Source organism: Macaca nemestrina, chromosome 1 (assembly GCF_043159975.1).
Source record: "Macaca nemestrina isolate mMacNem1 chromosome 1, mMacNem.hap1, whole genome shotgun sequence".
Lineage (NCBI taxonomy): Eukaryota > Metazoa > Chordata > Mammalia > Primates > Cercopithecidae > Macaca > Macaca nemestrina.
The window spans coordinates 106,142,605-106,254,792 of NC_092125.1; the positions used below are offsets into that span (position 1 = coordinate 106,142,605).

Sequence of the window (112,188 nt, forward strand, 5' to 3'; positions counted from 1 at the left end):
TAATCCCAGCACTTTGGGAGGCTGAGGCGGGTGGAACACCTGTTTTCCACATTAATTCAATCAATATACTCCTCCTATCTGAAACCTGTTTCTCCTGCTTCGAGTTTGTAGACGTGTAGTGTTCATAGTTGCCTAAACTCACTTTTCCCCATCAACTTCAACTGCTGGTGGCAAAAATGGCTGATACCGCTTGCATTTTTGAGGTAGGAAAATCGGCAAGGTATTTTCATTCACTGAATGAAATGTAAATTACGTGTGCGGTACAGGGCAATGAAAAAATTCCGATAGCAGAGGATGGTTTCGATCCATCGACCTCTGGGTTATGGGCCCAGCACGCTTCCGCTGCGCCACTCTGCTATCTGAGAGCCAATGTTCTCATAACTATTATAGAAGACCACGTAGTCGTTGTCCTGACTTCTTCAGTGCCACCTAATGTCTGATCAAAAATTCGTCATTACTATAGAACCAGTTCTTATTGGCTAGTTCCTGACACAGTAGGCGTTTTTTATTGGTTCATAAGCCCGGTTTGACAAAGTAAGCCAATAGGCATAAGCGATGGGGTAAGGCGGGAGCCAATCACGCCGGGTTTTATTGGGACACGCCGGCAAGACGCCTCTTCAGTTGTCTGCTCCTCAGAGGAAAGGGGCGGTTGGTGCGGCCTCCATTGTTCGTGTTTTAAGGCGCCATGAGGTAAGGGGGTCGAAGTGGTCGAAAGGTTTCAGGTATTCGACGGAAAACTTTGGGAACGTGGGTCGAAAGAAGTCGGAGTACCTAAAAGGACCATGTATCCGGGAGCTGGCCAAAAACCTGAGAACTCCTGGTCTAGGAGAGTGGGAGAAAGTGAGGCCGGTAGAGGCGGGGAAACTTGGGCCCGGGATGGGGTTGGGGCCCAGGAGTGGGGAGGCGGGTTCGACACCTCTCTCTGAAGGGTTGCGATGAGGAGGTGTCCTCAAGTCCCCGGAGGAGCTCCCCACCTTCCCTCCGCCCCCGTCATCCGGGCTGAGAATGCTGGAGCGAGCCGCATTCATCCTCAGTGCGAAGGGCTTGACATATAGGACATGCCCGATAAATGTGTACGTTAATGAAGAAATGAGCAATCTTTAGCTTCCGAAGTATTAGGATTCGTGTGGCCCAGGATTATGGGTTATTTCGTGTAGGGCTCACTGTCTGAGCCCCATCATTACTTGATGGGGGGTTGTGATTAACTTATCCAGAATGAGGAGGTTATGGGGGTGTAACTGGGCACCATTTGGAATGGGGAGAAGTGTGTGAGTGGGGTCTCTTGCCTACCGTTGGGAGGTTCCGAGGGATGAAAGTAGCCAACTTAAAATGATATGGCCGGTGGGTATTCCTTCAATGAGATCAAAATAAAATCTGCATTTCTAGGGGTGACAGAGGCCGTGGTCGTGGTGGGCGCTTTGGTTCCAGAGGAGGCCCAGGAGGAGGGTGAGTGCCAGCTTTTAGCATCTCTGCACTTAGTTGTTAGTTTCTGCTTGTCATCTAAATAGGAGTTTTGGAATAGACTAATGTCACTTGGTTTTGTGAGAGCCAACTGTGGTCTTTTCCGCACTCCTGCTAAATGAATTTGGCCCCACTATGCTAAGAATGATTCTCTCCCTCCCCAGAGACTTTGTCACTCATTCTGAGGTCTGACATGTTTTCAAAATTGTTGGTGTGTTATTTAAATCTCACTTGATTCCTACATAGGGAATAATTTGGCTGTTTTTCATGTTTTAGGTTCAGGCCCTTTGTACCACATATCCCATTTGACTTCTATTTGGTGAGTACCTTGGGTTAATAATACACAATTTCTGGCCATTCTTGAAATGGAGCCTAGTATCTCCCAGTTAATGAAGTTAGATAGTGGTTGAAGAGGGCAGGCACAGTGCCTCACACCTGTAATCTCAGCACTTTGGGAGGCCGAGGCGGATGGATCACCTGATGTCAGGAGTTTGAGACCATCCTGGCCAATATGGTGAAACCCCATCTCTAGTAAAAATAAAAAAGTTGGTTGGGCGTGTGCCTGTAATCCCAGCTACTTGGGAGGCTGAAGCAGGAGAATCGCTTGAACCCGGGAGGCGGAGGTTGCGTGAACTGAGATGGCACCACTACCAAAAAAAAAAAAAAAAAATGGTGATTGAAATGAGGGGGAAAGTGATTTTTGAAAAGACTTGGGGTTTTGAGTCAACTGTGTGTTGCTTTACCTACAGAAACAGTGTAAGCATGGTGGGGAGAATAATTCCTTGACTACTGTTGGCATTAAACATGATTATAATCTTTGTTCTGAACAAGTAATCGTATCTATGGCTAATTTGTTACTATAAAGATAGTGATAGCTTAAATTATGGCTATTCCAGCTTGTATCCTTGTTTGAACATTTTTTCTTTTTTTTTTTGAGACAGAGTCTCACTCCGTCACCCAGGCTGGAGTGCAGTGGTGCAATCTTGGCTCACTGCACTGAACCCGGGAGGCAGAGGAATCAGGACCTCTGCCTCCCAGGTTCAAACAGTTCTCCTGCCTCAGCCTCCCAAGTAGTTGGTATTATAGGCGCCATGCCCAGCTATTTTTTGGGTATCTAGTAGAGACGGGGTTTCACCATGTTGCCCAGGCTGATCTTGAACTCCTGACCTCAAGCGATCTGCCCACCTCGGCCTCCCAAGGTGCCGGGATTACAGGCGTGACCCACCATGCCTGGCCTTTGAACAAATTTTTTTTTTTTTTTTTTTTGAGGCAGGGTCTTACTGTGTTGCCCAGGCTGGAGTGCAGTGGCACGATCTTGGCTCACTGCAGCCTCGCTTCCTGTGTTCAAGGGATTCTCCCACCTCAGCTGGGATTACAGGCGTGAGCCACCATGCCCAGCTAATTGAACAAATTAAGGAGTAAAAACAAGTGTAGAATTTTCTATTTTTAACCTTTTTCTGTCGTAGTAATAGAAAAAACAATCTCTCCTGTATATTATTTTCGGCAAATAGAATGTAGTTGTTTACTTCTGGTTTAGTGTGAAATGGCCTTCCCCCGGGTCAAGCCAGCACCTGATGAAACTTCCTTCAGTGAGGCCTTGCTGAAGAGGAATCAGGACCTGGCTCCTAATTCTGCTGAACAGGTATGTTCTTTTGGCTGTCTTCCAGAAATGTCTCTAAAGCAGGTAAAAGTATTGGTAAAGAGTAACTGTTGGTAAGGTTAAGAATGGTGTTAACAGAGCCTGAAATCCACAGAGGGTTTAATTGTTCTCCTTATTTCTCATTGTGGGTGGAGATAGCCAGGTGGATATATAAACAAATTACATATGCATTCTTATTTTTATTGGGGACAAAGAGTTGTTCTCTTTCCATATATTCAAGGCCAGAATGAAGTGTTTTTAAAGTCCTAGGTCAGTATTGAGTCAGCTCGTATGGAAGGGATTAGGAGAAAATACTCAAACTCTGAGAAGTTGCTTCTAATTTTTCATCTTCGAGTATTGTTTCATGCTGTTTTTCAGGCATCTATCCTTTCTCTGGTGACAAAAATAAACAATGTGATTGATAATCTGATTGTGGCTCCAGGGACATTTGAAGTGGTGAGTTTTTGATGATTTAGTTTTAGGAAAGGGCACCTTTGGTAGTGTGGAAATTTCCTTGGCTCCTGACTTTTAATTTTCAGTTGTCTATTATCCAAAGCCAAGCTTAAAATGAGAACGTACAGTGGGATTTCTTTGTAGTACTGATCTTGGGGACAAGACTTGTATCACTGTTATGCTATCTGTGATGTATCAGGCTTTCATGTGGTGGTTCTGGGGGTGATTTCACCTCTGCTACTTCCTAATTTGGGTAACAGGTGGCTATGTTGTAACAGTTCTGGGAGGACTTAGGCACCTTTTTTTCTTCTAAATTGTTTTTCCCCCGAAATCCTTTTTCCAATAGCAAATTGAAGAAGTTCGACAGGTGGGATCCTATAAAAAGGGGACAATGACTACAGGACACAATGTGGCTGACCTGGTGGTGATACTTAAGATCCTGCCAACATGTGAGTGTGCCTGTTTCTGGTCATGGGAACAGAACATAGCACTTGGATTAGGGGCTTAGGGATCTTTTTTTGTTTTGAGACAGATTCTCACTCTGTTGGCCAGGCTGGAGTGCAGTGGTGCCATTGTGGCTCACTGCAGCCTTGACCTCCACTACAGCAAGTGATCTTCCTGCCTTAGCCTCCCGAGTAGCTGGGACTACAGATGTGTGCCACCACACCCAGCTAATTTTTTAATTTTTTGTAGGTACAGGGTTTCACCATGTTGCCCGGACTGGTCTCAAACTCCTGAGCTCAAGCAATCTGCCCACCTCAGCCTCCCAAAGTGCTGGGATTGCAGGCGTGAGCCACCGTGCCCAGCCCTTAGGGATCTTGAAAGCTCAAATTTCTTGTGCGAAAGGATGTTTATTTATTTATTTATTTTTTGAGACGGAGTCTCGCTCTGTCGCCCAGGCTGGAGTGCAGTGGCCAGATCTCAGCTCACTGCAAGCTCCGCCTCCCGGGTTCACGCCATTCTCCTGCCTCAGCCTCCTGAGTAGCTTGGACTACAGGCATCCGCCACCTCGCCTGGCTAGTTTTCGTATTTTTTTAGTAGAGATGGGGTTTCACTGTGTTAGCCAGGATGGTCTCGATCTCCTGACCTCGTGATCCGCCCGTCTCAGCCTCCCAAAGTGCTGGGATTACAGGCTTGAGCCACCGCGCCTGGCCTCACGAAAGGATGTTTATAAGACAAATGTTTTTAGTTTTTGTTTTTGTTTTTGTTTTTGAGACGGATCTCTCTCTGTTGCCCTGGCTGGAGTGCAATGGCGTGATCTTGGTTCACTGCAACCTCCCCTCCTGGGTTCTAGCTGTTCTGCCTTGGCCTTCCGAGTAGCTGGGATTACAAGCATGTGCCACCACTCCCGGCTAATTTTTCTATTTGTAGTAGAGACGGGGTTTCACCATGTTGGCCAGTCTGGTCTCAAACTTCTGACCTCAGGTAATCCACCTGCCTTGGCCTCCCAAAGTGCTGGGATTACAGGCGTGAGCTACTGCACCCTGCCTGACAAATGTTTTTTAATGAGTGATAAGGGACAAACGCTGAAGTGTGTGTGTCTGAAAGAATGTATAGCAGGTTACTGTAGAGCCATGTTTCTCAACTGGAGGTAATTTGCCACCCAGGGGATATCTGGCAGTATCTGGAGGTACTATTGATTGTTAAAACAAGGGGGTGCTACTGGCATCAAAAAATGGTGGAAGCCAGGTGTGGTGGCTGTATTCCCAGCACTTTGGGAGGCTGAGGCAAGAGGATCACTTGACCTCAGGAGTTTGACCAGCCTGTGTAACATAGAGAGACCCTGTAGCTGCAAAAAGAAAAAAATTAGCTGGGCATGGCCGTGCATGCTTTGGTCCCAGCTACTCAGAAGCCTGAGGTGGGGCCGGGTGCAGTGGCTCATGCCTGTAATCCCAACACTTTGGGAGGCCGAGGCCTGGAGTTCAAGACCAGCCTGGCCAACATGGCAAAACCCCGTCTCTACCAAAAATATAAAAATTAGCCAGGCCGGGCGCGGTGGCTCAAGCCTGTAATCCCAGCACTTTGGGAGGCCGAGACGGGTGGATCACGAGGTCAGGAGTTCGAGACCATCCTGGCTAACACGGTGAAACCCCATCTCTACTAAAAAATACAAAAAACTAGCCGGGCGAGGTGGCGGGCGCCTGTAGTCCTGGCTACTCGGGAGGCTGAGGCAGGAGAATGGCGTAAAAACCCGGGAGGCAGAGCTTGCAGTGAGCTGAGATCCGGCCACTGCACTCCAGCCTGGGCGACACAGCGAGACTCCGTCTCAAAAAAAAAAAAAAAAAATTAGCCAGGCGTGATGGTGGGCGTCTGTAATCCCTGCTACTTGGGAGGCTGAGGCAGGAGAGTTGCTTGAACCTGGGAGGCAGAGGTTGGAGTTAGCAGAGATAGTGCCAGTGCACTTCAGCTCGGGTGACAAGAGTGAGGCCCTGTCTCAAAAAAAAACAAAGAAAAAAAAGCGGCATCCTGAGGTGAGAGGATTGCTTGAGCCCGGGAGACTGAGGCTACAGTGAGCTGTGATTGTGCCACTGCACTGCAGCCTGGGTGACAGAGTGACACCCTTTCTCAAAAAAAGAAAAAGGATAGAGGCCATGGATGCTGTTAAAACATCCTACATCCCCATCACCCCAAAGATTTATCTAGCCCAAAATGTTTTTAGTGCCACTGACCTAAAAAACCTTGCTGTAGAAAGAGGATATGAGTACAGGAGGGGTCCTGTTGCCTGAGTCTTACAATTTTTCTGTCCAGGCCTTGGCTTCCTCTTATAAAAGTATTTATTCTATTATTTACCCTTGCTTCAGCCTTGGATATGGGACAGAAATGAGAGTGCAAAGTAGCTTAGAGATATATAGAAAGTCTAGATAAATAAATTATTACAACATTATGTCCTTTTTTGTCAATTAGTGGAAGCTGTTGCTGCCCTGGGGAACAAAGTTGTGGAAAGCCTAAGAGCACAGGATCCTTCTGAAGGTTTGCATTTGTTGCTGATTATGTATTTAGTAGCCATAGGAACCAGGTCTTGTAATTGTAAGTACACTTTCAACAAAATCAGGTCAGACCAGATGGAAGAGTAAATGCAGAGTTTTATGTTGTGGGAGTTTTTGGCAGGGGCTTCAGGTGTTCAAGGTGTTCAAGGGAGATCTGTTTGATCTCCCTTCTAAAGCTCTGTATTCTAAATTCTCATTCTGGACTTTGTGCTGTTTTTAAAATCCACCTGTTCCCCCGCACCCTGGATTTAACTTTGGTCATCTAATGGAAATGTGAGTTACAGTTTTTGTTTATTCTGTTTTTTCAGTTTTAACCATGCTGACCAACGAAACTGGCTTTGAAATCAGTTCTTCTGATGCTACAGTGAAGATTCTCATTACAACAGTGCCACCCAATCTTCGAAAACTGGACCCAGAACTCCATTGTTAGTTCTTTTTTTTCCATTGCTGGAAAATTTAGGGGATATTCAAAACATGGTATTGTTGCTGTTTAGTTTACTTAGCTTGTTGCTATTCCACATGCAGCTTTCTGGGAATTGAAGAACTTAGGTTTATTCTGAGCTTTGCTCTCTCCCTCTGTAATCTGGAAATAGTTTTTTTATCAGCTTGCCAGTGGAATTTTCAGATGGGGTGACCAAGAAAGCATTTGGAGGACTTAAAAAGGACCGAAAAAATATTTATGGAGGGGGATAGGCTTTTGGAGAAAATCATCGCTCTTGCCTGCTTCTAGTGATTTTTAGACAAGTGATTTGCTGATATGAGAAACACGGGGTGGCTTAAAGAATTGCAAAGTTGGTTAGGCGCAGTGGCTCACGCCTGTAATCCCAGCACTTTGGGAGGCTGAGGCAGGCAGATCACCTGAGGTCAGGAGTTGGAGACCATCCTGGCCAACATGGTGAAACCCCGTCTCTACTAAAATGCAAAAATTAGTGGGGCATGAGTAGCTGTAATCCCAGCTACTCAGGAGGCTGAGGCAGGGGAATCACTTGAACCCCGGAGGCGGAGGTTGCAGTGAGCTGAGATCGCGCCACTGCACTCCAGCCTAGACTGTAGCAGTGGTAATGAGTAGCTTGTTTAATGAAAATGTTTCATCCTGGCCTATCATGCTTGTCTTTTTAGTGGATATCAAGGTATTGCAGAGTGCCTTAGCAGCCATCCGACATGCCCGCTGGTTCGAGGAAAATGCTTCTCAGTCCACGTGAGTCCCTCCCTGACCATTTGGATTAAGATAAACTTTTTAATTTCAGTGAATAGCAGGATACCCCCATACTTCCTCTGACAGAACTATTTTGCCTGTGACTTTTTTTCTGGATTTTTATTTTTACCTTAAGCAAGTTAAGATTTAGAGAAAGCAGAGAGCGTATAGTTCTGTAAACAGCATAGTCAGCTTCAATTCTACCTTAGGCGTGGAAATACATGATGGTATTGATTTTAATGTTTGGGTCACTATTACTTTCAGAGTTAAAGTTCTCATCAGACTACTGAAGGACTTGAGGATTCGTTTTCCTGGCTTTGAGCCCCTCACACCCTGGATCCTTGACCTACTAGTAAGTAAAGATGGACAATTGGAGTTCCTCCTCATCCTTATTTACTAGTAGTAGTAGTAACTCTGAAATTCACCAGAGTCTGAAATTTGGTGAAGCTTAAAAGAAATTTTATTGGTAGACAAGTAATCCAATAAAAATTCAACAGTTACGGCCGGGCGCGGTGGCTCAAGCCTGTAATCCCAGCACTTTGGGAGGCCGAGGCGGGCGGATCACAAGGTCAGGAGATCGAGACCACAGTGAAACCCCGTCTCTACTAAAAATACAAAAAATTAGCTGGGCGCGGTGGCGGGCGCCTGTAGTCCCAGCTACTCAGGAGGCTGAGGCAGGAGAACGGCAGGAACCCGGGAGGCGGAGCTTGCAGTGAGCCGAGATCGCACCACTGCACTCCAGCCTGGGCAACAGCGTGAGACTCCGTCTCAAAAAAAAAAAAAAAAAAAAAAAAAAATTCAACATTTACATGACTCAGAGACATTTGTTTAAAAAAAAAGAAAAAATTCAAAGTTTTTTTTTTTTTTTTGGTATATTCAATTAAATGAGTAGTTACTGAGTTATAGTGTCCTGTTTTCTTCTCATGACTGCTACCATTTCATCATGGCAGTAGAGAGAAATGAGTGAGCAGCCATTTCAGAATTGCTTCTGAACAACATGAAAATTTTGGCTAGGCTTAGACCTTAATAACCAGTTTTCCTCATGATGATTTAAGGTTTTAGTTTGATGCCTGTAATCCCAGCACTTTGGGAGGCTGAGGCCAGAGGATCACTTGAAGCCAGGAGTTTGAGACCAGCCTGGGCAAAATAGTGAGACTGTCTCTACCAGGAAAAAAAAAAAAAACTATATATATATATCCAGTTGTAGTGGCTTGTACTTATAGTCCTAGCTTCTCAGGAGGCTGAGGCAGGAGGGTTGCTTGAGCCCAGGAGTTTGAGGTTACAGTGAACTATGATTGTGCCACTGCACTCCAGCCTGGGTGACAAAGTGAGGCTACAGTTCTAGTTATCAGAATTGCCATTTTGATGGCACACCTACTGGATTTATTATTTTCCAGGGCCATTATGCTGTGATGAACAACCCCACCAGACAGCCTTTGGCCCTAAACGTTGCATACAGGTACAGCATGCTTCTTTGGGTTTAGGGTTGGTTTTAAGCTATTTTGTGCATTCTTTTAATACCTCATACTTCCCTGTGTTCTAGACGCTGCTTGCAGATTCTGGCTGCAGGACTGTTCCTGCCAGGTTCAGTGGGTATCACTGACCCCTGTGAGAGTGGCAACTTCAGAGTACACACAGTCATGACCCTAGAACAGCAGGTATTGGGACAGATACGAACTGAGTTGTTTTACCCCATTCTTGAATACTCCTAGTCAGCTGGCGAAGTGGAATATGGTCTTTAGGGGTCAGGAATTGGGGGATTCTGAAATACTTTGTTCCTGAGATTTAAAAAATTGTCTTAATCTCTGTTTTCACAAGGGTATTACTCAAAGTCTTTTGATTTTCCTTGCTAACTTACTCTCACTTTGCTCTCCTTCAGGACATGGTCTGTTACACAGCTCAGACTCTCGTCCGAATCCTCTCACATGGTGGCTTTAGGAAGATCCTTGGCCAGGAGGGTGATGCCAGCTGTGAGTGACTACTGTGGGTCGGGGTTTTGTATTGTAATCTGGTCTACAAAGAAGCTGTACACTATTTAAATGTCTTTAATATTTCCACAGTGTAAATAATGTCTTTTATGCTGGGCTACTTGTCTAAATCACCTTTTTCTCTTTCCTAGATCTTGCTTCTGAAATATCTACCTGGGATGGAGTGATAGTAACACCTTCAGAAAAGGCTTATGAGAAGCCACCAGAGAAGAAGGAAGGAGAGGAAGAAGAGGAGAATACAGAAGAACCACCTCAAGGAGAGGAAGAAGAAAGCATGGAAACTCAGGAGTGATGTTCCCTTCACTCCTTTTCCTACCCAAGGGGGAAGACTGGAGCCTAAGCTCCCTGCTACTGGGCTTTACATGGTGGCAGACATTTCCGTGGGATAGGGAAGATAGCAGGAAGAAAAGTAAACTCCACAGAAGTGTCATTCCACTGGGTTTTGATATTGGCTTTGCTGCCAGACTCCCATTTGTGACCTATGCCATCCATCTATAATGAAGGAGGATACCAACATTTCTTCCTAATATTCTAGAATCCCCAACTCCTGAAAACCCCTCTCTCAATTAATACTTTTCTGTTGAAATGTTGTGAAATGTTAAGTGTCTGGAATTTTTTTTTTCTAAGAAAAACTATTAAAGTACTTCCTAGTAGGGCTCTTGGCCTTTTGGTTGGTTTTTTGGGTTTGTTTTTTTGCATGTGGCAACCTTTTTTGCTGCTTTTTGCTTTGTATACTCTTGCGTTGAAAATAGTATTTGAGTCTTTTAATTGTAAATACTCAGATCACAATTTGAAGCTGTCTTTGAATTAAAGTACAAACTCCTAGAACCTTTCCATATACCAGAGTAAACTAGAATACCGTTTTAAGTATTTATTGAATAAAATGATTCTATCAATACTGCTACTGTATTGAAGCCAGTGCAATAAAAAACTGGGTGGACAGAGGTCATTCACTTTGACTTTGCCTGCCCTCTCCAAATCCCCAGTGTAAACAGGAAAATGAGAAGTCACAGGTAGAGGACATGCTGCCCAGGCCCATGTAACTAGGCATGTAACAAAGGAAGCCCCTCTGGTTAACTAGGCCTGAAGAAGGTAAGCCTCAAGTATGCAGGTTAAAAAAAAGTAGAGGCCTCTGCTCATTTGTGAAAGGAAGCAAGAGCCATAATTAACTTAAGTCCTTTGGGAACCTCATTCTGGCTGTGTGTAGCTTTCCTGGGGCCCCTACATAAATGAGTAAGACAAAGTGCTTCAAACAACCCATACAGCTGCCTTTTTAAATGTCTGAAGGTCTAAGGGGACTGTCTCCTAGGATCTTTGCATGTCTGTCGAAACAAGGCAGCTGAGAACAGTACTTGCACTACTGAGTCCATAGGCTCATCTGTTATTTGCTTGGGGAGCCAGGGGGGTAAATTCCCGAATCCAGCATTGCTCTCCTGCGGGCTGTTTCCTTGGCAACACTGTGGTTTAGCCGCCTCAGTCGTTCCTGCAAGACAAGGGAGGTTTGGAATCTTAACCACTGTGAAAGGCTTTAGAGTATAAGTGAACAAGGTGCTGAAAAATATCGGGCTTGGTCTACCTCAAAGTCAGTCTTCTAAAGCATATATAAGAATGTAGGTGGGGCATGGTGGCTCACCTGTAATCCCAACACTTTGGGAGGCTGAGGCGGGTGGATTACCTGAGGTCAGGAGTTCAAGACCAGCCTGACCAATATGGTAAAACCTGTCTCTATTAAAAATATAAAAAAATGAGCTGGGCATGGTGGCAGGTGCTTATAATCTAAGGCAGGAGAATTGCATGAAACTGGGAGGTGGAGGTTGCAGTGAGTTGAGATCGCGCCACTGGCCACTGCACTCCAGTCTGGGTGACAGGGAGAACTCCGTCTCAAAAAAAAAATAGTCCAGGCATGGTGCTCATGTCTATCCCAGCACTTTAGGAGGAAGTGGCAGGAAGATCACTTGAGCCCAGGAGTTCGAAACCAGCCTGGGCACCATACTAAGATCCTTTTTTTTTGATACGGAGTTTTGCTTTTGTTGCCCAGGTTGAAGTACAATGGTGCGATCTCAGCTCACCACAACCTCCGTCCCCCATGTTCAAGTGATTCTCCTGCCTCAGCCTCCCTGGTAGCTGGGATTACAGGCATGTGCTACCACACCCAGCTAATTTTGTATTTTCAGTAGAGACGGGGTTTCTCCATGTTGGTCAGGCTGGTCTCAAACTCCCGACCTCAGGTGATCTGCCCGCCTCGGCCTCCCAAAGTGCTGGGATTACAGGCATGAGCCACCTCACCTGGCCAATCCTGTCTTTTTATTAAAAAAAAAAAGAAGGCCGGGCGCGGTGGCTCAAGCCTGTGGTCCCAGCACTTTGGGAGGCCGAGACGGGCGGATCACGAGGTCAGGAGATCGAGACCATCCTGGCTAACACGGTGAAACCCCGTCTCTACTAAAAAATACAAAAAACTAGCCGGGCGTGGTGGCGGCGCCTGTAGTCCCAGCTACTCGGGAGGCTGAGGCAGGAGAATGGCGGGAACCCGGGAGGCGGAGCTTGCAGTGAGCTGAGATCCGGCCACTGCACTCCAGCCTGGGCGGCAGAGCAAGACTCCGTCTCAAAAAAAAAAAAAAAAAAAAAAAAAAAAAAGAAAAAAGGCCAGGCAGGCCGGGTTCAGTGGCTCGCACCTGTAATCCCAGAGTTTTGGGAGGCCCAGGCAGGTGGATCACTTGTGTGCAGGAGTTTCAGACTGGCCTGGGTAACATGGTGAAACCCTGTTTCTAGAAAAAAATACAAAAATTAGCTGGACATGGGGGTGCATGCCTGTAGTCCCAACTACTCAGGAGGCTGAGGTGGGTGGATGGCTTGAACCTGGGAGGTAGAGGCTGCAGTGAGCCGTGATCATATCACTGCACTCCATCCTGGGTGACAGATCTTGTCTCATAAAAATAAATAGCCAGGTGTGGCGGCTCACTCCTGTAGTCCCAGCACTTCGGGTGGCCGAGGTGGAAAGCTCACTTGAGCCCAGGAGTTCCAGACCAGCCTGGGCAACATGGCAAAATCCTACCTACTTCTAGAAAAAAATACAAAAATTAGCTGGGCGTTGTGGTGCACGCTTGTAGTCCTAGCTACTTAGGAGGCTGAGGCAGAATTGCTTGAGCCCAGGAGGCAGAGGTTGCAGTGAGCTGAGATTGAGCCACTGCACTCCAGCCTGGGTGACAGAGGGAGATCATCACACACACACATACACACACAAAAGAATGTAAATGGCAGCAACTGAATACTGCGAAAAAGACGAATTCTCCTAGGTATTTTCCAAGTACTGAGAGAAGTGAATTTCCTTTTCGCTGTTTTAAAATTACAGCGGCTTTCACTGTGTTGAGGACTTACAAAAAAGGGCAAAGAATCACAGGTATGATATTCTTTTACCTGAGCATTCTGTAGAATGTTGTTGACCAAGACAACGCGTCGCCGGGCATTAAGTAGCTTCTTAACATACGGGTCAAGATCCAGGGCCACCTTCTGATCCTCATTGATGCGGCACAGTTCTGGGGATGCAAGGTGCAGCTAAGATCTAATGGCTCATCTCTTGTTCTGAGGGAAAGCAGGCTGGTAACGGGAGGGAAAACACTTGCACCCAAACGGGCCACAGCCATTAGAGATTTAAGACATCCCTGAAAGGAGGAGTCCTTTGGCAGCCCTGATGCCCTGGAAGCAAGCGATAGAAACCCAGCCCAGGAGTTGGCAAAAACCTAAGGTCCTGAAAGTGGGCTGAAGGGTTCCGGGTACACAGGGATGCTCACTCACCTGTGGCTAGGTTGTCAATTTGTTCCCGGAGCTCTACCTGGCTCTCTCTGCAAAGAGGTACAAGGCCTACACGGTCAGGCAGTTACCGGAGCTCAGGAAACGAACTCCCCCTACGTATTTACCAAGTACTCAAAGAAGCCAGCCTCCGCTGAACCCTCCACCTGCGGCCTTCCGCCTGTCCTCCCCGCCTCGCATCAGTTTCCTAAATTTATGCCCACTCCCAGCTAGAACACTTTCTTGGCCCCGCCCCTACAAAGCCAGAGAGACAGGTCCCGCCCCCAACTTCCCTCCCGGGCACCTGACGGCGTGCACGTGAGAATCGAGCTGCTGCACAGCGGGTCGCAGGAACTCCAGCAGCCCTTCGGCGAAGAGGTCGCGGCCTGTGGGCCCCGCCACCGGTGTCCCTGCCCCCGACACAGCGGCGGAACCAGGCCCCGCCATCACGAACTGTCCTGACGCCCGGAACCTGCCGCGAGGGCCGCCGGGAACCGGAGCCGCGCCGCACTGCCCCGCGAGGGGGCGTACGGAAAATGCTGTCTCCACCAAGGCACTGGGGTTTCTGGGAAATGGAGTCTGGAGCGAGCCGGGCGGGGAGGAGGGCCAGGCCCCAGGAGTAGAGGCCTTGTGGCTGGTCTTGAAAATCCTCAAAGGTCGGGTTGTAGAAAGGAACCAGTTTTTGGAGTGGATACTTTTTGTTTTCTCCAAAGGTGAAAATAAACACGAATAACTTCAGTCGTCCATAGCCTTCCCATGTTAACTTTATGAGATAGTCGGGCGTGGTGGCAGGTGCCTGTAATCCCAGCTACTTGGGAGGCTGAGACAGGAGAACCGCTTGAACCCCGGAGGCAGAGGTTGCAGTGAGCCGAGATCGCGCCACTGCACTCCAGTCTGGGCGACAGAGAGACTCCACCTCAAAAAAAAAAAAAAAAAAACCAAACGAAAACAAACCAAAAACAAAAAAACTTTATGAGAAAACCACATTATATTCATAATAATGTTTTCTGTTTCTAAAGAGTTTTTTGTGGTTGGTTGTTTTTAAGACAGGGTCTCTGTTGCCTAGGCTGAAGTGCAGTGTCACGATCTTGGCTCACTGTGGCCTTCATCTCCAGGGGTCAAGAGGTCCTCCTACTTCAGCCTTCCAAGTAGCAGGGACCAGAAGTGTTAGCCACCATGCCTGATTAATTTTTTATTTTCTGTAGAGAAGAGATCTCACTATGTTTGGTGCCCAGACTAGTCTGGAACTCCTGGGCTCAGGTGGTCCTCCCACCTCAGCCTCCAAAAGTGTTGGGATTACAGACGTAAGCCACCACGCCTGGTCTATTTCTAAAGAGTATATTTTTAATGGCATTAAATATGTACAAAACTGCATGTATCCAAATTTCATTCCTTTTTTTTTTTTTTTTTTTTGAGACGGAGTCTCGCTATGTCGCCCAGGGTGGAGTGCAGTGGCTGGATCTCAGCTCACTGCAAGCTCCGCCTCCCGGGTTTTTACGCCATTCTCCTGCCTCAGCCTCCCGAGTAGCCGGGACTACAGGCGCCCACCACCTCGCCCGGCTAGTTTTTTGTATTTTTTAGTAGAGACGGGGTTTCACCGTGTTAGCCAGGATGGTCTCGAACTCCTGACCTCGTGATCTGCCCGTCTCGGCCTCCCAAAGTGCTGGGATTACAGGCTTGAGCCACCGTCATTCCTTTTTAAGGTTGAATAATATAAACATGCAGGCTGGGCATGGTGGCTCACTCCTGTAATCCCAGCACTTTGGGAGGCTGAGGCAGGAGGATCACCTGAGCCCAGGAGTTCAAGATCAGTCTGGGCAACAAACCTAGTGAGACCCTGTCTCTACAGGAAATAAAAAATTAGCCAGGCATGGTGGCTCACAGCCATGGTCCCCGCTACTTGAGAGGCTGAAGTAGGAGGACCTTGAGCCCAGGAAGTCAAGGCTACAGTGAGCCAAGATCGTGGCACTGCATGCACTTCAGCCTGGGTGACAGGGTGAGACCCTGTCTCAAAAAATAAAAATAAATTTTAAAGTTTCCTTAGTTCACTTTTTTCCTTTCATTTTTAGAGACAAGTACTCACTCTGTTGCTGAAGCTGGAGTGCAGTGATGCTATCATAGCTTACTGTAACCTCAAACTTCTGGGCTCAAGCCATCCTCCTGCCTCAGCCTCCTAAGTAACTGGGACTACAGTCACCTGCCCCCACGCTTGGCTAATTTTTAAAATTTTTTGGTAGAGACAGGGTCTCCCTATGTTGCCCAGGCTGTTCTCGAACTCCTGGCCTCAAGACAACCTTCCATGGTTTTCTTTTTTCCTGAGGCTTATGAAGACAATGATTCCTTTTGGATTCGGTGTGGTTTTTCATGGCTTTCCAGATAATTTACATCTGTCTCCTAGGCTCTAATGTGTTCCAGTGGCTCCCAATTCCCTAGGCCATGGGGAAGGATGTATGTGCAGAAATGCTTCTGGAGGACAGGCAAAGGCATCCATAGTGATAAATAGGCACCAGAATGTTCAACCTCAAGCTTCATCTTCGGTAATAAAGGAAGATAAGGCATTTGAATCACTGTGAGATTTGGTGGTCAGCAGCTCTAAACCTGAGACCCCAACTATGATAACTGTTTTTTAAAATTTTCTGTAGAGCCGGGCGCGGTGGCTCAAGCCTGTAATCCCAGCACTTTGGGAGGCCGAGACGGGTGGATCACGAGGTCAGGAGATCGAGACCATCCTGGCTAACACGGTGAAACCCCGTCTCTACTAAAAATACAAAAAAAAAAAAAAACTAGCCAGGCGAGGTGGCGGGCGCCTGTAGTCCCAGCTACTCGGGAGGCTGAGGCAGGAGAATGGCGTGAACCCGGGAGGCGGAGCTTGCAGTGAGCTGAGATCCGGCCACTGCACTTCAGCCTGGGCGACAGAGCGAGACTCCGTCTCAAAAAAAAAAAAAATTCTGTAGAGACGAGGCCTCTCTGTGTTGCCCAGGCTGGTTTTGAACTCCTGGATCAAGCGGTCCTCCCACCTCGGCCTCCCAAAGTGCTGGGATTACAGGCGTGAGCCATCAAGCCCAGCCCCAACTGTGATAACTTTTAAAATCTTATACACTTACACTGGGTGGGGTGGCTCACGCCTGTAATCCCAGCACTTTGGGAGGCTGAGGCGGGAGGAATGCTTGAGGCCAGGAGTTCACGACCAGCCTGTGCAACACAGGGGGACTCCCATCTCTACAAAAAACTTGATTAAAAAAATAATAACTGGGCATGGTGGCACACACCTGTAGTTCCAGCTACTCGAGAGGCTGAGGTGGGAGGATCGCTTGAGCCTGGGAGGTAGAGGTTGCAGTGAGCTGTGATCATGCCACTGCACTCCAGCCTGGGTGAAAGAGCAAGATTCTGTCTAAAACACACAGACACACACACACACACCCCAAAAACAACCTTATACACTTTTTGTCGTTGATTACGCTTGTGTCCCTGTAGCTTCCTCTCTGGTGATTAGAGTAACGCTCTTGTGAGAGGCTAGGAGCTTATTTTGGGAGTAAGTGGCAAGGCAACTGCAACCTGCTTCATAGTTGGGCCTTGGGAAAAGGAAGCCCAGGGGAGAGAGTGGTGACAGTGTTGAAGAGGAATGGAAAAGTGTTGAAATCTCTAAGGCTTGTACTGGAGAGAGAAAACAGGTGTTGACCTGGGCTGGGAAAGGGCCTTGGAGGTTGATGGTCCACTGTTTGCACAAGAAGCCCTTGGGTTAGGCCACTGTCCTTTCAGGTGCCTCTTCAGCTCTTTAGATTAAATGCTCCCTAATACCAGATTTAGCAAACAGAATAAACAAAACACTTGGGACACCAGGTAAATTTGAATTTCAGATAAACAACCCCCCAAAAATTTTTTTAAGAGTCTTGCTTTGTTGCCTGGGCTGAAGTGCAAGGGTGTGATCTCCGCTCACCTCCCGGGTTCAAGTGATTCTCCAGCCTCAACCTCCCGAGTAGCTGGAATTACATGCGCCCACCACCATGCCTAGCTTTTTTTTTTTTTTTTCTCCAGATGGAGTTTCACTCTTGTTGCCCAGGCTGGAGTGCTGTGGCGCAATCTCGGCTCACTGCAACCTCTGCCTCCCGAGTTCAAGCAATTCTCCTGCCTCAGCCTCCTGAGTAGCTGGGCTTACAGGCGCCTGCCACCACGCCTGGCTAAGTTTTGTATTTTTAGTAGAGACGGGGTTTCACCATGTTGGCCAGGCTGGTCTCAAACTCCTGACCTTAGGTGATCCACCCGCCTCGGCCTCCCAAAGTGCTGGGATTACAGGCGTGAGCCACCGTGCCCAGCAACAACAAATAATTTTTTTAGTATGGTTATCTAGTAATCTGACTTCAAAGGCTGGTTCTCTGAGGAAAAGCATGTGTTTTGTTTTTATGCTTTCCTTTTTCTTGACCTTTCTCTCTCATGGGGTCTATTGCAAAGGCCTCCTGATCTTCTTGCCTGTAGTCTGTATATTCCAGGTCAGTCTGCATTCTAAAATACCAGTCAGATTTCATAATATGCCTGCTTAGAGAAAATTAGTGCTGAAAGGAATTTTAGACTCTCTCCTTTGTTCCTGGGACACTTGTGAGGAAAACTGGGCAAGGGTCTTGAAGAATCCTTGAAGTTTGATAATAGGTTGAAGGCCAGTGCTAGTGTAATTCTTCATTCTCTAAACATGTATCACACTCTAGGCCCAAGGTATTCAGCACAAAACCCCCTTCCTCCCTGCCTTCACCTGTATCATACAGCTGTGGCCCACCCTCCTCCAGGCCTTGGCTTTTCCAGAGAGACTGAAGATATAGGTCCTAAGAACTACTCCTAAGAACCAACGACTGCACATACAACCACCATGCTGTTTGTATGTCAGGGTCCAATCAAGAGAGACAAATGACACAGTATCAACAGGGAGAGTTTACTGTAAAGAATTATCAACTCCAGTTGATAACGGGGGATTGGAGTAATGAGGAATTGGCTAATAAGCAGAGAGAACTCTAAAGCACATAGGAAGAGCAGATGTTAGGAGCAGCTGTTACTCCTAGAGTTAGAGTACATAGGGAAGAGCCCTAGCCACCAGGTCTGAGATCCAGACATTGTTGAATATATATATATATATAATCAAGATTATATATATATATATATAATCAAGATTTTATATATATATATATAAAATCTTGGGGTGATGAGTTGGGTGCTTTTGGGATTTCAGTGACTACAAGCCTTTCTGTTGTAGACTTTAGGTCTCTTCTCATCTCCTGGAAGCGCTGGCTCTTCCCTACCTCTCAGACCCTCTCTTCTGACTCTGTTCTGCCCATGCTTAGGTTGAACTGCCTTCTTGCTGGCTACCTCAAGGTGGGTTCTGGGGTAGGCCCATGTGGAAGCTCTGCGGGAACATGCTATACTCTCAGGCAGTACACATAGTGCCCTCTGCCTGGAGGCCACCCGCAGCCTGCACCCTGGGTAGAGCCTGGGTGGGACTTAGAAGAAGGCCTTTCTTGTGGGAGAGAGGGTTCACAGAATGGTGTCTGGTAATGCCTTTAACTGGGGAGGAAGACCTGAGAGTCAGACTTCTTTGGGCCTCTGTGAGCTCCAAAGGATAGGGATGAGGATATTCCTGGTTCATCCTGCTTTCTGGGAGGCCAAACCTCTGTTTGGGGAGCCTTACCATGCTTCACTGGAAGAACCGGAGGGGCAGCAGTAGAGGCGGGAGCTGGGAGGGGTTAGGGCAGGCAGTCAGGTCTGTGGTTCTAGCTATCTTAACTGGTGCTCCTGGAGAGCTGCCATCCCCCCACATCCCCCATGGGTGAATATCTGGCCAGACCCTAGGACTCCTGCTTATCACAAAAGGGTCAGAGGCTGAAGGTGAGGTCCTGCCTTGGCAGTGCTGAGGAAAACTTTAGGGGCCTTTCTTCTTTTATCTTTCCCGTCTACCATTCCCCCATCTCCTTTCTCTTCTCTGTTGTCTGAACTGGCTTTCCGCTTGAAATTAAACTCCTTGAGAGTATATGCTTTGAATTAAAATCCAAAGGGGAGGCTGGGTGCAGTGGCTCATGCCTGTAATCCCAGCACTTTGGGAGGCTGAGGCGGGCGGATCACCTGAGGTCAGGAGTTCAAGACAAGCCTGACCAACATGAAGAAACCCTGTCACTACTAAAAATACAAAATTAGCCAGGTGTGGTGGCGCATGCCTGTAATCCCAGCTGCTGGGGAGGCAGAGGTTGTGGTGAGCCAAGATTGTGCCATTGTACTCCAGCCTGGGGAACAAGAGTGAAACTCTGTTCAAAAAAAAAAAAAAAAAAAAAAAATTCCAGAGGAAAGCTTTAGGACTTTCTGAGGGAACCCCTTCTCCCATCTCCTCATGGATATGTTTAAATCTTGAGCTGATAATCACTTACACTAAAGGGTAAGAAACTAAATCGCCCGGCATAGTGGCTCATGCCTGTAATCCTCACAAGGTCAGGAGATCGAGACCATCCTGGCCAACATGGTGAAACCTCGTCTCTGCTAAAAATACAAAAATTAGCTGGGCGTGGTGGTGCATGCCTGTAATCCCAGCTACTCGGGAGGCTGAGGCCGAATTGCTTGAACCAGGGAGTGCGAGTTTGCAGTGAGCGGAGATTGCACCACTGCATTCCAGCCCGGCGACAGAGCGAGACTCCAAAAAAAACAAAAAACAAAAAACAAACAAACAAAAAACCCCCCAAAAACCAAGCCTAAATGGAGCAATTAGGGAATCCTTTAAAGAGACCTCATGGGGATCTTAGCTGTCCCAGGTTGCCCACACAGTTTGAGGCCTATGACTGGGGGCTGCTGCCACCATTAAGGGTCTGTCCAGGGCCTCAGTCTCCACCCTCAGGAGTCATCCTGCCCTGCTTCACAATGCTCCCCTCTCCTTCCTTCCTTGCCCCTGGAACAGGTGGTCAGCCAGAGTCCCCAGCACACCTGACTGGGTCACTAGCCAGGGTGTGATGTAGGTGGGAGAGCCCACCCAGGCATAAGTGGGAGCCTCTACCCTAATCCCTGCTGGGTGCATGGAGCTAGCCATAGTAGCAGAACCTTTTTTTTTGTGACGGAGTTTCGCTCTTGTTGCCCAGGCTGGAGTGCAATGGCGCAATCTCAGCTCACTGCAACCTCCGCCTCCTGAGTAGCTGGGGTTACAGGCATGTGCCACCATGCCCAGCTCATTTCATATTTTTAGTAGAGATGGGAGTTTCTGTGTTGGTCAGGCTGGTCTCGAACTCTTGACCTCAGGTCATGTGCCCGCCTCAGCCTCCCAAAGTGCTAGGATTACAGGGATGAGCCACCGCGCCCAGCCTCAGGTGTTCTTTCAGCAGTGTACCTTTACACTTGGTTCCCTCTGCTTGGTGTATTCTTTTTTTTTTTTTTTTTTTTTTGAGACGGAGTCTCACGCTGTTGCCCAGGCTGGAGTGCAGTGGCGCGATCTCGGCTCACTGCAAGCTCCGCCTCCCGGGTTCCCGCCATTCTCCTGCCTCAGCCTCCTGAGTAGCTGGGACTACAGGCGCCCGCCACCGCGCCCGGCTAATTTTTTGTATTTTTAGTAGAGACGGGGTTTCACTGTGGTCTCGATCTCCTGACCTTGTGATCCGCCCGTCTCGGCCTCCCAAAGTGCTGGGATTACAGGCTTGAGCCACCGCGCCCGGCCCAATATTCTTTTCTCTATACTTTCCTGTCTTACAAGATCCAGCTCATCGACCTCTTCCCTGTGCTCCCATCCTCACAAAGGATGCCTTCGTTGGTATGGCAAGCCGTCAGCACATGGCAGCTGAATGAAAGGCTGACCCAGAGGTGGTCAGGTTTACTCACCTTGTCCCACACAACCAGTGACTGAGGATGACAGGGACACAGGCCTCAAGAGACCCTGGGAACTGTAGCAAGCAGTAGGTGGGGCTGGAGGACCCTTGGCTGATAGAGTTTCCTGTGCCCCACTGAGGGGCAATTTGGGGATAAACTCTTTCATGAGGTAGGAAGGACATAGAGGAGGTAGAGATGGAAGCCTAGGCTATGGCAGTCACCTCCTTCATATAGAACTTTTTTTTTTTTTCTTTTTTGAGACGGAGTCTCACTCTGTCACCCAGGCTGGAGTGCGGTGGCCGGATCTCAGCTCACTGCAAGCTCCGCCTCCCGGGTTCACGCCATTCTCCTGCCTCAGCCTCCCGAGTAGCTGGGACTACAGGCGCCCGCCACCTCGCCCGGCTAGTTTTTTTTTGTATTTTTTAGTAGAGACTGGGTTTCACCGTGTTAGCCAGGATGGTCTCGATCTCCTGACCTCGTGATCCGCCCGTCTCGGCCTCCCAAAGTGCTGGGATTACAGGCGTGAGCCACCGCGCCCGGCCATATAGAACTCTTAAGCATCAGTCTCCTCTGGGGTGGGAGGGAGCCTGGCGTTTTGCACTTGTTGGGGTTGTTGGGGAAGGGGAAGTCGTCGTGCTTTAGCACTGGAAAAGGCAGAGGGAGCTGAACTGGGGGTTCAGTTCTGCAGTCACTGTCCAACCTGTAGCCTTCTGCTAGACGCCCACTGCCCATCTCCCTTAGCACCTTCAGACACCCCACATCAGTCAGGATTCAAGTTTGGGGTTGTCCTGAACAAAATTTCCTTCCCAGTCCCCAGTAAGTACAACGTCCTAGCAGTTTAGAGTGAAAGGCAGCCCAACGACAACTGGCTTGGCTGGGCGCTACCAGGTTCTTTTCTCTTCCGCAACACAGGGAAAAAGGGAAGTATGTGCCAGGGCCCAAGGGCCCAGAATGTTGCCCAAGACAATCCTCCTCGAGTTTTTGTGGGCGTGGTATTATTTCTGCAGAGCTCCGAGGAAGTCAAATTCTTCACCTTCTGCTCAAAGCCACAGGCTCTCCAGAATTTTAACGCAAGTAGGAAGAGACTCTCAACCACACAAGGGGTATATCAAGACATCATTAAAGTGGCTGGGTGCAGTGGCTCACGCTTGTAATCCCTGCACTTTGGGAGGCTGAAGCGGGCGGATCACCAGGTCAAGAGATCAAGACCATCCTGGCCAACATGGTGAAACTCCGTCTCTATTAAAAATACAAAAATTAACTGGGTGTGGTGGCACGTCTGTAGTCACAGCCACTTGGGAGGCTGAGGCAGGAGAATCGCTTGAACCAGGGAGTTGGAGGTTGCAGTGAGCCAAGATCGCGCCACTGCACTCCAGCCTGGTGACAAGAGCGAGACTCTGTCACAAAAAAAGTAAAAAAAGACATCATTAAAGTAGCCATGGCATTTTGAGGCACCCCAAATAAAGAGAGTCCTGGGTGGATCTGAGCAAACGATTTGTTATAATGAACCAGAAATACAAGATTCCACTGCAACTGGAACAGTTGATAGAATATGGTTGAACTTAATTGAACCTTCAAGGGAAATAAAGGTGAAACAAAGCTAATGAGTGGGAAAGTCCAAAATTAGTTTGGGATAAACATGAGGATGTAATTGCATTTTAGCATGGGTATCTTCTGACCTCTTCCAGCAGTTCGTCTGCCATCATTCTTCCTTCTGACACACCTACCAAATCAAATGGCTTCTTCCTCTATATTGCAGTATAAACCAACCCTATAGTATCCCTCTGGCCATGATACACACCCTGGAGAAAAGTTTGTAAATCTCATACAAGGGTAGAAAGTGCAATTCAACCCAGCACGCTGGTTATGGTATATGTGGTGTCAATGTACATGACAGCAACTTCAATCAAATCAGAGCTGCTACCACAGGTAAGCAACCTCTTATGCTGCCCTGTAGTGATGTCAATGTTCTCAGTTTACTAAATTATCAATGTGGAAGAATGCATTTTTGAGCTCCAGACTTTCTAAATATTTTAAATAGGCTATCAAAGAGGATGTAACAGAACCCTGTCTCAGAAACCTAAGCATCAGGGAGGAACACTGACCGGTTTTTCTGGCATCTTTCTGTGGGGGCAACAGAGATGAACAAAAGAAATGTTAGCATGTCATAGCATATGACAAGTGAGGGGAGACAGAGGTAGGAAGAGGATGTTCTAGCCACAAGGCTAATGCATTCGTGTTCAAAGAGAAGTCTGGGCAAAGGAGGGGAACCCCCCCCCCAAAAAAAAAACAAAAAACAAAAAACCAAATCAAAGGACAAAAGGGTTTCATACAACACAGTATCAAAAAGTAACACACTAAATGCACAAGCTGGTGGCAAGTAAGTCCACAACCTATTGTGATAGGTCCATCCAGCATCAATCAGATTTCTTCTCATCTGTTATCTCAAGGTTATTTACAGATGTGTTGACTAACAGGAGTCTCTCATGGGAGGGTGGGCAGGCTTCAATCATTGGTTTCGGGATCTGTCTGCGCCATGTAGGCATCCAACTCAGCATCCAGGTGTCCTTTTGTTTTCGACATGTATGCATCCAATTGGTTGTCCAGTTGCTCCTTGGTCAATACAGGGCGAGTTAGGGCACCTCTCCCTCGTCCACGGCCTCGGCCTCGGCCTCCAAAGCCCCCTCTTCCCCGACCTATCATACCCCGACCTAGCCCAAAGGGGGAAAAAAAAAAAAAAAAAGAGACAGTTACAAGTAAGTTTAATAGGTGCTGTAGTAAATGCCCCTTAGAGCAGTGGGACCTAGCTGAGAAAAGCTGAAGGGCAGGGCAAAGAGGAGAAATCTGGAAAAACAGGAAACACACTGGGTAGAAAGCAACACATGGAAAGCACACATAATGAATCCTCTATCACATGATCATCTCTAAATGCTATTTTAACCATTTTTATTCTATCAATAAAGGAAAATAATTAACTGACAACTATAATTTTAAAAAACCTTAATCGATCCTAAGATAAAATTACCTAATATTTGAGATTCACTAAGTTCGTAATTAAAATACGTGATAGATAACCCCATTTAGTAAGATAGAGAGGTGGTAACAAGGGCACAGAGAATGAGGGGTGTGAAGATAAGACAGTTTTCAAATTAAGTTTACTGGAGACCCTTCTGGAAAGTCATCTCATCTTTCCTTAAGCTTATCAAGTCTAATGAGCTAACTGACCTCATGTGTCAGGAGACTGAGGAGTTTTTCTGACATAGGAACAATGTAGGGGAGATTTGAAAAAATATTTTGAGTTGTCCTAGCTATTTCTACCTCTAATTCTAGTTACCTTATGACAACTGACAATTGTGGTTATCTGAGTAGTCTGAATTCAGTTAACAAAACAAACTCAGCTTTTTGAAAAGTTATTTTAGTCTCTGCCACCCTCGTGATGTCTCTCTATCAGAATCCAAGTCAAGATAATTTGGAAACATGTTATTTCATCCTGAAACCCAAACTAGCTCGCACTTCACTCAGTAAGCCAAGTATCATATAATGGGAGAGAAGAAAACAAGCCCCTGGTTATCAAATTTTCTAAGTTATTCCTTGGCAACTTCAAGGTCAGAAGTTATGGAAGACCCAAGACACCTTTTAAGAGAACCAAAGCAAATATACACAGGGGCTACAATAGTGTTTTTTTCCTGAACAGGTGTTGTTGGAAGTTTTCCACTAAGCTCTGAACCAGAAGGCTCCCATGAGATTTAGTATTAACAGCAACACCACCATTCAACTCTTTGCCAATCTGGGTCATGAGGTCACAAGACAGACTTCAATAAATTTCAAAGGCAAGATTATCAACAAGAGCCAGTTAGTTAACTGATGATAATTCCATCTTGCTCTCTACCTTGAGCAAAAAAAGTCATCTCCACAGGCAAAAATGTGACACTGAATTTATCTGGTTTCAGAGCCAATGCCCAGCTCCAAGTCTCACCACCCTCTTAACTCTGCTTCATCTTTGTACCTCTCTCTCTTCTATATTCTCATGTGACTCAAACCAGGATCTGGAGCTACATGGTGGTGTGTGGTGGGGCAGGGGCAGAGAAAGGTAAAACCTAAACTGACCATTTTGAGGGGTATTTTCAACTGTACAATTTAAATTTGCAAGAGCCTGGAGGAAGATGGTGTATAATCTGGCTCTATAATATGCACTTGATTGATTCTTGGAAAAATCATGAGACTTTTGCACTACCAGCATGGCAATTTGAAAAATAAGCCAGTTTCAAATAACAAAACAAGACAAACAAAGAAGCCTGCCTATGACTTGAAGCTGTGCAGAAAGGTGGCTCTGAGTTTTTAAGGGAGGAAAGTAAAGGGGAGCTACTCTCTGAAGTTGGTAGCTGACTAACCTCTACCACCGATTCCGCCACGACCCATAGCTCCACGCCCTAGGCCCCCTCTCCCAGGACCTCCACGACCTCGAACACCACCTCTTCTTAAGCCCATTCGGGGAGCTACGGCTCGTCCACCTCGGAGCAGGTTTTGACCTTGGAGAGGAGGCATACAATGTATATGCAGGTAAATCCAAGAGACACAAAGTAGATTCTAACCAAAGGAAGGCGGTGAGGGTTAAATGAGGGTAATTGAGTTAGTTTTTCGGTTGGTTGGGGCAAGCTGCATACTGCAAATAGATTAAGCTACTCTTTATTCAATCAATTCAACAAGTCTGACCACAAATCCATTTTTGGAAGAAGTTGGGAGTTAATTCAATCAGTAAGTGCATACATTTAATAAATATCTACTGAATAATCAGATAGATGCCTAGTATTATGGTAAATTTAAAAATAAATGCTATGGTTCCTGATCTCAACAGATTATTCTAGGGAACAAGAACTATACAGGGAACAGAACAAGAGTGCCCCAAATGAACATACATAGGTAAGTGCTGTGGGTCAACTTGTCCTCTTTTTCCAGCTGTATCAGTGTTTTACTAGCACCAGGAACAAAGAGTTAAGATACAGGTCAAAAGACCTATAAATTTCTTACGTTTGACTTACTTCTAGAACTTGAATGTGCTTTGATTCAAGCAGCAGCAGGGTGTTTTAAAATGGAATGGAGATGACATGAATTACCTGTTGTTACGCAGGTCATAGCCTCTCACCATTGCACATTATCAGAAAAGGAATGGTATCGATAAAAGACATGCAACACTATTAAAAATATGTGATTTCACAAGTTATTATATTAATACAAATTCAGGCTTAAAGATGTTAAACGAACGTGTCCATAAGCAGCCCAAGAGAAAAGGGAAGGGAGTAGGGCCCGACAATTATCAGGGTACACAGCACTGACCTCGGAGCGACATCCCGCCCCTAAGTAGGGTTCTGGTAGCACGTCCCCCACGTAGTCCTCCTCTGGGCAAGCCTCTCTGGATTATGGGTAGGCCTCGTCCTCCGATGGCTCCCCTGGCCAGGGCCCCTATGGGTCGGCCTAACCGTGCCTGGATGTTACTCTTACCCAGGCGCTGCTTTAAGCTCTTCTGGAAGAAAAGGTGTTAGGGGATTGAGATCAAAAAAGCAATCCAACAGGATTTGGCAACTCAAAGTGCAGAGAAAAAGAAGCAAGTGAGATGCTGGCGTGAAGGGAGATAAACCTGCTGTGGGTGTCATAAGGATCCCAAACCAGAAGCAAGCCTTTGCCTCAGAACATGTTATACAAGCAGCAGAATTTTGATCCAGAGCAGAAACTCCAAGAAACTCAAGGGTGGTCCCATGAAATGGGCATCTCCACAAATTACCTCACTAGTTTGGCTACGTATGTCATACACTGCCAGTTGAAATTTAAGTTTCAGTAAGAACATTCTATAGTTCAATCCTGGATTGTACTGCTTTTCAACTACAGGTTGACGATTATATGACTTGATTCATACCTGCCCATGGACTACCACTGTCTTCAAAGGCTTACTCAAACACCACAGGAAGTTCATCATACTCTGGGCAAAACTTAAATTACAAGTTCACTTGAGTTCTTGTCACTTAACAACAACATTGATTTCTCAAAGAGGCCCGTGTGCTCCATTTTTCCTCTGGGAATCTATTTCCAGACGGTCCACTTTTTACCTTAAGATGTAAATAAACACAAGAAAGTCAAACCTCCTTTCATTTCTTAAAAATCCCTAATTCCATGCCTGCACTTGCAAACAGCTCCTTTAAAACAATATGATGACCTTAAATTCAAAATAAACATGTAACTCCAATATATCTCCACAGCCAGCCAGCCAAACATATGTTAGAATTATTCGGGTGATTACAGAACTCAGGGCCATATACGAGGACAAGGACACACTACAGAGATAGAGTATTTTTAAGAATCTGTTCTCAGAAAACCATTAAGACTACATCTGAATTAAATTCCTTCAATGGAAAAAGGGACAGCAATAGCCCTGAACACAACCAAGGTCCTAGCAAGCCTAATCGTCCATAAAGTCATCAGTCAATATGAAAGAAAGTAAGTTCTATGGCCCCTTCAGGCTCCACCCAGAAGTGACTACCAATGTGTGTGTGTTTTCTAATCATACCTCTCAAAAAACATGCTGTGAAGCATTATTGTTAACTTTCTAGCACAAGATCATAAATTGCTTCTAATCAGTGGGAAAGGCTCCAAACATTATGCATCTAGCATAAGTAGGTGTAACCAACCATAACAGCCTGTCCTATTACTCCCCTGATTAACACACAATTATGAGGTCAGACTGCATTCCACAAGTCTCTTGCATTCAGTTATCCTGCATATATTAATTTCCCAAGCTTTGTGCTTTAAAGGGAGAACTGTACAGTGCTCGGAAGTTCTTTATCCATTCCAATCCTTAACTGCCACCAATACTGGCCTTTAATATTAACAGGAAACTTAAGGATGTCAACTCTACCACTTAGTTTTCACTCTAGAGCTGTGCTGCGTAAGGCAGCCTCTAGCTACATGTGGCTATTTAAATTATTATTATTTTTATTTTGAGACAGAGTCTCGCTCTGTCGCCCAGGCTGGAGTGCAATGACACGATCTTGGCTCATTGCAACCTTCGTCTCCCAGGTTCAAGCAATTCTCCTGCCTCAGCCTCCTGAGTAACTGGGATTACAGGCGCTGTCACCACACTCGGCTTATTTTTGGTAGAGATGGGGTTCTGTCATGTTGGCTAGGCTGGTCTTGATCTCCTGACCTCAGGTGATCCACCTGCCTAGGCCTCCCAAAGTGCTGGGATTACAGGTGTGAGACACCAGACCCAGCCTAAATTAAAAGTAAATTTTATTTATTTTCTTGAGACAGAGTCTCACTGTCGCCCAAGCTGGAATGCAGTGGTGCTATCTCCACTCACCGCAACCTCCACTTCCTGAGTTCAAGATATTATCCAGCCTCAGCCTCTCGAGTAGCTGGGATTACAGGTGTGCGTCACCATGCCCGGCTAATTTTTTTTTTAGTAGAGATGGGGTTTTGCTGTGTTGGCCAGGCTGGTCTCGAACTCCTGACCTCAAGTGATCCGCCTGCCTTGGCCTCCCAGAGTGCTGGGATTACAGGCCTGGCCTAAAATTAAATTAAAAAAAAATTAAGCTCCTTAATTGCACCAGTCACATTTAAAGTTTTCAATAGCCACATGTGGCTAGTGGCTACTGTACCAGATAGGAAACACAGAACATTTCCATCGTTATAGAAAGTTCTGGCTGGGCACGGTGGCTCATGCCTGTAATCCAAATACTTTGGGAGGCTGAGGCAGGCAGATCACTTAAGGTCAGGAGTTCAAGACCATTCTGGCCTTGAACCAACATGGCAAAACCCCGTCTCTACTAAAAATACAAAAATTAGTCAGGCATGGTGGCGGGTGCCTGTAATTCCAGCTACTTGGGAGGCTGAGACAGGAGAATTGCTTGAACCCAGAAGGTGGAGGCTGCGGGTGAGCTGAGATTGCGCCACTGCACTACAGCCTGGGTGACAGAGTGAGAGTCCATCTCAAAAAAACAAAACCACATAAAAAAATTCTAGTGAATATTACTACTCTGGATCGGGACTACTTCCTGCAGAGCCTATACTTAAAGCTTCTTGTTGAAAGGTCTTTTGGAATGATCTGTCAGAGACTCATCTTCAGCAATTTCCATTTACTCTTGGAAAATGGTGGTGCCTTTTGCTGCTTTCCTGAGTCAGGGAGGAATCCAGTCACTCCAAGGCTTAAGACAGCCGAAGCAGAAAGTCTTGTTTATTTTTGGTCAGTGAGCCCAGTGGTTCAGGGTGGGGGTGTAAGGGTGTTATATTTAACTGCTGAATTTATGCACAGCCATGCAATGCTACCAAAGCCCTTACAGTTGCATGGCACCGCCCTCCAGACGCCCAGCCACAGCTTGGACATATCCTTCCACAGCCACTGTCCGGACTTGCATATAAATTCTATGAATAATAAAGAGTAGGTTTTATTCAGGTCTGAATAGGATTATCTCTCACTGTAAGTTTGAAAGAGAACCCCTAACTCAAATTACTCAGTACTCTTGCTCCACTTTACTGGTAAAACTTTAGGTGCTGTGGAAATGAAGGTCACTCTACTCTGTATATTTTAGCATTGAAAATCTTTGACTAAGGCCATGCAAACTCCCTGCACTAGGGGAACAAGAATAAAATTATTTCCCTGGTGGGTAAATCATTTAACAGAGAGTAAAGGATGCTGTGAGATTATCTAAAGCTGAAATAAAGTTTCTTTGTGGAATAAGCCATTAATTTATGTTAAGGGTTAAAGATCAGAAAACAAAAGATTAATACTCATTGGTAACAGAAACAGGCCACATAGATGGCAAACTCCCTAAAAGAGAAAGACAATAAAAAGTTACTTATTGGTACCTGCCAAAATTGGAATTCTCTGAACTTCTCTTTCTTCCAGAGAAGTTTCAGTTTTTTGCCCTGAGCCACTTTGCAATCATCCATCACGTTCTGACAGCCTCAGTGGACTCCCTGACAGAGATCACCAGCTGCTTCTGGAGCATTAAGACCCATTCTCTCACCTGCTTAAGTTTTAATGCTGCCTGGACAGAGGGTCTATTCTCCATCTGCTGGGCCAGTCTTCTGTTTCTGGCACTGGCTAGCTGCTGTTGTTGCTGCATCGAAGCCCGAATATTCACTGGCGTCGGCTGTTTGTTCTTCAGCATATTAGTAAAGCTTCAAGGTCGAACAAAATGGATGTTTAAATAAAAGCTTTATTACAAACATTTATTGGCATTTTCATGGCTTGCTAGACCAGGAGCTCCAGATCCCACGAACTTTTAAGTAAAGTGGTACATTTAGATCAAGGCTGATGTGGGTTAAAGACTCCTCTGTTTCCACAAACTTGCAAGAATCAGAAACTCAGAAATGCAGCTAAGTGCAGCACATTCAACCAAAAGTGATAACAAGGGCTCAGGTAACAGCTTTTACAGAGGTGGAAGGTATGAAAAACACGCAATAAGCAGATATGACAAGAGACAGAAGATATAGTTTCAAAGACAAACAAAGAAAGCCTAAACTTGGGGGATCCAAGGTGCATTCTAAGGCCAAATATGAGGAAGGACTAGAGCACCTTCAAAGCTCACAGCAATTAACATACTCTCATAAATTATAGGAGTGTATCACATTTTAAAATATGTCACTCAGTAACATGCAAACATAAATATTATTATGTAAACATAAATAATTAGCCTATAGCCAAAGAGATAAGGAGAGAAGCACACATGCCTCAGAAGGGGCAAAAATAGACATTAAGTAAATTCCAGTGGTCTAAAGTCAACTTAATGAAATCACTGATCAAAGGCAATCTTTTTTTTTTTTTTGAAACAGTCTCACTCTGTTCTCTGTTGCCCCGGCTGGAGTGCAGTGGCACGATCTTGGCTCACTGCAACCTCCGCCTCATGGGTTCAAGTGATTCTCCTGTCTCAGCCTCCCGAGCAGCTGGGATTACAGGCATGCGCCACCACGCCCAGCTAATTTTTCTATTTTTAGTAGAGACAGGGTTTCACTATGTTGGCCAGGCTGGTCTTGAACTACTGACCTTGTGATCCACCCTTGGCCTCCCAAAGTGCTGGGATTACAGGCATGAGCCACTGCGCCCAGCCAAAGGGACTCTTAATGAACAAAGTTGTCAAAAATAGAAACTGCCTTTAAATACTTTTACTTTTCTTAGTCTCAAATCATCACTTTTTCTGACTCCAAGTAGTTACTTTTGAAAGTTAGATTAGTTCGATCATTTATGAGCCCGTGAAGAGACTCATTATTTCTGTCAAGGAAGTGTAATGGAATGGAAGAGAAGAACACTTAACTGTAAAAGAATCCAAAACAAAACCAAACTAAAAGCAGAATGGAAAGAAAGTGAAATGGAGCAAAGCAAGTGCCTCTTACAAGGCCCAAGAACGACATTCAAGGACCTTTGGACATATTCATGGCTTGCTACCTGCCTCTTACAGGCCAGACACAACACTGCTGGCCTTGGACTGGGCAGCAAGCCTACTGTAGCCAGGGTACCATGCTACCGTGCTGCACGACCCCTGTATCAATGTAAAAAAATGTGAAAAGGGAGGGTGTTAGGAGTCTTTTAAAATACATCCCACCAAATAAATATTTCAGACAGCTTAACATAAAAGTCTACTGATAAGGGGTTTTGAAACAACCGCCCAATTTGTTTTGTGTACCACATGAGATGCAACTAAGAACAGAGGTCTGTAGCCTTCTGTTGGTATTTAGCTTAAAACTGGCTTTGTGCACTGGACCCCAGGGCCAAGTTAAGTAATGTTTTCTTAGGAAGGAGCTGAAGTTGCTGTTGGCTGCCTCACCGCTCATTTAGAGACATCTTGGTGGTGCTTTTTAGCACAACTTTCGGCGCTGACTGTGCAGCCATCTTCAAATCCCGAGAATCTACAAAGGACAATACGTAAAATGAGCAAATCACAATGGTGACCACATCATTTCTATAAGTGGCAAGGCCCAAGTCAACAATAAATAAAAAGGCCTTATCACTGATGACTTAAGAGCACATGAGGGCACATTTCAAGTGCTTAAATTTTTCTTTTTTTTTTTTTTTTTGAGAGAGGGTCTTACTCTGTCACTCAGGCTGGAATGCAGTGGCATGATCTTGGCTGCAGTGGCTCACGGCAGCTGTAATCTCCTGGCCTCAAAGGATGTTCCCACCTTGGCCTCCCAGTGCTGGGATCACAGACATGAGGTGTCATGCCCAGCAAAAGTGCAAAAGTGCTTAAATTTCTATGGCAGTTACCTCACATTACTGTAACTTCAAGGTGGCTGGGCGTGGTGGTTCACCACCTGTAATCCTAACACTTTGGGAGGGTGAGGGCACAGGATGGTTTGAAGCCAGGAGTTAGAGATCAGCTTGGGTAACAAAGTGAGACCAAGTCTCTACTAAGAAAATAAATAAATAAATAAATAGCAGTGCATGGTGGCCAGCACCTGTGGTCCTAGCTACTCAGGGGGAGCTGATGTGGGAGAAGTGCTACAGCCCAGGGGTTGGAGGCTGCAAAGAGCTGTGATGACGCCACTGCACTCCAGCCTGAGAGAGACCCCATCTCTTTAAAACAACCAACCCCAAACAAACTCCAAGGCCCAGAAAATACCCAGGAAATTCTCAAAAACGGCAGAACCCAATTTAGCAATCAAAGTATGGAGTCTGGCCTTTTTTTTTTGAGACGGAATCTCACTCTCTTGCCCAAGCTGGAGTGCAGTGGTGCGATCTCGGTTCACTGCAACCTCTGCCTCCCGGTGCAACCGATTCTCCTGCTTCAGCCTCCTGAGTAGCTGGGACTACAGGCATGTGCCACCACGCCCGGCGAATTGTTTTTGTATTTTTAGTAGAGACGGGGTTTCTCCACGTAGGCTAGGGTGGTCTTGAGCTCCTGACCTCACCCGATCCACCCACCTGGGCCTCCCAAAGTGCTGGGATTACAGGCGTGAGCCACCGCGCCCGGTCGAGTTTGGCTTTTTCTCTAGAGCAGTCATTTTCAACCTTGACTACATATGACTTATCCAAGGAGCTTTCAAAGGGCGCGGTGGCTCACGCCTGTAATCTCAGCACCTTGGGAGGCCAAGGTGGGCGGAATGCTTGAGCCCTAGAGCTCAAGACCAGCCTGGGCGACATGGCAAGACCCCGTTTCCATAAAAATATAAATTAATTAAAAAAATAAAAAATACAGATATCTGGGCCTAGATCAATTAAACCACAATCTCTAGTAACGAGGTTTGGAAATGAACAATTGTGGGGTGGAGGGAAAGCTACCTAGGTGCTTCTAGCGTGCAGTTAAAGTTGAAAACTACTGATCTAGAGTGAAAATATAGGCAGGGCCGGGCGCGGTGGCTCACGCCTGTTTTCCCAGCAATCTGGGAGGCCGAGACGGGCGGATCACCTGAGGTTGGGAGTTCGAGACCAGCCTGACCATCATGGAGAAACCCCGTCTTTACTAAATATACAAAATTAGCTGGGCGTAGTGGCGCATGGCTGTAATCCCAGCTACTCGGGAGTCTGAGGCAGGAGAATCGCTTGAACTCGGGAGGCGGAAGCTGTGGTGAGCTGAGATCGTGCCACTGCACTCCAGCCTGGGCAAAAAGAGCGACACTCCGTCTCAAAAAAAAAAAAAAAAAAGCCTAGTTTAAAAATTGGCTTTCAACTCCAGAATCAAGTAGAGACTTTTGTAACAATAAACTAATGATCTCGGGGAGTGCGTAGGAAAGGTTTTCTAAATTCACCTGGGGAATGAGCTCGCAAAGAGCCCTCCACAAAACTTAACCCTAAAGCCGCCATTAATTTCCAACATTCCTCAAAGTCTTGTATTTCTTAATCTCCCTACCATCCTCAAAGCCCTATCAAGACTTCCACTTTTGCTCAACCCAAGTTTCCTTTTAATCCCTATCAAACCCCAACCTCCATCAGTCCCGCCACCAGGTTCCAGTTCAGCCCCTCCCCCGCCCCTTCGCAGGGGCTCCGCCTCCTCTCCCGGGCCTCCACGCTCCAACACCGTAGCTGTGTCCACATGCCACCACCCCCTTTCCGCGTCCGCCAGCCCCTTCCGCTCCCCAAGACCCCGCCACCCCGCTCCTTCTCCCTACAGAAACTCACCGAAGGAAACAGACGCCAGTGCTCCTCCCGGGGCTGCCACCACGGCTCCGGCAGGCGGGCCGGGGACCGGCCGAACCTGAGTTGACGGTGGAGGGGCTCGGGTTAGCTAGATGGGCGGTTGGTCAGATGCGTAAGCGGTAGTATGCGAGCTCAGTTCGTTGTTGCTGGTTGGCTGTCTAGCCGGCCGATCCGTCTGCTCACCCGGCCTGCCCTTTCTTGCCTTTCGTCTGCAGCGGCCGCCAGCTCCGGCTCGGTGTCCAAAACAAAATGGCCGCCACATGCAGTGCTTGTGGGACCGGCTAAAATGGCGTCTACGCCATTACGTCAGGCGTCAGATCCGCTCACGACTAGAGGGCGTGAAAGATTTGAGCTACGCCTGCGCAGGGATCAGAGGCGGAGCCTTAGGGTGAACTTCAGCAAACTTTATCTCTGCGGTATAAGCAGTGCCCCGCCCCCTGGGGGCGTGGCAATGGCCCTATCGGGGCGTGCCGGGACTTCAAGTTCCCGTAGTGGTTAAGCTGCAACCTCCTGGGTTACTAGTTAGTAATCAGGGTCTTAGAGGGGATTTGGGTTCCGAATTCCCTTGCCCCTCTGTGCCTTAGGCAAGGTACACCGTCTAAAAATCTTTACGCGGACTTGCCTCGTCTTCTTTTTTTTTTTGAGACGGAGTCTCGCTCTGTCGCCCAGGCTGGAGTGCAGTGGCGCGATCTCGGCTCACTGCAAGCTCCGCCTCCCGGGTTCACGCCATTCTCCTGCCTCAGCCTCCCGAGTAGCTGGGACTACAGGCGCCCACAACCGCGCCCGGCTAATTTTTTGTATTTTTAGTAGAGACGGGGTTTCACCGTGGTCTCGATCTCCTGACCTTGTGATCCGCCCGCCTCGGCCTCCCAAAGTGCTGGGATTACAGGCGTGAGCCACCGCGCCCGGCTGCCTCGTCTTCTTCCGGACAACTGGGCCTGGGGAATTTGCACTGGTTTTCCCCTCATGGCCAGTCGCCCAGTCTGAGAGTTGTAAAGTGCCGTAAATGCTCCCGCCAAGGCCCAGGAGGCCAGTATTGGGAGCACATTCCTCTCCCATCCTGCGCTGGCCAACACCACCGCCCGTCCATGTTTTCCTCCTCACTTCCTCCCCTTCCCAACTTGGCCTAAATACTGTTTAATCCTTCTTGCGGGGGGTGCACCTTTGCGTCCTCGATTGCGCTTCCATATCCTCCCTCCACACCTGCCATCCGTGTTTATTTTGTGGCAGACCTACATAGGGATTTCTCTTTTCTCGCTTTTTGATTTGTTGTTGTTGTTTTGAGACGGGGTCTGGCTCTGTTGTCCAAGCTGGAGTCAGTGGCACAATCAATCACGGATCACTGCAGCCTTGACCTCCTGGGCTCAGGTGATCCTCTCACCTCAGCCTCCCGAGTCCTAGGATTATAGGCATGAGCTATGTGTCCTGCTCAATTAAGGGATTTTTCTTTCTTTCTTTCTTTCTTTTTTTTCTTTTTGCAGATGGAGTCTCGCTCTATCACCCAGGCTGGAGTGTAGTGGTACCATCTCGGCTCACTGCAACCTCCGCCTCCCAGGTTCAAGTGATTCTCCTGCCTCAGCCTCCTGAGTAGCTGGAATTACAGGCGCGTGCCACCACGCCCTGCTAATTTTTGTATTTTTAGTAGAGATGGGATTTCACCAGGCTGGTCGCTAACTCCTGACCTCGAGTGATCTGCCCACCTCTGTGTCCCAAAGTGCTGGGACTACAGTCGTGAGCCACCATGCCCGGCCTCAATAAGGGATTTTTCTAATGGCTATGTGCACAATACAGTGTGCATATGTTTGAGTAATGAGAGAATGACACATCTGTCCCTGCCCACCCTTTCTCCGCCCCATAGGCACGTGAAGACCCTTTCATTTTCCTTCCTGGCACTGGCACTTGTGTGTATGTGTGTGTGTGTGTGTGTAAGGCCCATGTGAGGGTAAGGATCGTGGTTATTTTGCTTAATGCTGGAGCCTCAGTTCCTACACAGTGTTTACACACAGTACCACTTAGGTAAATGTTCGTTGATTGAAAGAAGATTATTTTGGCCAAGCGCGGTGGCTCACACCTGTAATCCCAGCACTTTGGGAGGCCGAGGCAGGCAGATCACAAGGTCAGGAAATCGAGACCATCCTGGTCAACGTGGTGAAACCCCGTCTCTACTAAAAATACAAAAAATTAGCTGGGCATGGTGGCAGGCATCTGTAGTCCCAGCTACTCGGGAGGCTGAGGCAGGAGAATTGCTTGAACCCGGGAGTTGGAGGTTGCAGTGACCCGAGATCGTGCCACTGCACTCCAGCCTGGGTAACAGAGCCAGACTGCGTCTCCAAAAAAAAAAAAAAAAGAAAGAAAGAAAGGAGATTCTTTCTTCCCCTGGTTTTATAGCTGAGAAGGTGATGTCTCCTCGACTTCCAACTGGAACCTTGAACCCCCACATTCCTGGACCTTGAGCTTTCCTCAAGTAGGAAGATGTAATGCACCTTGACCTCTTTCTAAATAAGACACTTCCCCAAATAAGGGAAGTGGGATCCACCCACTTCCAGATCCCAGAGGAGACAGACATCGGATGGCTGGCGAGAGAGAAGCCTTTAATGAAAGATGAGTTGCAGGCTTGGACCGCTACTCTTGCGCCCTTGGTGTGTGTGTGGGTGGGGTGGGCAGGGGTGGGGTTATGGAGAGGGATAAGTGGGATGAGGTGGAAGCAGGGGCAAGAGGCAGATCTGGGAGGATGGAGAGGAAGGGCGCTGCCCAATGTGGCTGTCTGCTCAACTGTTCTCCCAGAAGAAGTTGTTACAGGCCACTGTGAGAGCAGCCACAAGCACCACATACTCCTGGAAGTCCACCTCCCCGTCTCCATTCTCGTCTAGCTCCTTCATCACCTTGTCCACAGCATCCACATCCTTCTGGGCCTGTGGTGGGAGGAGAGGAAGAGGGAGGTGTATAGGGAGGGGTACAGCACTGAGTCAGAGGCAAGGGGGTGGTTGAGGAGAAGGAGGCAGAGATGAGCGAGAGGAACTGCACTGAATTATGGGACTATTTTGGGCCTCAAAACTCTTGAGGGCTCCTGTTGCCTACAGCATAAGCTCTTTCACCTGGCAGAATGAATAATAATAACACCAGTTACCGTATGTTGAGTGCCTACAATACAGCAAGCACTACACTAGGAGCTTTACAAGCACTGTCTAATTTAATTCTAATACAAATAACGTGAGGTATGTTTCATTATTTCCATTCTAGAGAAGAAACAAATTGGTAATTGGTGGTTAAATAAATATGCCCAAAGTCCCACAGCTAGAAAGTAGCAGGGCTGGAATTTGAACCCAGTCCAATAAAACCTCAAAACCGGTGCACTTACTTTCTTTGTTTTTTTGTTTTTTTTTTTTTTTTTGAGATGGAGTCTCGCTCTGTCGCCAAGGCTGGAGTGCAGTGGCGCGATCTTGGCTCACTGCAAGCTCCGCCCCCCGGGTTTACGCCATTCTCCTGCCTCAGCCTCCCGAGTAGCTGGGACTACAGGCGCCCGCCACCTCGCCCAGCTAGTTTTTTGTATTTTTTAGTAGAGACGGAGTTTCACCGGATTAGCCAGGATGGTCTTGATCTCCTGACCTCGTGATCCGCCCGCCTCGGCCTCCCAAAGTGCTGGGATTACAGGCTTGAGCCACTGCGCCCGGCGTTTTTTTTTTTTTTTTTTTTTTTTTGACTCGGAGTTTTGCTCTTGTTGCCCAGGCTGGAGTACAATGGTGTGATCTCAGCTCACTGCAACCACCGCTTCCCGGGTTCAAGCAATCTCCTACCTTAGCCTCCCGAATAGCTGGGATTACAGGCATGCGCCACCACGCCTGGCCAATTTTGTATTTTTAGTAGAGACGGGTTTTCTCCGTGTTGGTCAGTCTGGTCTCAAACTCCCAACCTCATGTGATCCACCTGCCTCGGCCTCCCAAAGTGCTGGGATTACAGGCGTGAGCCACCATGCCCGGCCTAAACTGATGCACTTTCTATCATATCCTGAGGCTTCTTTACTTTGTGGCCCTGGTTAGCCTTTGCAGCCTACTTTTCTATATCCTTCATGCCAGTCGAATAAAACTACTGGCATGCACCACATTCTTCTTTCTCTTGTGCTTTTGTTCATTCAGTTACTTCCTCCTAAAATGTCTGCATTTACCTAGATAATCTTCCAATGGAAATCCATGGCTCAAGTGCTACCTCTTCAGGAAAGCCATCTTACTTCAATCAGGTTAATAATCTCTCATAACCCTTTCTGGCACATCTATTAAGGCTCTGTGTACTTCCTGGAGTTCATGGTTTACTTTTAATTATCAATCTTTCCCTTCTAGTCTGTGAGTCTTATTACTGATGAATCTACACAGGGCCTAACACTTGTTATAGTGATCAATAACATATTGGTGATCAATAAACCGGGGCATTTTGACTTGACCCAGCTGGAGTAGGGGAGCCTGGAAAAATCCAGGAGAGAAGCCTGGTAAAGGAAAGAAGGAGGCTGGGCTGAGCTGGAGGTGGGGTGGGGAGACAGCAAGGGGGTGCCCACCCCATTCCCCCAACCTTCACCCACTCCACTCCCACTCCACCACTGTGTACTTACATCCAGAAAGCCAGAGAGCTCTGTCTGCAGCAGCTCTTTCAGCTCCTTCTTGCTCAGCTTGTACTTGTCCCCCTCTTTGCCCGAGTGGGCGTGGAACACGTTGATGAGGGTCTCCATCGCCGTCTCCAGCTCAGAGCCCATTGCAGCAGTGCACCTACCCACCCCCATCATGGAAGTGAGCCTTGAGGACCAGGCCCAGAGTACCAGGGTCTAGGTGAGGGGAGCCCTCAGGCCTGGCCCTGGCTGACAGCTCAAATAACTGTGGGATTAAAGCCCAACTGCAATTGATCTTTCCCTGAGATTTTACAATGTGAGGGAAACCCCAGCAGACCTAAATGCAGACCTGTTCTCCATGTCCCTCAGTCTGTACCCCAGCCAAAGGGAATCAGGGTTAGGGCATGGAGAGAGAGCAGTTGGAGCTGGGCTGGCTCCAGAGGCCTGTGGTAGATGTCTGCAGTGGCTGCCCAGGCAGGGATTGAGGAGGGTGGGGCAGGCAGGGGTGGTCACAGGACGAGGCCATGCTTCCTCTGGCTCTATTTTTACCCTGGACCTTGCCTGCCTAGTATAGCCAAGCTCTGCTGTTGAGGGTGGTGGGCTGGGGTGTCCACTACAGCCTTCCCTCTGCTGCCCACCCCTAGCAAGAAGTCAGTCTGGTACCCTCGGTCAGCCTGGTAGAGGGGGTGGCAGCCCCAGTGGGCGGGTGGCCTAAGGCTTCTAGGGGAGGGAGGTCTCACTGACTCTGAGTTTCCTGTCAGCAGCTGGGGGCCCCTTTTGGTCCTTCAACTCTGTTCTCTCCTGAACATGTCATTTTGGCTTCTCTGGGGTATGCTCCCATTGCTTCTGCAAAATTATCCCTTTCATCTAGTGGGTGGCAGAAGGGGAGAGAGGAATGTTTGAGCCTTTTCCTTGGAGCCAGGGTTCCCAGGGAAGGGGAGAGGAGACTTGCAGGCATTGTCCCTGCGACTGCTCTCTCCTGGTTGATTTGGGGATAGTGGGAGCAAGGGGAATGGGGCTGGTATGTGTTGGGGGAGATAAAGGGCTGAGAGCATGCAGTCCTTTGAGTTCAAGGGGCTGGGAGAGAGTAGGAGAAGAAAGGAGAAAGGAGGGGTCTGTTGAGAGAGAAGACTGCCAAGGGGGGCCTCTTTCCTTTGGCCCTGGGACAGTCTGGCCTTCCGCAACCCCAGGGGGCGCAGCTCAGGTGTCTCGGATCAGATGTCCCCATCCTTCCCCAGGCCTAGGGGGCTGGACAATGGCCCCGATCGAATGACATCCCAGTTCTTCAATGGGGCCCTTGTGAGTGTCATCTGAACTCCGGACCTGAGAAGCGGTTGTCACAGAGACATGGGGGAGATGGAACCCAAGCTGTGGCTGATGAGGGGATAAGGGGTGCTTGAGGGAGGGATGCTGGTGGCTTGATTACCTGCTCCATGCCAGAGGGGCAGCTGGAGGTCGCCTGGAGCCCTAGAGCAGCCTGGGATTTTATGTGGTGGCAGTTCTGAGAGGACTTGGGGGCAGGGCAGATGGGAAAACAAAGAGGAAAGAATTGGGGGAAAGAGGAGTCAAGAGGTCTGGGCCAAAAAGGGGAGGAGGAGAAAGGGGAGGTCCTGTGGAGGTAGCGTTGGGAAGGGGTACAGCACCCTCCATCCCCCACTTCCCCATATCTTGGGAGCTTCGCCTTGCCACCCCCAGACTCCCCAGAGACCTGAGCTCTTGGCAAGGCAGGGTGGGGGTGGCAGAGACTAAGGCTGGCAAGAGAGGTGGGGGCAGAAACAGCTGTTGTATCTGCTCTCTTCTTCTTACCCCACAGGAGGCGAGGCAGGGGAGGGCTGGGGCCCTTCCCAACACCTGGGAGACAGAGGGGGCCTTGGCAGGGACTTGAGGGCTCCCTGTGGGAGGGCCAGGTGGCCAGGAAGCTCTTGGTGGGTTCCCCACTGACTTCCTCCTTTGCTGAGCTGCCAGCTCTCTCTCCGACCTTCAGTTCATTTGTCTCTCATCACCACCTTCCAAACCCTGTCTCCCCCAAATCCCAAACTGCCCTCACTCTGACTGACTCCTCCCAGATCCTTAGTGCCCCACAGTGCTATGGGCCCCAGCCTCTTGGAGCCCTTCAGAAGACCCCTCTCCCCGAAGCTGGCAGGCCAGGGACTAGCCCGGTGGGGCAGGGTACTCACCGTCGGCCTGGGCCTGAGGTGGGAGCAGGTTCTGGACAGATAGCCGAGGCTGCAAATGTGGCTGCTGGAGCTGTGTGTGGAGACCTGTCTTCAACAGTCCCTCCCCCGCTGACCCCCCCACCGACTCCACCCCTTCACAGACGAACACCCTGTGGGGCAAGGGGCCAGGAGCAGACAGAGGCGCCCTCTGTCTCCTGGGCTGGAACAGGCGGCCCTTGTCTCTTTCCCAGCCTTGCTTGCCCCGTTCCCTTCTCTTTAGGCAGCAGTGGATGGTGCAGGGGAAAGAGGTGGGAAGGAGGTCCTGGGAGGGATACTGGTTGTCTCACCCCAAGCCGGGCCTTGCAGTACCTGCAGCTGACTGTGCTGGTTGACCCGGGTAAGGGGGGAATTCTGCTGAGGGGGTCTTAGTCTGTGGCTCCTCCATGGGGCCTCACTGAGAGGACCCTCAGTGAGTAACTTAGTCTTGGGAGTCTGAGAACCCACAGAGGGATTTCAATCCAGGACTCTTCTATGGGGGTCTCAACCTGGATCCCCCTGTGTGTGTGGGGCCTCAGCCTGGGGTTCTCTGAGGGATCTTGGGCTGTAGCATCCTTTGTGGGGTTTCATTCTAAGGGGCCTCCGTGTATGTCTCAGATTGGGCCTCTCAGTGTTGAGCTCCCTCAATTGGTTTCCTCCCTCTTCCCCCCTCAGCATACACACTCCTGATTAGACGTGGGGTGTGGTGGCAGCAGCCCCCAGTATTGAAAGGACTAGGACCCTGGGACCCCTGCTGAATGAAATCTGTCCAGACAGCTCCTCTCCCTGACCAAGTGGGGGCGCTCGTGTGGCTGGCAGGGAGCCCGGGTCCAGGCCTGAGGGTTCAGGGCAAGAGGCCTGATTGGGCTGTCTCTGGTCTTCAGAATCCACCACGGAAATTTGACACCTCCGGGCTTGTAAGCAGCTGTCTCCTTCCCTGCTGCTTATAAACCTCAGCCTTGAGACTCCAGCTCACTCCACCCCATCTCCTTGCCCGGTAAGTCTCATTGCCGACCCTGGAGGGAGCCTGGAGATCATTTTTTCTTCCTGGGCTCCCAGGTCCCTCCCCCAGAGCCGGCTCAGACAGGAATTCAGGAAGCAGCTTTGGATGATCGAGCAACAGTGCATGCCGGAGTGCGTGACGGGGGGACGGAAAAGAGAATGCCTCTTCCAGCCCCACCCACCGCACCCCAGGGGGCTGTGAGTGCCTGTACTAAACCCGTCGTGGGGCAGGGAGTCAGAGACACCCCGTTCCAGGACCCTTATCTCCCGATGGGGAGACAGGAGCGGGGAGGATCTGTGGGGTCCAGGTTCAGCACTCTGCCCTGCTGCCCTGAGGAGAGAGGTAAGGGTGGATCCCGGCAGAGAAAATGGGTCTGTTCAGACGGAGCCAGCTCTGACCACAGGGGACATTTGCCAGACCCTGTGCTTCTCTGCTGGGAGAAGCGGTCAGAGTGTGTGTGGGCGGATGCGGGTGGCTGAAGACCAGGTCCCAACATAAACAAGCTTTGGAGACAAACAACCTTGTGACCTGTGAGGCTGGGTGAGACAAGAAGGGACTCTTGAGACAGACAGGCCACAGAGGGGCCACCAGACTCGAAGGACTCCAGGAAGGACCCTTAACTGAAAACCTCCTCTCAAGTAGAGAGGTCTCTAGATCGAGGCATCACCACAGACGGGTCCCTAAGCCACAGACATTTAAAAAGGAGCCCAGATTGTGAGACCTACAGAAGAGGGGGTTTCTGGAGCCGAATCTTCTGCCCCCACCTAAAATGAGATGCTGTTGTCTGGTCTGCTGCCCCAAGCTCAACCCCTGTCCTCTCCCTCTTTCCCTATAATGCCCTCTCCAGGCCAAGACCTGATGCGGTAACACCAAGGCAGGGGCCTTCTGAACCATTCCTGCATCTTGGGGCTCCATGACTCTCCCTCTCTGCTCCTCCTCTGTTCCACAGGTCAGCCCTGACAAAGGTCAGCTAGCCCCTTGAGGACATCAGCTTTGGCCTCAGGGTCCTAATGGCAGCAGAACCACTGACAGAGCTAGAGGAGTCCATTGAGACCGTGGTCACCACCTTCTTCACCTTTGCTAGGCAGGAGGGCCGGAAGGATAGCCTCAGCATCAACGAGTTCAAGGAGCTGGTTACCCAGCAGTTGCCCCATCTGCTCGAGGTAGGCAGAGGTCTGGTACTGAGATTTTGTGAGACGGTGATTATGGGACACTGTGTTTAGGACGTGATGGTGCCGAGTATGATAATGTGACCACAAGAAAGGATGTGGGTAGCTGCATGTATAAATGGTTGCATGTTTTATTTATTATTTTTTTTGAGACAGAGTCTCACTCTGTTGCCCAGGCTGGAGTGCAGTGTTGCGATCTTGGCTCACTGCAACCTCCATCTCCAGGGTTCAAGTGATTATCCTGCCTCAGCCTCCTGAGTAGCTGGGCTTACAGGTGTGTGCCACCACACCCAGCCAATTTCTGTATTTTTAGTAGAGACAGGGTTTCACCAGGTTGGCCAGGCTGGTCTCGAACTCCTGACCTCAGGTGATCCACCTGCCTTGGCCTCCCAAAGTGCTGGGATTGGTTTTCTTGCCTGGTGTGTATGTGTGTGTGTTTGTGTGTGTATGCATATAATTAGATAAGCAAAGATACTATGTGCCAGTGGAAGTATGGGTTTGTATTAGAAGATGCTGTTGGGTTCTTGTGTATGTTCTGTGCCTTTCTGGTCTAATTTCCCCAAGACAGAACTGGACCCAGAGCTGGCTTCCACGAGATTCACAGACTGTCACAGCTGGAAGGAGGCCAAGAGAAAACACAGTCCGTGTTCCTCACTTCACATATATAGAAACTGAGGCCTAGCAGTGGAAAGAGGCTTATCAAAAATGAAAACATAGCCAAATTCATGGAGTCATAGATGTCAGTGTAGGGGGTCTGTGGGATGCATCTGTGAAGACTCCCCAGTCGCTATGGGCATCCCCTTACTAGGGTGTAAGACAGAGTCATTCCTTCTCTCCCACTCACAGGCTGGAGTCAGGTCTTAAATTTCATTGACTCTGGGCTCGAAGAGGCCTGGTCATTCCAGGCTGTTGACAGTTTGTTTTACGTCTTTTCTGAAAATCCACAGGCACATTGAAGTGTGTGAATATGGACTCCTTGAACACAGTGAGTCTCTGAAACTCATGGTCTTTCATCTGCAAAATCCCCTACAACTTCCAACTTCTCAGATTTTATTTTTTTTGAGACAGTGTCTCACTCTGTTGCCCAAGCCACTGTGCGATCACAGCTCACTGCATCCTTGACCTTCCAGGCTCAGGCAATCCTCCTGCCCCAGCCTCACAAGTAGGTGGGACCACAGGCACATGCCACATTGCCTGGCTAATGTTTTCTTTTTTTGAGACAGTCTCACTCTGTCATCGAGGCTGGAGTGCAGTGGTGCGATCTCGGCTCACTGCAACCTCTGCCTCCTGGGTTCAAGTGGTTCTGTTGCCTCAGCCTTATGAGTAGCTGGGATTACAGGCAACCGCCACCATGCCCAGATAATTTTTATATTTTTAGTAGAGACGGGGTTTCACTATGTTGGCCAGGCTGGTTTCGAACTCTTGACCTCAGGTGATCCGCCCACCTCAGCCTCTCAAAGTGCTGGGATTACAGGTGTGAGCCACCGTGCCTGGCCTAATTTTTAAGTTACTTGTAGGGATGGGGTCTCTCTATGTTTCCCAAGCTGGTCTCAAACTCCAGGCCTCAACTGATCCTCCTGCCTTGGCCTTCCAAAGTGTTGGGATTACAGGTGTGAGCCACTGTGCCCAGTCAGACATTTCCTTTCATCTTTTTACTGGAAACTTCAGTTTCTCTCCTGAAGGGACAGCATTCCTTATATCCTTGTCAAGCAGTGACTTTTTTTTTTTTTTTTTCCTAAATTCAACTTCCTCTGGGCCTGGAAATGTAGGAAGTGACCTCTTTGCTTTGCATTACCTCTAGATTTTAGTTTCTTCTTCTTTCTAAGAGTTCCCAGCTCCTTGGAAACTCATCTGCAACCTGCCATTCTTTTTATTGCACTCCTTACAGCTCTTCAGCTCCTGGCTCACTGTTTTCTTTTCATCACTGCTTCTGTTGTTATTCTCAGTGGCTTCAGCATCCACACAGACAGTTCATCCAACACCTGGGCCTTTCAATTTTCTCAACTACTCATTTCCAAAAAGATTTGTCTTCTTCCATCTCAGCATCCCACTCCTCTGTTCATGCTTTAGACTGTGTCATTAACAAAATGACGCACCACTTCCAAAATCTTGATTTCAAGTCTCCCTTTATCTGCTGACCTCCTCCTGTCATTCTGGTTCTGTTCCCCTCTCTAGCTTCTCCACTCCAGCACTTCCCTGACTCCTCAGGTACCTTCAGTCTCTTGACCCTCTCACTTTTGCATCTTCCATCAATATCCCTCGTGTCCTCATTGCCCTTCTTCCTCACCTCAGGTTCTAAGGCTTCTCATTGTAATCACTGCCTTAACTCCATTGATTCTGTCTCTCTCTGTTCTCAACCCAGTTAATCCACCATTTCACCTGTAGTAACCTGCTGGTTAAATCCACTGTTCTGCACCTGCACTTGGATAGCTGAATCTGGCTGGAGAAAAATGCACAGCTTTGTTGACTTGTCTCACTTTAAATCTATAACCACAGACCCCAAAAGGGACCCTTGGCAATGCCTGGCGGTTCTACTAGGTTTCCCTGGTTGATTCATTTACCAGTTCTTTCAGATGATTATTTCACAATTTGTCTTCTCTCTTCAAAGCTCAGTACATCTTTCCACATTCTCCCTTTTCCTGAGAAGTTTACTCATTGAGAAGGTCAGGAGTTCGAGACCAGCCTGGCCAACATAGTGAAACCCCATCTCTACTAAAAACATATTTAAAAAATTAGCTGGGCATGGTGGTGTGCGCCTGTAATCCCAGCTACTTGGGAGGCTGAAGCAGGAAAATTGCTTGAACCTGGGAGGCAGAGGTTGCAGGGAGCCAAGATCATACCACTGCACTCCAGCCTGGGCAACAGAGGGAGACTGTCTCAAAGAAAAAAAAAAGGAAAAGAAAAAAGAAAATAGGAGCAATCAGGAAACTTGTACATGCTCCCTCCCTGAAATCAGCAGTCTTTCCTGTTATGCAAATGATCCGTCACTGCCCCTAACGCCAACCCTTCACCTGTGCCCTGGATCCCATCCCCTCTCACCTACTTAGAGACTTTCCTCTTGAAATTACTCCTCTCTTTCTTGCGTCGTCAAATTTTCCTTCTCCACTGTATCATTCTTATAAGCTTACAACTGATATCTCTTTTTTTTTTTTGAGACAGGATCTCACTTTGTTGCCCAGGCTAGAGTGCAGTGACATGATCACAGTTCACTGCAACCTCCACCTCCCAGGCTCAAGTGATCCTTCCACCTCAGCCTTCTGAGTAGCTGGGACTACAGGCATGTGCCACCATGTCCGGCTAATTTTTAAAATTTTTTGTAGAGACAGGGCCTCTGTATGTGTGCGTGCATGTAATTAGGTAAGCAAAGATACTGTGTGTCAGTGGGAGTATGGGCTTGTATCAGATGATGCTGTTGGGTTCTTGTGTATGTTCTGTGCCTTTCTGGTCTAATTTCCCCAAGACAGGACTGGACCCAGAGCTGGCTTCCAGGAGATTCACAGACCATCACAGCTAGAAGGAGGCCAAGAGAAACCACAGTCCGCATTCCTCATTTCACATATATGGAAACTGAGGCCTAATTTAAAAATTTTTTTTGTAGAGACAGGGCCTCATTATATTGCCCTTGCTGGTCTTGAACTCATAGGCTTACGTGATCCTTCTGCCCTGGCCTCCCACAGGGTTGGGATTACAGGCATGAGCCACTATGCCCAGCCCAATCCTTTACTGATGGAAATTTTTCTTATGTCCATTTCTTCCTTCTTGCACATATCCGTGTTTGTATACCTACGTACTGGTGGGAAAATAACAACATAAGGTAAATGTTTGGCAGTAGAAATATTAGGTTAAGTGGCATGTTCATTTTCAATTTTTTTTTTTTTTTTTTTTTTTAAACAGACTCTTGCTCTTTCACCCAGGCTGGAGTGTAGTGGTGCAATCTCGGGTCACTGCAACCTCTGCCTCCCAGGTTCAAGCGATTTTCCTGGCTCAACTTCTCTGAGTAGCTGGGACTACAGGCTCATGCCACCACGCCTGGCTAATTTTTGTATTTTTAGTAGAGACGAGGTTTTACCATGTTGGCCAGGCTGGTCTCGAACTTCTGACCTCAGATGATCTGCCTGTCTCGGCCTCCCAAAGTGCTGGGATTACAGGGCTGAGCCACCAAGATCGGCCTTCATTTTTAATTTTTGTGACTATTACCAATTTGCCTCCTAAAAAAGTTGTACCAGTTTATATGGCCACCCACACTTCATGCGATGCCTGTGTACTTGTCCAAACTGGGTATTATTGAGCTTTTAATTTTTGCTAATCTACGATATGAAAATGGTATCTTTTTCTGATTTACGCTTATATAATTTGGAGTGAAATGGAACTTCTTCTTCTTCTTCTTCTTCTTATTATTATTTTTTTTTTTTTTCTTTTTTTTTTCTTTTTTTTTTGAGACGGAGTCTCGCTCTGTCGCCCAGGCTGGAGTGCAGTGGCTGGATCTCGGATCACTGCAAGCTCCGCCTCCCGGGTTCACGCCATTCTCCTGCCTCAGCCTCCCGAGTAGCTGGGACTACAGGCGCCCGCCACCTCGCCCGGCTAGTTTTTTGTATTTTTTAGTAGAGATGGGGTTTCACCGTGTTAGCCAGGATGGTCTCGATCTACTGACCTCGTGATCCACCCGTCTCGGCCTCCCAAAGTGCTGGGATTACAGGCTTGAGCCACCACGCCCGGCCTCTTATTATTATTATTATTATTTTTTGAGATAAGGTCTCACTCTGTCACCCAGGCTGGGCTGGAGTGCAGTGGTGTGATCTCGGCTCACTACAACCTCTGCCTCTCGGGTTCAAGCGATTCTCCTGCCTTAGCCTCCCAAGTAGCTGGGACTATGGGCATGCGTCACCATGCCTGGCTAATTTTTGCATTTTTAGTAGAGATGGGGTTTCATCATGTTGGCCAGGCTGGTCTTGAATGCCTGACCTTGAGTTATCCACCTGCCTTGGCCTCCCAAAGTTCTGGGATTAAAGGTGTGAGCCACCATGCCTGGCCAGTAACATTTTATAATGTTAAAAAGAATCCTGTAAGCCGGGTGTGGTGGCTCATGCCTGTAATCCCAGCTCTTTGGGAGGCTGAGGTGGGTGGATCACCTGAGGTCAGGAGTTTGAGACCAGCCTAGCAAACATGGTGAAACCCCATCCCTGCTAAAAATACAAAAATTAGCCAGGTGTGGTGATGGGTGCCTGTAATCCTAGTGACTCGGGAGGCTGAGGCAGGAGAATTGCTTGAACCCAGGAGGCAGGGGTTGCAGTGAGCTGAGATCATACCACTGCACTTCAGCCTGGGCAACAGAGTGAGACTCCATCTCAAAAAAAAAAAAAAAGAAAAAAAAAATCCTGTAAATAGTTTAATTGGGATCATATAAAAGATATATTTTAGGGAAAATTGACATTTTTACCCAGTTGAGCCTTTCTCTTTAAGAAAAATATATATTTATCTAATTTTCTATTTATTCAAGTTTTTTTTAAATATCCCTGTGGTATAATATGAAATATATAGTTGTCATTTTGTATCCATGGGAATTATTCCCAGGACCCCCTTGGATGCCAAAATCCTTGGATGCTCCAGTACCTTTTTTTGTCCTTTTCTTGTAGAGATGGGGGTCTCACTATGTTGCCCTGGCTGGTCTTGAACTCCTGGGCTCAAGCGATCCTCTCACCTTGGCCTCCCCAAGTGCTGAGATTACAGGTGTGAGCCACCATGCCTCGCCTCAAATCCCTTATATGAAATCAGATAGTACTTGCATATAACCTATGCACATCCTCCTGTATACTTTAAATTACAAGTAACTCTAGGTTACTTGTAATACATAATGCAATGCCTACTCATCACTTCATTCACATGGATTCAACGTAGTACTTAGCATGGGGCAAAATTTAAGTTTTGCTTTTTGGAATTTTGTGGATTTTTTCCTTCAAATATTTTTGGTCTTAGGTTGGTTGAATCCAGGGCTGTGGAACCCACTGATACCGATATGGTATTTGGTATTTGGCCTTTGTTTTGTTTCTGTCTTCAGCTCTTTTTTTTTTTTTTTTTTGAGAGAGTCTCGCTCTGTCACCCAGGCTGGAAGGCACTGGCTTGATCTCGGCTCACTACAGCCTCTGCCTCCCATACTCAAGGGATTCTTCTGATTCAGCCTCCCAAGTAGTTGGGACTACAGGTGTGCACTACCACACCCAGCTAATTTTTGTATTTTTTTTTTCTTTTTTTGAGACAGAGTCCCACTTTGTAGCCCAGGCTGGAGTGCAATGGCGTGATCTCTGCTCACCACAACCTCCGCCTCCCAGGTTCAAGCAATTCTCCTGTCTCAGCCTCCCAAGTAGCTGGGATTACAGGCTCCCACCACCATGCCTGGCTAATTTTTGTATTTTTAGTAGAGACAGGGTTTCCCCATGTTGGCCAGGCTGGTCTTGAACTCCTGACCTCAGGTGATCTGCCCGCCCTGGCCTCTCAAAGTGCTGGGATTACAGGCGTGAGCCACCACACCTGGCCTGCCTAATTTTTGTATTTTTAGTAGAGGTAGGGTTTCGCTTTGTTGGCCAGACTGGTCTTAAACTCTTGACCTCAAGTGGTCCACCCACCTCAGCCTCCCAAAGTGTTGGGATTACAGGCGTAAGGCACCACACCCTTCCTGCTTCTTCCTTCTTAATACTTACTTATTTATCTTTACTAATTGAATGCACCCCCAATATAATGTTACAATAGTCATCCTTGCCTTCCACTGGCAGTGCTTGTAGTATATTATAATTAAATGTGGTTGTAACTTAAAAAAAAAAAGTCTTTTTAGCTCTTCTGTGAATCAGCTTTGTTCCCTTTAGAGATTTGGTGAGTCTTCTCTGTCTGCATCCAAATGTTGGTTCAAACCTTGAGCATCACACCCTGCCTGAGGCACCCTTCTCTGGTTTGATGTTGAACTATTGTTCAACAGTCAACGTTTTGGTTGTGCTTGTTTATCTGGCAACAGGTCCTTCGATCAGGACATCTGGTTTACTGTTGCCATTGATTTCACAGGCCTATGAGAGAGGCTGTGTCAAGGGCCCCCTAAAAACCCAGATACTCCATGTCTTTCCCCTGATCTAGTGACCCAGCTAGATAAATGAAAAGACACAGGGGTCGTGCGAATGAGCAGCTAAGTACTGGGAACTTCTTCAGCTTTCTGATAAAGAGGAGGGTGGCCCCAGAAAGCTCAGACTGGGTCCAACCCTGCAGCATCTCCCCGAGATGCTGGCAAATCCTTGGGCCGATCCCACAGCAGCTGTAGCAGTGTGCTGGTGAGAGCAGATTGTGTGCATTTCTTTCCAGCTTTATATTAAGCGACAACCTGTTTGTGCCATGGTGGAAGTATTTACACAATGGCAAGCACTAGGACTCAGGACCCCTACCTCTCTCTGTTGGTGCTCCTTGGAGAGGCACCCCGTGGCAGTGTAGTTTTGGGGCTGCAGCCTCATTCTTTAGAGAAGAGGCAGGTGCCACTGCTCTCTGAGGGAAGGGCCTTGAGAGAATGGCAGCTGGCAATTCTTCCCTCCCTGTTTTCTCAAGAACCCCAGTTTCTTTTTTTTTTTTTTTTTTTTTTTTGAGGCGGAGTCTCGCTCTGTCGCCCAGGCTGGAGTGCAGTGGCGCGATCTCGGCTCACTGCAAGCTCCGCCTCCCGGGTTCCCGCCATTCTCCTGCCTCAGCCTCCCGAGTAGCTGGGACTACAGGCGCCGCCACCACGCCCGGCTAATTTTTTTTGTATTTTTAGTGGAGACGGGGTTTCATTGTGTTAGCCAGGATGGTCTCGATCTCCTGACCTCGTGATCCGCCCGTCTCGGCCTCCCAAAGTGCTGGGATTACAGGCTTGAGCCACCGCGCCCGGCCAAGAACCCCAGTTTCTAACTCTACCCTTTCCTTTGGTGTCTTCTCAGGATGTGGGCTGTCTTGATGAGAAGATGAAGAGTTTGGATGTGAATCAGGACTCAGAGCTCAAGTTCAATGAGTACTGGAGACTGATTGGGGAGCTGGCCAAGGAAATCAGGAAGAAGAAGGACCTGAAGATCAGGAAGAAGTAAAGCCGCCTGGCTGGGATGGGGGTGGGCAGGGCAGGGCTGGTCAGGGCCGAGCAGAACTGCACTCTTCTCAAATAAAGCTTCATCCTTGAAACACAAATGTTTCTTACTCACACTCCATCCTGATTTCTTTTCTTGAGACCAGAGGGTGGGAAAGCTCTCTCTTGACCTGAGGATGGATCTGAAAATTATGAGCCCCTTGAGGACAGGGAATGTTATTCATCTTTGAACATTCCGCATCATCTAGCACCAGGTCTTGTACAGAGCAGATGCCCAGTAAATGGTTAAATGAATATATGAAAAGTAGAGGCAGAGGACTGGGCACAGTGGCTCACGCCTGTAATCCTAGCACTTTGGGAGGCTGAGGCGGGTGGATCACTTGAGGTCAGGAGTTCAAGACCAGCCTGGCCAACATGGCGAAACCTCATCTCTACTAAAAATACAAAAATTAGCTAGGCTGGGGCCTGTGATCCCAGTGCCTCAGGAGGCTGAGGCAGGAAAATCACTTGAACCCAGGAGGAGGGTCTGTAGTGAGCCAAGATCGCACCATTGCACTCCAGCCTGGGAGACAGGAGCAAAACTCCATCTCAAAAATGAAAACAAAACAAAACAAAAAAAATGAAAAATGAAAAAGAAAAAAGAAAAGTAGAGGCAGAGATGTGGGGCAGGAGAGGTGACTCAGGGGGTCAGCTGCATGGTCCTGCTGTGTTTCCTTTTTCTTGGAGCTTGTCCGTTGGATGACAGTGATAGTGGTAAACATGTATGGAGGGCTTACTAAGTACCAGGTGCAGTGCTAAACATTCTGCCTGTATTGTCTTAGTTAATCTTCACAGTCCTTTGAGGAAGGCGCTATTTTTAACTCCTGTATTAAAGATCAGGACTCGGATCTTAGGTAAAGTCATAAAGACAAGAATAGGTGGATTTCAGAGCTCTGATTAACCAGGATCCTCTCTGGCTGGGTGGTCAGGAACACTAGGCCCTCCTCCCCTTACCCTCTGGAGCAGTGGGGAAGCCAGAAGGAGGGGCCCGATGTTTTGCTCAAGGACTGTGGGGTGAGGGTGTGGTGGTGCCACCGGAGGCAGAACTTGCCTTGCCTTCCTGGCTTGAGGGGCATATGGTGTACACGACCACCACCAGAGGGTGCAGGGGCAGGCAGCTCGGTGGCCGGCCTCCCAGGACTGTCTCTGCCTCACTGGCAGGCATCCATGTGGGGCAGCTGTGAGTCCAGAGGAATCTTTAGGCTGAGGAAGCCCCCCGTTACACACCATGAGAGGATCCCAGATAGACCTCAGAGGGACCCCCAGACTGGGAATCCAAAGGGCCATTGGTGGAGACATTCTAGAGGGGTTCCTGTACTGAAGGGCTCCCTCACTGTGAGAAGCCCTGTGAGGAACCCCCAGCCTGAGCCTCTTCCTGAGGAACCCAGGCTAAGTCACTCTCAGAGGGACCCACAGGCTGAGAGACCCTCAGAGGGACCTGCAGGTTGAAGCCCTTCAGAGGAACTCTCAGAATGAGACACTGTTGGAAGGTCCTCTCCACTGAGACACAGAAGGCCCTGGGTTGAGAAGGTGACATGGGGAGGAACGTAGTGGGGTGTGCTCTGATCTCAGCGTTTAGGAAAAGATCCTGGGAACTTTGGCTCTGGGCCGCACCCCATCCTTGCCCTGACTCATGCCTACTGCTCTGCCCTTCTTCCTACCCCCTCCCCGTGACTTCAGGTTGTGGGTGTCTGGGCCTGGGCAGGTGAGGAGGGCCACTGGGGTTGGGCTTTCTGGGATGTCATTCTGGGTTCTGGATCAGGGGGTGTTGCTCTGCAGCTGAGTTAGGGAAAGCATGGGGCTCTGAGGGAGGGAGAGAGAAACACGTGGCCCGACCAGTTTGGAGTGGGTGTTAGCTGCCAAGCAGCGCAAGTGGCCTTGCATTTGTGCACTCTGGGCCGCTGAGGGGAGCTGAAGGGAGGTCAGGTGAACACTCACTCAATCTGCCTCCCTCCACCAGGCTACCCTTCTCTGGCTTCTTCCTCCTGATCGAAGTTCTCTACATTCATCTCTCTGCCTCCAGGACTGGTAAAGGCTGGGCTCCGGGATCCAGGCAGGCTTGAGTGTCAGTATCCAAACTGGGCCTGGCTGGGAGAAGCGTATGTGTGTGTGTGTGTGTGTGAGAGAGAGAGAGAGACAGAGAGAGAGACAGACAGACACACACACACATGGAGGGTACAGAGGCTCCTGCTTCTCCTTTCCTGGTCACAGATTCAGACCCCCCCTGCCTCCCTGCCCTATAGTTCCCCAGGGCCTTCCACTTCCTAGGGTGACCCCATGAGGTCTCCAAGTCCTCCCTGTCTCCTCAGCCTTCTCGCCTCTCTTTCTCTGTGACTCTGCATGCTGATCTGAGGCCAGGGTTTTCCCAGCCCCAGCGCTCTGTGGCTCTCTCCTCGTGGCAGGGTCAGGGTAGGCTCTGGAACTCTGGCTAGTGCAGGGTGGGGCTCATAAAGCTGGCTCACAGCCCAGACTGCTGCAATAGCAGGGGTGGCTTAGGCCCAGCCCCTGCCTCCACTCCCTTCCCCCAGGTATAAGAGCTGAGCTCAGGTGAGCTGGCTCCTCCTGTCTTGTCTCTGCGGCTGCCAGCAGGTAAGGAAACCCAGGGCTTTTCACCCAAATATACAGCCTGCTGACCAGAGGGCACACTTAGGGTAAGGTCTGGGGGATCAGATCCTGGAGGTTGGTGTGTGTGTTTCAAGCAGAGGTGGGTGGTTGGAGGAGGTGGAAAGAATGAGGCTAAGGTGAGGCCCAAAGGATTCCCCCTAGATGCTTTGGCCTGGGGGATAAGACCTCGGCTCCTGAAGCCTAGGCAGGGCCTGGGCCTGTGTGGTGTTGGTTTTGACCCCCTGGTGAGGCACAGAATATCTGAGGTGGAGCCAAAGTGGGCAGTTGAGAAAGAAATGCTAGACTCTCCCCTCACCTCAGGCCTGCCCCCTCCTCTAGGCAGATCATGAGCCATCAGCTCCTCTGGGGCCAGCTATAGGACAACAGAACACTCACCAAAGGACCAGACGCAGCGGGTACCATGGGACAGTGTCGGTCAGCCAACGCAGAGGTGGGCTCATTCACTCCTGGCCTTTCTGCTCCAACACTCCTCTCCTTCACCCTGAGAGTCTATGTCCCCCCACTGACTTTTGCCCTTCACATTGGCCTTGCCCTGCACCCCAGACCCTGTGAGTGCGATGTGACCCTCCTCTGAGGCCCACACAGGGTGATGCAGATGGAGTCCTCCTGGGAAGAGGATGCCTGGGTGCATGCTGGGACCTGCACTGCCTGCAGCTGGGGGTGTGGGGAGAGAAGCCTTCCCCAACCTGTGGCCGCTGTGGCCTGAAGGCCGAGCTGGGGTAGGGGAGAGGGGCTAGATTCTGGGCTCTGGAGTGGGTGGGAGCTGTGTGCCTTCCAGCAGTCTTCTGCCCCGAGGGCTTTGCCAGACTCCTGGAGAAGCAGGGTGTTGGGGTGCGTGGAGCTTCACTGATGTGGGTGATGTCCCCTGCCCTCAGGATGCTCAGGAATTCAGTGACGTGGAGAGGGCCATTGAGACCCTCATCAAGAACTTCCACCAGTACTCCGTGGAGGGTGGGAAGGAGACGCTGACCCCCTCTGAGCTACGGGACCTGGTCACCCAGCAGCTGCCCCACCTCATGCCGGTATGGAGGGAGCACACCCCACCCCAGCCAGTCAGTACCCTGACTTCCCAAGCAAGTGTCCCAGGACCCCACCCACACTGGCACTTGCAACCCCCAGCTCTTCTCCCTTCCCAGAGCCGGGCAGGCTCTGCTCCTGCTGTCTGCCCCTGGGCAGGGTGGGGTGGGAAGATCAGAAGCTGCTGCCTCCCTGAGCCATGGTGTCTTCACTCCCCTTAGAGCAACTGTGGCCTGGAAGAGAAAATTGCCAACCTGGGCAGCTGCAATGACTCTAAACTGGAGTTCGGGAGTTTCTGGGAGCTGATTGGAGAAGCGGCTAAGAGTGTGAAGCCAGAGAGGCCTGTCCGGGGGCGCTGAGAACTCCCCCTGGATTTCTTGGGGGTGTTGGGGAGAGACTGTGGGCCTGGAAATAAAACTGTCCTCTACCACCACCCTGTTCCCTAGCCTGCAGCCCTCCTCATCTCTGCAAAGTTCAGCCTCCTAACGGCCTTCCCAAGGGTCTCTGTGCACTTCTGTCTTGGATGCTCTGTGGAGCTCATGAGTGCAGGAGTCCCCACCAGAGGGAGGCTCAGGGGACTGTTTGGGCCAGGGATGAATATTTGAGGGATAAAAATTGTGTAAGAGCCAAAGAATTGGTAGTGGGGGAGAACAGAGAAGAGCTGGGCTATGGGAAACGATTTGAAGAACGGAGCTGGGAATATGGCTGGATATCTGGTACTAAAAATGGGTCTTTAAGAACCTACTTCCCAACCTCTTCCCCAACCCAAACCATAGCTGTCTGTCCAGGGCTCTCTTCCTGCCTCCAGCTGTGCCCCAGGTTCCTCCTAGACTCTGTCCCTGGGCTGGGGCCGGAGAGGAGGGAGAGTAGGGTTGGGGGAGAGGCTGAGGAGGGTGTGACACGCGGGGAGAGGACCAGCTGGGTGCTTGGCCATTGACAGAATGATGGTTGTTTTGTATCATTTGATTAATAAAAAAAATGAAAAAAGTGAAGCATGTTGTCTTGACTGAACACCCCCTTCCCCAGGGTCCACGGGTGAGAGGAGCTTGGGGGTGAATGGCAAAGTCATTGGTAGGGTGGGGCATGTGGGGCTGGAATGGTTGGCAGTGGAAGTGAATGGGAACTCACTTTTCCCTATGGGTTTGGGTTGAGGGTGGTACCAGGCCCAAAAGGGCAACATGGTCCTCTCTGAGGGGCAGGTTCCTCTTTGCCAACGGGCAGACCCTCTTATAGGAGAGGAGAGTATGTGTGCACACTTGGGGAAAAGGATATTAGTCCAGGTGTTCTGAGCCCCGGCTGACATAACAAGGGAAATGCGGTGGGTGGGGGTGGAGGGTTAGAAACAGGCTGACTGGCCTGAGTTTGGATCTCAGATCTGCCACTTATCATTGGAAATTTGGGCATGCTCTTAGTATCAGTTTCCTCATCTATAAAATGGGGATTATGAATATTACTTCCACAGGATTGCCAGGAGGACAATGCCACATGTCATGTAAAGCACATGTCAGAGAGCCTGGCACATGGCGAGTGCCCAGTGAGCCAATGTCATTACTGCTGGAGTGGGCGAGTGGGCCCCTCTTTGGTTTCAGCTGCTGCCCTAGTGTAGGGAGGTCGAGTTGGCCAGTTTCCTCGGGTATCTTAGGGCAACAGTGGGGTGTGGGGAGTTTCCAGAGGAGTTCTCCTCTTAAGGCTGGGTCTCAGAAGAGCTGATGGGCCCGACTGGAGACAGAAGACCAGGGAGCCAGACAGGTCCCTGGCATCTGCCTTCTGATTTGAGCACAGAAGTCGGGAGTTACTTCTGAAACCCCAATGGCAAGGAGGTTTCTGTGGCCAGTTAGGCTGGCCTGGAATGTTAACTGAACTTGTCTGTTGGGATTCCCCGAAACTGGGATCCCAGTGACCCAGGTGAGAAAGGCAGGTGACAGTCCTTCCCTTCCTTTGTCTGCCCTGTCAGGTTCTGCTCAGCCCCTGCGGGGCTGGGAGGGTGTGGTTGGGGGAGTGCCAGCTTTCACCACTCCCTCTGGGATGGGGGTAGAGGAGTGTGAAAAAAGGTGTGTATCCCTTTAACAAGGGCCCAACCCCAGGGCCAAGTCAAGAGGCAGCTCAGCCACTATCTCCCCACTGAGCCAGCTCAGCGGGCAGGGCTGGGAGGGAGTGGGACAGATTCTGGGAGTGCAGTGGGGAGGAGTCCCGGCTGGGCTGAGTGCAGGGAGCTGCTTGGCAGTGCCAGAGCCCAAGCCCCAGAGCCCTGCTGGAGCGGAGGCAGACCGAGGCAGCAGGTGAGCACCCCAGGCCCGGCCTGGGAGGTCTGTGGCTGCCGGAGGGCCCCACAGTATTGGGAGGCCAGGAGAAGGGGCAGTGAAGGGGGCCTGGGAAGAGGGGCCTGCTAGAGAATGGGCAGGAAGATTTTGGTAATTATTAACTTTCCCCCACAGGCCAGTTTGGGAATGCGGAGTCCTGGGGGGTTGGGGACTGGGTGAGGCCTTCAGAGGGGATGCATGGGGTGGTGAGACCCCTCCCTGCCGCAGCAGCTGACGGAGCTCCTCTCCAGGGGCAGAACGTTTGGAAGCTTTGCCCACAGCTACTCGATCCTTCCCAATAGGAGAGGACAAATGCGTGTTGGTCTGGGTTGGGGGTGGTCAGAGCTTGGACACAGGCCTTGCTGGGCTCTGGGAGCTGTGTCCTGGGAGAGGCGATAGGGTCCAGAAGGAACCAGGCAAGTCCCAGGGAGCCTGAGATTCCGGGAAGAGGAGGCAGGGGCTGAGGTGGCGTCTCCTCTACCTCATGACCCAAGCAGGCCCCACTGTGTTCCAGGAGCTGTTCCTTGAGGGGGATGATGAGATCTGGGAGGAACCTGAGTGAGGCTGTGGGGAGCCTGCGAGCTCTCTGGAAGAGGGTCTGAACTCAGCAGCTTCCCCACCTCGGGACCCAGGCAGGCCCCGGCTTGAGTTGCTTTTCTTGGCAGAGCCACCTGCACTATGGGAGCCTTCCCCTGCCCAGCCCAGTCGGGATGGAGGTGAGGGCAAGGGTTCTGGGGAGCCAGCTCTGCCTTTCCCCACATTCTAGTAAGTGTTGGTGAGGCTGAGACAGTTGTGTGTGTGTTGGGGGAGGCGGCGGCAAGATCCACACCGAACTCCTCCAACTTCACTTGTCTGGAAAATATCAGAGGCTGGCTTCTTGCTCCAAGAGCTGAAGTGAGTGGAAGGGCGATGGGTTACCCAAGCAGAGGGGATCAGGAATGGCAGAGGTCCTTGCTCCGTGTGTGTGTGTGTGTGTGTGTGTGTGTGTGTGTGTGAGTTAGACGCAGAGAGTCCTGTGAGGATGGTGAGGGGTGAGGCAGAGTGGCTACCTTGCGACCCAAGCAGGCCCCACTGTGCTCCAGGAGCTGTTCCTGGAGAGGGCCTTGTGGAACTAGAGAAAGAACACAGGAAGGAGCAGAGAATGGAACAGCTGAGGCTGGAGAAATTTCATTTGAAACAGCCTTACTGATAGAGGTGACATTGTCAGCCCAGTTCGGATGGCACCTTCCCTATATATTGAAGGCAGAGAGGACAAATGAGTAAATGAAAAAGGGAATGAATTAATGAATGTGCAAGAGAGTGAATGCATTATTGAATGAGCAAGTGAATGAGTGAGAGTGAGTAAATGAGCCACTGAATGAATGAGTAAGCAAACTCATGGTGCCTAAGTGAGCAAATGAATTCCAGGTAGATGGAAGGGACACAGAGAATCCATACTTAGGCTTGGCAGTGGGCTAGGCTCTGGAGAGAACAGTGACCAGGAGGGACAGGAGTCTAGGGACACATCCCAACACCTGGATAAACCTTAAGACTCTAGAGGTGTGTGTGGGGTGAGAAGAGAAGGTGGACTTAGGAGGGTGTGGCGGATGTTCGGAGCTCCAGATGGAAGGAGCCTGGGGATGTTGGGGGTGGTTAGGAGGCATCTGGAGGGCGTGGGGCCCAGAACCTGGGGGTGGGAGGGTGGGGCTGGAGTGGCTGGGATCCATGGGCATGGTGTCAGGGCAATTTGGGCTTTCGGAGAAGTCAGCAAGTTGGGCTGAGGTGGGCGGGGTGGGGGTGGGAGACTGCTGGTTGCTCAATGATGAATCAGCCAAGGGGAAGACAATGAGAACATTGGGGTAGGGCTGGAGGCCTGAGGTGAGAGGGCCCATTGGAGGACTCGTGGTCCTCCCATTCCCACATTTCTGGAAGGCTCCAGGGTGCACTGTCCACTCAGGCCAGGATCTACCTGTGGCAGGGCCAATGCAGGAACGACCTCCTGCTTGACCTTTCTAGGAAGGGGCTGATGGGATAGAACATATGCCCCACCCCTGAACCAGGAGACCCAGGGCCTGGCTAGTGGGGGAATGGGGCAGGCGGGAGGAGTAGGTGGTTTGTGGGATGGTGGGGTGGCAGATCCTGTCTCCTGGCCTCCAGGGTAGGGAGGCAGAGGAGGGTAATGATCCCTGCCTGCCTACTACCCTATCCTTCCTTCAGAAAAAGCTCCAGAAAAGCACTTGTCAGATGGTTATCTCCAGCACTGTCCATTTTACCGAAGGTGGGGAATGGGTGGATTCCTGGGAGGATGGGCTGGGAGCTGAAGCCCTGAGGTGCTGGAGTTCCCGCTGTGGGTCTCCCAGTACTCCTGGGAGCAGGTGGCAGAGTCATCTCTGGGGCTCATCTGTGTCTTGTCCACTTGGCTGCTGCCAGAGGCCAAGCAGGGGTTGAGTCATGATATTGAGGAGGGCCCGGAGGAGACAGCTCAGAGAAATGACTCCAAGAAGGCAGGTGGTGGGAGAGGTAGGCTGGCCTGTGGGGAGAGTGGCAGAGGGAGGTGTACCACCCATTTCCTTCCCTCTTCCTCTCCCTGACCGATTCCCACAAGATCCCTCATTTAGGGAACGAGGATGGGGGTGGCTAAGTGTGAAGAGCTTCTCTGAATTATCTTCCCACTCCCAAGGCTTGGTTGGGAGTGAACTTGGCACAGTCTTTCCAGAAATGGGCACGGTTTTCAGAATCACCTGAAACACTGGTTATGAACCTGAGCCACCTCCAACCCAAGGGCAGCATAGCGGACAGACCACAGGTTGAACAATGGTCTTCCTCTTCATCTGTAAATGTTAAAGCGTTTGTATGAAAGTCTTATAGTGGAATAGACATGGAACCATGCAGTTACACACTTAAATAAAAGAATATGGAAAAGTGTGCGGCTTCCTGCCATTGCGGTACTGTGCTCCATCCTCCCAGCTGGGACTAGAGGGTTCGGGTAGGTGGAGGAGGGGAGACAAGGGCAGGATTTCCCTTCAGAGAAGCCGCAGCCTGACTCTTCCTCTCAACTCTCCTTCCTTCTTGCTTCCTGGCCTGTTCCCTCCTGGTCCCACCCTTCCTTCAGAAGAAGCTTCATGAAAGAAAAAGCTTAAAAGGTGGTCAGCGACCTGCGATACCTGTTATCAGGACTGGAAGGAGGTGGAATATTTGTAGAACATCTACCTTGAGCAAGGCACTGGACCAGGCAATGTGGCCTGGAGAGATGCAGAGATTAAAAGCAGGGAGTGGTGTATACCCAGGATTAAAAAAACTGTCCTAAAGTCTGAGTCCCGCCGTTTGGTTCAGAAAATACATTGGCCGTGCTTAAGAAAAACAATGCTTGTCTCAAGGAACAAGACAGGACCCAGGAAGACACTGTGGCCTCACCAGTTAGTGGGCCCCAGCTAGTGCTAGCTGAGTGGTGATGACAGACACGTCTGTGGGAGTCAGGGAGGATGGCGCCCAGGGCAGGGGTCAAGGCGGGCTTACTTCGGAGGCGTGGTTTGGGCAGGGCCCGAGTGATTGGCAGGCTTCAGTTGGCTGGAGAGGGCAGGGCAGCCGGCATGGGAGTAGGAATGGCCACCAGGGGCCAGCGGAAAGCAGGTGGCAGGACAGGAGGCTGTGGTGGGGCCTGACCGAGCAGCCTTTCCTTCCAAATCTGACTGTGGCTCGCTCAGGCCCTTATGGTGGCTGTGTCCCTGTTTTGTCCATCTCCTTTCGCCAGGACCCGCCGCGTGAGGGTGGCTGGAGCACATTCCTGGGCTTGGGAGTGGGAAAGGAGTCTGATTTGCCTGGGGTTGATGTGGGGGGGCTCTGGGCACGGGCCGTGACTCACAGAGTAGATCCAGATCCGCCTGCTCCCCTCATATCCTGTTATTCAGAAGGCTGTATCCGCTTGGAAAGTGTCTTTTGTCCAGGGGTAAGCGGGTGACGCATGTGCCCTCTGGCAGTCTGCTGCTGTGTCCAGGGTCCGACTCCAGCTGGGCTGTCACTGGGCTTGGCCCTGCCTTAGGTAATGAAGTATGGGTGGGGGTGTTCTTGAATCCTGCTGTGTATTTAGGGATGGGCATAAGGGAGGAGAGGCTAGCAGGGTGTGGAGCGGTGTGTTGGGAGAGCTGCACAAAATCTGATCCAACAGATCTGGACCTTGTCCTTTCCCAAAAGGGGCAGCCGGGGCCTGAGACCCTGGACTCACGGCCCTGGAGCCCGGCAAGGGATTGGGAAAGGCCTACTCCTTCCTTTCTGCTTTATTTCCTGGGAGTGGGAGGCAGTAGCCTCTGCCCCTAACCTCCATGGCTCATCTCAGCTGTCCCAGCCATGCTCGGACCCAGGGAGGTAGGCCAGCTGCGGAGCAGGGTGGGAGAGCAGGCGGACTCTTCTCCTCTTCCCTTGAGAGCCTCTTGCCCCTTAGGTCTCTGACACTAGGGATCTTGCTCCCTAGGGCTGGAACCTGGTGCCTGGGGCTGGGGCAGGGCCTGGAGAACCTGTTGAGGTGGTTCAGCTGGGGAGCACCTGGATTAGAGGAGCCGCATAGTTCTCATTCCAGGGCTTACTCTCCCCCACCCACTCTGTTCCCCTTTTCCTGCCACCTTCTTCTCCAGGGACCAGAAGCAAGGGAGGAGGAGGGACCCAGGGCCTAGGGTGGGCGTGGAGGAGGAGGTATGGCCTGTGGGGGTCTCTTCTCAATTCCCCTCCTCCTGGTGTCCAGGCCCCACCAGCAGGCGAAGCAGGGAGATGTCAGACTGCTACACGGAGCTGGAGAAGGCGGTCATTGTCCTGGTGGAAAACTTCTACAAATATGTGTCTAAGTACAGCCTGGTCAAGAACAAGATCAGCAAGAGCAGCTTCCGCGAGATGCTCCAGAAAGAGCTGAACCACATGCTGTCGGTAAGGCCTCTCACCCAAGGCCTCGCCTCCCTCTCCCCTTCCCTCCCCTGCAAGCCTCTGGCCTCTCAGGGTGTCTTTCCCTGTTGAGGCCTCTATCCTTCCAGTGCCCCCTAACTCCAGGGTCTCCTCCACCCCCAGACTTCTGTCTTCTCAGGATGCTCAGGCCTAGCCAGTGGGGCTGTGTTTGCATTTCCCAAGGGAAGCAGCTGCCCAGGCCAGATCCTAGGTCTCTGCCTAGGGTCCTGCCTGGAGTCTCTCTCTGGGGTTTCCACCCTCAGCATTGCTGACCCCTGCTTCCTCCCCAGGACACAGGGAACCGGAAGGCTGCGGATAAGCTCATCCAGAACCTGGATGCCAATCACGATGGGCGCATCAGCTTCGACGAGTACTGGACCTTGATAGGCGGCATCACCGGCCCCATTGCCAAACTCATCCGCGAGCAGGAGCAGCAGAGCAGCAGCTAGAGACCCCTTTGGCCACACCTTCCAGGCACCGGCCTGACACCCCGCCCTGGTGCTCTCCCCAGGCTCCCTCCTCAGCCTCCTGCCCACCCAGGGCCCTTTACTCTCTTCTCTCTCCAGACCTTCCTCTGACCCTTGCTGAACTGGGGTCCTTTTGTGAGTGTCTCAGTCTAGGGGTACCTCCCTCCCTGGGGTGTCTCAGCCCCTGGAGTCAGTGGGCTCTTGGGGGCCCCTCTGTGAGATCTCAGTGCTGTCTGGGGGCCCTAAGAGTTTTCTCACCTGTTCAGTCTCATCTAACTTTCCAATGTCTGATGTTCCTGCCCAATTCCTGCCAGATTCTGGGTCCGTCCTAACCTCCAGAGGTCAGCCTGGTGCTTGAGGTCTCCCTGCTTTTGGTGGCAGTGGCGGCGGCAGCAGCAGAGACCTCTCCACTTTCCTTCCGTAGCCCCTCTGTTGGGTAGAGAGGCACTTTCAGGGACTTCCCTCCAGTTGCCTCTTCATCTGGGAGTGAGCTAAGCAAGGCTGAGCCTCCTCCCGTTGCTTGAAATAATGGTGATATAAAGGCCGGATTTGGAGTTTGTATCCCCTGGTCCCTTTGGGATGCTCATTAAAACCTTCCCACCCCTTGGAGACGTTTTATGCTTTGGTGGTCTTAGGCCTTGGGCCCTGTGACGAGAGAGAATCTCACAGAAGAACCTCAAAGGCAGAGCAAGAAAGGAGCCAGAACTCCTGAATTCCAACAGGCACTGTCAGCTGTGGACCAGCAGCTCCCTCCATCCTCCTCCATGAAGGGCCAAAGGCCTTAGGTCACCAATCTCTGGGCCCTTTTAGCCCAGACTCAGACTCAAATTCAACTTCCAGGCACACAGTAAGTCCCATTTAGTCCTCACTGCAATTCCATGAGAGAGGGGCCATGACCCTTAGTCTTTTTTTTGTTTTATTTGGAGAGTTTAATAGGCCAGAAGGGGCAAGAAGGAAGGGAGAAGGAAGAAGCTCCCCTGTACAGAGACAGAGGGAGGGGGGCCCCAAAGCTGAGAGAAGGAACCCCAGCTGCCACAGATACCATCTAGGTATACACACAGAGGCTGGAGGAGGAGGTGTCTGATTTGCATAGGGCTCAGGGGATTGGTTTGACTATGCATGGCATTCACGTAGCCCTCAGAAAAAGTTGGCCCTCCCACTCTAGCTTTTTTTTTTTTTTTTTTGAGACAGAGTTTCACTCTTGTTGCCTAGGCTGGAGTGCAGTGGTGTGCAATCTCGGCTCACCACATGCTCCGCCTCCCGGGTTCAAGCGATTCTCCTGCTTCAGCCTCCTGAGTAGCTGGGAATAGAGTCATGTGCCGTGACACTCGGCTAATTTTTTTTTGTATTTTTAGTAGAGATGGGGTTTCTCCACGTTGGTCAGGCTGGTCTCGAACTCCTGACCTCAGGTGATCCACCCGCCTCATCCTCCCAAAGTGTTGGGATTACAGGCGTGAGCCACTGCACACGGCCCCACCCTAGCCTTTTAATATGCAAGTGCAGGGTACCATGATGTTCTACACACCTGGGGATACGTGAGGGCGGCCACATTGCCAGGAACATGTGGGGAAAGGGCCAGAAGGCCGTGGGAATCACCATGTTTGGGTGGACCCAGTTTCTACGGGCTTGCATTTGCATATCAAAGGTTGCCAACCTGGCTCTAAGGGCTGGGGCTTTACAAGAAACTTTTCTGGAGATGCTTTAACAGAATGAAAACATGGAGAGGCCGGGCGCGGTGGCTCAAGCCTGTAATCCCAGCACTTTGGGAGGCCGAGGCGGGTGGATCACGAGGTCAGGAGATCGAGACCATCCTGGCTAACATGATGAAATCCCGTCTCTACTAAAAATACAAAAAACTAGCCGGGCGTGGTGGCGGGCGCCTGTAGTCCCAGCTACTCAGAGGCTGAGGCGGGAGAATGGCGTGAACCCGGGAGGTGGAGCTTGCAGTGAGCCGATATCGCACCACTGCACTCCAGCCTGGGCGACAGAGCGAGACTCCGTCTCAAAAAAAAAAAAAAAAAAAAAAAAAAAAAAAAAAAGAAAACATGGAGAACTCCCGTTTCTACTAAAAATACAAAATTAGCTGGGCGTGGTGGCACATGTCTGTAATCCCAGCTACTTGGGAGGCTGAGGCAGGAGAATCGCTTGAACCGGAGAGGTGGAGGTTGCGGTGAGCGATCACGCCATTACACTCCACCCTGGGCAACAAGAGCAAAACTCCGTCTCAAAAAAAAAAAAAAAAAAAAAAAAAAAAGAGAAAACTTCCCAAGGACCCAAGGACCCCTTTTCCTCTCTATCTGCCTAAAATAATTTCTTAATAACTCCTACAACATTCCCCCCTGTGGAGATGCTACACTAACTGCTGTTAGGGAGTTTTGGGCGACGACCCCTTCTGGCTACTTCTTGTTGAAAAGGGGCATCGAATGGGGAACAGCAGCTAGGGCTACTCCTGGGGTCAATCTAAGGGTCCTCAGAAGAATGGCGTGTCCATGTATGGCTCTGTTTACAGCACCATTTGGAGTTTGATTGTTTCTAGATGAGAAGAAACAATTTGAGTTATAGTATTGTGTATACAGGGTCCAAATATCAATACAAGACACACAAGCAAGAGAGGGCTTAATAAAGGGGTTAACTAATTCCATAAAGAAGACTGCAATTTATTAAAGAGGGATTGTAGCCACTCGGGGATGAAGCTGGCATTTCCCCTGAGCCTGTCAATAATTTTGATTTGTTTTTTAAGTATTCGTAGATTTTCCTTTACTTTACTAGAAGTGCTAATCCAAAAGCAGCATGTTTCATTTAAAACTGCATCACTAAACCCAATAAAAAGTCCTAGCAGATTCAGTGATAGTAAAACTTTCATGCTTCCTTTTCATTAGTAACTACTATCCCTGCTATAAGGATAATGATTAAGCAAAATATGACAGCGATGGAAACACTCTGTTTAATATTTCAGTTAGAAGGTGCTACCATGTATAATCCGATTGCAAATAATAGAGTGAGTAGGGCAGTTTCCATAAGTGTGGTGTGGTAGATAATTTCCATCTAAACTTTTACCTGTCAAGATATAGAATTCCCCTTTGGGGGTCTATGAAGTTCCTTGGTTTTATTTTCCTAAACAAAAAAACCTCTGGGTTATGGGCACCCTACTCACTTTTATTACCTGGCAGAATTTGCAGAATAATTGCCCAGAACTAGTATATTGATGCAGATTTTCTGTTACCCATCCCTTATTTTTTCTTCCAAGCTGCAGGAGATCACTGCTTGATTCACAGGAATAAGTAGGGTTAGTCTAAAATGTAGGCGAAAAGCTTGAAAACAATTAATGAGACTAGGACTTAATGATAAATGTATGATAAGCTTTGGAGCACCATTTTTCTCTCTAGTCCTCATTTTTGGAAAAAACAAATCACGAATAAACTATAGTCTTATGCTTGGCCTGATTATTTGCATAAAGTGCAGCAAGAATGGTTATTTCCGCACAGGCCTTTTGGATTGGCTTTGATGAAACTCTGTTTCACAAGGAATTTCAGATAAGACTATTAAAGCCTAGCCCAGTCATGGGTTTGTATCCTCAAATACCTGTTAGTTGAGTGATCCTCTCCTCTTGAGGTCCCAAGATAAACTCGGAGCTCCCAGACCTGTTAGAAAGTGACATTCTTTACTGACCACAGGTTAGGAACCCTGTGCAGAGATTGTGTAGACAAGGCATGAGGCCAGTTCTCCCCAAGGGGCTTTTATTGACTCTGCATGTCAAGCTTGATTCAGATAGTTTCCAAAATCTAGAGGAACCAGGCAGAGAAATAAACATGCTCCAAATTTTGTTCATAGGAGTACACCTTACTCAACGTTTAAAGGCCATAAATAGTTTAAAATAAGTTTCCTTGACTCAATCAGATGAATGAATTTCCTTTCCTGGCCAACGCACTAAAATGATATGTCTCTGATGAGTGGAGGAACACCAAGGTTCTTGGTCCTCATGCTGGTTTAGATAAAACAACACGGACACACGTGGAGTGGTTTTAAGGAGCAGAGAGTTTAACAGGCAAGAGGGACAAGAAGGAAGGCAGAAGGAAGAAGCTCGCCTCTACAGAGACAGAGGGAGAGGGGCTCCAAAGCCAAGAGAGGGAACTCCCATGACCCTTAGTCTTGAACCATGAGTGGCACTGAGGCTCTGAATTCTCATTAGTAGACTATCCTGATACAGAGAGAAGTTGTGGGATGGAGAAGTAGAGGTGCAAGGAAGAAGGAGTGTGGGAGGCCAGGGGAAATAGAAGCTATGACTTGCAGCTGCTGGAGGGAACATTGCCAGTTCCTTGGTTTCTCCCCTGCTCTTGCACTGAGGGAGATCCCAGTAGGAAACTCACCGTGCAGAACTGGGAATCAGTGGTTTTTAGGTGGGAACAGCTTAAGGCTTTCCAAAAGATGCACAGGCACAATAGTTTTATTGGCATCCGCTTACAGATCCTCAGCCTTCTAAAACTGATCTGCCCTGGAACAGGGCAGCGCTCAAGGTTTGGCACTGTTCCTCCTTTCCCACCCCCAGTAGCTGGGATTACAGGCTGGCACCACCACCCCCAGCTAATTTTTGTATTTTTAGTAGAGAAGGGGTTTCACTATGTTGGCCAGGCTGGTCTTGAACTGCTGGTCTCAAGAGATCCACCTGCCTCAGCCTCCCAGAGTGCTGGAATTACAGGCGTGAGCTACCATGCCCAGCCTACTATGCTATCTTGACTGAACAATAAAGAATGAGTTAACATGTTTTGTTGGGGGGGGGTTTCTCTCTCTCTCTTTCTCTCTCTTTCTCTCTCTCTCTCTCTCTCCATCCATCCATCTATCTTTATATCTATCAATCTATCATCTATTTATCTACCTACCTATCTACCTATCTGCTATCTATCTATCTATCTATCTATCTATCTATCTATCTATCTACCTATCACTATCTGTTAACTGGTTAAAAAAAGACATAAATTTACTCTTTTTTTAGTGTGCATTACAGTATTGTTAACTGTATATACGTTGTACAACAGATCTCTAGAACTTTTTCATCTTGCACGATTGTAACCCTATACCCTTTGAACAACAACTGTTTCTCCCTCCCCACAGTGAATACAATTTTACTTTCTGTTTCTTTTTTTTTTTCTTTTTTTTGAGACAGAATCTTGCTCTGTCACCCAGGCTGGAGTGCAGTGGCACAATCTTGGCTCACTGTAATCTCGACCTCCCGGGTTCAGGCGATTCTCCTGCCTCAGCCTCCCTAGTAGGTGGGACTATAGGTGTATGTCACCACGCCCAGTTAATTTTTGTATTTTTAGTAGGGATAGGGTTTTACCATATTGGCCAGGCTGGTCTCGAACTCCTGACCTCAAGTGATCCATCTGTCTTGCCCTCCCAAAGTGTTGGGATTACAGGTGTGAGCCACTGTGCCTAGCTATTCTCTTACTTATTTCTGCTCTAAACTTTATTATTTCCTTTCTTCTGCTAATTTTGAGATTAGTTTATTCTTCTTTTTGTAGTTCCTTAAAGAGTAAAGTTAGGTTGTCAATTTGAGATCTTTCTTCTTTTTCTTTTTCTTTGTTTTTGTTTTGTTTTTTGAGATGCAGTCTTGCTCTGTCACATAGGCTGGACAAAAGTGGCGCGATCTCAGCTTGCTGCAACCTCTGCCTCCCAGGTTCAAGCAATTCTTGTGCCTCAGCCTCCCGAGTAGCCGGGATTACAGGCATGTGCCACAAGGCCCAGCTGAGTTTTTGTATTTTCAGTAGAGACAGGGTTTTACCATGTTACCAGTCTGGTCTCAAACTCCTGACCTCAGGTTACCTGCCCACTCAGCCTCCCAGAGTGCTGGGATTACAGGTGTGAGCCACCGGGCCTGGTCATCTTTCTTCTATTTAAATTTAGCATTTACCACTATAAACTTCCCTCTTTATACTACTTTTGCGGCATCTCATAAGTGTTGGTATGTTGTGTTTTTGCCATTATTTTATTTTTTTTGGAGATGGAGTCTCGCTCTGTCGCTCAGGCTGGAGTGGAGTGGCGTGATCTCAGCTCACTGCAAGCTCTGCCTCCTGGGTTCACGCCATTTTCCTGCCTCAGCCTCCCGAGTAGCTGGGACTACAGGCACCCGCCACCACACTCGGCTAATTTTTTTTGTATTTTTTTAGTAGAGACGGGGTTTAACCATGTTAGCCAGGATGGTCTCGATCTCCTGACCTCGTGATCCACCTGCCTTGGCCTCCTAAAGTACTGGGATTACAGGTGTGAGGCACCGTGCCCAGCCTTTCTCAAGATGTTTTATAATTTCCCTTGTGATTTCTTCTTTGCACCACTGGTTGTTCAAGAGTATGTTGTGCAATTTCCACATATTTGTGAGTTTTCCAGTTTTCCTACTGCTATTGATTTCTAGTTTGATTTCGTTGTGATCATAAAAAATATTTGGCATGATTTCAATCTTCTTAAATTTGTTAAGGTTTACTGTGTGACCTGACATGTGCTCTGTCCTGGAAAATATTCTGTGTGTGATTAGGAAGAATGTGTATTTGGATGTTATCAAGTGGAGAATTCTATGTATATTCTTAGGGACAATTGGTCTACACTGTTGTTTAGGTTCTCTGTTTCCTTACTGATCTCCTGTCTGGTTGTTCTATCATACATATATATTTTAAATGGATGATGGAGGCCGGGTTCAGTGGCTCATGCCTGTAATCCCAGCACTTTGGGAAGCTGAGGTGGACAGATGACCTGAGGTCAAGAGCTCGAGACCAGACTGGCCAGCATGGTGAAACTCGGTCTCTGCTAAAAAATACAAATAATAGCTGGGCATGGTGGTGCATGCCTGTAATTCCAGCTATTCAGGAGGCTGAGACACGAGAATCACTTGAAACTGGAAGGCAGAGGTTGTAGTGAGCTGAGATCATGCCACTGCACTCCAGCCTGGGCAAAAGAGTGAGACTGTGTCTCAAAAAATAAATTAATGAATAAATAAATAAATGGATGGTGGAGGGTATCAAGTCATTATAATATTTAGATTTAATTGAACATACATTTAGAACAGAATCTTAGCAGTTTTATTTTAAAACGTTGCAATATGTAAAACACTTCAGAAACTGCACACTTGGCAATGATTTAAACATGATGAAAAATCTTAACTGTCAACCTGAAAAATGTGCAAGCCAGTACATAGTTTTAAGAAATTCCTTTAGGGCTCAAGAAAAGAACAATTCCTTCAGGGAGCACAGAAACAAACCTTGTGAAGACAGACTACTGCTTTAGGGAACAGCAGGGTCACCAGCAATGCAGAGTAGGTGCTACCTAGGAAGGCTTCCTTGAGGAGGCATGAGCTGGGCTGGAACAGAAGGCAGGAGCAGGGCAGGCCTGGAGGGGGTGAGGAGGAAAAAGGCAAAGAGCCTTCTATGGAAGACAGAGCAAGGATGATGGTGCCAAGGCCTTGGGGTGGTGAAGGAGGTGGATCCTCGAAGCCCAGGGGATGGGGGATCTCCTGGAAAATCCTGGAGGCAATTCAGGATAGAGCTGCCCTTCCTGCCTCCTCCCTCATTTTCCAGTTCTTAATACTGTGCCTGCTCCCTCTCACCCCACTCAGCATTCCCGTCTTTCCTTCTAAAAGGAGAAGGGGCTGGATACGGTTGCTCACGTCTGTAATCCCAGCACTTTGGGAGGCTGAGGCAGGCAGATTGTAGGCAGATTGTCAGGAGTTCAAGATCAGTCCGGTCAAGATGGTGAAACCCCGTCTCTACTAAAAATACAAAAAATTAGCTGGGCGTGGTGGTGCACGCCTGTAGTCCTAGCTACTCAGGAGGCCAAGACAGGAGAATCTCTTGAACCTGAGAGTTGAAGGTTGCAGTGAACCGAGATCGCACCGCTGCATTCCAGCCTGGGCGACAGAGCGAGACTCTGTCTCAAAATAAATAAATAAATAAATAAATAAATAAATAAATAAATAAATAATAAATAAAAGGAGATGGAAACTGGGGAGAGAGGGCAATGTTATCTCTGTATCAGAGACAAGGCAGAGACTCTCTTAGAAGGGGTGAGGGAGCAGCTGCAGACCAGCCCCATCTCTGTCCCCAGCACCACTTCTGCCTCCTTGAGAGAAGATGGGTTTTGCTCCCCTCACTGCCTGCAGTACTTGGAGAAAACCAGCCCTTCCACCCCACAGAGACTGTAGGACAGCTGGCAGGAAATGAGTGTGTGTGTGATGCTAATTAGAAGCCTGTTGCTAGGGGGTTTAAGGGCTCTGGGGAGGAAGCTGAACTTCAGAGGAGGTCAGAGGACTGTAACAGTAGCCAGAGCTTTGGCTTCAGAGCCTGGAGCCAGAGAGGTCCCAAAGGAGAAAAAGCAGCCACTAGAGGGTCAGTCGGCTCAGCCTGCGGCCTCCCTCCGGACTGCTGGGGCAAGAGAAGGGCATGCCTCCCTTACACAGGAGCTGTGAACCAGATGCCTGCCTGAGCATATCAACAGAGAGAAGGGCCAGAAGCAGGTCTCTGTGGGGCCTCACAGTGGAGCTGAGAAGGCCTTTCCTCCGTCTGGGGTCCAGCGCTGGCCTGGCCCAGTGTCTAACCCTCTTGGGACTGAGGTGGTGGGTGCCCCGTAAGTTGTGCCCGTCAAACCCATCTGTAGCACACCTGCCATTGTTTTTTATTTTTGAGACAGGGTCTTGCTCTGTTGCCCAGGCTGGAGTAGGGGTGTGATTACAGCTCACTGCAGCCTTGACCTCCCCAGTTCAAGCAATCCTCCTACCTCAGCCTCCTGAATGGCTAGGACTACAGGTGCAGGGTCACCATGCCTGGCTAATTTTCAAAAGTTTTCTGTAGAGATGATGTCTCCTTATGTTGGCCAGGCTGGTCTTGAACTCATGGGCTCAAGTCATCGTCCCACCTTGGCCTCCCTAAGTGCTGGGATTATAGGTGTGAGCTACCGCACCTGGCCTCAGATCTATCATTCTTTAGGGTGAGAGCCTGGCTCATTTTGTCACATAGGGTGAGAAACCTGAAATTATCTGTGTCAACTTTTGTATTTTCTGTAAATTTGGTTTTATTTTACATTTAGATTCCTAGTAAAGTCCCTTTTGAAAAACTAAACAATACTATCTTTGTCCAGTGTTAAAAGTGTTGTTTTTGGTTTGGCATGGTGGCTCACACTTGTAAGCTCCCGGCACTTTGGGAGTCTGAAGAGGGAGGATTGTTTGAGCTCAGGGGTTCCAGACCGGCCTGAAAAACATAGTGAGACTATACACACACACACACACACACACACACACACACACACACACGCACACACACACAGACACACAAAAGTGGATTTCTTTCTTTCTTTTTTTGAGACAAGGTCTCACTCTGTCATCTAGGCTGGAGTGTAATGGCATGATCCTAGCTCACCACAGCCTCAAACTCCCTGGTTCAAACGATCCTCCTGTTTCAGCCTCCCAAAGTGCTGGGATTACAAGTGTGAGCCACTGCACCTGGTAAAAGTTTTTTTTTTTGAGACAGAGTCTCGCTCTATCGCTCAGGCTGGAGTGCAGTGGTGCAATCTTGGCTCATTGCAACCTATGCCTCCTGGGTTCAAGCAATCCTCCTGCCTCAGCCTCCGGAGTGGCTGGGATTATAGGCACCCGTCTCCACACCTGGCTGATTTTTTGTATTTTAGTAGAGACAGGGCTTCACCATTATTGGCCAGGCTGGTCTCAAACTCCTGGCCTTGTGATCTGTCCGCCTCGGCCTTCCAAAGTGCTGGGATTACAGACGTGAGCCACCACGCCCAGCCTGGCAAGTTTTAATGAGCACTTTCACATCCAAGGTTTCTGTGGTCCTCTTGACAACTGCAGTGAGACAAGAATCATGACCCACATTTTACACATGAAGATGTCAAGGTTCAGAGAGGTGATGTGACTCAGCCAAGGACTCACTGCTGGTGACCAGGAGACTTGTGACTCAGACCCCATCTTTTACTAACTCTGTGTGGACGGCCCAAAGGGCAGAGGTTCTTGTCCGGTTTTGGCACCAATAATTATGGAGGAGTAAGAGTGTTCCCCAGAGGCCCTGTATAGTGGCTGTGTGGTTTCTGCTTCAGACTCATTTATTCATTCAATAAGAATAAAATACCTTGAGGCTGGGCGTGGTGGCTCACGCCTGTAATCCCAGCACTTTGGGAGGTAGAGGCAGGCAAATCACGAGGTCAGGAGTTTGAGACCAGCCTGGCCAACATAGAGAAATGCCGTCTCTACTAAAAAAAAAAAACAAACACAAAAATTAGCTGGGCATGGTGGCATGTACCTGTAGTCCCAGCTACTTGGGAGACTGAGGTAGGAGAATCATTTGAACCCAGGAGGCGGAGGCTGCAGTGAGCCAAGATTGCCCCACCACACTCCAGCCTGGGTGACAGAACAAGACTCCATCTCAAAAAAACAAACAAACAAAAAAACGAAACAAAAAGAATAAAGTACCTTGTACATTCCGGACACAGTAGATGCTGTAGCAATAAGAGTAGAAACAGACATGCTTCCTGATTTTATGGGGCTTACAGTTTAGAGGAAAAGTCAGCAGATAGCCACAGGGTCACACAAACAAGTGGATAATTACAAATTGAGATAACTTCTGAAGGATCACATTTGTAGGAGTTTTTAACAAAGAAACTTGACTTAGTGTCAGTGTGGGAAGATCCTTGTGGAAGGGACGCTTGAGCTGAGATCTGAAAGATGAGCATAAGTTATCCATGCAAGGGGAGCAGGTGAGAGTGGAGTTGAGGAGGAAAATGACTTTCCAGATAGAGGGACCATCATGGGCAAAGGCCCTATGGCATGATGAGTTTGTAACTGAGAGAGAGAGCAGGCATGGCTGAAGCTCAAGAGCAAGAAGGAGGGAGGTACCAGGTAAGGCTGGAGAAGCAGGCAGGGCCTTGGGGGACACAAAAACCACAGAATGGTTTTTCTAGTGATGTGTGTGCGTGTGTGTGTGTGTGTGTGTGTGTGCGTGCTTGTGCATGTGACATGGATTTGCATTTTGGAAAATTTCACTCAGTCTTCAGTATGGAAAAGATCAAGAGGGGCAGAATAGATGCAGGAGGACCAGCTAAGAGGCAAAAAATAACATCTAATATTTATTGAGTACTTACTTTATACCAAGTGCTATTCTGAGTATTTTGCATGTATTAACTCCCTAATCCTTATGACCTTATGAAGTAAAGACTTCCATTATTTTCATTTTACAGATGAGGAAACCAAGGTGCAGAAAAGTTACATAAGTTGTTGGAGATCATAGAAATGATAAATGGTTGAACCCAGACGCTCTGATTTCAGAGCTTCTGCTCTTCACTGCAATTGTCTCCTGAGCACTCGGGTGGTGATAATGAGGACTCATGCGTCATGCATTCAATCGACATGTACTTATGCTGTGGTCACTATGTGCCAGGCACTGTTCTATTTTTCATTTTTTGTTTTTTGATGCAGAGTCTCACTCTGTTGCCCAGGCTGGAGTGCAGTGGCGTGATCTTGGCTCACTACAACCTCTGCCTCCTGGGTTCAAGTGATTCTCCTGCCTCAGCCTCCTGAGTAGCTGGGATTGATTACAGGCACCCACCACCATGCCCGGTTAATTTTTATATTTTTAGTAGAGATGGTGTTTCATCATGTTGACCAGGCACCTGATCTCAGATGATCCACCCACCTTGGCTTCACAAAGAGATGGGATTAGTCACCCAGTCCAGTTGTGAGCCACCGTGCCCAGCTTTTTTTTTTTTTTTTTTTCTGAGACAGAGTCTTTCTTTATAACCCAGGCTGGAGTGTAGTGGCACAATTACAGCTCACTGAAGTCTCAACTTCTCAGATTAGGTGATCCTCAACTTCTCAGATTCAGGTGATCCTCCCACCTCAGCCTCTTGAGTAGCTGGGACTACAGGCGTGCCGCTACCACACCTGGCTAATTTTTAATTTTTATTTTTTTTGTAGAGACAGGGTTTTGCCATGTTTCCCAGGCTGGTCTTGAACTCCTGGGCTCAAGCGATCTGCCCATCTCGGCCTCCCAAAGTGCTGGGACTACAGGCATGGGACACCACTCCCAGCCTCAGGCACTGTTCTGTCTCTGCCATCACAGAACTCATAGTCCACTCAGGTGGAGATATACAATCAGTAAGCAGACAAGGAAATCGTATGGCATATGGAGAAAAACAAAGCAGGAAAGAGAACAGTGAGTCCTGAGGAATGGGGCTGGTGGAGAGATGTAACAATGGGATGGATTTGGGAGAAATGTAAGGGGTAAAAAAGTCAGGCCTTGATTATGAACTGAATCTGATGGACCAGAGAGAGGAAGGTGTCCAGGCAACTCCCACATATCTGGTTTGTGCAGCCAGAATGGTATTGTCATTCATTGATATGGGCAATACTGGAAGAGGCCCAGAACCCTTTTTCAGAGTGGGTGGGGAAGGAGGACATGTGGACACTGCAAGTTTAGTTTCAGACATCCCTTTGGGGTAGTGATGTGGTGATGACAAAATGGTAGTTGAGGGGTGCACAGCAGGCGCGGTGGCTCTTGCCTGTAATCCCAGCACTTTGAGAGGCTGAGGCAGGTGAATCACTTGAGGCTACGAGTTCGAAACCAGCCTGGGCAACATGGTGAAACCACATCTCTACTAAGCATGCACCAGTAATCCCAGCTACTTGGGAGGTTGAGGTGGGAAAATTGCTTGAAGCCAGGAGGCAGAGGTTGCAGTGAGCCGAGATCACGCCACTGCACTCCAGCCTGGACGACAGAGTGAGACTCCATCTCAAAAAAAAAAAAAAAGGATAGTTGGACATCCGCATCTAGAGTTCATAGGGGAGGGCTGGATTGGCAATTTGGGAGCCAGAAACATTTAGATGGTAACTTAAGTGTTGGGCATGGATGAGCTTGCCCATGGCAAGCCTGGAGTGAGAAGAGGGTCTGTCGAAAAGGCACATCCAAATGCAAACTCCATATGCCCCCTTTGTCCTCAACCTGCTCTTCCCGCTCTGGTTCACTGGCAGCTCTGTTCTCAGCATGGAGCCGTTCATTGTTTCTTTCTATATTTCGCATCCCACATCTTGTCTGTTTTGAAATCCTGCTAGTTCCATCTTCAAAACACATCCAGAATTAATCCCTCTCTCCACTTCTACTGCTACCGTATTGATCAGAATCATGCTTGTCTCTTACTTAGACATTCCAAGCATCTCCCCTTGTTCCTTTATAGGAACATACTAACCTTATATACTTATATAGCAGCCAGAATCGTTCTTTAAAAATGTGCTTCAGGCTGGGTGCAGTGGCTTGTGACTGTAATCCCAGCACTTTGGGAGGCCGAGGCAGATGGATCACTTGAGGTCAGGAGTTCAAGACCAGCTTGGCCAACATGGTGAAATCCCATCTCTACTAAAACAAAAAGTAGCCGGGTGTGGTGGCACATGCCTGTAATCCCAGCTACTTGGGAGGCCGAGGCAGGAGAATCGCTTGAACCTGGGAGGCGGAGGTTGTAATGAGCCGAGATCGTGCCACTGCACTCTAGCCTGGGCCACAGAGCAAGACTCCGTCTTGCAAAAAGAAAGTTATGAAAGTAGACCATAATAAATGTTATTTATCAAAAAAGTACAATTTGAATTATTTTACTTGTAGTTAACCAAAGGGAAAATGAACAAAATATTGAACTCAGGTAATTTTTTTTTTTTTTTGAGATGGAGTGTGTTGCTTAGGCTGGAGTGCAGTGGCCCGATCTTGGCTCACTACAATCTCTGCCTTCCGGGTTCAAGCAATCCTCTTGCCTCAGCCTCCTCAGTAGCTGGGATTATAGGTGTCTGCCACCATGCCCAGCTAATTTTTAAAAATACTTTTAGTAGAGACAGGATTTCACCATGTTGGCCAGGCTGGTCTCAAACTCCTGAGCTCAGGTGATCTGCTCACCTCGGCCTCCCAAAGTGCTGGGATTACAGGCGTGAGCCACTGTGCCCGGCCCTCGCCACAGGTTTTCATTTTAGACAGTGACTTATGAATTCTTCCAGGGGGATGAGGAAAATAATACATCTACACTTCCATTTCCCGTACCCCAGTGTAGCACTATCTGAGAGTTATATTATGTATACAGTATTTACATTTTGCCTTGTAACCGTGATTTCCATGTGAGTTTAGCCTCAGTTCTCTGAATGCGATGCTCACAGACAGAGCGCTTAGCTTGGCTTCTTAATTCCTGCATCCTTAATGTGATTTATTATTTGGTTGGTTGGATTTCAAAGGGCCCTTGTTTTATGTATTCTCTGAGTTCTTTCAACTTAAGTCGTTTGCTGCTTGGCAGGGAATACAATTCTTGGGTCTCTCTTTCTCTCTGAGCCCTGTGACCATTGCTCTACTGTTTGCTGACATTGTGTGTTTCATGGGAAAATCGCAGGGGAACTGGTCTCTCCTCCCTGATCCACAGCTTGCTTTCTGTTCATGGATGCTCTTCCTTTTTAAAGATTCTTTTTATTTTCCTATTGTTCTAACGATGAAGTATTTCAAAGGTACAGAAAAGTACAGAATATAACACAATATCTAATCATAAGCTTTGTTGAATTTGGACATTTTTCTATATTTGCGTTAGATTGCTTTAAATAAATAACTAAAACTTACAGATCCAGTTAAAGACCTCTGTGTACACTCCCATATTGTACTTGCGCTTTCCACAGCTGTAGTCACTATCCTGAATTGTGTATTTATGATCCCCTTGATTGAAACATTTTTTGATCACATGTTACAAATTTCTAAACAGTATATTATTATTATTATTATTATTATTTTTGAGATGGAGTCTTGTTCTGTTGCCCAGGCTGGAGTGCAGTGGCACAATCTCGGCTCACTTCAACCTCCGCCTCCCAAGTTCAAGTGATTCTCATGCCTCAGTCTCCCAAGTAGCTGGGATTACAGGCGTGTGCCACCACGCCCAGCTAATTTTTAAACAATATATTATTTAGTATTGCACGTTTTTGCACTTTACATAAATGGTATCATAACGTATAAATTCTTCTGCAACTTCCTCTCTTGTTTAAAATAAGATATTTTATTTATTTATTTATTTGAGACGGCGTTTCACTCTTGTTGCCTAGGCTGGAGTGCAATGGCATGATCTTGGCTCACTGCAACCTCTGCCTCCAGGGTTCAAGCGATTCTCCTGCCTCAGCCTCCCGAGTAGCTGGGATTACAGGCATGCACCACCATGCCCGGCTAATTTTGTATTTTTAGTAGAGACTGGGTTTCTCCATGTTGGTTAGGCTGGTCTTGAACTCCCGACCTCAGGTGATCCACCCACCTTGGCCTCCCAAAGTTCTGGGATTACAGGTGTGAGCCACCGCACCTGGCTAAAATAAGAGATTTATTTTAAGATTTATATTGATGGAGTTCATTCATTTTCACTACTCTATCATATTTCATTGCATGAAAGTACCTTATTTATCTATAGTCCTATTGATGGACATTGGGCTGTTTTTAGTTTTTTGGGGTGATTTATTTTAAAACTCTTTTATTATCTATTTTTATTTTTTTGTTTGAGACACACTCTCACCCTGTTGCCCAGGCTGGAGTGCAATGGCTTGATCTTGGCTCACTGCCACCTCCGCCTCCCGGGTTCAAGAAATTCTCCTGTCTCAGCCTCCTGAGTTACTGGGATTACTGGCATGTAGAGACTGGGTTTCTCCATGTTAGCCAGGCTGGTCTCAAACTTCTGACCTCAGGTAATCTGCCAGCCTCGGCCTCCCAAAGTGCTGGGATTACAGGTGTGAGACACCGTGCCTGGCCTTTTTTTTTTTTTTTTCTTTAAAGACAGCATCTTGCTCTGTTGCCCAGGCTGGAGTGCAATGGCATGATCATAGCTCACTGAAGCCTCAAACTCCTGGGCTCAAGCGATCCTCCTGCTTCAGCTTCCCAAAGTGCTGGGATTATAGGTGTGAGCCAACACATCTGGCCTTAATCTGATAATAGTGAGTCTCTGAAATTTTTCATGGCTTTTTTTTGTAGCATCCAACATATTCAATATTACCTGATACATACATGCTAGAAAAGAATATGTATTTTCTCTTTGTTGGGTGTGAAATTCTGTATACACCAATAGCTTATATATTTTTTTGTTGTTGTTGAGGTGGAGTCTTGCCCTGTCGCCCAGGCTGGAGTGCAGTGTCATGATCTCAGCTCACTGCAACCTCTGCCTCCCGGGTTCAAGTGATCCTCCTGCCTCAGCCTCCCTAGTAGCTGGGACTATAGGTGCCTGCCACCACCCCCAACTGATTTTTGTATTTTTAGTTGAGATGGGGTTTTGCCATGTTGGCCAGGCTGGTCTCGAACTCCTGACCTCAGGTGATCCATCCATCTTGGACTTCCAAAGGTCTGGGATTACAGGATTGAGCCACCACGCCCAGCCCAATAGCTTGAATTTGCCAATGATATTATACAGCTATTTTATATCTTTGCTTATTTTTGTCTCCTTGATCAACCAGTTTCAGAGAAGGGTGTGTAAAAAATCTCTAACCATAATTAATCTATTTCTTCCAAAAAACATTTTTTCTTTTTAATTTTTAATTTATTATTATTATTTTTTAACAGAGATGAGGTCCCACTATTCTGCCCAGGCTGGTCTTGGAACTCCTGGGCTCAAGCAATTCTCCCACCTCAGCCTCTCTAAATGGTGGGATTATAGGCATGAGTCACCACACCCAGCCGCAGAAATTTTATCAGTTGTTGTTTTATATATTTTGAGGCTATATGAGTGGCTTTTATGTTCCCGGTGTTTGTATTTTCTTGTATTACATCCTTCTTTGTCTTTTACATTTTTCCTCTTATATCCTCTTTTGTCAAATATTAAAATTACTTCCCTGATTTTTTCTGGTTCATATTTGCTTCATGTATTTTCTTCCTTTTGTTTACTTCTTCTATTCTCTTGTTTAAATATTTGAAAAAATTGTTTTAAATTTCTATTTATTTATTTATTTATTTTTTTAGACAGAGTTTCACTCTTGTTGCCCAGGCTGGAGTGCAATGGCGCGATCTCGGCTCACTGCAACCTCTGCCTCCCGGGTTCAAGCAATTCTGCTGCCTCAGCCTCCTGAGTAGCTGGGATTACAGGCATATGCTACCACGCCCGGCTAATTTTTCTGTATTTTTAGTAGAGATGGGGTTTCTCCATGTTGGTCAGGCTAGTCTCGAACTCCAGATCTCAGGTGATCTGCCTGCCTTGGCATCCCAAAGTGCTGCGATTATAGGCATTAGCCACTGTGACCAGCCCTTGATAAAGTTTTTTATTTTCAGTGTTTCTCTTGTATGCAACATGTTGCTGAACCTTAAAAAAGAAACTCAACCCAGGAAACTTTGCCTTTTAAGAAGTGTGTTTACTTTATCCACCTTTATTACAATTACTATATTAGGACTTATTCTGTCATTTAATTTTATATTTTTTCATGTACTGTGCCTTCTTTGTTGTTTCTTTCCCCACCTTTATTACTTTCCATCAGATAGAGCCAACATTCTTCTCATGTTTTGAAAACTATACATTCTATTTTCTTGTTAAGGTAGTTGCTTTGACTTTATGTTACTTCATTGGGTAATTTTTAATTATTTATATTCTCCCTAATAATAAAGTACCTTTCACACCCTCCTACCCTGTTAGTCTTGTCTTTCCTTCTTCTTTTCTTTCTTTCTCATTTTCTTTCTTTCTTTCTCTCTTTCTCTGTCTCTTTCTTTTTCTTTTTTTTTTTTTTGAGATGGAAACTTACACTGTCTCCCAGGCTGAAGTGCAGTGGTGCAATCTTGGCTCACTGCAACCTCCACCTCCTGGGTTCAAGCAATTCTGCCTCAGCCTCCTGAGTAGCTGGGATTACAGGTGTGTGCCACCATGCTTGACTAATTTTTGCATTTTTAGTAGAGATGGGGTTTCACCATGCTGGCCATGGTTGGCCAGGCTGGTCTCGAACTCCTGACCTCAGGTGATCCGTCTGCCTCGGCCTTCCTAAGTGCTGGGATTACAGGCATGAGCCACCGCACCAGGTCCCTTCTGCTTATTTTCATCGTATTCATAGTATCTAGAATTCAGGTTATTTTTCTTTGGTGTAAGTTCCCAACCAATGGCCTTGTCCTTTGATTGCTTTTCCTCAGGCTGATGATAAAAGTTCTCTGTGAAGGTCCTTTTGCTTCGGCTCATCTATGGGACAGAATCCAGCTTCTAATACCTGCCACAGTAACTAGAGACTCTACTCTCCAACCAATCATTCCATTCTGATTATCTCTTTCTGTCTCCTCCACCTCTTCTTTCTCTCTCTTCCCCCTTTAGCTTTTGTTGATATTTGATTTTATGATGTCATTTAACCACATTTAGTTCCTATATTGCAGGCGTCATCCTATCCTTTTGAACTTATTTCTCTTATTTGAATAATTTAAGAATTTTAAATGTAGGTCTTTGTGTGACAAACATTCTGAGGCTTTTGTAATGTGAGAATTTTTTTTTTTTTTTTGAGATAGAGTCTCGCTTTGTTGCCCAGGCTGGAGTGCAGTGGTGCGACCTTGGCTCACTGCAGCCTCTGCCTCCTGGGTTCAAGCAATTCTCTTGCCTCAGTCTCCTGAGTAGCTGGGACTACAGGCACACACCACCATGCCCAACTAACTTTTGTATTTTTAGTAGAGACAGGGTTTCATCATGTTGGCCAGGCTGGTCTGTAACTCCTGACCTCAGGTGATCCGCCTGCCTCGGCCTCTCAAAGTGCTGAGATTAGAGGCATGAACCGCCATACTTGGCCGATAATATTTTTATTATATTTCCAAATTTGAATGACTATTTGCCTACACAGAAATTTTCTCTTTCTTTCTCTCTCTTTCTTTCTGAGACAGAGTCTTGCTCTATCTCCCAGGCTGGAGTGCAGTGGTGCAATTTGGCTCACTGCAACCTTTGCCTCCCAGGCTCAAGCAATTCTTGTGCCTCAGCCTCCTGAGTAGTTAGGATTACAGGAGCATGTCACCATGCCTGGCTAAGTTTTGTATTTTTAGTACAGATGGGGTTTCAATGTGTTGGCTAGGCTGGTCTGGACCTCGGGTGATCCTCCCACCTCAGCCTTCCAAAGTCCTGGGATTACCGGGGTGAGCTACTACACCCAGCCTAAAATTTCTTTTTTTTTTTTTTTTTTGAGACAGAGTCTCGCGCTGTCACCCAGGCTGGAGTGCAGTGGCCGGATCTCAGCTCAATGCAAGCTCCGCCTCCCGGGTTCACGCCATTCTCCTGCCTCAGCCTCCCGAGTAGCTGGGACTACAGGCGCCCGCCACCTCGCCCAGCTAGTTTTTTGTATTTTTTAGTAGAGACGGGGTTTCACCGTGTTAACCAGGATGGTCTCGATCTCCCGACCTCGTGATCCGCCCGTCTCGGCCTCCCAAAGTGCTGGGATTACAGGCTTGAGCCACCGTGCCCGGCCTAAAATTTCTTTCAATGCTTACAAACCTTACCACTTTCTTGTATTCAGTGTTTCTATTGAGAAGTCTGATGTTAATTTGATTCATGTTCCTGTGGGACAGTTCTCCAGGTGGCCTTGGCCTTATCCAGTTATCTCCTCTTTATCACTTGAAGCGCTCAGGAATAACTGTAGGATGTGCTGAGATACAACATCCCGAGATAAAGAGGGACTGGTGAACAGCCTGGGCCCCGTTCCAGTAACCCCTAGAAACAGGATGTCCTTCAACTCTTTAGCCAAGCATGTCACATTGCCCCAGGGGTGTAAATCCAGGGCAGGCTGCTTTTTTTGTTTTGTTTTTTGAGACAGGGTCTTGCTGTGTTGTCCAGGCTGGAGTGCAGTGGCATGATCATGGCTCATGCAGCCTTGAACTTCTGGGCTCAAGAAATCTGATCACTTAACCCCCCCCAAGGAGCTGGGGTTACAGGTGTGTTCCACCATGCCCAGCTGATTTCTTTTCTTTTCTCTTTTTGTTTTTGTTTTTTTTTTTGAGACAGAGTCTCACTCTGTTGCCCAGGCTGGAGTGCAGTGGCCTGATCTGTGCTCACTGCAACTTCTGTCTCCCATGTTCAAGCGATTCTCGTGCCTCAGCCTCCCAAGTAGCTGGGATTACTGGTGCCCACTACCACATTGAGCTACTTTTTTTGTATTTTCAGTAGAGATAGGGGTATCACCATGTTGGCCAGGCTGGTCTGAAACTCCTGACCTCGGGGTGATCCACCTGCCTTGGCCTGCCAAAGTGTTGGATTACAGGCATGAGCCACCGTGCCTGGCCTGTTTTTTATTTTCTAGAGATGGAGTCTCATTATATTCCCCAGGCTGGTCTCAAACTGCTGGCCTCAAGCAATCCTCCTGCCTCAGCTTCTTAAAGTGCTGGGATTACAGGTGTGAGCCACCGTGCCCAGCCTTAGGCTGCTTTTTGGGGTCCCTCAGCTGAGATGCAAGTGGGGCACCTGTAACTGAGACTCCATCTGCCCTGGGCAGCTTTTCTTTTTCCTTTTTTAATTCTTTATCTAATCCAGTATGACTGGTAGTTCCTGGGCAGCTTTTCTGAGCCTTGGGGTACCAGCCTTCCGTGAATCTGAGGCTTCTGTTGTCCCCTGCTTTCAATCTGTAAGTAATAAACCTGCTTCATGTAACGTGTGTGTGTGTGTGTGTGTGTGTGTGTGTGTGTCTTCTGTTTAACTTGACTCAGACAGGTTGAAACCAGTGCACAGTGGACCTACTTCTCAATTCCTTTGTAGGCAATCTATTGCTTTTGGAAATGTTTAGAGTTTTAATTGAATTTCATCTTCTTCCACTTCAATATAATGAGTCTAAATGTGTTTTTTCCTCAGTTACCCTATTTAGCATTCTATGAGCCCTTTCTATCTGAGACCTTTTTCTCTAATTCTCAGAAGCGTTTCCACGTTATTACTTCAATTATTTCCTCCTCTCTGTTTTTCTTTTTTTAATCCCCTCTCTGGGGAACCCTGTTATCCTGATATGAACACTCTACTTCTATTCTCCATAGCATTTAGCTCTTTTAAAACTATTTTCTTTATTCTCTACTTCTGCCTTCTGGAAGAGTTTCTCAGTCTGATCATTTAGCTCATCCATTTATTCTCCAGTTGTAGCCATCTTTTATTTTTCCCAATTATTATGCTCTTTATTTTATTTTATTATTATTTTTTTGAGATGAATTCTCACTCTGTCACCCAGGCTGGAGTGCAGTGGCACGATCTTGGCCCACTGCAACCTCTCCTGGGTTCAAGCATTTCTCCTGCCTCAGCCTCCTGAGTAGCTGGGACTACAAGTGCACACCACCACACCCAGCTAATTTTTGTATTCTTAGTAGAGGGGGGTTTCACAATGTTGGCCAGGATTGTCTCGATCTCCTGACCTCGTGATCTGCCCGCCTGGGCCTCCCACAGTGCTGGGATTACAGGCGAGAGCCACCCTGCCTGGCCAGTTCTCTTTTTTATGACTTCTTGTTTTTATTTCTACCACTAATCTCTCCTTTATCTTTTTGAGGATATTTATTACCTTAATTTAACTTTTTGGTCCACCAATTTCAATAACTTTGCTTCAAATGGTTCGTGTTGGTCTTTCTGGGGGGTATTTTGTTACAGTTTCTGTACATCTCAGGTTCTGGTGATTTTGGCTTGTGAGCCTGTGTTTCCTGGGCTGGAGTGGGGGTTGTTCTCAGCTACTGCATGGGAGGTATTGGGGAGAATCCTCAGTGTGGACAGCCAAAGGCACCGGAGAACTAGTGTCACCATTTTGTTTGCTGTCATTCCACCGGGCAACATCCTGGATGGGAATTTGCCTTTAAGCTTTAATTTAAAAAGCAGCTCTGGGAAAAGGCAGTCTCCCTGGATTTAAACCTCCAGCTCTGTGGACTTGCAGTGAGAGGAAGCTTGTTGCCTCAGGTCAGCCCCTGACTTACTTGCATCAGCTTTTTATCCTGATAGGCCTTGTGCATTGCCCTGCTTGTTTCTTCTATGGAGGCAATTGTATCATATCTTTGTTTTTTCCAATCCTTAGACCTTAAAAAAATGTTTTCCTTAGTGTAATGGTCAGAACCTTCAAATTAATGTTGAATAAAGTGATAATAGCAAGAATCCTTTCTTTGTGTTTGACTTTAACAGGAACACTTTCAAAGCATTTACTGTTCATTCATTTACTGTTAAGAATAAGATTGCAGGCCGGGCGCGGTGGCTCAAGCCTGTAATCCCAGCACTTTGGGAGGCCGAGACGGGCGGATCACGAGGTCAGGAGATCGAGACCATCCTGGCGAACACGGTGAAACCCCGTCTCTACTAAAAAACACAAAAAACTAGCCGGGCGCGGTGGCGGGCGCCTGTAGTCCCAACTACTCGGGAGGCTGAGGCAGGAGAATGGCGTAAACCCAGGAGGCGGAGCTTGCAGTGAGCTGAGATCCGGCCACTGCACTCCAGCCTGGGCGACAGAGCGAGACTCCGTCTCAAAAAAAAAAAAAAAAAAAAAAAAAAAAAAAAAAGAATAAGATTGCAGGCTGGGTGTGGTGGCTCACGGCTATCATTCCAGCACTTTGGGAAGCCAGGTAGGTGGATCCTTTGAGCTCAGGAGTTCAAGACCAGTGAGGGCAACATGGTGAAACCCAATTAAAAAAAAAAAAAAGAGTAAGATTACAGTAGGTTTTTGCTAGATGTCTTTTTTTTTTTTTTTTGCTAGATGGTCAAGATGTTCCTTTCTATTCCTAGATTATTAAGCATTATTATTATAAATGGGTATTAAATTTATTCTAGCATCATATGGTTTTAATTTTTAATCTCTTAATGTGGTGACTTACATTAATGTATTTTCTAATGTTAAAGTCATCCCTGCAATCATGGCATAAACCCAACTTAGTCATAATTTTTCTTAAGTATAATACTTGATTCCATTTATTAGCAGTTTATTTAGGATTTTGCATCTATAATCATAACTGAGATTGGCTCTCAATTTTCCTTTCTCATGCGATACATTTCTGGTGCTGCTATGTAGGATGATCTACTTGGTACATGGATTTGGCTGTATGTAATGGATACCAAAAACAGTGGTGATGTGAATGAGAGGCAAGTTTTTTTTTCTGTCCTGTATTATCTGGAGGTTGGTGGCCCAGGGCTGGTTTGGTGGTTCTGCTTAACCACCCCTAGTTCATACGGTCCAAATAGCTCATCTACTTTATAAGTGGCAGGGTGAGGAAAGGGCATGCCTCTTGAGAGGAGCCGGGCACATTCCTCAGCCCCAGGCTCAAAACAAACAAGCCCAGTACAAACACACCCCATCCTCCCATCTCACCACATATCGCCACATATCTCTCAAACTTCCTGAGCCCAGTACAAACACATCCCATCCTCCCATCTCACCACATATCGCCACATATCTCTCAAACTTCCTGGGCCCAGTACAAACACCACCTAGAAAGTCTCCGATAAGGAGACAGCCGTTCAAAGTTTTACTGAAAGCGCGGGAACCAAAAGAATTCCTTTGTTCCCCTGTAACTTTCGGGCTATAAAAAGCAAACACTCGCATTGTTCGGGGCCCTCTTGTATGCTGAGTAATGGAGGGACCAAGTTTGAATTTGTCATAAAGATCCTTGCCGCTTGGCTTTGACTCTGGACTCTGGTGGTCTTCTTTGGGGAACAGAGGGTCTGGGCATTACATCTGGGGGCTCGTCCGGGATTCCCCAAGCCCACCAGACCCCTGGTCAACGGATCTGCTAGGATCGATCTACTGATAGGTGAGCTGGCTCATCTCCGTTTGTCTGTCTGTGTCTGTTCTGAATCTGAATTTGTCTGTCTGTGTCTGTTCTGAATCTGAATTTGTCTGTCTGTGTCTGTTCTGAATCTGAATCTGTGACTCGCGAGGTCTGAAACTGGAGCTGGCACAGTCCTGGCGGACGCGCTATAGGACGGCCAGCAGAGACCGGTGGGAGACGTCCCCTGGCTCTCGTCTGATCTGCACTGCCCCAAGCGCTGGTTTGGGGCTTGGGCAGTAGCTGTCTCTGATCTGAACTGCCCCGAGTGCGTTTGCAGTTTGGGCAGTAGCTGTCTCTGATCTGCACTGCCCCGAGCGCCGGTTTGGGGCTTGGGCAGTAGCTGTCTCTGATCTGAACTGCCCCTAGTGCGTTTGCGGTTTGGGCAGTAGCTGTCTCTGATCTGAACTGCCCCGAGCGCGTTTGGGGTTTGGGCAGTAGCTGTCTCTGACCTGAACTGCCCTGAGCGCCGGTCTGCGGTACTAAATATCATTAATAAGTCAGATCAGATTTCCTTTGCAGGGATTCAAACACACATTCCTTTACAGGAAGAGACTACAAATTATTACAGGATGGGTAATACCCAGAGCACTCCCCTATCTCTCTTTACAAATAATTTCAAAGAAGTAAGAGCAAGGGGCCATGATCTTGGTATGGAAGTCAGGAAAGGAAAGCTAATTACTCTGTGTCGCTCCGAATGGCCCGCCTTTGATGTAGGGTGGCCACCCGAAGGGACCTTCCGACCTGCGGTCATCACTAGGGTAAAGTCCAAGATTTTCCTACCTGGGCGTGCGGGTCACTTAGATCAAATCCCATATATTCTCATATGGCAGGACCTTGTTGAGAACCCACCTCCTTGGCTGTCCCCTTTCCAATTAGCCTCTGAACCCTGTAAGGCACTGGTTGCTCGACCACTAAAATCCAAGCAATCAACTGCCCCCCCATCCTGTTCTACCTGATAGTGGGGACCCATTGTTCACAGAACCCCCTCCGTACCCCTCCGGGCCCCAGGCCCCGACCCCCCGGGCTGAGTCACGGGAGGGAGCAGGCGGAGGGGAGGCGGCCGGCACACACGGGCCCGCTGACAGGGAAGGTAACTTTGAAGGGCCAGCGGGGCGGACGCGAGGGCGCACTTCGCGGGCTAGCCCCCCCCAGCCGCCTGACTCCACGGTGGCTTTACCCCTTCGGGAAATAGGACCCCCAGATGACACAGGAATCCCCAGGCTCCAGTACTGGCCATTCTCCACCAGTGATCTGTATAACTGGAAGACTCAGAGTGCTCGGTTTTCAGACAACCCCAAAGATTTACTGGCTTTACTGGATAGTGTTATGTTCACCCACCAGCCCACTTGGGATGATTGCCAGCAGCTCCTCCGAATCTTGTTCACCACAGAGGAGTGAGAGAGAATACAGGTAGAAGCTAGAAAGCTGGTCCCGGGGGACGACGGTCAACCGACTGCCAACCCCGACCTCATAAACGCGACCTTTCCTCTGACCAGGCCAGCGTGGAACTACAACACGGCAGAAGGTAGGGGACGGCTACACCTTTATCGCCAGACTCTAATGGCAGGTCTCCGGGCAGCTGCTCGCAAGCCCACTAATTTGGCTAAAGTATATTCTATTCTGCAGGGAAAGACAGAGAGCCCAGCCACCTACTTAGAAAGATTAATGGAAGCTTTTAGACAGTACACCCCCATAGATCCAGAGGCTCCAGGAAGTCAGGCAGCTGTTGCAATGTCTTTCGTAAATCAGGCAGCCCCAGATATTAAACGAAAACTCCAAAAATTAGAAGACTTGGAAGGAAAGCGGATTCAAGACCTCCTTCAGATAGCCCAGCGGGTTTACAATAACAGAGATACTCCAGAGGAAAGTCAATTTAAGGTCACTGAAAAAATGACCAAAGTCCTGGCAGCAGTGGTACAGAAAGAGCATCTACAGCCAGAGTACACCCAACCTAGGCGGCCCCCCAGGCATGATAATCTGAGAAAAGACCAATGTGCCTACTGCAAGGAGGCTGGCCACTGGGTAAGAGACTGCCCCAAAAAGAAACAACGAGGACAGGGACCCCCTAGGTCTACACCCGTACTAGTCACTCAAGATGAAGGCTAGGGAAGACGGGGTTCGGATCCCCTCCCCGAACCTAGGGTAACTTTGCAAGTAGAGGGGTCCCCAGTCCAGTTCTTGGTCGATACGGGAGCACAGCACTCAGTCTTAGTTAAAACCAATGGGAAATTATCCTCCAAGTCCTCGTGGGTACAAGGGGCCACAGGAGTTAAGAAATACCCATGGACAACACAAAGGACAGTAAACCTCGGAGCCAAGAATGTAACCCATTCTTTCCTGGTCATCCCTGAGAGCCCCTGTCCCTTATTAGGGAGAGACCTGCTAACTAAAATGGGAGCACAGATCCATTTCCTCCCTGAAGGGCCGGTCGTGACCAACTCCCACAATCGGCCCGTGTCCGTCCTGACTATAACCCTAGAAGATGAGTACCAGCTCCACCAGGAGCGAGCGGCCCCTGACCAGGACATAGCAGCCTGGCTCCAGCAATATCCAGAAGCTTGGGCGGAAACGGGGGGCTTAGGACTAGCAAAACACCATCCTGCCTTGTTTGTTGAACTTAAGCCTGGGACAGACCCCGTGCGGGTACGCCAATACCCGATGCCCCTAGAGGCCAAGAAAGGAATTGCCCCGCATATCTGCCGGCTCCTTGACCAAGGGGTCCTTCGCCCATGTCACTCGCCCTGGAATACTCCATTGTTGCCGGTACGAAAACCTAATAGTGGAGAATGCAGACCTGTACAAGACTTAAGAGAGGGTTGTGGACATACATCCAACTGTGCCTAACCCGTATACCCTCCTGAGTACCTTAAACCCTAAACATCAATGGTACACTGTTTTAGATTTGAAAGATGCTTTCTTCAGTTTGCCTTTAGCCCCTCGGAGCCAAAAGCTCTTCGCCTTCGAGTGGAATGACCCTGATAGAGGCATAAGTGGCCAATTGACATGGACCAGGCTGCCGCAGGGATTTAAAAACTCTCCTACCCTGTTCGATGAGGCCCTCCATGAAGACCTGGGTGAGTACCGACGCAAACACCCTGAAATAACTTTACTGCAGTATGTTGATGTCCTCCTAATCGCTGCTGAGAACCAAGAAGCTTGCATCCAAGGGACCAAGGGTCTCTTACAAGCTCTGGAGAATCTGGGCTACCGAGCCTCGGCAAAGAAAGCCCAAATCTGTAAGCCAGAGGTAACATATCTAGGGTACCTGCTTAAAGAAGGGCAGCGCTGGTTAACAGATGCCCGGAAACAAAACTGTTCTGCAGATCCCCAGGCCACAATCCACCCGACAAGTGAGGGAATTCCTGGGGTCAGCGGGATTTTGCAGACTATGGATACCTGGGTTCGCAGAACTGGCTAAACCCTTGTATCAGGCAACCCGGGGGCAGCAGCCATTTAATTGGACAGACGAAGCCGAGTCGGCTTTCCAACAGATTAAAACCGCCTTACTCTCTGCGCCTGCACTGGGGCTACCTGATGTTACCAAGCCCTTCCACCAATATGTGGACGAGAATATGGGTGTCGCCAAGGCGGTACTAACTCAGAACTTAGGCCCCTGGCGGAGGCCAGTTGCCTACCTGTCAAAGAAGTTAGACCCAGTGGCTGCCGGGTGGCCCCCTTGTCTCCGAATGATTGCGGCCACGGCTCTGATGGTGCAAGATGCTGATAAACTTGTCATGGGACAAGAATTGTGGGTCGTTACTCCACATGCCATCGAAGGTGTACTCAAACAGCCACCTAATCGATGGATGAGTAACGCCCGGCTCACCCACTACCAAGTACTACTACTAAATCCTCTCAGGATAACTTTCCTGCCCCCAACGACCTTAAACCCTGCCTCGCTGCTGCCCAACCCGGACCTGGACGCCCCACTCCATGACTGCACTGAGAGACTAGCTCAGGTGCACGGAGTTCGAGAAGACCTGCAGGACCGCCCACTTCCTGATGCCGACCTCGTCTGGTTCACTGATGGGAGCAGCTTCATGCATCAAGGCCAGAGGTACGCTGGAGCGGCAGTGACTTCAGAGACTGAGGTAATCTGGGTGGAACCCCTGCCCCCGGGGACATCGGCCCAGAAGGCAGAACTGATAGCGCTCACCCAAGCTCTTACCTTAGGGGCGGGGAAGAAGCTGACAGTATATACAGACAGCCGATATGCTTTTGCAATGGCGCATATACATGGTGCCATTTACAGGGAGCGAGGGTTACTGATGGCTGAAGGAAAAGAGATAAAAAACAAGCAAGAGATCCTAGCCCTGCTAACAGCCCTATGGAGGCCAGAAAAGTTAGCCATTGTGCATTGCCCAGGGCACCAGAAACCAACTACTCCAACTGCTCAAGGCAACTTTCTGGCAGACCAAACTGCAAGGAATGTGGCAAAGGCTCCCAGCCAACTCCTTACACTCCAGCTCCCTGACCCGGGCCCCCGGGACTTGCCATATTTCCCTGAGTATTCAGAACAAGATCTCCAGTGGATAGACAAACTTCCCCTGAAACAAGTCCAGAATGGGTGGTGGACTGATACTAATGACCAAACCATCCTACCAGAAAAATTAGGACAACAGGTGTTAGAACACATCCACCGAACCACCCACCTGGGGGCCCGGCGGATGATAGACCTGATCAGACGCTCCAAGCTCAAAATCAGACATATGGCTGAGACGGCCAGCAGTATCGTGACAAGTTGCAAAGTCTGCCAGCTTAACAACGCATACCTCCAATCTCAAGCTGCAACAGGAACAAGGCTCAGGGGAACCAGGCCCGGTATCTACTGGGAAGTAGATTTTACTGAAATAAAGCCAGGAAAGTACGGGTACCGGTACTTACTTGTCTTTGTAGATACTTTTTCAGGGTGGACTGAAGCATTCCCAACCAAAAGAGAAACTGCTCAGGTCGTAGCAAAGAAAATTCTGGAAGATATCCTTCCCAGGTATGGCTTCCCCGTCCAGATAGGGTCAGATAACGGGCCCGCTTTCGTCGCTAAGGTAAGTCAGGATTTGGCTTCCATCCTTGGGGCAAATTGGAAACTCCATTGCGCTTACAGGCCCCAGAGTTCAGGACAGGTAGAAAGGATGAATCGGACCTTAAAAGAGACCTTAACTTAATTGACTATGGAGACTGGCGCTAATTGGGTAGTCCTTCTCCCCTACGCTCTGTTCCGGGCCCGTAATACCCCTTACAGACTGGGCCTTACCCCTTATGAAATCATGTATGGTAGACCCCCACCCCTAGTTCCCAGCCTAAAAGATGATCTGCTCAAGTCTGAAACAGAAAATGTCTCTGAACTCTTATTTTCCCTACAAGCCTTGCAGAAAATTCATCAAGAAATCTGGCCCAAGCTGAAGGAACTATATGAGACCGGTCCCCCGCCAACACCCCATCTGTACCAGCCGGGAGACTGGGTCCTGGTCAAGCGACACCGACAAGAGACCCTAGAACCCAGGTGGAAAGGACCACTCCAGGTACTCCTAACCACACCCACCGCCCTAAAGGTAGAAGGCATCGCGTCGTGGATCCACTACACCCACGTCAAGCCGGTGGACCCAACCTCCGACCTCCTGGGACCAATCACGGCGGCGGCTGAAGCACCGGACACGTGGACTGTGGACAGAGCTAAGAACAACCCCTTAAAACTTACCCTGCGCCGACAGCATAGCTCACTGCAAACATGCAGTTAGGTAGTCTGACTCTAACGTTAGTCGCCCTAGTGACCGCTGGAGAAAACATAAAGCCAGCTCCTAACCCCTTTGTCTGGAGATTCTGGCTTTATGAAAACCAAACCCACCCTGGGCAACCTCATAAGCCCGGGAAATTAGTGGCCAGTGCAGATTGCCCCTCCACAGGGTGCAATAGCCCAATTTTACTAAATTTTACCGATTTCCCAATAGCCAAACCAGTGGCACCAATGATATGCTTCGAGTATGATCAGACTCAATACAATTGTAAGCACTATTGGTGGCACCAAAGTGCCGGCTGCCCTTATAACTATTGTATCGTCCATAAATACCAATGGTGGGGTGAAAAAGAACAGATAGATCCCAGATGGCCCTTCCATCGTAGACGAGATGGAGACCTTTCATATACATGGATAGTTAGAGACCCCTGGAACTCCCGCTGGACCACGCCTCAACACGGGCCTGTATACTACACCTCCGCCTCCACATGGCCTAGCAGTCACCTCTATCTGTGGCGGGGTCTAGTGCAGGTACGGCCCCTGGTCCATGGAAATATCCAGCGACAAGAAAACCGCCTGACACAAGATTTACGTCCTTTTTCCTGGTTAAAATTATTGCAAGAAGGATTAGAACTTGCTAACCTTACAGGACTTCACAGCCTGTCTGGCTGCTTTCTGTGTGCCACTCTAGGGCGTCCACCGCTAACCGCTGTCCCCCTGCTATGGGGATCCTCTACCTCCGCCCTAACTGACAACCACCGAAACCTCTCATATGCCCCTATCCCTAACGTGCCACTATACCTAAACCCCAGTCAAGAAAAGTTTCCCTACTGTTTCTCAGGAACTAATTCCAGCCTCTGCAACATCACTGCATCGCCCCCTAATATCACCTTAAGGGCTCCGTCAGGCATATTCTTCTGGTGTAATGGAACATTATCTAAAAACCTATCAAGCCCCTCTGTTACCAACCTACTGTGTCTTCCTGTCACATTAGTTCCCCGGTTGACTCTACTCACTGCTGGAGAGTTCCTAGGGTACACCGGTAACTGGACCAGTGCTGTTATTCACCCAGTCCCTAGACCGAGACCTGCACGAGCCATATTCCTCCCCCTCATTGCAGGAATCTCCCTCACCGCATCCTTCATGGCAGCCGGACTGGCGGGGGGAGCCTTAGGTCACACCCTCATAGAAAGTAACAAGCTGTACCAACAATTTGCCATTGCTATGGAGGAGTCAGCTGAGTCCCTTGCCTCCCTCCAGCGGCAGCTCACGTCCCTAGCACAGGTAACCTTACAGAACCAGAGGGCCTTAGACCTACTCACTGCTGAAAAAGGGGGTACGTGTATGTTCCTAAAGGAAGACTGTTTTTTCTACATAAATGAATCAGGACTTGTGGAGGACCGGGTCCAACAGTTACGCAAGTTAAGCACAGAAGTAAGAACACGGCAGTTTGCTTCAGCTGCAGACCGATGGTGGAACTCATCTATGTTTTCTCTGTTAGCCCCCTTCCTTGGACCCCTGCTGAGTCTTCTATTTCTGCTTACCGTAGGACCTTGTGTTGTTAACAGAATTTTGCGGTTCGTTAGAGAAAGGTTTGACACTGTACAACTCATGGTCCTCAGAGCCCAATACCAACCTGTAGACGCTGAAACAGAATCAGACTTGTAAGACCCAAGATTGGCTCTAGAGATACCTGAAAAGAAGGGGGGAATGAGAGGAGCCGGGCACATTCCTCAGCCCCGGGCTCAAAACAAACAAGCCCAGTACAAACACACCCCATCCTCCCATCTCACCACATATCGCCACATATCTCTCAAACTTCCTGAGCCCAGTACAAACACATCCCATCCTCCCATCTCACCACATATCGCCACATATCTCTCAAACTTCCTGGGCCCAGTACAAACACCACCTAGAAAGTCTCCGATAAAGAGACAGCCGTTCAAAGTTTTACTGAAAGCGCGGGAACCAAAAGAATTCCTTTGTTCCCCTGTAACTTTCGGGCTATAAAAAGCAAACACTCGCATTGTTCGGGGCCCTCTTGTATGCTGAGTAATGGAGGGACCAAGTTTGAACTTGTCATAAAGATGCTTGCCGCTTGGCTTTGACTCTGGACTCTGGTGGTCTTCTTTGGGGAACAGAGGGTCTGGGCATTACACTCTGACTTTTGAGCATGAATCAAAAGTTGCATACACCGTTTCTACTTCTCTTGGCCAGAACTTAGTCATATGGCTACACCCAGCAGCAAGGAAGTGTGACCTTTATTTGAATTTAAAAGCAAAGGTTCTTTTGCTGTGAAAGACAAGGGGAGAATAGGTAATAGGACAACTAACAGTCTCTACCATAAAGGTTATTTTATATCTGCCATATAAAGTCAGTTGGGCAGTATTTCCTTTTTCTATTTTCTGGAAATTTAAGTTTGTATGAGATTTCTTTTTTCTTATTTGGTAAACTTGTCTATGAAAACCATCAATTTTATCTTTGTTAGGTAGATTTATACTACTAATCAATTTCTTTAATGATTATAGGTCTTCAGATTTTCTCCTTCTTAGTCAATGTTGGTCAGTTTTACGTATATAATTTACATATATATAAAATTTTCATATATATATAATTTTTTTTCCTGCAAAGTTGCCTATTTTATCTAATTTAAAAAATGTCAACCTCAGCTTTAGCTGGGGGAATCCTGGTTAATCTGGTTTAAGAGTATAAGTCTTCAAAGTAATTTTGCTTTTGCTTTTCCCAAGTGCCCCAAGGCCAAAATCAGTTTAGCATTACTTTTTATGCTGATTTCTTGGCTTGGGGGTTTTCTGAACCATGCCAGCCATGTAAACTAAAATCCCAAATCTGCATGAAGACAGGCCCAAGGTTAAAATTTCTCTAAGAAAACTTCCTCCATCCAAAGCCCAGGTGAAGACAAACAAGCTTCCTTGAAATCTCATTTTGCTCATGAGAGGTTTTTCTTTCAGACCATTCTTGCAAAGTCTTTGGGGGACCTTGCTTCATGTAAGGTGGCTTTCAGATTCCCAGATACTTGCAGATATGAGGACCCATCTCTTCATGATTGGTCCTTGGAAACCAAAGCCCCTTGTATTCTGATATTAGAAACCCTCCCTTCCCAAGAACAGCTGTAGCATTAACTTGCGCTTAATTGGTTTTTAGTTTCCCCTTCGCTTTGGGCCTAGAAGGGTTTTCTTTACTTTAATATGAACTTAGCTATGAAATAAAAAAAAAAAAAAGCACTGTCATGTTTTAACCAGATAGATTCTATCGCAGAAGCCCCTGCTGAAAATTAAAAAAAAAAAAAAAAAGAAAGAAAGAAAAGAAAAATAACTGATAGAAATGGAAGTCTAGCTATTTTTCCTTAATACAATAACTTCATCACAATATGTCTTGGCTTTGATAAGTCTGGATCATTTTCTTTTCTTTTTTTTTTTTTTGAGACGGAGTCTCACTCTGTCGCCCAGGCTGGAGTGCAGTGGCCGGATCTCAGCTCACTGCAAGCTCCGCCTCCCGGGTTCCCGCCATTCTCCTGCCTCAGCCTCCTGAGTAGCTGGGACTACAGAGGCGCCCGCCACCTCGCCCGGCTAGTTTTTTGTATTTTTTAGTAGAGACGGGGTTTCACCGTGTTAGCCAGGATGGTCTCGATCTCCTGACCTAGTGATCCGCCCGTCTCGGCCTCCCAAAGTGCTGGGATTACAGGCTTGAGCCACCGCGCCCGGCCCATCATTTTCTTTTCTTAGGACATGATGTGCCTGACTGGGGACAGTGGCTCACACCTATAATCCCAGCACTTTGAGAGGTCAAGGTGGGTGGTGCACTTGAGCCGGGAATTTGAGGCCAGCCTGGGCAACATGATGAAACTCTGTCTCTACAAAAAAAATATACAAAAATTAGCCGGGCATGGTGGCTCACTCCTGTAATCCCAGCACTTTGGGAGGCCGAGGTGAGCGGATCACCTGAGGTCAGGAGTTTGAGACCAGCCTGGCCAACATGGTGAAACCCCAACTCTATTAAAAATACAAAAATTAGGTGGGCGTAGTGGTGCGTGCCTGTGATCCCAGCTACTTGGGAGGCTGAGGCAGAAGAATTGCTTGAACTGGGCAGGTGGAGATTGCCGTGAGCCGAGATCAAGCCACTGCACTCCAGCCTGGGTGACAGAGTGAGACTCTGTCTCAAAAAAAAAAAAAAAAAAAAAAAAAAATGACCTTCTCAGTTGTAGAAGCCAGGAAATAGAAAAAAGAAAAAAAAAAAACCCTATGGCCTTCAACTTTGAAATGTTTTACTTTTTCCCTTTTATTTCTTTTCTAAAATCTGCCAATTTTCCCTTCTTCACCTTCTTTTGCTATATAATCTTTTCTCTGAAGCTTTGTATTTCATTTTAAAAATTATTTTTAAGGTGGGGTGCGGTGGCTCATGCCTGTAATCACAGCACTTTTGGAAGCTGAGGAGGAAGGATTGCTCAAATCTAGGAGTTTCTTAAAAAATTATTCTTTAAAGAAGAAGTCATGTTATATGAGTTTTTTTTTTCCTTTAGATTATGGAGAAATATTTGTCAGAATTCTTCCTGAGTTTATTTGGGTATATTGATAGTTATACTTCATTTTTTGCTGCTTATGTTTCTTTCCTCCATTTATCTCTCTCTTTTTTTTTTTTTTTTTTTTTTTTGAGACGGAGTCTCACGCTGTTGCCCAGGCTGGAGTGCAGTGGCGCGATCTCGGCTCACTGCAAGCTCCGCCTCCCGGGTTCCCGCCATTCTCCTGCCTCAGCCTCCTGAGTAGCTGGGACTACAGGCGCCCGCCACCGCGCCCGGCTAATTTTTTGTATTTTTAGTAGAGACGGGGTTTCACCGTGTTAGCCAGGATGGTCTCGATCTCCTGAACTCGTGATCCGCCCGTCTCGGCCTCCCAAAGTGCTGGGATTACAGGCTTGAGCCACCGCGCCCGGCCATCTTTTTTTTTTTTTTTTTTTTTTGAGACAGAGTCTCCTTCTGTCACCCAGATTTTAATTTGCATTTCTCTGATGATTAGTAATGTTGAGCATTTTTCATGGTTTTTGGTTGCTAGCATGTCGTCTTTTGAAAAATATCTGTCCGTGTCCTTTGCTCACTTTTTAATGAGCTGATTTTTTTCCTTAAGTTGTTTGAGTTCCTTGTAGATTCTGGATATTAGCTCTGTCAGATGCATAGGTTGCCAACATTTTCTTCCATTCTGTAGGTTGTCTGTTTACTCTGTTGATTATTTCTTTTGCTGTGAAGAAACGTTTTAGTTTAATTAAGTCCCATTTATCTTTTTTTGTTTTTGTTGCATTTGCTTTTGAGGACTTAGTCATAAATGCTAATTTAGGCCAATTTCCAGGAGAGTTTTTTCCTCGGTTTTCTTCAAAGATTTTTATAGTTTGAGATCTCACATTTAAGTCTTTAATCCATGTTGAGTTAATGTTTGTATACAGTGAGATATGTGGGTCTAGTTTCATTCTTCTGCCTGTGACTATCCAATTTTCTCAGAACCATTTATTCAATTGGGTGTCCTTTCCCTGGTGTATATTTGTGTCAACTTTGTCAAAGATCAGTTGAGTAGCTATGTGGCTTTATTTCTGGGTTCTCTATTCTGTTCCTTTGATCTATGTATCTGTTTTTATACTAGTACCATGCTAATTTGGTTACTATAGTCTTGTAGTATAACTTGAAGTCAGGTAATATGATACCTCCAGCTTTATTCTTTTTACTTAGAATTGCTTTGGCCATTTGGGTTCTTTCTTAGTTCCATATGAATTATAGAATAGTTTTTTCAAATTCTGTGAAAAATGATGTTTGTAATTTGATAGGAACTGTGTTGAATATGTAGATTGCTTTGGGCAGTATGGTCATTTTAATGACATTGATCCTTCAAATCCATGAGCATGGGATGTCTTTTCATTTGTTTGTGTCATCTACAATTTTTTTTTTTTCTTGAGATGGAGTCTCACTCTGTTGCCCAGGCTGGAGTGCAGTGGCATGATCTCGGCTCACTGTAAGCTCTGCCTCCCAGGTTCATGCCATTCTCTTGCCTCAGCCGCCCTAGTAGCTGGGACTACAGGTGTCTGCCACCACGCTCGGCTAATTTTTTGTACTTTTTTTTTGTTTGTTTGTTTAGTAGAGATGGGGTCTCACCATGTTGGCCAGGATGGACAGCAAAACTTTCCTTTCTTTTTTTTCCAATCAGCTTCCCCAGGTTGAATCACAGCAAAACTTGGTGGAATGTGGTCTGACACTCTCTGTCTCCTCTCCTGCTTTATCCCAGTTCACCTCTGGTGGTGTTCCTGACAAGGCAATAAGAATGTCACGCCAGCACGGTTTCTTCTTAAGCTCCCCCTTCCTTGCTATCTTGGAGTGTCAAAGTCGGTCTCCTCAGGGAGACCTCTCCCTTAGCCTCTTCTCAACCTCAAATAGGTAGGTTCCTTTCACAGGGCTCTCCACCAAGGGCTTGGTGGCATGTTCTGCTGTCATTGAATGTCCTTGCTTAGCTCCCTGCAGAAATGCATTCGGCAGATGCCTTTTGTGATTTGTAGCTTAGGGTTGTATCAGTTTCATTAAACATGGCTTTTTACCCTTTCTCTATTTGTTCTGTTTGATTGTTCTTAGTGATGTCCCAAGGTTGAAGAAATAATCTAATCTGCCATCCTTTGTTGGGAATTCCCTAGAATCATCTTTAAGACCTAAATCAGATAATGTCATTCCATCATTTGAATGGAATGACATTCCACTGGCCTCTCGTTGGAGTTAGGAAAAAACCATAATTCCTTACATTGCCCTACAAGGCTCTGCATGATTTGACCCCTGCTCATCTCTCCAATTCCACCCTGTGCCATTCTCTCTCTATCTCTTTCCATCCATGCTCCAGCCACACTGGTCTTCTTTTACTTTCTTTATGTACCAAACTCTTTACCATCCCAGGGCCGCTGCCTGCAATGCTCATGGGCTCTGCTCCCTGCATGGGTAACTCCTCATCCTTCAGTCTCAGATGAAAGCCTTCCTCCTTAACAAGCCCCTTTCCTGACTGTACCCAGGTGGGTGCCGGGGGCCCCCCATGGTTCTCCATCATTACACCTATTTGTCTGTATTCATAGCATTTACTACTACTTGTAATTATATATTTTTCCTGTTTCTTCTCCCAGTTCATTATATGCTCCACCAGGGCAGGAAATATGTCTGTTTTATTCACCAATCTCTCTGCAGGGTCTATCTAGTCTAATGTCAGTTCTTAATAACCATTTGTCAAGTACATGAATAGAGAATAAATTAGAGAGTTTTATCCTTGAGAGCCGTGTTGAAGAGTTTAAATGATGTGATGGTCCGTGAAGAGACCCAAAAGGTTTTTGAGCAAGTGAGTGACAGAACTAAGAGCTATAATCACAATGGATGAAGACGGGAGAGACTCGAGTCCAAGGAGAGGCTAGCCAGGATGTTGCCAAGAGGTGGCTGTCCCAGGACAGGCTGGTGTGAGGCAGTAGCTACAGGGACAGACAGAATGGGCTGGCCAGGTGAGCTTCCAAGGAAAACCCAGCAGCACTTGGTGTGTGCTCAGTGGCTGCTTGGCTGGATCTGGGTTTCTATAGAGCAAGGCAGAGATGATACACATTGGGGCTTGGATGACGGGATGGAGCTGGGGTATGGGGGAGCAGTGAACTCACTGGCAGAGCCTGGGGTTGGAAGGGCGGAGCTGGTGGAGTGGAGATTCAAAAGCTTTTTAGGAGCTGTGTAATCCAAGGGGTGTGGCCAGGCGTGGTGCTGAGTGCCTATAATCTTAGCTATTGTGTGCCAACGGAGGACTTGGGGGAGTTGGGGTGGGAGGATCACTTGAGCCCAGGAATTCAAGACCAGCCTGTGCAACATAGCAAGAGCCATCTCTATTAAAATAAATAAATAAACTGAGGGGTGGTGATGCTGTGAGAAAGAGGAAGAAAGAAAAAGGAGACAGAGGGAAGCAAGCAAGAGGGAAAAGCTTAGAGGACCAACGTTAGCTCCACCAGCTGGGGTAGAGGGAGGAAGAGGAGCTGGGGAAGGGGCTGGAGAAGAAACTCTGGGTGAAGGAATGGCAGAGTCAGGGTGATTGAGGAGTGGTACTCTGCAGCCATGCCAATCTGAGTTCAAATCCCAGCTCTACACTTAATTCCTTGAGCTTCCATTTCCTGATCTATTAATCACAGACATTGCCCACATTATAGAATGGTTGAGAGGAGTAAATTAGATAATAAATGTACAGTACTTAGTGTAATGCCTACACAGTATAAACACTCAGCAAATTTTAGTTTCTTCATGCCTACCTGTCTGTCTGCCTTCTCTTTTTCCCTTCTTCTTTTCTTTTTTATTCTTTTTTGAGGTAGGGTCTCCCCCTGTCACCAAGGCTGGAGTGCAGTGGTGTGATCTCAGCTCACTGCAACCTCTGCTCCCTGGGCTCAAGTGATCCTCCACCTCAGCCTCCTGTGTAGCTGGAACCACAGGTGCATACTATGAAGCCTGGCTAATCTTTGTGTTTTTTATGGAGATAGGGTTTCACTTTGTTGCCCAGGATGGTATTGAACTCCTGGGCTCAAGCAATCTGCCTGCACTAGCCTCCCAAAGTGTTTGGATTACAGGCATGAGCCCCTGCATCTGGCCCACCCGCCCTTCTTTCCCTCCCTCTCTTTCTTCCTTTCTTTCTTCTTTTCTCTTTCTTTCTTTTCTTTTCTTTTCTTTTCTTTTCTTTTCCTTTCTTTCTTTCTTTCTTTCTTTCTTTCTTTCTTTCTTTCTTTCTTTCTTTCTTTTTCTTTCTATCTTTCTTTCTTTCTTTCTTTCCTTTCTTTCTTTCTTTCTTTCTTTTCTTTCTTTTTCTTTCTCTCTCCCTTCCTTCCTTCCTTCCTTCCTTCCTTCCTTCCTTCCTTCCTTCCTTCCTTCCTTCCTTCCTTCCTTTCCTTCTTTGTCTCCCTCCCTCCCTCCCTCCCTTCCTCTTTCCTCTCTTCTTTTCTTTCTTTTTTTGACAGGGTCTTTTTCTGTTGCCCAGGCTGGAAAGCAGTGGTGCAATTATGGCTCACCGCAGCCTTGATTTCTTGGACTCAAGTGATCCTCCTGACTTAGCCTCCTGAGTAGCTTGGACTATGGACATGAGCCACCATGCCCAGCTAATTTTTATATATAGATATCATTTAAAAATTTTAATTTTCATTTTTATATATAAAGGTGGGCTCTATGTTGCCCAGGCTGGTCTGGAATTCCTAACTTCAAGCAATCCTCCTGCTTCGACCTCCCAAAGTGCTAAGATTACAGGTGTGCGCCTCTGCTCCTGACCTCTTCTTTCCTTCTTAGGAACAGATATTTATCTAGCCAGAAGCCAGAAGCTGGGCAGGTTCAGAAGGTCATTCTTTATCACTTCACTGAGGGATGCTTTTGTTCTGAGAGACTAATTATTGTGCATCTTTATGACTGCAAAATAAACACAAACATTCCAGGAATTAGCTCAATTTCTTCTCAGAATTAAAGTCCCTTTGAGAATCCAAATGCAAACCAGAGGCTGGTTGGTGAATGGAGAGCCCGGAGGTGGATGAGCTTAAAGGATTGCTTGAGTAAGCCTGGTTGATGATGTGTGTGTCTATCCCCCTGTAGGGAGCCAGTTTCTTATTTTGAAATGGGGGGAAGCATTGAACTGGATCAAGCAAGCTGTCATCAAAGTCCATTATTTTTGAAGCTAGACTTAGATGTTTTACCAATTATAATGAGAAAAATATGGCCATTTCCAAACTAGGAGAAATAATGTAGCAAATTAACAGATTATTCTCAACTTTAAGGTTTTCTTTACTATTTTTCCTTAAACTAACACCTGATACTTGCAGATGACAAAAAGTGGGCTCAAAGGATAAATAAATATTGATAGGGAAACCAGGAGTAGATCATGATCCCTGTATTTTAGTGGACGTGGGGTTTGGTCATGGTTCTATGTTGCTGATACATCAGATGGCCCCATCTTGGCCATGACACTGGCTCTAAGTATATGTCAGTTTTCTTCTTCTTCTCCTCCTCCTCCTCCTCCTTCTTCTTCTTCTTCCTCCTCTTCTTCTTCCTCTTCTCCTTCTCCTCCTCCTCCTCCTTCTTCTCCTTCTTCCTCTCCCCCTTCCCCTTCCCCTTCCCCTTCTCCTTTTCCTTCTTCTTTTTTTTTGAGACGGAGTCTTGCTGTGTTGCCCAGGCTGGAGTGCAGTGGCATGATCTCTGCTCACTGCAACCTTCCTCTCCCGGGTTCAAGTGATTCTCTTGCCTCAGCCTCCCGAGTAGCTGGGATTACAGGAGTGCACCACCACGCCAGCTAATTTTTGTATTTTTAGTAGAGTTGGGATTTCACCATGTTGGCTAGACTAGTCTCAAACTCCCGACCTTGTGATCTACCCACTTAGCCTCCCAAAGTGCTGGGATTACAGGTGTGAGCCACCATGCCAGACCCATAGTTTCTTCTTCTATTGCTACATGTAACAACACTCACTGAGTCCTCCCTATACTTTACATACATACAAATGTGTTATCTCATTTGATATGTGAAGTGGGCAATAGTATTCCCATGTTACAGAAGAGGAAACTGATGCTCAGGAAAAGGTTAAGTAATGTTTGTAAGGTTACATGGTGAGTGTAGTAACTGAGGTAACTTGCTTTCTTTTTTTATAAGAGACCCTTGACCACACTGGCTAATCATAGCACCCCGTCTCCCTGGCAACAGAAATTGGCCCATGGCTAAGTACATGAGCCAAGCAGGGCCAATCAGGGCTCTTCTCTGGATTAACATATAGATAATTGGTTTACAAAGCTGGAGCAGTCTGTGGCTACGTTCCTCATTATTTGGAGAGGCTCTGCTATGCTACACTAAGGGCGACACCCACATGCAAAAAGACACAAACAGCATGAGAGAAGAACGGATGGATGGATGGTGTTGAGTTCCTCATTCTGGTCCCCAGGGCAGTGGTTTATTGATCCTGTGAATTATCACAGTGACCTTAATGCGATGTGACACAATACACTACCTTTTTACTTTGGTGAGTTTGAATTAAACTTCTGTCTCTTTTAGCTGAAAGACCTTGATTGACAGAATTAGAATATGGTGGAGTCAAGATTCAAATCCAGAATCCAAAGTCTTAATTCCTTTGCAATAACCCCATTTCCTAGTATTACACATTGATCTCCAAAAACGTCTTTCTTTAAACCACTTCCTCATGAGCAACACACTATAATATTAAAAATCACCGCTTACTCTCCTGAGTCACCTTTCTTTTTCTGAAGCTGCCCTTAGTCCCTTTCTAAGATTTAGAAAGTAACTTGATTTATCAGAACACAGAATGCATCTCTCAGGTTGGGTGTTTCTGGGAAGATTGTGAATCACCCTGATTTATGTTGATGCCTGTTAGCACCAGTTTCGGTTTTACCAAGTGACATTGTTCCTTCTTGGTCCTCTATGCTGGCAAATAGTGGAACTTGGCTTCAGACTCAAGCCTGCCTTATACTCAGGCCTATGCCCTTGCCAGGACAGCAGCGGCCTCTGGCTGTGGGAGACCACGAGGGGCTAGCAGGCCAGGGTGGAAATATCCCGCATTCTTTTTTTTTTTTTTTTTTTTTTTTTTTTTTGAGACGGAGTCTTGCTCTGTCGCCCAGGCTGGAGTGCAGTGGCGCGATCTCGGCTCACTGCAAGCTCCGCCTCCCGGGTTCCCGCCATTCTCCTGCCTCAGCCTCCTGAGTAGCTGGGACTACAGGCGCCCGCCACCGCGCCCGGCTAATTTTTTGTATTTTTAGTAGAGACGGGGTTTCACTGTGGTCTCGATCTCCTGACCTTGTGATCCGCCCGCCTCGGCCTCCCAAAGTGCTGGGATTACAGGCTTGAGCCACCGCGCCCGGCAATCCCGCATTCTTGAGCCAGGTGTCAGGCGTCAGAATTCAGGAACTATGATACGCTGACATTATTATCATTCTTGTTTTGTATAGCCCACTCTGTTGACCAGGCTAGTTTCACACTTGGCCTCAAGCAGTTCTCCTGCTTCAGCTTTCTAGTGCTGGGATTACAGGCATGAGCCACCATGCTCATCCTGATACACTGACTTTACGTAAGGAGTTGTATATTGGGGAGGCAAGTCTCAGCGGGACCTGAGGCCCAGCAGGAAATAGTACAGAGTGGCTGGCTCTTTCTGGCCTGCTTTCGTTAGGGCACGAATGATGGTGGAGGTGGCGGGAGGTTGGGGGCACAAGGAGTAGTTTCTTTCTGACCAGATCCCCCTGAGGAATGGCCCTGGGTAACAGTGTAGACAAAAACAGAGTGGCCAAGGCGGAGGCCTGAGTATTAGGGTTTTTGAGGGTGCTAATTGTTCACATCTTTTCTTTTCTTTTTTTTTTTTTTGAGACGGAGTCTTGCTCTGTCGCCCAGGCTGGAGTGCAGTGGCCAGATCTCAGCTCACTGCAAGCTCTGCCTCCCGGGTTCAGGCCATTCTCCTGCCTCAGCCTCCCAAGTAGCTGGGACTACAGGCGCCCGCCACCTCGCCCGGCTAGTTTTTTTGTATTTTTAGTAGAGATGGGGTTTCACCGTGTTAGCCAGGATGGTCTCGATCTCCTGACCTCGTGATCCGCCCATCTCGGCCTCCCAAAGTGCTGGGATTACAGGCTTGAGCCACTGCGCCAGCCCTGTTCACATCTTCCCTTCCCTTCCCTTCTCTTCCCTTCCCTTCCCTTCCCTTCCCTTCCCTTCCCTTCCCTCCCCTCCCCTCCCCTCCTCTGCCTCCCCTCCCTCCCCTCCCCTCCCCTCCCTCCCCTCCCCTCCCCTCACCTCCCCCTTCCCCTTCCCCTCCCCTCCCCTTCCCCTTCCCCTCTCCCACCCCGCCCCTCCCTTCCCCTCCCCTCCCTCCCTCCCTCCCTCCCTCCCTCCCTCCCTCCCTCCCTTCCTTCCTTCCTTCCTTCCTTCCTTCCTTCCTTCCTTCCTTCCTTCCTTCCTTCCAGATGGGGTTTCACTCTTGTTGCCTACGCTGGAGTGCAATGGTGCCATCTCAGCTCGCCGCAACCTTCACCTCCCAAGTTCAAGCGACTCTCCTGCCTCAGCCTCCCGAGTAGCTGGGATTATAGGCATGTACCACCACACCCAGCTAATTTTGTATTTTTAGTAGAGATGGGGTTTCTCCATGTTGGTCAGGCTAGTCTTGAACTCACAACTTCAGGTGATCCACCCGCCTTGGCCTCCCAAAATGTTGGGATTACAGGCATGAGCCACTGCGCCCAGCCACATCCTTCTTTCTTTTGAGTTCTGGGAAAAAGTACTGAAGCAGGGCTCCAAGTCTCAGCTGTGAACCAGTGAATGTAATGTGGAGCTGAGGCCGGAAAGATATTTCTATTCCTCTCCCGTTGCTTCTTGAAAGAACCTTCCTTGTAGCTCATCCTAGACAGCAACTGCCCAGCTGCCAACCCGGGCGGTGGTGGGGCCATCAGCGCAGGTGGAGAGCACAGGATGCAGGGCATGTCTTCCCGGGACCAGACTGACTGGGAAGACGAAGCTGCAGTGAGAAGGGGCAGAGCTGAGGCTGCTCAGAGCCTATCCCTCAGTCGCACCTGTTCCTCTGGGAGAGGGAGAGAGTGGTGGAGAGAGGAGTGGGTGGCTCCTCCCTGCTGAAGAACTCTTTTGAGAGTAGGGTGTTAGATTGCTCCCTCTCCAAAACACTGGTATTGGCAAGAAGAGTTTCTGGTGACATAGGAGAAAGTTGGTTCCATAGAATGGCAGCAAGTCAGTTTTCAGGAGGTTCTGGGGGTGGAGGTGGAGGATTTAGAGCATACCTGGAAAAGTGGTTTTGAAGGGAGGAGAGAGGATGGTGGTTATGAGGGGCAGCACTTGTGCCTGTGTGTCAGGCACTGGGGATATGGAGCACTGACAATACTCAGTGCCTGTTTCTCAGGAGCCCAGTCTAGTGGGAGAGACACATATATAGTCACAAACATAAGAAATAATGGGGGCCTGGCATAGTGGCTCACGCCTGTAATCTCAGGACTTTGGGAGGCCGAGGCAGGCGAATCACCTGAGGTTCGGGAGTTCGAGACCAGCCTGACCAACATGGAGAAACCCGTCTCCACTAAAAATACAAAATTAGTTGAGCGTGGTGACGCATGCCTGTAATCCCAGTTACTTGGGAAGCTGAGGCAGGAGAATCACTTGAACCTGGGAGGTGGAGGTTACGGTAAACTGAGATCATGCCACTGCACTCCAGCCTGGGTGACAGAGCGAGACTCCATCTAAAAAAAAAAAAAGAGATAGAGCGATGAGCAAGGGGCTGCAGGAGGAACACTAGCTGTGTGTGGGCATGTGTGTGTGCACACTCTTCTGCTCTAGCAGGTGGGAGGCTGGGAAGTAGATTCCAGGGGCGATGATCTTTGAGCTGAGTTTAAAGGGTGATTAGGATTGACAGGTGGATCCCCTGAGGAAGGGCTTTTCAAGGGCATAGGCAGGTGCTTGGAAACACAGAAGGGCCTGGCATGCACATCAGTGTAGTTGCTGTGCCAGCAAAAGCATGCCATGCCAGAAGGCCTTCTTCTGAAAGTTATGGGGGTTCACTAAGCATTTGAATCTGGGGTGACATGCTCAGATTTGAATTTTAGGAAGGTTACTCTGGTGGGAGAGCTGAGAAGGGGTTGGAGTTGGGGGGCAAGGATGGAGGTGGGAGGGGAGTTGGGATGTGTTTGCAGTAGTCCAGGAGCAAGATGATGCTGAGGGATCTAAGGCAGAGTGGACAAAGCTGGGGGGTATTTAGAAGGTAGAAACAATAGGTCGACTGACCAACATCTGGAGGGCAGAGAGGGGGAAGCAGGAGGCTAGAGGACAGGAGGACAGCCATATTTCTGGTTTGGGTGATTGGGTGGATGGTGTCGTTATTTGTGGCAAAGGGGAAGCCAAGAGGAGGTGAGGCATTGAGAAACTGTTCTTTTAAGCGTATTTGATTGTATTATTATTTTTTTCAGACAGGGTCTCACTCTGTTACCCAGGCTAGGGTGCAGTGATGTAATCTCAGCTCACTGCAACCTCCACCTCCTGGGTTCAAGAGACTCTTGTGCTTCAGCCTCCTGAGTAGGTGGGATTACAGGTGCGTGCCACCATACCCGGCTAATTTTTGCATTTTTAGTAGAGATGAGACTTTGCCATGTTGGGCAGGCTGATCTCGAACTCTTGGCCTCAGGTGATCTGCCTGCCTCAGCCTCCCAAAGTGCTGGGATTACAGGTGGGAGCCACCACGCCCAGTCTCTTTTATATTTGTATTTAATCCAGGCTAGGCTGGGTATGGTGGCTCATGTTGGTATCCCAGCACTTTGGGAGGCCGAGGCAGGAGGACTGCTTGAGCTCAGGAGTTCAAGACCAGTCTGGGCAACATGGCAAAACTCCGTCACCACAAAAAGTGCAAAAAATAGCTGGGCACAGCGGCGTGCACCTATAGCCCCAGCAACTGAGGAGGTTAATGTGGGAGGATCACATGAGGCTGCAGTGAGCTGTGATGGTGCCACTGTACTCCAGCCTTGGAGACAGAGTGAGACTGTGCCTCAAATAAGTAAGTAAATAAACAAAAATTAAAAAGAATCCAGTCCATAGGGCATTTGAAGGCAAGAGGAAAAGATGCCAGAATCAGAGATGGGGAGAAGCTGGGCTTCTGGCAGCTGCTGAGGTTGAGAAATGAGACAGATAGGCTGGGTGTGGCAGTGGAGAGAGGGTGGGCAGAGAGACTGAGGCTGGTCTGAATGGAAATGAAATGTTAGGGCTCTCAGGGTTATCGGGGGATGATTGAAGCTTCTAGAAAAGGTTTAACATTGTGACCACCTGTGTTCGTCATGCCTTGCCACCCCTTACTAATTATGTGAATTTGGGCAGACTCTGAGTCTCAGTGTTCTCCTCTGTGAAGTGGGGTCAGCTTATTCCAACTCCTGGGATTGTTGTGTGAATTAAATGGGGTAATGTACAGACAGCACCTGATGCACAGCAGGTGCTTCGAAATTTCAGTTCTGCACCCCTCCAGCAAAGGATATGCACACACCCATTGTGAGTGACAAATCCAGGATGACCTGAACCCAATGTGATAACGTGGATCCTCGTATGCTGGTCATGCTGTCGGGAGACACTTATGGATTCGATTAGTAAAACGGGAAATAAATTATTTAATGCATTTTGCTAAGCGAGAATACTTCAGAACGTATTTTGTGGGGTGGGGCATAATAAAGGGGTCCATAATAAAGGGAAAACGTTTAAGCTCAGGTTCGTGGCACCACTCAACCAAGGTCGACAGTCACACAGTGAGCCAGAGGCCATGCCAGGACTTAAACTAAACCTGTGGCCCCCACAGTGAGGCCATTTCTCTTTCCCCTGAATGGCCTGGGGAAAGGGGGTCTGTGGGCAGAACTTGGCAGTGGCCAGTCCCTCACTTCTGACCCCTGGTTTCCTTCTGCCCCTATCTCTAGGCTTGTATTCATTGATTGAGACAGGGTCTTGCTCTGTCGTACAGGCTGGAGTGCAGTGGCACGATCATGGCTCACTGTAGCCTCAAACTCCTAGGCTCAAATGGTCCTTCCGCCTCCTGTCTCTCGAGTACCTATATCCCTAGGCTTTTAAAACGGCTTCCAGGTATCTGGCTGCCGTCTCAGGCACCCACCTGGGCTTCTGGGCAGGGACTGTCCAGGAAACCTCATCTGTGTGAAGCAGGTGTGGGTGTAGGAAGGCCGCTTGGAAATGAATCAGCACTGTCTCCTGAGTCGTCAGCAGGGCGCCGGAGGGTCTGGCGGACAAGGATGACAGGAGGCCGGCACTGCAATGACACGCCTTAGCCACCAGAGGGCACGAAGCAGCCGAGCAAAATCCCGCGGGGCCCCTGGTGGAAAATTTCTGGCACCTGGAACCCGGAGAGCGGGTGGACGGAATGTGAGGACCCAACTTCCTTAGGCTGGGCCGGGGTAGAATCACTGCCTTGGGTATCCGCAGGGCCTGCCCGTGTCTTGACTACTCTGCCTTTGTAGACAGCTGGAGAATGTCAGAGTGGAATTGGGATTGGACACTAGGGGCCATTCCATACAACTCTCCTGTTCTGCCGTGCGGGAGGGAGTTGCCCAAGGTTACGCAGCAAGTTAGTGGCAAATGAATACGATTATCACCAGTCTCAGGAATATGGCCATTTGATGGGCGCAGTCGCAGCCTCAGTTCCTGAGACAGAGACACCTGATTAAGGATAGGCCTCCAGCAGCTGACCCTAGTGACCCGCGGCTCTGCTGCTGTCTCCGTTTTTCTCCCTGGCTTTTCCATCTGACTGACTCTTTGTCTTCTTTGTCTGCCTCCTGTCTCCGTCTCTGCCCGCTGGGGGCTTTGCTCAACTCCCTCACTGGGTCCTGGGAGCCGCGTTTCCTGCTGTCACTCCTCGGGGATTTGTAGCTCTCTGAAGCTCTTTTCCGACCCGTTGTCTCGGTTCCACTCTTGGGATCCAGAGGAGAGGTGATTATTTCGTAGCGTAGTCAGTGGTGTGATTTCACGGGGTGAGAAGGACTCCCTGGCTCCTAAGCACTCCTCCAGTGACCCCTGTTGCCATGCGGTAGACATAAACACTGGTTGGCACCTGGTGCGGGCGAGACCCTTACCTCATGCAGAAATGAGTAAGACCGGTGAGCTCACCATGTGGGGGTGAGGCTGAGAGAAAACAAGTACACAAGTGATTCAGTCAAAATCAGAATGCTCTAAGTACACACGAGAAGGGCAAAAGGGGTGCCTTGTACAGGACAGAACAGGTAGAGACTGAATCCGGTTGGGCCCTGGGAAGGCTCCCTGCAGTGGGTGGCATTTCACTGGCCTTTGAAGGGTGGGTGGGGTTTCAGCAGGATAGAGGGCGTGGGCATGTGTGGGCACGTTCTGAGCAAGGGGTCAGCACAAGCCAAGGGTCTTGGCCACACTAGTTGCATGTGCTGGTGTGTTTAAGGGACACGCAGGAGCAGGCTGAGTCTGGAGTGCCTCACTGCCAGGCTTTAAAAATTTTTTTAATTTTAATTCATTTTATTTTTACTTTAAGTTCTGGAATACATGTGCAGAACGTGGTTTGTTATATAGGTATACATGTGCCATGGTGGTTTGCTGCACCTATCAACCCATCATCTAGGTTTTAAGCCCCGCATGCATTAGGTATTTGTCCTAATACTCTCCCTCCCCTTGCCCCCATCCCTCTCCCCTCAACCACCCACAGGCCCTGGTATGTGGTGTTCCCTTCCCTGTGTCCATGTGTTCTCATTGTTCAACTCCCACTTATGAGTGAGAACACACTGCCTGGCTTTAAGGGACAGCCATGGGGATGCACTGCAGTTTCTGAGCAGGGAGGGCCCTGCGGAGGCCCTTAGTTAAAAGCAAAGAATGGCTGTGAAAAGCGATGCATTGCGCTCCCTTGTCCCTCACCCTCAGTGTGAAGGGTTTTTAATCTGAGTTCTACTTGAAGTAGGCTTTGGTGGGAAGACAAGTAGCATGAGGGGTTTAAGTGCTTAGGGCAGCAAGGGACACTGGGTGACTGTGTCAAGGTGTAGAAGAGGACAATGGGGGCCCCAAGGCCTGACTTCATGTACACTGCTCAGGCTGGCCCCCAAGTGGCACGGTGACCGCCAGGAAGGGACCAGCCTGTTCTCAGTCTGATCCTCCTGCCGTGTCATTATCCAAAGCTCCTCCTGGCAGGGCCGGTTTAGGGTCTCCGTGCCAGTGCTTTCCCTGCCAGCCTGGGCTGGGGCTTCCACCTACTGCTCTGGGACTGCTGCTGCCCTGGCCCTGGGGGAGGAGGGTGGTGCCGCTGAGTCACTGCCTGGGCATCTGGGCCTGGAACCTCGGGTGAGTCACTGAGGGCTGGGGCAGAGGGGCTGGGGGAGGGGAAGAAGCTGCTTGACATCTGGAGCAGGGAGGGGAGCTGGGCCACAGGAAGGGTGGTGCCCTGATGCCCAGACTGGGGTTGGGATAGACAAAGGGCCAAGGAGGAAGGGGCCCTGGGAGGGGGGCAGCCCTCCCTTGGGCTGGGCTCTGAATGGCCACAGTGTTTGCCTTTCTCCAGGTCTGGGGAGGACATGTGTGTGGGGGCAGTGAGAGAGGGCTGTGGCTGGGAGCTCTGCTTCAGGCCTGGACCCTGGCTTGGGAAGCTGTCTGGCTGGTATTTTCAGCCCTAAGTAGGGATGTACCCCTACCCACCCACCCAGCCCTCATGCTGGAGAAGAGGAGGCTAAAGTTTTCCTATTCACCCTTTAACAGCTCGGGACTTCCTTAAACTCCCCACAGACTGTTACCCAGCTCAGCTGGGGCTGTGTGCAGAGCAGCCCCATTTCTCCCTGCTTCCCCATCCTTCCAGAACCCTTCCTACACAGAGGGACCTTCCGAGGTATTTCTAAGCACACTTAGTTACTTCATTACCTCATTAAGAGGTATACTGGTGCTGGCCATTAAAATTAACTCCACTTCATTCATGTCCTGAAGTCAGTCCTGTCCTTCTTCTCCTGATGTCCCCCAGCTGCCTCCTCTGGCCCCCAGCTTCCTAAGGGTGGCCCCAGGTTGCTTCTGTCTCTCACACACAGGCACATGTATGCACATGAGCACCCGGCCGTGAAGGCCCAGCATGTGCCCGCAGCCTCTCACACAGGAGTGGGCTGTGACTCACAGGCATGTCATGAGAATGAGGCCTGGCACCAGTCTCCAGGCCCCAGAGCAGGGTTGCCTCCCCTCACCCCTGGCCCAGGCTGCCCAGTCCCCATGACACCTCCCACTTCCTACTGTGGCCTGGGTGGGCTCAGGGGCTGCCCTTGACCTGGCCTAGAGCCCTCCCCGAGCTGGTGGTGGAGCTGGCACTCTCTGGGAGGGAGGGGGCTGGGAGGAAATGAGT

At 48.5% G+C, this 112,188-nt stretch overlaps 8 protein-coding genes and 1 non-coding gene across 19 annotated transcripts in view; 5 read left to right on the top strand and 4 right to left on the bottom strand.

The window, feature by feature from the left end:
• Nucleotides 1-285: 285 nt before the first annotated feature.
• Nucleotides 286-357, bottom strand: TRNAM-CAU (transfer RNA methionine (anticodon CAU)). Its single transcript has one exon. It is a non-coding gene; the product is annotated as a tRNA-Met (tRNA).
• A 195-nt stretch (nucleotides 358-552) lies between these two features.
• Nucleotides 553-10,378, top strand: LOC105497944 (interleukin enhancer binding factor 2). The gene is made up of 14 exons (XM_071085163.1): nucleotides 553-690; nucleotides 1,387-1,446; nucleotides 1,738-1,780; nucleotides 2,999-3,103; nucleotides 3,479-3,556; nucleotides 3,900-4,002; nucleotides 6,458-6,523; nucleotides 6,849-6,965; nucleotides 7,660-7,738; nucleotides 8,000-8,087; nucleotides 9,133-9,194; nucleotides 9,279-9,393; nucleotides 9,615-9,705; nucleotides 9,855-10,378. The coding sequence occupies exons 1-14, from the start codon at nucleotides 686-688 to the stop codon at nucleotides 10,013-10,015; spliced, it is 1,173 nt and encodes a 390-aa protein (XP_070941264.1). The 5' UTR covers nucleotides 553-685; the 3' UTR covers nucleotides 10,016-10,378.
• Nucleotides 10,379-10,579: 201 nt separating this feature from the next.
• LOC105497943 (SNAP associated protein) lies at nucleotides 10,580-14,006 on the bottom strand. The gene is made up of 4 exons (XM_011769499.2): nucleotides 13,814-14,006; nucleotides 13,516-13,562; nucleotides 13,138-13,256; nucleotides 10,580-11,206 (listed from the first exon to the last, which is right to left on the bottom strand). Exons 1-4 carry the CDS (start codon nucleotides 13,954-13,956, stop codon nucleotides 11,105-11,107), a joined length of 411 nt encoding a protein of 136 aa, XP_011767801.1. The 5' UTR covers nucleotides 13,957-14,006; the 3' UTR covers nucleotides 10,580-11,104.
• Nucleotides 14,007-22,800: 8,794 nt separating this feature from the next.
• CHTO (chromatin target of PRMT1) lies at nucleotides 22,801-34,711 on the bottom strand. 5 transcript variants are annotated; one of them, XM_011769490.3, is made up of 7 exons: nucleotides 34,433-34,711; nucleotides 32,142-32,223; nucleotides 30,345-30,498; nucleotides 29,656-29,739; nucleotides 26,662-26,848; nucleotides 25,719-25,856; nucleotides 23,637-24,038 (listed from the first exon to the last, which is right to left on the bottom strand). In XM_011769490.3, exons 2-7 carry the CDS (start codon nucleotides 32,204-32,206, stop codon nucleotides 23,833-23,835), a joined length of 834 nt encoding a protein of 277 aa, XP_011767792.1. In that variant the 5' UTR covers nucleotides 32,207-32,223; nucleotides 34,433-34,711; the 3' UTR covers nucleotides 23,637-23,832. The 5 variants fall into 5 exon arrangements, with proteins under 5 accessions (XP_011767798.1, XP_011767792.1, XP_011767797.1 ...); XM_011769496.3 differs by lacking the exon at nucleotides 25,719-25,856 and having other exon boundaries at nucleotides 22,801-24,038; XM_011769495.3 differs by lacking the exon at nucleotides 29,656-29,739 and having other exon boundaries at nucleotides 26,662-26,845.
• A 2,309-nt stretch (nucleotides 34,712-37,020) lies between these two features.
• Nucleotides 37,021-41,348, bottom strand: LOC105497939 (S100 calcium binding protein A1). Its single transcript, XM_011769485.3, has 3 exons — nucleotides 41,222-41,348; nucleotides 39,051-39,204; nucleotides 37,021-37,362 (listed from the first exon to the last, which is right to left on the bottom strand). The coding sequence occupies exons 2-3, from the start codon at nucleotides 39,189-39,191 to the stop codon at nucleotides 37,219-37,221; spliced, it is 285 nt and encodes a 94-aa protein (XP_011767787.1). The 5' UTR covers nucleotides 39,192-39,204; nucleotides 41,222-41,348; the 3' UTR covers nucleotides 37,021-37,218.
• A 104-nt stretch (nucleotides 41,349-41,452) lies between these two features.
• On the top strand, nucleotides 41,453-51,593 carry LOC105497940 (S100 calcium binding protein A13). Of its 3 annotated transcripts, XM_011769486.2 has the most exons (4): nucleotides 41,453-41,597; nucleotides 42,121-42,233; nucleotides 43,189-43,402; nucleotides 51,352-51,593. In XM_011769486.2, the coding sequence occupies exons 3-4, from the start codon at nucleotides 43,250-43,252 to the stop codon at nucleotides 51,493-51,495; spliced, it is 297 nt and encodes a 98-aa protein (XP_011767788.1). In that variant the 5' UTR covers nucleotides 41,453-41,597; nucleotides 42,121-42,233; nucleotides 43,189-43,249; the 3' UTR covers nucleotides 51,496-51,593. The 3 variants fall into 3 exon arrangements, with proteins under 3 accessions (XP_011767788.1, XP_011767789.1, XP_011767791.1); XM_011769487.3 differs by lacking the exon at nucleotides 41,453-41,597 and having other exon boundaries at nucleotides 42,081-42,233; XM_011769489.2 differs by lacking the exons at nucleotides 41,453-41,597; nucleotides 42,121-42,233 and adding an exon at nucleotides 42,359-42,581.
• A 1,821-nt stretch (nucleotides 51,594-53,414) lies between these two features.
• On the top strand, nucleotides 53,415-56,164 carry LOC105497938 (S100 calcium binding protein A14). Of its 3 annotated transcripts, none has more exons than XM_011769483.3 (4): nucleotides 53,415-53,558; nucleotides 54,474-54,585; nucleotides 55,031-55,177; nucleotides 55,394-56,164. In XM_011769483.3, exons 2-4 carry the CDS (start codon nucleotides 54,556-54,558, stop codon nucleotides 55,529-55,531), a joined length of 315 nt encoding a protein of 104 aa, XP_011767785.1. In that variant the 5' UTR covers nucleotides 53,415-53,558; nucleotides 54,474-54,555; the 3' UTR covers nucleotides 55,532-56,164. The 3 variants fall into 3 exon arrangements, with proteins under 3 accessions (XP_011767785.1, XP_011767786.1, XP_011767784.1); XM_011769484.3 differs by lacking the exon at nucleotides 53,415-53,558 and adding an exon at nucleotides 53,573-53,595; XM_011769482.3 differs by lacking the exon at nucleotides 53,415-53,558 and adding an exon at nucleotides 54,031-54,119.
• Nucleotides 56,165-57,264: 1,100 nt separating this feature from the next.
• On the top strand, nucleotides 57,265-63,456 carry LOC105497937 (S100 calcium binding protein A16). 2 transcript variants are annotated; one of them, XM_011769480.2, is made up of 3 exons: nucleotides 57,265-57,451; nucleotides 62,187-62,365; nucleotides 62,671-63,456. In XM_011769480.2, the coding sequence occupies exons 2-3, from the start codon at nucleotides 62,213-62,215 to the stop codon at nucleotides 62,827-62,829; spliced, it is 312 nt and encodes a 103-aa protein (XP_011767782.1). In that variant the 5' UTR covers nucleotides 57,265-57,451; nucleotides 62,187-62,212; the 3' UTR covers nucleotides 62,830-63,456. The 2 variants fall into 2 exon arrangements, with proteins under 2 accessions (XP_011767782.1, XP_011767783.1); XM_011769481.3 differs by lacking the exon at nucleotides 57,265-57,451 and adding an exon at nucleotides 61,034-61,490.
• A 47,554-nt stretch (nucleotides 63,457-111,010) lies between these two features.
• Nucleotides 111,011-112,188, top strand: part of LOC105497936 (S100 calcium binding protein A2) — a 6,037-nt gene continuing 4,859 nt past the window's right edge. The window contains exon 1 of one of the 2 annotated variants that reach the window (XM_011769477.3): nucleotides 111,011-111,152. The gene's annotated coding sequence lies outside the window, so the exon portion shown is untranslated. Of the gene's footprint in view, nucleotides 111,153-112,009 lie in introns of those variants that run through there. The other variant, XM_011769478.3, reaches the window with a different exon arrangement.

Coding starts and splice junctions, on each gene's coding strand:
- LOC105497938 (XM_011769483.3), top strand. CDS start 54,556: ATGGGACAGTGTCGGTCAGCCAACGCAGAG. Junction 54,586..55,030: donor GTCGGTCAGCCAACGCAGAG/GTGGGCTCATTC, acceptor CCCTGCCCTCAG/GATGCTCAGGAATTCAGTGA. Junction 55,178..55,393: donor AGCTGCCCCACCTCATGCCG/GTATGGAGGGAG, acceptor CACTCCCCTTAG/AGCAACTGTGGCCTGGAAGA.
- LOC105497944 (XM_071085163.1), top strand. Junction 6,524..6,848: donor AGCACAGGATCCTTCTGAAG/GTTTGCATTTGT, acceptor CTGTTTTTTCAG/TTTTAACCATGCTGACCAAC. Junction 8,088..9,132: donor CCTGGATCCTTGACCTACTA/GTAAGTAAAGAT, acceptor ATTATTTTCCAG/GGCCATTATGCTGTGATGAA.
- LOC105497937 (XM_011769480.2), top strand. CDS start 62,213: ATGTCAGACTGCTACACGGAGCTGGAGAAGGCGGTCATTGTCCTGGTG. Junction 62,366..62,670: donor AGCTGAACCACATGCTGTCG/GTAAGGCCTCTC, acceptor CTTCCTCCCCAG/GACACAGGGAACCGGAAGGC.
- CHTO (XM_011769490.3), bottom strand. CDS start 32,206: ATGGCTGCACAGTCAGCGCCGAAAGTTGTGCTAAAAAGCACCACCAAG. Junction 30,499..32,141: donor AAGATGTCTCTAAATGAGCG/GTGAGGCAGCCA, acceptor TCGACCTTGAAG/CTTTACTAATATGCTGAAGA. Junction 25,857..26,661: donor GGGCGGGATGTCGCTCCGAG/GTCAGTGCTGTG, acceptor CTCCTCTCCAAG/GTCAAAACCTGCTCCGAGGT.
- LOC105497943 (XM_011769499.2), bottom strand. CDS start 13,956: ATGGCGGGGCCTGGTTCCGCCGCTGTGTCGGGGGCAGGGACACCGGTG. Junction 13,257..13,515: donor AATTGACAACCTAGCCACAG/GTGAGTGAGCAT, acceptor TTGCATCCCCAG/AACTGTGCCGCATCAATGAG. Junction 11,207..13,137: donor ACATTCTACAGAATGCTCAG/GTAAAAGAATAT, acceptor CTTGTCTTGCAG/GAACGACTGAGGCGGCTAAA.
- LOC105497939 (XM_011769485.3), bottom strand. CDS start 39,191: ATGGGCTCTGAGCTGGAGACGGCGATGGAGACCCTCATCAACGTGTTC. Junction 37,363..39,050: donor AGCTCTCTGGCTTTCTGGAT/GTAAGTACACAG, acceptor CTCCCACCACAG/GCCCAGAAGGATGTGGATGC.
- LOC105497940 (XM_011769486.2), top strand. CDS start 43,250: ATGGCAGCAGAACCACTGACAGAGCTAGAGGAGTCCATTGAGACCGTG. Junction 43,403..51,351: donor AGTTGCCCCATCTGCTCGAG/GTAGGCAGAGGT, acceptor GTGTCTTCTCAG/GATGTGGGCTGTCTTGATGA.